General features: G+C 42.6%; 3 protein-coding genes and 2 non-coding genes across 11 annotated transcripts; 2 read left to right on the top strand and 3 right to left on the bottom strand.

Moving 5' to 3' along the window:
• Nucleotides 1-42,972: 42,972 nt before the first annotated feature.
• On the bottom strand, nucleotides 42,973-43,046 carry trnai-aau (transfer RNA isoleucine (anticodon AAU)). The gene has a single exon. It is a non-coding gene; the product is annotated as a tRNA-Ile (tRNA).
• A 692-nt stretch (nucleotides 43,047-43,738) lies between these two features.
• Nucleotides 43,739-43,812, bottom strand: trnai-aau (transfer RNA isoleucine (anticodon AAU)). The gene has a single exon. It is a non-coding gene; the product is annotated as a tRNA-Ile (tRNA).
• Nucleotides 43,813-56,672: 12,860 nt separating this feature from the next.
• On the bottom strand, nucleotides 56,673-73,702 carry LOC135265122 (TNF receptor-associated factor 2-like). 3 transcript variants are annotated; one of them, XM_064354419.1, is made up of 12 exons: nucleotides 73,643-73,702; nucleotides 71,274-71,484; nucleotides 70,963-71,041; nucleotides 70,216-70,314; nucleotides 69,621-69,782; nucleotides 68,714-68,788; nucleotides 68,135-68,209; nucleotides 67,712-67,849; nucleotides 66,625-66,990; nucleotides 62,889-63,066; nucleotides 62,100-62,248; nucleotides 56,673-61,366 (listed from the first exon to the last, which is right to left on the bottom strand). In XM_064354419.1, the coding sequence occupies exons 2-12, from the start codon at nucleotides 71,459-71,461 to the stop codon at nucleotides 61,148-61,150; spliced, it is 1,728 nt and encodes a 575-aa protein (XP_064210489.1). In that variant the 5' UTR covers nucleotides 71,462-71,484; nucleotides 73,643-73,702; the 3' UTR covers nucleotides 56,673-61,147. The 3 variants fall into 3 exon arrangements, with proteins under 3 accessions (XP_064210489.1, XP_064210487.1, XP_064210488.1); XM_064354417.1 differs by lacking the exon at nucleotides 73,643-73,702 and adding an exon at nucleotides 72,255-72,941; XM_064354418.1 differs by lacking the exon at nucleotides 73,643-73,702 and adding an exon at nucleotides 71,942-72,167.
• Nucleotides 73,703-73,920: 218 nt separating this feature from the next.
• On the top strand, nucleotides 73,921-97,918 carry LOC135265121 (rab-like protein 6). Of its 5 annotated transcripts, XM_064354414.1 has the most exons (18): nucleotides 73,921-74,090; nucleotides 74,208-74,262; nucleotides 75,674-76,217; nucleotides 77,201-77,335; nucleotides 79,927-79,974; nucleotides 82,062-82,091; nucleotides 83,728-83,780; nucleotides 84,518-84,609; nucleotides 85,864-86,004; nucleotides 86,569-86,674; nucleotides 87,715-87,818; nucleotides 88,035-88,429; nucleotides 91,446-91,596; nucleotides 92,012-92,209; nucleotides 92,352-92,607; nucleotides 93,570-93,753; nucleotides 94,459-94,514; nucleotides 94,910-97,918. In XM_064354414.1, exons 3-18 carry the CDS (start codon nucleotides 76,088-76,090, stop codon nucleotides 95,105-95,107), a joined length of 2,277 nt encoding a protein of 758 aa, XP_064210484.1. In that variant the 5' UTR covers nucleotides 73,921-74,090; nucleotides 74,208-74,262; nucleotides 75,674-76,087; the 3' UTR covers nucleotides 95,108-97,918. The 5 variants fall into 5 exon arrangements, with proteins under 5 accessions (XP_064210484.1, XP_064210485.1, XP_064210483.1 ...); XM_064354415.1 differs by lacking the exon at nucleotides 74,208-74,262; XM_064354413.1 differs by lacking the exon at nucleotides 73,921-74,090 and having other exon boundaries at nucleotides 74,118-74,262.
• A 22,189-nt stretch (nucleotides 97,919-120,107) lies between these two features.
• Nucleotides 120,108-142,389, top strand: LOC135265120 (apical junction component 1 homolog). Its single transcript, XM_064354410.1, has 2 exons — nucleotides 120,108-120,448; nucleotides 136,206-142,389. Exon 2 carries the CDS (start codon nucleotides 136,260-136,262, stop codon nucleotides 139,593-139,595), a length of 3,336 nt encoding a protein of 1,111 aa, XP_064210480.1. The 5' UTR covers nucleotides 120,108-120,448; nucleotides 136,206-136,259; the 3' UTR covers nucleotides 139,596-142,389.
• Nucleotides 142,390-144,179: the final 1,790 nt, after the last annotated feature.

The raw sequence follows: 144,179 nt of genomic DNA, 5'->3' as shown, positions 1-144,179 counted from the left end.
GGGGTGGGCATGGCTACTACAGAGCCTGTAGTTTGGGATCAGATCCAATGAAGTGTTTGTTAAGAAGTCTAGATACAGCAAAACAAAAAGACAATATGACAGGGATTGTTCAAAAACTAGTCAACCTTGGAATTACTTTTATTTTGTAGCATCATCTGAAGTTCGCCAAAGGGATGAAAAGTGACGTGGAGTTGGCCTGTTTTCTGTTGGACCTGTAAGTAATGTTATTTTAGCTAGTTACCTTATGCAGCTAAATGCCTGAGGGTGGGTAGCTTTTGTATCAAATTATGTTATATCAAGATGTCTTCCCCCGCATGGGAACTGCTGTTACTGTTTATAGTTGCAATTTAGCTAGCTCTGTAATTCACCTGCATTTATTTCAATCAGGGGAAATTAATTTGATACAGCATGCATGCTATCTACCTAATGTTATGTGTAGCCAACCTCACTAACAAAGCTAACAAAGTTGCTAACAACTTTGAAAAGGCTACACATATCTTCATGAAAATGTCATTCACTTTACAAGTATATTAACTAGCTATGATAGACCTATGGCCTGCTAATGTTACTTGTTCCACACGCAATTCCGTGTTTACAATCTAATTCTAACTAAATGTCCAGAGGGGTATTTCAGGAACCAGGATTATCGAGTTATCTAGATAACTGCGCAAAGTAAAACCCAGAACAGCTCTTTTCCATTCCATGTTCTAGATTTGGGCGGGTTCTGAGTTTTACTCAGTGCAGTTATCCAGCTAACTCAGTAATCCTGCTTTGTGAAACAGGGCCTTGAATGCTTAAATGCAAAATGAGGAAAAACACAAATTTCCCACACGCTAATGGGTGCACTCAGAGTAAAAATTGTTACACCACAGAATTACTGTTACCACCTATATGGAATCATTACTCTTGCTAAAAATGTTTTTTCAATATCACCTTTTCGCTTAACATTTTACTTGTACCGCTTGGGGGTGTGTCTTCAATGGAGGTGTGGGTGGGGTTGAAGACTAAGGAGGTGTGAGTGGTGTTTACAAATACCGGGTCTACAAGGATCGCAAAATCCGTCATAGTATACCTTTAAGTCAAATCAGGCCCCCGCACTTCATGTCCACTGCAACCAACCAATGATGTCCATAAAAATAGAAATATTAAAAAATGTTGATTGCCCGCTTGATTCTTATGGTATTAAATGGCTCATTATCCGCCCCAAGTGAACAGCCCCTCTAATTTGCATTCATTCTTATGGAGAAGGTCCCCTTGTAATACGTTATTTTTTGGAACGGAACTGCGACATATAACGAAGACCCCCTGTACTGTTGTTTTAATTCATTGATGCCTTAAAACGTTGTCGAGATAACAACATGCGGAACAATATTCGATATATAAACATCTTGTGACATGCCTAGTGTGCATGTGTGCACATGAGCATGCATGAGTGTGTGTGCTCATTAGGGTTGTCATGATAAGATAAACTGTGTACATGCAATAGGCTAATATGTACATGGACAAACTAAAATAAGATGGAAAAAAAAAAAACTTGTGGGTAAATCCATTGAGGGAACATTGGGCTGAGGGAACACAGGTACACTCCACTGCCTCTTATGAAAGATCATGTTTGCAAAAGACTGTTATGTTGACATTTAAAATGGCTCCTGACTGATCCATCAAGGCTGTACTGAGCTCATTTGAGATATCAAAATATACAGATATAAAAATAAAAGGAAATGGACATGAAACTGTAAAAATTCACAGAAAAATGAACAATAGTGTTATAGAAAATAATTGTACGACAGGTTCATAAATAGACTATATGTATGTTTGAGAAAAGCAAGACAGTCGAATATATAACACATTTAGTAAACATCTAACAACAAAATTGTGCATAATTAAATTTCCTTGCCATCTCAACCTCCTTTGGATTTATCATTTCTGTGGCCCGGACACCTATTGTGCTTTCAAAGGTTCTAATCACCGTGGGAACCTGGTCTCAAACGGTGATTAATGTGACCTCATCATTGTGGTCTTTTATCTGATTCTCTTTTAACATGAAGTTCCACAACATTCTTTTAAACCCAGAACTTGATTAGAAAAGGTTAACATCCTATAATCAGGAAAAAAAATAAAATGTTATTTCAACATTTCAGGAGTGGATAAATAAGCACGTATCCCTCGTTATTTAATGGGTGGAAAAAAATATTAAATAAAAAATGGGATTATTCCAGCATGTGGGATTGCTTCCTCATCTGACACAATGGCTCAGGATGCCACAGGAGAAAATCTATTTTGGAAAACTGTCCTGAGCGGCAGGGAGTGTCCAGGCACTGCGATGCTCAGGACTCAGTGCAGGTATGCTGGAGTCATCCCACAATCTGTCGGAGCAGATGGCAAATTTGTTCAATTAAATAGCCCACCACCTGCCTCTCATTCTATTATGTTTTTGTTTTTTGGTTTGGAGGGTTGGGGTGGGGGGTTGTGGGTGGAAGAGAAGGGGTGCTGGAGAAAAGCTCCATTGATGTGATTACACAATTTATCTCTCTTTCTCTCTGCACATGCTATGACTTCACTCCAGGATGTCTTTTGAGTTTCCTGAAAGATCAGCCTGAGAATACACAACATGAACATCTCATGTCCCCAACATCCACACATACGCACCCACCCACACCCACACGCGCACACACACTGCACGCACATGCTCATTCTCACACACACACATACACCGCTATATTTAAATAAATTCATTTTCCCAGAACTAACCTAGCCAAAATAAAGACTGGGACCGTGTTTCTACTCATTCTCCATTCGGTTCTCATTTCTCAAAGAGTTATTGTCTCCTTTTTGACTCGCTCAGATAGTAGAAAAAATGCATACATAATGGATTTTTTTCAACGCAGAAGGATAAATTGTGTGTATGTGTAGGTAAACTGGATTAGTGGACAATGGGCTCGCACAGACAGCAGTTTGATCTGTTTGGATTTTGACAACCTAGAAATGAGTGCACAGGGAATGATTCAATAATGTGACTCTTCAAACTCAATAATTCACAGAACTCAATAGAGAGACCACCCTTTACCAGACAATTCCTGCCACCTGAGTCCATTTCCTTGAAAGCTGCTTCAATGAGAACCATTCTTGTCATCACGTTATTCATCTATAAAACAAGAGCAAGAAAATATATTTCCACATGCACAGGCACACACATGCACACAGACACAGACACACACACACACACACATACAGTGAGCTCCACAATGTTTGGGACATTTTTTGATGATTTGGCTCTGTACTGCACAATTTTATATTTGTAATCTAACAATTTACATGCGGTTAAATTGCATATGCTCAGCTTTTATTAAAGGGTATTTTAGCCATTTTAGTTTCCCCTTGTAGAAATTACAGCACAGGCCTGGCAGAGCATCGCCAGAGAAGATACTCAGCACCTGATGATGTCTATGGGCTACAGACATCAAGCGGTCATCCCAAACGTTATGGTGATTGCAGCATGAATGTTTGGCTGAAAAATGTACAGGATGCTATTGAGTCAGCGTGGACAAAAATCCACAAGGAATTTTTCCAGCACACATTGAACCCATTCCTCAAATACTTCTGGCTGTTCTGCAGGCAGAAGGGATGCCTACCTGGTATTAGATAGGTGTACCTAATCAGATGTGGCCACTGTGTGTGTGTATATATATATATCAATGTTCATTCCATAAATATCAATGTTCATTCCATATATATCAAAGATCAATATATAATTCCTATATATATGGATATCTGGAAGGTTCCATCCTAATATAAGTAACCATGACAGTTACACCCTGTAAGTAATTTTTCTTTCAGGTGCTGATAGACATAAATGATAAATAATTACCCTAACTATCACATCTATCGGCTGATGTGAAAGAATGGTGCTAATCACAGTTCTGTAAGCATATACTACAGATATACACTACTTCCCTATCTGAAGCTTCTGTGAATATTTTCACTAGTTGGCTACTGCGATTACATCTGAAATAAATCCTGTGATCCCAGTCAGGGAGAACGCCTGTCTGTATCATTTCTGCCATCGTTCCTGTCAGTGTATGCTAAGGCTATTACCGGTGTTGTATTGACAGTGCAAGAATCCTTTGCAAACATAGGATGCTTTATCAGTGAGCTGCAGTGGAAGAATCTGTTATCTGAATGAGCACAGCTTGCAGTACTGCCATGGATTCCATCTTTTCCCTTCAGATAGGAAACGGCAAAGACCTGAGCTTTTGTCTGTGTCCATCTCAATGCTCATGAGACATCACTCCAGCAGACACCTAATTTCATACCCCTCCACACACACACACACATAACATTAAATAGTGGTTGCCTGAGAAACGCATGACACAGCTGGCTGCGGAGTTCAAGAGGTCACAGGAAACGTGATGGAGGTGTCCCAGATAAGTAGGGAACTGGAATACTTTTCCGAGCTGCTGCAGAAGCCATTAAAATGTCAGCAGCAATATGGCAGCAATATCTGTGCCTGCACTGTGGGAGATTAACGCCCGCCGGGCTGATCGCATCAGATAAAGTTGCCTTGAAAAGAAATCCGCTGCTCCACACAGCCTTTTGTTGGCCAAGGTAAGCTATCTGTGATAGAAAAATCAACTATGACAGCCAGGGCTGAATGAGGTATGTTTCTGAAACTCATGAAAAATTAATGAGGTCCACTGATTGTGGGGTAAACGCATTTTATCAGCAGCCTATGGGAGTACTAAAGCGATTGAGCATGATTAAGAAGAAATGGAGGGTTGCGGGGGGGGGGGGGGGGGGGGGAGGTTAGGGGTGACGAAATGAAAGATGAGAGGGACATAAGCTGTAGTGATTTTCCTGGCCAGAATGTGATTTTAATTCGCTGAATATTTACTGCTTTGTCACCGTAAAATCTGTAATGAAAGAGACCGAGGTAATTGAATTGCGTGCCCAGCGATGTTCATTTAAATGCCACTCTGCGTCAATCTAGGAATTAGTGATTATATTGCAGGAGGCGGCAGAGTCCAAAGCGAGGTGATATGTTATGCATTCCCTGCCCACACACCTATTCTTTCCTCTTACGCCAAGACATCAGCCCCTTAATAACGCTGTCAGATACACATGGTTTCTGTTATTTACTGTGGCCTGTGATAATGGATCGCACCTCTGCGTTCACTGACCCTCACCCACTAGACCCATTATTCATCCTTTCTTTTGGGAAAGTTTTACGAGCTCATCAGGAATTTAATGCTTCTGTCAGACATTTTCTTTTTAATCACTTACCGCCGCAACAAAATATTGTATCCTGATACACTTCATGGACTCCCACATCCTCCACGTGGGAAGGATTTTAATGCATGTTGTTTTTTTTAAATGTCAGCCCTGCAGTCTTAATTTACAAACCTCAGGACCCACTGTAAATCAGTGTAAATGCACTACAAATACACATACACATTATTCAAGCCCTTTCATTGAAAGAACCAACAATGGACATCGGCCTGCCTTTCTACAGTTGAAGAACTTAATTTTGTGTGTAAGAATGGAGCTTTATTTTCCCTTGTGTAGCCATAGAATAGGTAGGAACTCATCAGTGCTGCAGTGTATGGCTTTTTATTTATTAATTTTCAAAAGTAACATTTGCAGACTGGCATAGTTAAAAAAATAAATTCTGCTATATAAAGCCAGGCACAGGAAGACGGCTAGGCAAGGAAAGATTCCGCAGTGTAAAGATAATTAAATCAGTTTTCTTATCTCTTACATCTTTTAAGAGGTATTTCAGTGCATTCTGTTGACCTCAAGACTGGGGTCGATCAGAAAGAAGCCAGAAAATATCAACAACCCCATTTGGTTTGAGCCCAGAGTCTGCTAGGCTTATATAGCAAGCAGTGATGTAGGCCTATAAATGCAGAAGTGCTGTTACCCAGCTTTAGAAAAAATACCAAGAGTGTTAGTGCAGAGTCAATGTAGGAACAGATGTTGGCAGATCGTACAATAACCACAATTTGCAAGGTGCTTGCAGTCCAAGTTAGGGGTTGAAATTATCTGCCTGGAAACAATTTGAGTTGATAATGCTGGTACAGTTGCCGTGGCGATAACTAATTTTGGACGTGCCAGAAAATGTAACTGTTTGCTGTAAAGTCCTGGCTGCAATTTGTTTATACCTCACTTAATTTCCGAACTGCACTGCACTGCACACTTGCTTGTGTCAGGCTCATTGTTAACTGGTCATTAATTGTGCATTTGATGAATGAAACATGTTTCCACTAGTGTAGGTTTGCACAGTGAACTGGTTTACTGTTAAGTCAATGGCCTGGATTCAATTATTTGCCTAAACTTTGATTCCCTGCTCGTTAAATGCACGTGTTTCTTTTTTTCTCGATAAACACATTTTAGAAATTGAATTCTCGTGATGTGTTTTTGCAGTGAGAAGAAATAACATTTGCTTGTAATTTTGAGTCAAAGTTAAGAATTAACTTTTTTTGAATCCATGCCTTAAGCTTAAGGACACTGGCCCAAGAGAAAAGGCAGGACTGGTAAATTAGGAGGCTTTGTGTGTGATGTCGGGGCAACGTTTAAATCACAGTTCAGAATAATGACTTTTATTACTTGTGCAAGCAATCCAGCAGTGAAGCTTTCGTAGACCACATGCCAATAATGTCTGAATTAATACAGTTCTATATTTTCCGGGCTTCCCTCACTCGTTTATGAACCTTTCAAATAGGTTCTTAAATAAGATCTAAGGAAAATTGCATTCCTTCAGAGCGGATCGCAGCTGGTCAGCAGCAATCGGATAGCCTTTGGAAGCCCCTTTTGGAATCCCATAGACCTGGATGTGATTTATGGAACTGAATAAGTGTTAAACATTTTTTTTTTAAATGCAGTCAAAAGATATGAAACAGTCCAGGTCACAAAGGGTCACGGACTCTGGGGTCGGGCTGGGGTCGGGAGAGTGGATTTGTGAATGTAATTCTGGAGCAGACTTACCAATCCATTCAATCACTGAGCAAACACCCAACTAAAAGAGGGGACCTAATATGGACCCTAGGGGTACTGCAAGCAGGTACTGCAAGCATTATTATTGTTATTATTATTATTATTATTATTATTATTATTATTATTATTATTATTATTATTTAGATTTTTTTTAGGGGGGGGTCAACCTTGGGTGCCACAGTCATAAACTAATGTAATTTATTATTATTACTATCATTAACATATTAATAGTATATTTCTACAGTTGTGATTTCACCAGTGATAGGTGGATACACATAAAGGAAGATGCAATAGAAATGAGGACATTGACAGTAAAGAGAAACAGGCAGAGTATGTGGCTTTAACAGCAAACTCAAAGGTGAATAGTTCTTTCTCATTAATATTAACTCTGCCTTGTGTTTTGCAAAACACTTTTATTTAATCACACGGTCCAGCTTAAAGGGGCTGACAGCATATCCTACACAATAAAGATGGAATTATGATGACCTTTTAAGTTAAAATGCCTCTCTCACTTTTATCACAAATTGTTGCATTCAAATGAGTTGGTGCTAAGTACCAGAACGCTCAGCCTGGCATAGCTGAACAGAATACAAATGCCTGGAAATTCTCATGTCTTTTTACCTGTGATTTTTTTCACACTCATTTTTTGTATGTTTAGCCTGCGAGTTAAAATGGAAGCTGCCACTCTGAGGAGTAGCTTGTCAGAACTATTGCTGAACCCGCCTGAAACCACTTCTGCCACAGTTGACTGTGATGCACTCCTAGTCAAAGCACCCCACCCCACGCCAAGTACAACGACCAACTTAAAGATGTGATTAACAACCACGAAGAAAGAAGAAAGCAAGCCAGAAAAACAATCGAAACAAAAACCGATCGAATGGGTCACGGCCAAAGCCGGCAAGCCGTGCGGTCTTCAGCAGCAGGGATAAAGGAAGCTGCTGACATCCACAGTATGAGAGGCTGAGGGGGGCTAACCAGCGGGATTACCATGACAGGCAGTAAACTAAATGCGCTGGACGGCAAGCTCTGCGTGGCTTGACTTCTCCTCTGCCGGCATGCGGGGAACATGTGGAGTTGAATGGGCTGAGGGACAGCGGGGTGCAGGGAGCTTGACAGTGGACGGCAGTACCTGATCCGATTTTACAGAGAAGAGACGGGCATTGGTGGATGATAAGTATATCTTTAGGATGAAATGGAAAAACCAGAGCCGGATGCATAAATAAAAATTGTCATGGTCCGGGGGTCAACACAGGGTTGTGAGGCTGGGACCACACCAAGGTACTTGCAAATTGACTTTAGAAGTCATTGGCTGTTAAATAAATACAGTTTCTAAAAGCTATGATGATAAAGGTTAGAGTTGTGAAGATGTTTGTGAAAGAGGTCGGCGGCAGAGGTCTGCACAAGACTATTGGGTTGGTTGTGCACACCTTCACAGCACTTTCATCGAGCATCTTCAACAGATGTAAATGTGGAGTGAGGGATGACACGGTGGCTGTTCACCCCCCCAAACCCCCCATTGTGGTCTTGCTCCTGGGAAGAAGGCCTTAAATTCTGAATGGATTCCAAGAGCGGTAGAGCATGAATATTGTCACCATGTTTTGTGCCGTTAAGCGCAAATGATGCAGCAAAAGACACACATGAGACCAGCTCATAGTGTCCACTGGCATAATGAACAATCACAGACATATAGGACATTTTGTGGTAATTCTGTTTCTAAATGTCACTTCTAACTGTGGGCTCATATTTGATGTGACAGGATCGATTTTTTCCGTCACTGTCACAGGTCCTATGCCCTCTCTTCAACATGCCACAGTAATGTTGTTGGATGTAGTAACACTTCACTGACAGATTTTCCAAATCTTGTGTACATGTCAATCATATGCAGGCCCAGTGAAATCTTTCAAAAGGGAGCAATTGTGATGCCAAAAACCAGAAGTTCCTATTTTGTGGCCACTGTATGAAGCAATTGTCACAATGAACAAATGGTGCTTCGTTATCTGCAACAATTACCACATTGAAAAAAACACTTCTTTCCCAGATGCCAGTAGCATTATTAGTGACTTTAAATTTACTATATTTAATGGCAGTCTCTGGTTTTATCTTATTCAGGAGCTTCTGCCATTAAAAGAAAAAAAATTAACCAAAAATATATCTGACTATCTTCTGGCAAAAGTACAAACACGCAGATTATGATAAATGTAATATCTTACATTGCTTGACAAGATAATAGTCCTAGAATTTGGACAATTTTAACCTAAAAGGTAGGAAGAGTCTGCTTTCAGCCACACATCTTAACAATTTTCAAAACTAATAAACCTTACCAAAGATTAGAGCCTTGCTTAAAAGGGTTGTGACTTATAAGTGTTTTATTGCTAAAGCATTCCTGACAAAAGCAATGCTTTTATAATTATTCTGTTTTATTCTTTAAAATTAGTTATCTTGTCTGGCTGCCCAAACCGATCTGCAGCAAGACAATTGTCTCGAGGTTGGCCTTTGCAACAAGGCAACGCACCCTTCACTTCATTATTTGCCATAGGAGATTCTTAGGATTCTTAGGAAGCTTAGGATGAAGACTTTGGTTTAAGTGAGAAAACTAAACCAGCATGTCTTTGCTGGAGAGCAGCCCTGGAAGAAGCCTCAACCCATGAGTTCCCTTAACATCAGTGTGCAGCCAAAAGACATCATGTGGCAATGTACACCACTCCAGCAGTAGACCTAATCTGTTGGACCGTCATCAGTCTTAAGTCTTCTTGATCGACTGATCTTTACAACCTCAAATCCTGAAGTTATTTGTAAATAAATGTTGTGTCACCTTGTTTTTTGTTCTAATACTGTAGATGGGCTCTACTATTTGAATAACATTCAAATTGTACTGGTAGTTTCCTCTGAAAACATTATTAATTGGTGCCCTGTGGTCCGAGGAAATCCTTCATTCACCCTAAGGTCGATAACTCAGAAGCAGAGTCATATTTAATAGCCCACACTACTAAAATAAAAATCTAAAATATGCTAGACCAAACACAGATGTTGTTTTCACACAAAGACCACTGTTCCCTGTCAAGCAAAAAAAAAAAAAAGAAAAAAAAGTCAAGCGAGCAAACATCTCATTTCTCTGACATCAAACCTCCTTTCAGCAGAATATTCTGCTCTTTCCATCACTGCTTTAAACAAACTGTATTTCATTTTCCTGAGCACTACAACAGCTAGATTTCCCAGCATCTACTGGGACTTTACCTTGGGGATGCAAACACTCCAGGCTGTCAATCACGTTACCAATCAATCTTCATTGAAATTACATTCATGAGCCATTAAAAGAAAAACATAGCTTAGGTATTGATTTGTCAGCAAACACACCAAATCGATATATGTAATGCAGTTTTCACAAGATTTCTATCCTTTCAATAAATTCTGTATTTCACGTTTAAAGATTTCAGTAAGCCCAATTAGCACTACTGAAAATTGTATGAAATGAACATAACTGTAGAAAACTACAGCAGGGAAATTGAATATGAAATATTTTAATCAAAGCATTCACAGGAAATGATTGATTACATCCTCAATTACACCTCAGCGTGGCATTGGAATTTAACACAACCCAAGTGTGCCACATCAAGCATCTCATTTGCATGGTGTAATATTCTACCGTCAAAAACAACTCCTTCGCTCTGGGTCACTGAAATTCTGTATGTGCAATGAAATATGAGTCTGAATTATTGCATCTAAAAACTGGAAAACCAGTACATGTTTGCTCCTTTGTCCTGAAAATATCCCCTAATTTGCCAAATTTTTTGATTTCTCAAGAAATCGCAAACACAAATTTTGTGGTGGTGTTAACTCTTGTCATCAGCATCTTTTCTCCTAACTCTCTCAAAATTCCAGTCCACCCATTCAGTCGTGCTCTAGCGCTCTGGTCCGTCTTCCTGCCTCTCTCTCTTTCCTCTCCTCTATCTCTTCTCCGGTTCAGCCATTCACTCGCTTGCGCCTGCTCTTCTGTCCATCTTTCTGCCTCCCTCCCTTCCTCTTCGTCTCTTTTTGTTCATTCGGTCAGATGGCATCCTCATTAACTACCCACCTGCTAGGAGAAGAAGAAAAAAACAAAGAAGGCTTCACTCAACCCTTGTCTCCAAGAAAAATTCTGGCAGGAAGTGAAGCTATCCAAGGGCAGGCTTCATCCCCGGACTTCCTGTGAGCAGGAACACACTGAATATTAGTCTCTGGAGTGAGTGTGCTGATTAAAGGTACATTAGTAATCTCCTGGGGCTGTCATGCCATGGTTCTACATCTCCGCTCGGCACCGAATGCTCTAGAAATCTGTGTATGAATGGCTTTCACTTAGCTTTAGGTGTGTATATGTGTGTGTGTGTGTTTGGGGGGGTGGCTGGTTGTAAGCATCATTCATTGCTCCATGTCTCCCCTTTAACAGATGATAGCATGCCATTAAGTCGTTTTGTTCTTGGTTCTGGAATGATAGTGTTTTAGGACACTTCTGTTCATTCTTTGTGAATGGAAAAACAGAGTTCCCCCAGTACCTCCACGCATGCCTATCCACCCCACCTCCTGGTCTCCAGGGGACAGGGATTTTACTGCTGGTACTCACCTATCTCCACTCCCATTGATCTTATGTAACTGTCACCCTTTTGAATTATTAGTCAGTTTTAGTCTTCGGTAAGATACAGTGCAGTCCGTACATATTTGGTCAGTGACGCATTTTTTGTTTTTTTTGGCTCTGCTCTCCAGCACATTGGATTTGAAATGAAAGAATGAATATGAGGCCAAAGTGCAGGCTGTCAGCCTTTATTTAAGAGTATTTATGCCCATATCCAGTGATCCTAGTCAAGGAATTACAGCCCTTTTTATCCATGGAACAAAAGTAATTGGACACATTAACATAATCTTAAATAAAGTCATCATTTTTAGTACTTAGTCGCAAATCATTTGCATTAATTTACTGCCTTAATTCTGACCCATAGACATCACCAGACGCTTGGTATCTACTCCGGTGATGCTCTGCCAGGCCTGTACTGCAACCGTCTTCAGTCTTTCGAGGGATTTTTGCCTTGAGCAAGTGAAATGCATATTCAGTTGGATTCATGTCGTGTAGTTGACTCAGACAGTCAAGACTAGGGGGCGACGTAGCTCAGGAGGTAAGACCGATTGTCTGGCAGTCGGAGGGTTGCCGGTTCAAACCCCGCCCTGTATACACTTCAGAATTCATCCTGACCCCTGAGACTTTTGCCCCTATACCCCAGCCCTCTCCATTGCTTTCACCCGCAGCCTCCCCTGATCCCCCTTGACCGTGTGGCCGCACCCCTTAAAAATATCCTGTGCAAAGGGCAGACCTCCAAGCAGTGTTAATGGTGAATTTGGAAGGGATGTGATGAAAGGTGCATGGCACATATCCAAACAAGCACACACAACTGTCATATTATAATGCAGTAATAATAATATTGTATATTTGATATTTATTAAGGCCATAGTAATTATTTGTCACATACACATTTTTTCTGCACTCCCCCCCCCCACCACCAAGACTGTGCAAACAGATAAGGTGAAGGATGTAAATATATATTTTGTATTACATATAAGTTAAAGAGTAAAAAAGAAACAGAAAGGAAAACTGTCCATATAAAACTTTAGGGCTTGTTGACGGCCCTAAAGTTGTTGACATATATGTGGTAGGGTAGGATGCCCAATTACAGCTACTTACACAGAATTATAGTAGCTCCTTATACACAATATTGTCTGTTATTCCATCCTCATTTCCTTCAATAAAAACTTTCACGTTGGTGGCTGTCTTTCCCCTGGAGAAGGCTGTGTACAGCTGGCCATGAGCAAACACAAGCTGAGGAAGGTAGATGGCAACTTGCTCATTTTCTTGTCCCTGACCATTGTTGATGGTAACTGAGAACGCCAGCCTGACAGGGAACTGACACCTGACAAAGGTGAAGGGAAGCTCATGATTTCTGTCATGGTGAGGAATCAGACGGGGGCCGCAAAGACAGCGTTGCAATGACTGGCATCGCTATGGTGAGACAGCGTGGTTGGTTCTTCGAGCTGCTCTGACCGCAATAACTACGAAACGACTTGACGTTCAAGACCATGTGCGCCGTCCACACAGTGTAGACCGTGGCGACCGCAAGAAGCATGAAACACGAATGATGAGCTAGCCAGCTGTGTACTTTATTAGCATGCTAACGCCAAACGGTGAATTAGCAATATACTTCAGAATTCTTACCTGACTTCTCTGTAGATTCGCTAGCTCGCGCCAATCTCTTGCGTTTGGCAGTATTTTTATACGGTCTATGGTTTGGCATCACGACTTGCCGACAGTGATTTGCACTTCTTTTTAGGCATGATGCAAACGTTCTTCAAGAAAAACTCTCTTTTTCTTTAATGGATCCTGTCCAGTGTTTTCAGTTCCGTCTCTGGTGTGTGGTGTAACTCTTACCATTGGTACGGTGGAAAGTAGTTCCGGGTGACAGTAGTTCTGGATTCCAAAATAAAAAGTAAAACTGACGATTATTTATTTAACATAAAAAAAATGAAATTATGAAAAACACCATATGCAATGGGTGGCCCCCTGAACCTTTTTTTGGGGCAAGTTTGGAGGGACTGGAGGAATGTGGATTGGAGGAGTGGTGGGACACAAACACGCAAACCGCTCTCCAATTATAGTAGTAGGATACGTATATGCCTAAACCACAACACTGCCTCCGCCATGCTTCAAAGATGACTGGGGTGTTTTGGATCATTAGCAGTTCCTTTCTTTCTTCACACTTTTCTCTTTCCATCACTTTAGTACATCTCATCTGTCTTTATGAGTTTGTTCGAGAGCTCTAAAGATTTTTAATGTGCTTTTTAGCAAACTCTAACCTGGCCATTCTGTTCTTGAGGCTTATCAGTGGTTTCCAACTTGCTGTGAACCCTCTGAGCTAATGCTGGTATAGTCTTCTCTTTATTCTAATCTTTGACACATCTATACCTACATCCTCATGAGTGTTCTTGATCTGTTCGGCAGTTGAAAAGCCTTTTTCTTCGCATCGAAAGTATTCTTTGGTCATCCACTACAGTGGTCTTTGGTGGTATATCAGGTTGCTTGCTATTGATGAACTCAGCAGTGTATTCTCACTTCTTAACAATACCAAACCTTTGATTTGGACATACGACAATAGTTTAGCTATGTCTCTGATTGAACCAATTCTAGACTTAAAAAAAATTTTTTTTTTTTGCTTTTTTGTTTATGAACTAAGGATGCAACAACCCCCTGATGGTCTAGAAGCAGCTGTGCAGTCAATTGTCCCATTACTTTGGTTCCTCCAAAATGGGGGGACTACATATAAAAAGTGCTGTAATTGCTACATGTTTCACCCAATATGAATTGACATACTCACAAATTAAGCTGACAGTCTGCCCTTTAACCTCATTGTTGTTGTTTCATTAAAAACCCAATGTACTGGAGCACAGAGGCAACAAAAACGGTCTCTGTCCAAATACGTACAGACTGCACTCTATGTTTAAAAGCTGGAATTGTAACCATTTGGATGTCAGGAGTCTGGCTGTGTCCTCAAAAGGCCTTATAGAGAACATGCATACATCTATCAGCATTAGTTGAATACAGGACACTAAAATAATACCTAATGCCTTTAGATAAAGTAATGTGTTTATTTCTCAGATGTGCCATTATTCTTTACCATTGTTAACATTATTCTTAAGATTTGTGAGCAAAATGAAAGTTACTTCATTGGCTATTTTATGATGGTAATGATTTTGTTCTTATGGGCTATTTCCTAACAGCGCTGTACATTTATTATTGCCAAGACATTATTTTGTTATATCCAGGCTGTATTCATGTGAAGCAAAAAAAAAAAGAAAAAGCACACTTCCCTAATTTAAGTCATTCAGCTGTTTTCCAATCTAAAGTGAAACTGAAATTTGAACTCAGTTGCCATCCACCTAATAGCCTATTGAAAAAAATAATTCTATAATGTCTTCAATTTGCTTGCCTTGCATTTTTTAATGTCTGCCCTCCTTATGTACCTTTTAATTCAGATAGTGAGTGTCACGGTACGGGGGGTGGGAGCCAGGCGCAGAGTGGGGAAAAAACACAAAACTCAAAAATGTCGATACGAACAAGACTTTACTAACAGAAAACAGAACTAACAAAGAGCCATGAGGGGCATACAACAAAAACCAAAAGAATACAAAAAAAACAGAACTTCACAAGCACAGAAAACAAGTGGGAAAAGCACAAGCAGGTCAAAAACACAGGCAGGTACAAACGGTCAAAAACAAGCACAGATCGGGAACAAACACAAGCAGGTCAAAAACACAGGCAGGCAGATACATGTAAGTCCAACAAACACAAGGAACCAGCACCCGAGTCAAGGGAACAAAGAACTTAAATAGACAGGGGGTAACAAGACACAGGTGAACTCAAAAAACAATCAACCCAGAAAAGGAGGGGATAACAAGACACAGGTGGGAACAATGATAGAATAACGAGACAACAATAATACAATTAACAGGGGGGAGCAGGACACAAAACAGAAGTGCCGCCATCTGGCGGCCCAACAAGGGAAACACAGACAGGAAAACACAGAACCATGACAAGTGAGAAAGGGGAGAGGGTCACAGATAGAGATGTTATCATTGTACAGAACATGCCATGGCATAGAACTGAACCCTCAGTCGCACGGTCTGATTCGTATATGAGTTGAGGGGAGGCCACTCTATGCTTTACCATTATATCACTCCTCACTTTGCTACAGTCCAGTGGTTCCATTTGTCTCCTGATTTTCTGGCACATCCTCGTTTCCATCTCACCCAGTCTGTTACACCACATCAACCTCTGTCCCACGGCTCCTGTAAAATGAGACACTATGTGAGAATCGGTGTCACTGGGGCAAACGGGAAAGCCATTGCAAAGAGGAGGGAATGGAAAACCTATAAACTACAAACCTTTAAGAGCATTTACATCTTAAATGTTTCAAGGCCCCAAGCAATAGATAAGAACAAAGGTAAGTGCAGTGCAGTATATCTCCGTGAGCACCAATATATCAGCTGGTCAGACAGATGCAAAAAACTCAGTGAGTCTGGTCTATGCAACCAGCAAGATTTGTTTCACTTGAGTATGGAAACAAAATGGGAGGGTGAGCCAAATGATTCATGTCCCAGATTATGTGATGAAGGAATAAAGCATATTTTACAAATCCTGCCTTGTCAAGCACACGTAGAATGTGAAATATGACTCTAGTTTCCTGTGTTTTTTTTGTTTTGTTTTTTTACTTTCCTACCATAGGCTACTAATTCTAAATTAATTCCCATTTGTCAACAAAAAAAAATATTGTGCCTTAGTATTCTGGTTCATGTTAGACAAAATTCTTGTTTCAAATCACACTTAAGATGAAGAACTTCACCACAAGCTTTTTTGCAAAGTGCACTTTGTTTTATGTATATCACTGGAGGGGTCTGCTCATACACCCATTTAATGACTCCATGTGACATATTTGTATGTGATCCTTGGTTGACTGATCAGTGCAGGTCTCCAACGATCTATTCCGATAGCTCACATGCAATATTATCTCACACATGCTATGACTTCAGCATACCATCCAAGAATCCTACCTCTTCTGGAAGCTATCCAGTGAGCAAAAGCCAGAATGTTAACATCTAGAGGGGTGGATATCTAGGTTGAGAGATGTTTTGACAGAAACTGATTAGGTTAACAAAATATAGCTCAAGTTTTGCCTGGATATAGTCTGGTTTTGTCCTAGTCAGCTAGAAAACTTTCACTTTTCAACCAAATGTACCCAGATTTTACTGATCGTGTAATTTAAGGGTCATTTCCTTACATTGACAATAAACTGACTGGGAATGTGGCTTTTTTAAGACAAAATATTGTTTGTGTGGACTGTGAAGTTGCAATGTCTGTATATAGTACTTAAACAGGCACTGCTACCCTGGGGCTGTGGAGGGTGACTCGCTCAGAACGTCTAAATACGCTGATCCAGGTTTTCCTTTTCCACAATTAAAAAACATCAGTCTAACGAGGATCTACACCTTAGCTCCTTCTTATTCTAGTGCCCCAGTGTCAAATAATCAGAATAATTTAATGTAACCCAGTTTTGTTATGGTGATTAAAAGTAAACATGCACAGATCACACTGATAATTCTGCCATATTGTTTCAAAGGAATCTGTTACTGAAAGGGATCCATATATGCACAGTTAGAAAGATAACATCAGGACAGTTAAGGGAAGTGCACATGTAATAACAGGAGGGTAATGAGGCTTCACATACATCAGTAGAGTGGGATGCTGTCATTTGTCATCTGCAACCCACTGACTTGTATCAGTCAATTTTGTTTGGTTTTACTGTGGAGGGAAGTCATTTTCATTGGTCGGTAGATCACAGATCACAGCCCCAACGTTCAACAGAGCCACGGTGCACTCGGTAGGCTGGAATTTCCCCACACACAGACGGCTGACCCCGGTGGAACACCACGTAGCCTTCCTCTCTGGATCAGACCAGGACCTCCGGAGAGACTGGGCTACCTCACGCCTTGGCCCACGCAGAGATCTTATTGCCCCCAGACTCCGAGCACAGCCTAGGCCGGCTGTCCTCAGGGACCTTCTGTAACACATTACAGAAACTCAATCTGTCTCATGTCCGCCTGTGACCTTCACTCCCAACGTGTCTCTGATCCTACCATAGGATTCTCTCCAGGAGGGCAGTTTTTACACCATTCAGTCATTAAATACATACTACAAACACTTCATGAGACACTTTTTTTAGCCCTCCTGAAAATGACTTGAGTTACAGTGAAAATGTATCTGATCAAAAACTACTCAAGTGAAATATGTGATGTATGTATTGCAAACATATTTCATGAATTTTAAATTCTCTCAAGCCAAATCTACACAGACAGCCTAACCATGCATTAAATACCCAGACCGGTTAAGAGAGGATAAGAAATATTTATTTATAATTCTTCAAATCACATCTCTGAAACAAATTACTAAAAATTGGAAAAAGCCCAAGTCACCAGAAATAAAATCCTGGAAAGACACACTACAGAAGTATATTTTATGGAAAAACTTACTTTAAAAAATAATGAAGATATATTAGAAAAAAGATGGAGTTGGAAAGAAGTACATTTTCATAAAATAATTTTTAATAAAATAAAAAATGAGCATTTTTGTTCCAGCCTATAAATAAAAGTTAAATGCCAAGTCATTAAAAAACCTTTAAAGAATATGTGGTGATAAATACTCTTTGTGCTATCTCTTCTGCAGCATTCCCCCCTCTTGTATTTAATTAAATTATTTTTTCTTTGTTTCTCTTTTTAAAAATGATTTACTTTTTTGATCATTTCAATTGGATTTATTTATTCTTTTTTTTAAAATAGTAGATAATAGGCAATCATATATGTATAAGGAAGTGTCTGCATATGGAAATATGGCTGAAATATGAAAAATGAAATAAAGACACTACAAATAAAAAAAAAACATTTAATGCATTGCAATGTTTTTTTTCATGAATTTCACATGCATTTCTCCCCACAATCTACATATGGCTAGATAGTTACAATTTAACCATTGTCTAAAGCTGACAGTACAAGCGGTGACACCACAGATAGTAATTTTAAATGAACCATGATCTCCAAATATGTTAACAATGGGGAGAGGGATGTGGAAGATATGCACCTTCAAAATAGTTATTGTTGTCTGTCAGTTAACATATTGTTTTAGCATGTATGCCAAATTTGAATGTTATGCTATCAAGAAAAACTTGACTTCCAAGTTCCAAGCACAAAGTAAGGCAAAGGGCTGTGTATTTAATCGTGTTAACTGATTTAATTTGATCAATTTTTTATGCTTGCAGTGCCATTACAGGTGCTTACCTCACTGGCTAAATATATAAGCCTATCAACTTTCAATCCACATGAAAAGAGCCAGACGTTATGTTACGATTAGATCAATTCCCAGCACCAGCATCTGGAGCCAGCATACAGTGAGGCTGAAGGGTTTGTCTGCGCTCATTCCCCTGTTACTCAGACTGGACGGTCATTCGACACACCAGGGTCCATCTCACTTTTCAGAGGTCATCACCATGACCCTGCTTGTGTGCAACCGTGTCCAAAGTGTCCTTTTCCCCCAGATTTATAGATTAACCTCAGAACTAGTGGTCACAGGTTTCATCAGTATGACTGTAATAATGATTACCATCAAACAAAGGTCACAGAAGCTAGCTCAGGGAGCGACTTGGACTCTGAAGCACCGTTTTTTTTTAACATCACATAACATAACATAACATAATGACGAGGCCATTCACTCCAACATGCTCACCGTTTTCCTAACTAAATTGTAGGCTATTCCACACATTTATGACTATTATTCTCTGTGAAAAAAATCTTCCTGGAAAAAGGCCATATGGAGTAGACTGAAATACACTACTGCATGGTGGAGGAAGTGAGTGTAATAATTACTATCATTACTGTAGTACCAGCACCTTTGAACTGAAGCTAAAGCTATTTGTGAGACTGAAAGCTTCAAAAACTGCATTATAATTGCTGAATGGTTGTAAGACTAAGTGTGAAGAAGACAGACCTGAGTCAAATATGTGTTTGTTTTGTATTCAAATACTTTTCAACACTTTACTGATCTTGTCTTGTGTATTGGAACCAATGAAATACTCTCAAAAACTGCAAACCCTGTACTCTGATCAACAGAGTACAGAAAAGTATTTGAATCTAAAACAAATATCTATTTGACCCAGATCTAGAAGAAAAATAGCCAAGGTCCTTGGAACAATAGGTTTAGAATTACAACTCTTCTTACTTCAATTCTAAAAATGAATACCATACAAATATATGACCGAAAAGGATTGCTGCAAGTTGAAATATGCATTCCATGATTTACCACACTTTTTCTAAATCAGTTGTGGAATACGGTGACTACCTGTAGTCCAGGGTCACTGCGGATAAAGTAAACGTATTCCTCATCTTCCAGAAAGCATGCCTATTTTACACTTTACAGGACAAAAGGGACCGTGTGAGGGCTGGTGCTGACTATAGGAGAGTCATCTCTCTCTCTCTGATGAAAGCTGGTCACCTGTAGGTGCCATACGCATTGTTGGGGGAACTAGCGCAGCAGCCAGGAATCCACTTTGGGGGAAGAAGGTTGGAAATTTTGAACTGCATTCACAAATTTTTGATCTGTGTGGAGAGGTTGCTGAAAGATGTTTGAGTTCTTCACAAAAAACTTCTGAATATTTTATGTGCAGCATTTAAAAAAAGATATTTTATCTCTAGCTTTTCTTAGGGTGGTCCAAACCCCAACCCCCCATGGATTCCTCTCTGGGAGGACCTAATGCAGTGGTACCCTGATGTACAAGGTTAAGTGTTCAGCCATTGTGGACTCAAAACAAATTACCAAGCCTGAGTTAAAAACTGCAATATCTTGGCCAGGGATCTCATCTTGAAAGGGCCAATAATTTTACAAGTTTTGTTTTAGCTTAGCACTACCACACCTGATTAGCTAAACATGATCTTCAAGACCAAGACCTTGATAAGAAGAATCAGGTGTCTGCTGGACAAAAACCTGCACCCACATCGACCCTTTTTGGATAGGATTTGGCAATCCTGGTCTTGCCTATTGGATTTAACATTCCACTCTACATTAGCAAATTATGGCCAGTTTATTTGTGAATCATGCACTGAATTTCTCAATCACATCACAGTGTATTTACAACATTTTGGCAGCAATCCAGACCCATATTTAAGGCCTAGACTGTACTTGAAATAAACACTTTTACTGAACCACTCAGGAGGTTCATTAGGGTATTTCCAGTGACAGAATGTGGATCTAATCACTTGCACTCCTGTTGCTATGACAGAAGTTTTGATTGACAGCTTCTGAAACTTCTGCCCACGCTATGCCTTCTGCTGTGTGTGAAAAGGTGGAGATGCCTTTCTTATTTTGCTTGTTCCATGTAAATGAGCTTTCTGGAAAAAAAATATGAAAAATGGCTCTGACTTACATAACATGGTGCGGAGATATGAGCGACACACATGAAACGCACAGGGCAAGTTTGGTCAGGAAACTCTTGCTGCAGGAGAGCTTTGGTTGGCCTCAGCAGCCACATGTTCACATACTCAACCAATTGTATACACATATCACTGCATGTTCTTATACTCAACCTATCACATGCACACATCACTAATGGAGTGCCTTTCTAAACCGACAGTCAGTCCTCACAGGTGCTGCTCATTGCCTGCGCTGATTTTTGCATGCTTCGCTTGCTGCAGCTCACAGAATTGTGCTGAAGGAATTATGGCTCTAACATTCGCTGCTCAAAAAGGTGTAGCCTACCTTTTGCCTAGTTGAGCACTGTGTTCCCTGTTCTGTGGCATCTTATTATTTTGTCAAGCAAATCCTGCCATTGCTGTATAAACTAAGTGTCACCTACATTTGTGCCACTTTTTGTAGCAATTTGCTGAACTTTTAACTCAGTTCTCCCTACCTATATAGTCTGCAGTCAATGGAAGGGAGCATTTGGGTATTTGAAATGAAAGGACCAGCTGTGTAACTCAGGCATTTCTTTATCCCCCTTGCTTGGTTGTCGTAATATGATTTTACTTATTCAATATTTCTGACTGATTATTACTAGCTAACATTGTTAGCACCCTATCAATCACCCAAAGTTGCAGACACTTATATGATTCATGGGGAAGCCTAAATGTGGAAGACTTTAGGGCCTGCTAACTCCATGGGAATTCCTAGGTATTACAGTAATCTCACGCAAGCTTCCCTGCCCATAGAGAAACTCTCTTGCATCCATGACATCATGCCCTCTTTCACTTCAGTGGCATCCTAGAGCATTACCAAATGAGATTTGCTTCTCTGTAGGGGCATCAAAATTTTGAAGTCATTTCCCAGAAACACATCTCTATCTCTAGACTCCAAGTCTGTGTCTGAATCAGACTCTTAACTACAGCATCCTGTTTAAGCATACTATATGCGTAATAATAATAATAATAATAATTAAAAAAAAAATGAAAATAAATATCCTCCATACTACTTTCCAACCATATGGTGAAAGTGTCCTTAGACATTCTGCCTTTGTGCGGCCATGCTCATGTGTCGTTGTTGAAGAAAAACGTCAGCAATTAATTTCTGGTCTCTGCTGCTTGATCACTGAAATGGTATTTTATTCTTTAATCTAGTCAAAACTTCTACATTATTACAATTTTACACCGATGTGGCTCCCTTTAGTCATTTTTGGGGTTCATACAGGAGAAAATGGTTTGCAGGTAAGGCCCTGATGAAATTAAATGAATCCTTTCCATTAGAGCTTTTCAATTGATCTCTTTGGTTATTACCCAAAGATTGTCACACGTATTTTTTAGGGTAATTACTGGCATAGAAAACAGATTAATTTCTACAACAGTGAAGCCACAGTCAGTATACAAAGGTCGTTATTCTATGTCATTTATCAATAGATTAATTTTATGCTTAACCTAGACATGTATCATGTAGAATTTCATTTTAAAGGCTTTCTACATATTATACCAATATCTTGTCAGTATGGCTAATGCTTTATTTCATTTTAATTTTGTTTTCAATTTTTCACATTGAAGAATAAGGTCCAGGGTTTGGATCTTGGCCGGGGCCTTTCTGTGTGGAGTTTGCATGTTCCCACCCAATCCAATTAATGGTGCATTGGCTGTTGGGAAGCATGCATGCTCAGTTGACCTACTTTGTGGAAATTAAATATAAAATAAATAGTTCCATGCTCTCTGCCCGGGGGCCAGGCCCACTGGTCTGAATTACCAGGCCTTTGGTCAGATTATTCTGTATTAATAAATCTTCCTCTGTCAATTCATTTGTCTGCTGCAGCTAATTGCACAAGTTCAGGGATTGTGAACATTAAAGCCCCTTGACTCTGAACAGTCCTTCTTCTTTTATGTTTGTGCTGCCTTTTCTGTTTCACCTCTCCTGGTTAACATTCCCATAGTATGCAACTCTTTCATACCTAGTTAACCGCTTTCAGTCTCATAAAATTCAGCTCTCTCTATCAAAGTCATTTATTGCAGGCATTCAATTTGATCTTTGCTATGTAGTTCCTCATGAGCCTGTGCTCCGGACTGATGCCAGCAACACTTGTTCAGCCTTTGTAGCAAACGCCATCTTCTCCGCAAAAGTGGAGGGCTGCCTCATAGCTGCTTCAAGTGCAGTTCCTTAAGTTCCCACTCAAAAATCATGGTGGTAGTCATCTGCTGTTTTTGAATGCTACACTAGATGCAAGAATAATAATAATAATATTAATATTAATATTAATATCAGTATTAATATTAATGTTAATATTAATATTAATATTAATAATAATAATAATAATAATAATAATAAACACTTTTAAAAAATCATAACATTTCAGGAAAGATTCTGGGCACTGACTCATTTAAAAGTAGCATGTACTTTTCTGATCCCTGTGTGTCACGAGGTTTCATCTGCAGTGGTTAAATGGGATATTGATCTGGACCTCCTGATCATCAGGAAGCAGCAGGTACTTTGCAGTACACATTGTTTATTGTCACTATTACATAATTTTAGTATGGCCAATGTCTGATCCAGGATCACAGCTTGTGTTCCATCTCTACGTTGAGGGATATCGGTATGGTCTTCGTGATCTTTCTGGAAACAGCAGGTGTTCTGCTGTACACATGGCTTCTATCACTATCACATAATGTTAGTGTGGCCAATGTCTGATTCAGGATCACAGCTTGTGTCTTGGCTCCATGCTGAAGGGATATCGATATGGTCTTTCTGATCTTTCAGGAAACAGCATATGTGATCTGCTCTACAGACAGCTTTCTATCACTGCCACACAATGTGAGTATGGCCAATGTCTGATCCAGCATCACAGCTTGTGTTCCGTCTCTGTGCTGGAGGGATATAGATATGGTCCCCTGGTAATGGAAGAAGCTGTATTTTACTGAAGCACTATACATGGTGTGTTCTAATATATACAAACATCTATTTGTATGTTAATGTTTACTGTATTGTATTGTATACTTAAACCAGGGAAGCCTATTTTTCTCCTGGATTGAAAAAGATGTTTCGAAGCTTTGTTCCTTCTTAATTCTTAATCCTATTCTTAGTTCCATTATTAAGGGAATTAACAGCAAGGGACCTTTTGCGGTGGTTATTCTGGACTATCAAATAAAAAGAGACTAAGAGAGAGATCTGTGGGACAGATTTTCTTGGTCCCCCATCCTGGATAGTTATTAAAAATAAATCTGATGTTGCCTTCTTTGTAAAAATTTTAGCGAGTGGCTTATGGAGAGCTGTCAGATATTGATCAATGCACAGTATGTGGGAGCCAACAGAGGGTAATGCGAACCGAGGTATTCGGGAAGGAAGAGCAGGAAAACTGGGGAAGTTCCTGTGTAACTGTGCCCCACGCAGCTGAAAGCGGGGGCAACGCATGGATACAAAACCAGATGGGCTATTCAGCCTCATGAATCCCAGGTGTGGAATGAATCAGCGTTGCTCCTCTGGATTGTACACCGGTGGCTGGTGTGCCGGCGCATTTAAGCCAGTACTGTAATTCATCAGTTAAACACAAAACAAGGTAGCTTCAGCACCAGGCTCATTAAGACTGCACTGAATGCGGCCGGGGCAAAGGAGGTCTCACTACCATGGTCGAAGATTGCAAAGGCATTACTCCGCGTTTACCCCACATTACCCTTTAAGCTGGAAGAATAGTCGAGTCCGTACCTTTAATGATTCTGCCACATCTGCCCCTTCCTGGTCTGGAATGAGAAATTCCAATAGGCTTAATGCAAGCAAGGCATCACCTAGTAGTATTACAGGACAATGTAATGGATAATATCAATAAAAATATTACTAATAAAGTTATCTGTAATAGTACCATGTGCCATGTTTGAAAATTAATATACAAAGAGCTGAATTAAAAAGACTCAAACGGAAAAAAGCTGTTCATTCGCATGGTTTAAGAGTTTTGCGAGCGTGTAAATAATGCACCTGGCCAAAGTGAGTATGACCGAGATAATATCAATTACCATTCAGTGTTGCAGCATTGAAGTGAGTTGGCTTCACTCTGTACCTTGTGGTTTGGGGTTACTTCCAGGTCCTTTTTATGCATTTTCCAAAGTAGTTTGGAAATGCTAATGAAATTGCTCATTTGAATTAATCTCTCAAAAGATTTTTTTTTTAAAATATGGATTAAATTTGTTCAATGATTAGTGTTAAAAACACACAATATACAATACTTATACAATAATATAAAATGAAATAGTGTAGTTGAAGCTACAAAAATTCTGAGAGGGAAAAGGATTTTTGTGTTTGAATGACTTCCCCTTTTAAAGGCATCCACTATCCATCTTGGGTGTGGCTAAACTATATGCAGTTGGAATACTTCCATGCATGCCAGCATGACCTCCTTAATGGCCTTGTCTGAGTACTGCCAATGTACACACTGAATGTCTCCTGGGAGGGAGTGCACCCAACAGGAAGACATTCTCACCAAACAGTGTCCTTACAAAATCACACTGAACCCTGGCATAAACCACATCCTCCCAGGAGCAGTTATACATGAGGGTGTTGGTTTATTATTTAATTATTTAGTGCTGTAATATTATTTAATAAAGTGCTACAGACTTCACATGTTAATCATTAATCAGGTAGTCGCTTAATCAGGAAATAATCAGTTTGCTCATTTTTTTCCATTAGTCAATAAATCATTTTGTAAAGCTATTTAGTTTCACATAATTATAAATGAAACTGTATAAGTGTGTAAAAATGTGGCACAAACAAAAAAATAATCCATGTTGTAATTGCAGGGAGTTTGGGGTGGGGGGTTTAATGATTAGAAGGATACCATTTGAAATCTCAGGTGGGATACTGTTGTACCACTGAGCAACGTGGTAATGTTGAATTTCATTGGTTCTAAATATTCAGCTTTTGAAACTGAATTAGAGTTGAGACCTGCCTGTATACTGAAAATAACTATGCATTTAGATTCTAATTATTCTTAGCTAATGCTGGACGGAGGATGGAGTGTGGCACAGTGGGTAAGGAACTGGGCTTGTAACCGAAAGGTCGCAGGTTCGATTCCCGGGTAAGGACACTGCCATTGTACCCTTGAGCAAGGTACTTAACCTGCATTGCTTCAGTATATATCCAGCTGTATAAATGGATACAATGTAAAGTGCTATGTAAAAAGTTGTGTAAGTCGCTCTGGATAAGAGCGTCTGCTAAATGCCTGTAATGTAATGTAATGTAATGTAATGCGGGGAAAGTCAAGTAATCAATCCAAGATGACACATTCTAGGCCTGGGGTAGGTAAGTGCAGTACTTGGTGTTCCACCTTTGAGACGGAATGGTTCCTTTTTTAATAAACAATCAAGTTCAGATGGAACAAAAACAGAAACATTTTGGGCACTTCAAGACAGAAGTTACAGACTCCTATTTCTAGGCTATCAAAACAGACATCGAGAGTAGGATGAATTATTAGTACAAAAGAATGTTTTTATATCTAACAGGCTTTTCGGTGCCTCTGGCTCATTTCAGGGTGTCAGTAGACCACACAGACCCCAGTGTACTTTGCCATTTCCCCTTGTTCTTTTCCAGACGTTTTACATATATTGCTCTGACTCGCAGTACATTCTGTTTCGAAGCTTAATATATTTCACAGCTAAGACATTATATGGTGCTCTCTTATGTACACTGTATTTCTCTGTTTGAGCGCTCACTGTGTTGCGTTTGGCACTTTGCTGCTTTTCTTCCAAAGGTCCTTACATAACTATCTGTGAATAAGAGTTGCACCCTCCTTCCCCTTCACCTCTGCCCCGGCCTCTCCACATCTGCTATGAGGCTTTGTTAGGAAACAGCTTGTCTCCAGCCTGGGTTTTCTTGCCTACTCAGACGTAACTTACCTGGGGCCGCTGATTGGAGGGCAGAGGCCGGTGTCTGTAAGCCAGTGCCAGAGAAAGATTTATCGGCCTTCCTCTCTGATCACTCCTCCAGACCTGCAAGTACCTGGAGTTACCTTCCTTTCTGCAGGTGGCTTCTGGGAGTGGGTCTTTTTTATGGGACGTCCCATAGGACCAGGAACAGACTCATTTCCATCATCAAACCGGTGCTAGAGTCTCATCTGCCTCCGGCTTATGTTTTTCCTGAGTGCTACAACAAAATAAATTAAAGTTGTCACCACAGCCCCCCCCACATTTACAGCGTGGATGACTGAATGTCTGTCTCTGCAAGGGAATATGAGGCTCTTCTCTTTTATGGGGCTGGATAAATGGCAGTTGGATCCATCAGACTAGTCCATGTCAGGTGAGGAGGCAGATGGAGGATGGGTATGCATCGGCATGGCAACAACGGAGTGTGTTCCAAATCGCTGGGCAACCTTTTCCAGCCTTGCATCTTTATCCTTTATGACATCATCACACAGATGACAGAAGCAACATAGTTACTTGTCTACACTTAAGTGCCTAAACACTCTCTGCACATCTCGGTGAACTAATCCATTTTGCTATCCCACAAAAGGCACAACATGAATGAGAAGGATGTTAATTCATAGTAAAGTCACAGTGCTGTGTAAGTCAAAAATAACAAAGGCCAGAATGAAGTCAGGCACATTAAAATCAAAGCCCAAGGTTAACTTACTGGTTTGACATTAAAATGACTTCATTCACATGGCTTATTCAAAAGAAAGGCTAAAAGATACTGTACCACATATGGACTACAGCCAATGCATAGCAGCTTCAGGTTGCCTTCATCAGGGAGTGCTATGTGAGTAATTTGAAAGTCACACGACTGGTGATTTTCTATATAAGCCTTAATCCTAACTCATTATGGCAAAGGGAGAGAAACGTGAAACTGATCTGGGGTCAGTTTCTAGGGGCAGAATCTACATCAGTCTTCCTTCGTTTGCATTCTCTGCATGCCCTTTTGCATTCCTCTTGTAAGCATGGCAATCATTTTCCCTGCACATATTGAGAGGCAAGGGTTCATGGTGCTGTAACCAGGAGAGAGCGGACCATATGTACGATCCAATTTTAATACAGTTGCTCAAGGTTCGTTCAGGAGGCCAATTTCTGCATTATGAACTGACACAGCTGGGCTGATGGAACCATCCAGAATTTTCCTGGTTATTTTATAAAGAGGTTAGAGCTCAGAGTCATGGCTGCCCTCTCCACAGAGAACACTGTAGGCGTGAGTGCAGGGACTGAAAAATAAGTCTGTCTTATGACGCGTCGTGTGAAGACACAATGTGGAAGTTAATCAATAACAGTCCACCTTGAGCTATCCACTCCCTAAATAAACTTCATAGCTAGGCCGTCTAATGATGTCCCTACTGAATTCTCTAGGAACTCGCACCAAATCAATGATTATCTGTCCAGCACATAGAGCACATGGTAACAAACATGAGCTCCAAGCTGTCCATAAGGTATAATTACTGTTCAAACAATTAGCCCATGTGATCTTATTCATAGTCAGGTTCACTAGGCATTGAAAGCTCCATATTTAAAGCATGCACAAAATCTGTATTTCACTGGCTGTTTATAATAAATTATTCAAATTATTTCAATTGTTCTCCGTAATTAAAGTGTTGATTGCCTATTCACTCTTTTCTGATGATTTGGTGGCTGTTGTAATTATGCCAATTTGGCAGGTCTTAAAACATGGACCAAGAGAGAGCTGCCGTTCAAATAAATATTTTCTTGCACTAAAATACCCTGCACTCCGGCTCCCTTCATTCAGAATGCAGATTTGGGCTCTGTGGATTAAGATTGTGCCTGTTATTATTGGAACAGCATTGCAGCCAGTCCATGCCAACAATGGGGTCTGAAAGAAACCAAGAGGGTCCATAAATCCAAGATATCACCGTTATTATGCTCTTCCTGAAATTTGCATCACGATGCCCGGCACTTGGCATGGCGAAAGCCCCCTAGGGCTGGGGCTGGGGGTTAAAGTGTTGAGATAATGGGCATCTGGTAATGATTCACATGTTTTTTAAGGCCAATTGTGCTGAAAAGGGCTCGGGGGCGGGACTATTTTCACAAGCATTAATAATCCACAAAAATGGTAATTAGATGCACATGGGAGCTATACATCACATTGTTTACACATGTTGTAGTATTATTTGTCATAACCTGCACATGACATGTAGCACACGACGTGCAGCATATCCGTTTTACAAGGCCTGCATCTGTCTGTCACTTCAATTATAAATAACAAATAAACCCACTAAAATAATTAGAGATGCTCAGACTTCGAGTCAGTGAGGACATTGCTTTGTTGTTGTGTTAAATAGAGCCAAGCTAATCGGGAAAACTGGCAGGTTCACTTTAAACGTTCAGAAACTGGAATGCTGGTTATCACGAAGAGTTGCAACATTACCACTCAGAAGATTTGTCTGTAAATGTATTTACAGATATGTGTGCTAAATTTTTAAAATCCCATTTAATTTAATTCTCTAACCTTACTATATAACGAGATCATCAGTTTTGCCTGAACTGTGGTGTACCTGAATTTTGTGTTGGAAGTGCTGCTGTTTTTGCAAATCTCAGGCTTTTGAGGGACTTTCACTGGCATATAATCAGACAGTACCAGGGAGTGCTCTGCTTCATTATTACCTTCAATACCATTATTGTCATAATATGATCCCTTCCTTTTTAAATGCCCATTTATGCCCGAAGCAGTGTCCAGCTTTGTCACACATATCATTCATCTTCTCTGATTTTAAATTTCTCTTTGTCAGACTGCACAGTGCATTACAGTGCATGGTTTGCAGATCCACAGTGCTAGGTGTCAGAGGAGATGATAAAAAATTGGTCCTGCACTGAGTTGGCAGTGAGTTGTCACAAAGGGAGTCATACTATTGGGATGTCTGTAGGACATGAGGAAGTTTAGAGACTACACATTCCAGATGAGATATCCAGACTCACAACTGCAAAAAGCACATATTGACAACCACTCTTGTACTGTAACAAAACAGATAGTTACTGAAAGATGCCACATCCTGAGATTCCAATCCAAACACTGCAGGATGTTGAACGTCAGAGTTTTGTGGCTCCCCTTGTTTGCCTCTGATGTGTTTTCAAGACTTTCTCTCATCACTGCAGATTTCAACAGTGACCAGAATTCATAAGTGAAAGTCTGCTGTTCCGAGCCCACTTGGTATTCCAAAAGGAAAGGCCATTTTTGGAGGCATATTGTTGATCCACAGTAACCGTGGATACAGAACACATGCCACGGAGGAACTGCCAGACAGTCTTTCAATCTGTTTCCACAAAATCTTGCTACTGACAATGAGTAAATATATAAAAATTCAGGCCTCGATAATGTCTCACAACACAACAACTTTCCTGGAGATTTTGTAGTGGAATCCTGTGGAGTAAATTTAATACATTTAATCATGAACGTTTTGAACTGTGTATAAAATATTTTTTTTTCATATCAAATATCATTGCCATAATGATTGCCTAATTTCATATTTTTCAGCACATAAAATGATGAAGTCGACTGCTTATTTTTTGTCATCATTTTTAGCAAACCACTGTATACGTAATTCTCTAATGCTACTTAATAAATAGAGTTGTGAAAATCTAATCAAATGTGAAACCTGCATAGCATAGTGTGTGTCAGAAGGGAGGATCAACCTTCCAGATTCTTTAGGAGAATAGCCATTCATCACATGAGAAAAGACAGTTTCTCCTTCTACACAAAAAGATATGGTTCTGGCTTATGGACTTTGGTCTCGTAGGGGATAACGCAAAGGGATATACATCAATCTAGTCTAAGAGGCTATTAACAACTCACTTTCACAATGACAAAACTAAACTATACTGCCATTTCACTCAACTCCTATTCAATCCTTATTAAATTTACTTTTCCCTTTCTGCCTCTACTTTTAACTTAGCCTGTGGTCTTTTCCCTCTTTAACATGGTGAGTGAGTGACCAAGTTAGGCATGAGCGAAGTATAGATATCATTTTGGCACCCACTCTATCAAAAGGGCTAATGTACCTGTGCAGATATTTCCAATGCTAGCAGCAATCTTGTGGTAATTTATTTGCATAAAAAGACAAGGCAGGGTTATGCTAAAAGCGGGTGTCATAGTTTAAACACTGGGACTTTGTACAAACTGGGGTGAAAATGTATTCTAAAGTTTCAAAGAATGTTGTATTTACACAGTTCTACATTTCTGTAAATAAGCCAGCCCTGAAGTCCTTTTTTTTTATAACCTCCTACCCCCTGGGAAGGCAGTAAGTACAACCTTTGACCTCCTTGCTAACATAAGCAATTAGGCAGACAGGTTCAGGGTCAAACATTGATCCCGCCATTTGTATCTGTCTTGTTTTGTAAATAATTTTCCTTTTTTTTTATTTTAACAAACCAAGAAGTGAAAATTTCCAAAGTGGTTCATTGCTCCATGACCATTTATTCTATCTTAATCACTACTGGCAGAGAGAAAGTTGTGTTTTTTTGCTTTTTGCCATGTGTGTTGGGAAAATACCACCTACTCTGGGTAGCTTATGTCGTCAACGTAGGCGCTTTCACAAGGGTCATAAACTCGTTTCAAGTTTTGCTTGATAGATTGAGGGAAGTTATTTGGATTTGTTGAGGAAACAAAAATAAACTATTCTAATTTGAAAAGCAACTTGAGTTCTGATAGGACAGTCAATTAACATGGTTTTAAACACATCTGAATAGTCATTGTTTTTCCTCCAATGCAAAACTACCATAGCTGCATGAGGTAGTGACAGTAACATTAGAAACAAAAGAAAAACGCCTGTACTTTCACCTTTATTATTGAGTTAGAGTTGCTCTATGGGTATGGTTCACTTTACTTGCAAGCCATAACCGACCAGGTCCTCGTATACACCAGCAGTTTAGGTTTAGAAACATTTTAGTTGAGGTTTTCGCTACCTTGAACTGTTCACATTGGCATTGGATTTTACGTTGCTTGGCAACCTCAAAGACATTAGTGTTAAAATAATAAGCAACATGGATCAATTTGTCACTTTTTTAGTGTTTGCATCGTAATCTCCTCCTGCGTCCAAGTTGAAGTGTGATCGGCAGCCATCATATAGAGATTAAATATGATTATTATAGTAAAAGAAATAAAAATGTTCAACTGTCAAATTAACTATTTATGATGCAAGGAAAATTATTCTCCAGGTAGATTTTAAAAAATATATACATATCCTATATACATTCATGGCTAAAACCAAGGGTTTTTCAAAACATTTTCAATCCTACCTCTGAGGGGTTTTTAATTAAATCTAAATCCCTGATAGTGAGGTTTTGAAAGTTGTAAGGCACTGAAATGGTTTTCAAAACAGGTTTTAGTGCTAAGGTGTATGAGACCTAAGTGATGAATGTCTAAGTGAACTTTCAGTTCCTCACAGGCACATCCAGACATCCCACTCCCTCAACCACACAGGGAAATCATGACATCACCTTTCAACAGCATCCAGCCCCCAAAAGTTTCTCCATTTAAAGTGGCCGTTACTGCGCTCATGAAATCTTCCAAAGGGAAAAAGAAGGCTATCTCAAACACTGCTGAGTTCTGGAGAGAAACATGATGCCCCTGCTATAAGGCAAGGTTTTATCAGAAGCTACCATTAGCCAGGAACTCAAAAGCTGGAAAGTTTCAGTCCAGGGATTCAATCATTGAGGGTGGCTTTGTAAATCTTTGGCCCTCAAAAAGAGGCTTTGTTCTGGAGCCTAAATCATAGTATGTTCCATTTCTCTCAAATGGAGGCATTAAGGGTATTGTTTTACATTCAATTCTACATTGCAAGCACCTGCGTGAGGATTTTCCTAACAGCAGTCTCAATCCAGTTTGGTGTTTCTTGACAGAGGTTATAAAACACCCAGCATAGTGTCAACCTTATATCCGTATGCAAAAGGTGTTTATTTCACCATCTGATCTCACTCAACTCTTCCCCTATATCCAGTTGTCTTCGTCAGCCAGGAAATCAGATATTTAATACAACAATGAAGGCCTATGCAACATTTCCTTGTTGACTGGCTTTGACTGCTTTTAGATTGTCAAAATAGTGTTGTACCACATTGGCAGAGGCACAGGGTAAGTCTTGGCTATGTCATTAGCAGACTAATACTAGCAGTTTGTAGCAGGTCCTAATTGCCCTCTTTCCACAGCAAGTGCATACACTTCAGCTGCAGTGCTCCATAGCTGCAGGAATTTCCAATAATAAATTTAAGACAAAGGAATAAAAATAGATGTTGGGTATGAAGCAGGTGCCTTAGCCCTATGTAGTACAGAACCCCATCTCTGAATGAGCCGTGCTCAGAGAAGCTTGGCTCCAACAACCAAAACTGACTAAATGAAAGGTGACTGAGTTCTTTAACAACAGCAAGCTCCAGTGACACACCAGCTACCTGTGTTTAGTTTGTCAGACACTGAGAGCATTCTCTGAGTTGCTGAATCACAAAGGAGACAGATACTTTAAGTCTGGGGCGAGGCCTCAGGAGGTCAAGGACTAATGCTGATGGCTAATGCTGATGGCTAATACCCCAAAGCTCTGGCCCTCTTGGCCCTAAACAGAAGCTCTCCTCATGGGTGAGCCAGCACACAGGCGTGACCCATTTCCCAGCTGGTTGTGGGGCTTTAAAAAGGTGGAATCATGGGTCTTGTAAGCGAGCTGCCCAGCAGGCCACTGTTCAAACTCAGGAGTAAGGCATGGGCCCCCAGGGTGCAAATCAAGAGCAGATGTAACTGTTCGGGGGGATCTCAACCTTGGGGACCTTATTTACTGAGAGCTCCGAGCGGCTGGAACCGACCGCGAAACCTTGTGGTCTTTGGTTTTCCCAGGGAAAACTGGGTATTTATTAATTCCCTCTCCCTTACATTTGAAACGGTCCAATTGACCAGGGATTTCTAAAATCAGGACTTGATATTTAAAGTCAATAAGTACATTTGAGTGAGCCTTGGTATAATCAAACCCCCACCCTGCCAGCCCCCATTCTATGTCAGGGTCAAATGGAGAACTTAACCCAGGGAATTTCTGTTATAATCATTAAAATTGCTGAAATAACAATTGCCCACAAAGGAGTACTGGTAACTTTCTCAAAAGGCAAAAATATATCATATGCAAATATATTTTCCCTCTTCTCCTGTCGTCTTCTAAAATCTCACCACTTTTCAGCTCAAGAACATCACTTAACCTGAAACACTTCGACAATTATGGAAATTGTTTTGATTAAATGGCCTCTTTGACTAATGCTAGCCACATGTTGCCTCAGGTGAGGTAGCTCCAGCACATAAATAAATGACTGTATGTCTCCATCACTTAGCACCAGGCACTTTTGTAATGTTCGCCAGTGCACTGCAAATCAGGGAGCATGCAATAAACACACTGTCCCAGAATGTGATTAAACACAAGGTGTGTTTAATTATGTGGAAAACACAGAAATCAACCACAGAAAATGCAGGCTGAAAGGAAATAAAAGAACAAACAAAACTTTGCTGACAAATGACTGGAGTTTGTACGGTACATCTATCATCTCAATTCTTTAATAACTTGTGAAATTTTCGCACATCCCCAAAGGACCATGCATCACCATTGAGGTCCTCACTCAAAAACATTGGTGCTTTGAAGAACATTATATTAGTCTGCTAACCTTTGACCCCTGTCTCACCCTGCTCAATGGAACAGTGTCTCAGAGTGCTGATTGGTCATGCAGAGGTCAGAGTGTTTTCCGTGGTACATGGTAATGGACAGGAATATGATTGACTCAACTGCCCTTGTGGAAAAAAGACAAAAAATAGCCCTCAGTTTCTACTGGTGTGGTTCTAGGTGGGAGGAAAAATTCAAAGTAAGGGGAGAAATCTCACACACACCAAAGAGAAAGCATTCGGAGAAAACAAAATCAGCCGGAGACTGCATATTCTGGGTGATAGGCTGACCCCTTCAAGCCTCAGAAACCCTTTGTGCTTTGCTGCCCCCTGACCCTGGGTCATAAGACCTACCTTAGGGAACACAGAGGTCATGGGCACAGATGCGGAAGAGGCTATACTGTGCCAGACTTTCTGTACACACAATGCACACTTTCCTTCCTGGTCTGTTTCATCCATCCATCCTTATTATCAAAATATCAGTCATCCTGTGACAGGAGTTTAATCAGAATTTAGGGGGGGGGAGTCATTGCTAAAAAGTCTGTTTCTTATAAAAGGGGCATGTATATAATTATGTTCACCTTACATCAGGTCATGTTTTACTCTTTTCTGACACCTTGGTGGCTTTACATACAAGACCAGGTGCACTGTGTTCTACAAACACTGTTCCCTCATGATATCCCCAGATTGCAAAATGATACACATTGCTAAACAAATTCAAGAGTGGTTTTCTGAACACCAGGATGAAGTCAAACACCTTCTATAGCCTCCATAATTACCAGACCTAACCTGATTGAACCTTTATGGAAAGTATATACATACATAAGCAACTATATTGGGACACTGGCATGTAATATTAATGAATAGAAAACACAATAGGAGATGATTCACTGAAATAAATCCAATAGACGAGCATTTAAAGTCTATGCTAGAAAATCAGGTTTTAGCATAATTTATTCTAGGAACAATTATCACTATGAAATACCACATTCAAACAGTGTAATAGAATTTCAATAAATAATATTTTTAAAGCGGTTTCAAAAAAAATGTTAACCCCTTTCTCAACCCACCCATCCAGGACCATCCCTAAGGACAAAGCTAGACATCTTTTCAGTTGCTTTCAAGCAAGAAAAATAAATCTGAGCTCACAGTTTCGGATTGGGAAAAGTAAAAAAAAAATTGGGATAAATTCCAATATTTATGATTACTATTGCGGCTTTTCTTATTTTAGGACAGTTCATCATTGCCCTGCTCTTCCAAAACCTCAGCTGAGGACCCTTTTAATGTTTTTCCAGGATTCATCAAACTGTCCAAAAATGATGAGGTCATGACTTACAAGAAACAGTGCGGTTCAAAATGAAAGAACTACCATTGACAAAAGATGGTTTTTCACATTAAAGATCTGTAAACCCAAAAACAAGGAGAATTAAACTGTAAACCCAAAAAGGAGAATTTGACTTAAAAATGACTTTATCATTAAAACAATTTTTTTTTAAATTACATTGCGTGGTTCCTGGATGCTTTTAGAACCCCTGTTCTAATACATATGTCACACCCCCACAGCCCAGGGTATCACTATTCACATCCTACCATTCAAGATAAACACAGTCTGCACACACCAGTGCATTTCAGTAATGGTTACTATTATCATAGCTGTTTGCAAAGGCCCACCTCATAAAATCCACAGAACACAGCCAGGCATAGCAGCGACTGTACATCCTGTGTGAAACTATATTGTTCACATGGCTTAAAATTGCAGGGAGAGTTGGGAAGTGATCATGTGTCTAAACTGTGTGATGTTGGAAAAGGAAGCACCCTGAATGTTTAACTCTTCAATTTTTTGGAACTAGTTGTCATTAGTATAGTGAATGTTGTATTCATTTTCTGATTAAAACAAAAACATCAAAGCATGGTTTAGTTTTGATTGTATTGTGGAATACAATCAAGTAACAGGAAATAAGTTACTGAAAAGTTGAGGTCAAATAAAGTCCAGCATAAGTCTTCTGATGAAATTGCAGAGTTCACAGCAGGTGCCTCAGCCGAACTGAATGACTCAGAATAAAATCCTTTTACTGGTGAACAGTTAAAAGCAGATATAACAGACCGATCGGAAACCACCAGCAGTGGAGTACTAGCATTCACATTACGAACTTCCAGAACAAAACCTGCTTGTTCTGCAATTTCTAGGGGCAGCACCCATCTGTAAATGTATGTGATGTTCCCTCAAGAATGTTTTAAATAAGTGAGGAGAGACCAAATGGATGACTACAGAGTGGTGTTATTAGCATTTTGTGAGTGATTCACAGGCTGAGCAGGGAGAGGAAGCCTATCTCAGCAGACTTGTGGCTCTCTACCATAGCAACCCTCTTACTCACCTTTGTCGACTCCCACCTCCTCCTCCCTCCCTTTTTCCAACGCACATTCTTTCTTCTTCCCTACTCTCTCCATTGCTCTATTTTTCCATCATTATTCCTCAATCTCACTTTCTTTCTGTTTTTCTTTAGCATTTATCTACCTGTCCACTTTCTCTTCTGCCCACTCTCTCCCTAAATCACCATGTTTCTTCCTCCATCCTTCTTTTCTCTCAATCTCTTCCTTGTTCTCTCCCCTTTCCCTCTCCTCCATCTCACCCTCTCCAAGAAGATGGAATCCAGACCAGCTAGTTCATCATCTTTCTTCCATCCCTTCCTTAAGAGTCTCCTCCGGCCAAACACAAAATCACAGGGAAGAATGTTTAGCTTTTTCCACCCCTGGAAATGACATCCTGACACCAAGATCAAGGGGTAAGATGAAGAAAGATCGCTTGGTCTTAACTGTCATTATTTTGTACACTTCATTGGTCATCAACCACATAAGAAGACTAAATAATATGTAAGGTTGGCGAGAACCAGACAAGTCACTTTAAGAGTGCACATCTAAGGCTGGCTTCCCAAAGGGCTATAGTCACGAAGACAGAAACCCAGGCAGTGTGCTATAAAATGCAATGCACAGATGCAGGTCCACTGGACAGACCAACATCTGGAACAACCGGCCAATGCAGAAGGGACCAGAATGGTCATACATTTACACACAAAATTACTGAATCCATAGCATATTTTTAAAATTGTACAAATTGAATTTAAAATAAAATAAGGATTTTCTTCCTCCAGAAATGGCAGTTGTCAGCGGGTGAAACCCCTTTGCTCGAGAAGCGTGGTGTTCCACACCAGTGGCCCCTCTTTCCGCGAGAACACGAGCCCTCAAATGAAAACAGCAGCCCCTTGACAAGGAAAACAGGGTTCCCGCAGTGCGGGGCCCCAACACTTCAGAGGAATGCGGCCCCTGTAGTGAAAACAAAAGTGTGGATGTCCGGAGGCCAACTCACAGAAGCCTATTCTACAGCCAAACCACAGCAGAACCTTCAAAACCGTAGGAATGTTCCAATACTCCCAAAGTTACAAAACTTGTAAAGAATAGGTCCACTGTGCAGCACTGAGCGTGTGCATTTGGGTTCACCATTTATCTCAAGATGTACATGATACCTGACTGTGGGGGAGTGTTGTGTGTGGTGGTGGTGGGAGGTATCAAAATTCTCAGCAGACATAAAATACTATGAAGTTGCTCCTGTCAAAAGAAATACATTCTGCAGATTATTCACTTAATTTAATTGTCATGACTTTGTCTACAGTACGTATTTTTGTAGGCTGAAAAAATAGTTTTTTTATCTTTTCCTCTTTACTATGAATCTCTCTGAGGAAACAGACCAAGGCCACTGGATTTAAGCATCAAGGATGCAGGAACTATTACGTCCATCAGCTGCCCTGTATTGCCTTACTGCTAATTAGACTCGACCCAGTGCCGTTTTTGGCTAAATTGAAGCAGTGGTTTAATGACATGGAAAGGCCAGGACCCTCAAAGGTTTCAGTTACAGAGCAGAAATAGCAGGTCTGTTTCATCTATCAACAGCACCTAACACATTGCTTTGGCTCTATTTAGTCTAGACCCCAACCCAGTCTACATCTCCCCAAGGGGAGGTTTGGAGGGGGGTGGATAAAATTCTCCAGGTTGTGAAAGTGAAATAGATTTTCTTTTTACATTCATATCTTTTACAGTGGTACATTTAAAAAAAAACATTTCTTGTATTTGCATATTACAACTAAAAATGGGGCTACAAAAACAATGTTGTGTAAAAAATAATGTTGTATTGTTGTGTCTTTGAGACCTTGGAGGACTGCTGTACCTCAAATCAAAACTGGAAAAAGAAATATCGTTCCTCTATGGTGACTTTCCCACAACTCAGCAATAGCAGTGTGTTGAATGTGACGCCTAATGTTGGTCTCAGCAATAACAATACACAGTTGCCAAGTTAGCATTTTGAAGGCAGCGGGGTGGTCTGTCTATCCCCTAATTGTGTTTTTTCTTTCTGTCAGTTCCCTGTGCCTCACTCAGACATCGTGCAAAGTAACTCTCTCTATGTTTCACAGTGAGCATTGTCAGTTATGCTTCCCCAGCAAGAGGCTGAGAGAGCGAAGGGAGAAAGAAAGAACAAACTCAGACAAACAACATGATCAGACAATTAGAGTAAGGAAAATAAAAAGAGCGTTAAGGGAAAGAGAAAAGAGAGAGAAGGGCAGAAATGGATATGAGAGGTGGAGAGTGAAAAATGTGCATTCTGATGAGGGTTGTGATTACCCAAATGTCATTGCTTTAAAATACTGGAAAAAATTTGAATGATTTACTGCATAAGTTGTCGAGGAAGTGGTTCTCTTTTCATATCACAGAGGCGGAGACAAAGAAATAGGGAGACAGAGAGAGAGAGAGAGAGAGAGAGAGAGACTGAAAGTGAGCTCCCCCCCCCCAGGGCATCACTGGCACACACCTCCGAGGTGCACGACCTGTAACCTGAGAAGAGACACGGGCATACATGTTCTGTGGTAGCTGGAAACATCCCACAGCCAATGAGAAGCAACACAGTGCTGGAAACATCCCACAGCCAATGAGAAGCAACACAGTGTTGGAAACATCCCATAGCCAATGAGAAGCAACACAGCGTTGGAAACATCCCATAGCCAATGAGAAGCAACACAGCGCTGGAAACATGCCACAGCCAATGAGAAGCAGAGCAGTATCTGCCTTTTCCTCTGTGTCTGCTGGTAATACTAATCCACTGGTTTCATTTAATTGTTGTGAATAAAAATATGAACAAGCTACACTGGACCTTAAAGCCTGGCTGTCTGGAACAATTTATTTTAACATGATCAGTGTGTTATTATTTGTAGTACTGAATATCAAGGTCATTGATATTCAGTACTACACTGAAGTAAATATGTAGTTTTTCTTGCTGTTTAGATTGCAGGTGGTTTAGGGCCCATTCATGGGATTTTGAGAAGAATCTTTAATAACCTGTCATTTCACAATACGGCGTAAGCAGAAAGGTTTTATTTTTGCCCACCGATGTGTATGCCAATATTAGACATTGTGGAAATAAATTGTGGATTTATATCCCTTTTGTTAGCTCTAATAAATAGAACTGTTGCTTCCCGAAACACAATTCTTCTAGTGTGCAGCTGTAATCACTGTTTAGCATTATGATAGATTGCTTTTGTCATGCTTGGAGAACTCGATTAAAGGCCCACTCGTTTCTTACAGATAATGATGTTGAAGTGAGGCTTCATGAACCGTATAATAGGTGGTGCTACAATGAGCTATGATGCATTGGCTTGTTTGAACCAATCAAAATGTTTTTCTCTTCACATCAAAAAACACAATGACTGCTTTAAAACAGTGAGTTACTGATAGCATAAGGTAGCTCCACCAACTTTTAGGTTACAAAGCTTCATTCTCCGCTCACTACTTACAGACAAACTGTGGACTTGAACGCCATGCGACTTATACATTTTCAGGTTGACTTTAAGAAATCGCAGTTGACCTGCACCATGGTACATGCTGAAATCTGTCTCGGCTTGTCACATACAATGAGCAAAATGTAAAGATTTCTGAGGGTCCGGAAAGCCTTAGAAAAACGATGAGCTTTCACTTGTCAAGGAAGGTTTAAGTAATAAAAGTATCATTGTTAATCTGATTCAGATGCTGTTGGACGTTTTAATCATGTGAGGTTGAGAAGTACTTGAAAGCCACAATTTTTGTTCATGCACAGTATCTATTTCATTAAATTTTTTTGCAAGAAACACTTTTCTTTTCCACTTTGGACCCTGTTGGATGACATTTGTTTGACATTAATGCATTTGACAGACAAAAGCAGACAGTGAGCACTTACACCAAGAACTGCTGCTCTGTTTAACAGCACAGCGTGTGCGTAAATCAAGCAGCGATGTCTCGGCGGACGAGGAATCTCTCTGGCGACTGGAACTCTTTTTCACCGCAGAGAGAGAGCGTTCGCGTTTTACCGCCCACGGCCCTTTCCGAGCACGGCTGTCCCTTCCCCGCACGTGCGCCCAGGCTCGTAAACGGTACGCGCTCGATGACCGAGAAATTAAACCGAAATTGAGATGGATCTACAAGGGGTGGAACAGGGCTCGTAAATTCACCCCTTCTGGGATAGCCCAGCACCCGGGGAGTCTGTCAGGCGCCGGTTACCTGAGCACCAAATGAAAATGAAAGCCCCCCCCCCCCCCAATTTTAATCACAGCAGCACCACATCACGTCTAGCACCCTCACCTATGAAGTGTTCCCGCAGCTCCCCTTCTCATTTCAGACGTCTCAGCCCTCTCGTACTCTCACTTCAAACACGATTCATAATTCATGAATTTTCTTTCCGCTACCGTTTAGCTAACTCTGTTTTCTTCCCTCTTTTTCTCATTAAAATTATGAGTGACACGAGTTGACCCTTCTTGGAACGAATTCCATGAGATTTGTTAGCCTGTCTGTTATTGTCATCTAAGCAAGTGGTGGGTGCAGGGGATTGGTCATGAAATGAACAGAAATTAAAAGTGAGAGTTCCTTACGTATATGGTCAGGTTTTCTTTATGGAAACCTGAGCACATATAGAAGCAAACTGTTGCGTTTTAAGTAGAAGTGTGAAGTGTGATCATAATTATTTGTTGTGGAGGGCCATAGGATTTATGAAACTTAATTCTCACCCAACTCTCTTTTTTCTGTAAATGTCCATCTTAGTTGATAGTGCCATGCTGAGATTAAATCCAGAAATATGTTGATTACAAAGGGGAAATACATCAGTTTTGATGCTGACATTCAGTAAGCAACAGATCATAAAGTAGCACTCGTGAATTTTTGGTGGTACTTTTAGACACTGTATTTGTAATGTATAGCATTATAAGATGTCATATGTAGTGTAAATGATATTCACCTGAAAGCACAGCTCCTATACAAAATTAGCTGTTGAAATGAAAAAAAGAATATATTTCCTCACACTAATGCATGAAAAATTAGTGAAGCTACAGTATAACATTATGAAGGTTATATCACCTGCTTTCAACCAAAATGCACTCCCTCGCTGAATTTTCCCTGCTATTATTGTTCAAAAGTGGTTTGGTACTCCTCCCCCTGGTAGAACAAATTTAAATCTATTTTATGATGGTATTTATAGTGAAATATATATAGTGAAATATAGTTTAGAATTAGATATGCTTCAACTTTAAATGCTTATCTTTTACAAATTTTCATACATAATTCTTCCCCAATTGTTTCATTTTGTTCTATCTTGGGGGAGGGGGGACCTCCTTAATAATAAGCACCTTTTTCAGAATGGCCACTGAGTTTCGTGTTTTCGACTTTTTTGTCTCAAAAACCATGGTCTCCGCCCCAACATACTCCCCCCTCACACACCACTGGATCTCCTGACCACTGTCACCCCCATGAAGGTGGGTTTGCCCAGTGCACCAGCACCTGCCCATTAGGAATGCAGCTCCCAGGAGAGCCCATTTATGGTTCTCTTCCTGTTAGGGGGGTCATCCTTCCCCTTCCAGGAAGCATTGGCACAGTGCAGGACATCAGGGAAATCCAGAAGGTGACCTCTGACTGCAACCCCAAACTGACCTTTTGCTGCATGCTTTAAAGCAGCTGTTCTCAAACTTTTTAAGTCTAAGGCCCCCTTTGTGGACAATAAGTGCCACTGTGGATCCCCTTGCAATAATGAGCCAAATCTGTGATGTTTCACTTTTATTAGCAGATAAGTCCACCACAAGAATGCACGAGGCTTACCTCAGTGAGAAGGATGAGACTGTTTGTGTTTCAAACTGTATTGTTCTTATAAGACACTTCCAGGTACACTTACAAGAATACACTATTGAATGTAAGAATGCTGCATAGCTATCAACAGTCACGCATTACAACCAAAAACCAACTGTTGGCCCGTACGGGGATCGAACCCGCGACCTTGGCGTTATTAGCACCACGCTCTAACCAACTGAGCTAACCGGCCATGGCTGCTCAGTGCTAGTAGGTTGTATTGGGCAAACAGCAATGTTTCGAACTAGTTTACACATTTCTATGTTTACTTCAACAAAGTAAGGCCCAAAAACCATATGAATGGCTTGTTGGTCTAGGGTTATGATTAATGCTTTGGCTCAGGAAAGGTCCTCGGTTCAAATCCTGGACAAGCCCAGTCTCTTCACGTCAATCCTGTTTGCGAACACAGCACCATCCGACCGAACAGCCATACACTTTTTTCAAATTTTCCACCAACATTTGTTGAACATTTTAAATATCTCTTCACCTATAGCTCTCTTCTCTACTTTTTTACAAAATAACATATCCTACAAAATCTCTGCCCTCACTTGAGTATCGAACATAAACTAGCAACTGAGTTGCATTGCTAACGTCAGTACATCGAGCGGCATTGAAAACTGTTCAGATGATCTCAGCCTCTTCGATCAGTTGGCATTTCACATCAAAAAGAAGGTCCCTGATTGTTCTCCCGATTGTATCGTTGGACAGTGGTATAGCCGATAATTCCACCACAAGAATGCACAAGGCTTACCTCAGTGAGAAGGATGAGACTGTTTGTGTTTCAAACTGTATTGTTCTTATAAGACACTTCCAGGAATACACTATTGAATGTAAGAATGCTGTATAGCTATCAACAGTCACGCATTACAACCAAAAACCGACTGTTGGCCCGTACGGGGATCGAACCCGCGACCTTGGCGTTATTAGCACCACGCTCTAACCAACTGAGCTAACCGGCCTTGGCTGCTTAGTGCTAGCAGGTTGTATTGGGCAAACAGTAACGTTTCAAACTAGTTTACACATTTCTATGTTTACTTCAACAAAGTAAGGCCCAAAAACCATATGAATGGCTTGTTGGTCTAGGGTTATAATTAATGCATTGGCTCAGGAAAGATCCTGGACAAGCCCAGTCTTTTCACGTCAATCCTGTTTGCGAACACAGCACCATCCGACCGAACAGCCATACACTTTTTTCAAATTTTCCACCAACATTTGTTAAACATTTTAAATATCTCTTCACCTATAGCTCTCTTCTCTACTTTTTTTACAAAATAACATATCCTACAAAATCTCTGCCCTCCCTTGAGTATCGAACATAAACTAGCAACTGAGTTGCATTGCTAACGTCAGTACATCGAGCGGCATTGAAAACTGTTCAGATGATCTCAGCCTCTTCGATCAGTTGCCATTTCACATCAAAAAGAGGGTCCCTGATTGTTCTCCCGATTGTATCGTTGGACAGTAGTATAGCCTTGAGCTTGTTTGTTGCTTCCTCCCTCACCATCACTCTGCACACTGCTGCTACCAGTAGTAACTTCTCACCAATGGTGTGAAGTTTTCTGCACTTGGCTCTTCGCAGGGCTGCAAGGTAAGATGTTTGCTTGGCTTTCTATGGGATTGTTTTGATATCTGTCATTTGTGCTTTCCATATTCCTCTTTCCACTGGTAAAAAAATCTGTATTTTTATTAGCATGTTCCAGATAATTTCACAAGAGATGGCATTGTAGTTTGCATGGCTTTAGCACTTCAGCACGTCTGCCATTATGCTACACAAAACTATATTTTATGAAAGATTCATCAAATTTTCATAATTTATTTTCTACATCATTGCTTTCATTAAATGCAGTAGGATTGTGTCTAATGGGAAACTCATCCATTCTGGTGACAAATGCTGCAAGTATATTAAGAGATGTGATGCTGTTCTGATGACGTTACAGCTAGCTCGTCAAGGGGGCGCAGGATGGCCCACATGCCACTCTAAGCACGCCATTGTTTTGAATGTTGGCTGAAACATAGTTATTACATTGCCAAAATTAAACAGTACTAAGTAGAGATATCCCTACAACATCTTGAATTTTTCTGTGGCCCCCTTGGCGCAGCTTTGCGACCCCCCCACCGCCAAAGAACCACTGTTTTAAAGGACTGTTTTTTCCAGATTTTGGACAGGACGTCATTAGGACATTCCAAGAATAACCTGAATTGAGAACAGAATTTCACAATGCAGTCATTTTAAAAGGCAGTTTATCATTTCCCCATTGTGTATCTGACATTGAAAAGTGGAAGCTTTACTTTAATATATTACTGCAAATGTTAACACATACAGTGCAAGTGGATGAATTTAGGAATCTTCAGCCATCAACTGATTTTTCTTGCTAGTCCCTGACTGACAAACTATTTTATAACAGTAAAAAAAGGGGAAGAGTGAAGGGAACCTCTAGCCTTCTCTCTGGAGAACAGAGCACGGAGTCTAAGGAGAGAGGTACAGCAGTTTTTAAAATATTCCCATCATCTGGAGTACATCTGAGTCTCAAAACGGGAATAGGTTGGATATTGCTTCTTATAGCTGACCCATCTAAAACACATAGGTCTCCAGCTCTGGCAGAGACAACGGCTGAAAGCTTGAGTCACCCTCTTGTGGTGAAGAGCAAACATTACAAGTCTCTTTTAAGTCTGACATGTCCAGAGCATATCCAAGAGGAAACAATTTTACTCATTAGGGTGTGGAAATCTCAGCATTATGATTCATACGGAATTGTACGGTAATGTGACCACATCATCTTTTAATAACCTGTAAAGTCTGAAACTACAATTACTCTTGCTGAAGACATTTATGAGTTGTGAGCAGCATACAATCAAGTTCAAAATATAATTTCCTGGCATTTCTTCATGGATTGTAACAGCACGATAGCCATCGCTTGGCATTTCAAGCAGACATCCAAGCGGCTGAGGACGAATCGAGCGGAAACCTGGAGCCATGCTTCGATGCGTAAGATGGCGATATATTAATACACACGTTCAAAAATCATACGGGGACATAAAGTTCCAGACTACTGTTCTGGAAGAGCGACTAAATAAAACACAGCATTTAATGCTGGCCAGTGGATATGGCTGTAGATCAAGAAGTGTCCGCACAGTCAGTTCTAAATCTTTCGTTAAACTCTGGGTGATGCAGAGGGTCTGACCGGTCCATAACTGCCATAGCTGTGATGTGGGAGAATGAAGGGCTGTAGGCCTGGTTCTGAATGGCCCAAGTCCAAAGACAATTCTCCTGCAGCGTGGGCTTATTCTGGGTGACATATGCACACAAGCTCTCGTGATGGAGCTGCTGTCGAATCAAGTGAAAGGATGTGATCTTTGTTATTGCGGTGCCCGGGGCAGGTCACAGCCCATAAAAGTACTCTGGAGGAAGTGCAGTATGAGAGGGGGGGGGGGGGGGCGCAGTGTCTTCATATCCTAGTGCCCCCCCCCCCTCCCCTGTTGCCACTGGGGTGACATCTCCACTGAGGTCTCTCATAGCACACTTACAGTAATAGCCAATTAGCTCCAGTACTGGAGGCTTTAGCAAAGACTCAGTAAACATGTACTTAAAGCCCTGAAGACTTCCTGCTGCCCAGTTAAAAAATTTCTATTTTATAACATCAAAAAGAACATTTATAATGTTTTAAGAAAGCCTTACATTTTTTATTTGGGACACGACATGAGAAAATGTTGGTCTGAAGATGCAAATTGCACACTGAGGGTTAAGTTAAGTTTCATGAATTCTGTGGTGGGAGGAGCTATGATTAACTGTCAATCATTAATTTGTTTTGCACTCCACAGCAAAGTGTAATGAACAGTTCAAATCACAGAGTCAGAGATAGGACATGAAAGTCCCTTCACTCTTTTGTAGGATGAAGGCTCATTCTCAAACCCCAATCTCCCCCAAACAAGGTTGATTGATTCTGGCTTTGTGTGTCTTACAAACCACTTTCCCAGGTTTCTTTTTTTTTTTTACAGTAGCACATTGCCAGACTGTGAAGCCAGAGGTTTTACTTCCCAATGCACAGGAAAGCATGTGAGAGATCCTCCATTCAAGAAATGTTGACTCAGAACTCCTCTGAACACTAGCACACCTATGTATGACCACATTAAGATACTCCACAGGAATACAGAAGCTAATAAACTTTTCCCTGGCAGTGAAGATAATATGAATGGACACTGTCCATCGCAGCAGACTGTTTGATGTATTAAAATAGACCTCATGAGAAAAAGCGTGGGCTTCACTGGGACAGACGGACAAGTGCTGAAAAGCACTTACCATCATGAGCATTACATCATGGGGCTCACGGACGGGATGTGGAAGGAAGTGGAGCGAACATCGCTTACGGTAGCCCGAAAAATACTCCCCCGCACACCCACGCCACCCTCACCAGATGAAATATGGCAACCAGACACCGGAGAGCAGCGCTGGTCTTTTACGTGAGAGCGTCTGACTAATGCTCTCGACTAAGGAGACGGGCGCACACCACACACAGGGGTAGCCACAGGCCGGGACACGAGCCTACAGTGGCTCAGAGCAGTGAGTTCAGTCTTGCAGAATTCGACTGAAGTCATGCCCCATGAAAACCCATGCTGCCGTGTAGCGGTGACTCCCTCCTTCCTCCCTTGCTCTCCCCCCCCACCCCACCCCAAAAAAAAAAAGCTTTCCACTTGGATCTTTAGTGACGCTAATGCCCAACAGAAGCAAGAGAAAACCAACCAAATGCAAGAGAAAAGACCAATGCACACTTTCCTTTCACATGGACACAGGAAAGAAAATTAGGACAGACACGACGCAAACACACGCACATGCACGCACACACACACACACACACACTGACTCACTCTTTTCCTCTGCTTCTGCTTGAAAGGCAAAAAAAATATTTATATATAGGCTAGTGGTCGTTAAAGCACTTCAAGCATTTGTGGTTGCAAGACAGAGCGTCGACAATTCTTCCTTCGCTACATCAGTATTTCTCCCCTTTCCTCCATTTCATGAAATCAGCAATTACACCGTGATCTCGCAGCACTGCTTGCCACCCATTCCGAAACCCATAAACACACATTCATTCAAAACCCTTGAGTCAGTTAATATGTATTTTCCACATTACAGGCCAAACGGTACACTACAGTAAGAGCAAAGCTATGGGTGTTAGAAGGAGAGGGCCTAGTAATTTGTAGGCATCTGGTTAGCAGGTCGGGGACATTCAGTCCCAACGACTATCCATAAAATACTTAAACCCATACTGCATTTTAAAGCGTGACAGTGACTATATATGACAAATACACAAACCAAAAAAATCATTTGGTGGATTTATTACAAGGTCCTATGGAACAGTTTTGAAAGGGTAGAGCACAAGAAGGGCCAAGAACTGTGTGTGCTTTTTCTTCCCAAGCCAAAATCAGTATAACCACCCATTCACATTTTATGATACAGTACGTTTTCTGGTAAGTTTTGCAGCTACTGAATTTTAGGAGGCTCTTAGGATAACATGAGTACAGCATTATTATTATTTTTTATTTTTTTTATTATTTTATCCTACAGTTGAAAATCTGTCCCAGCTATTAGGGTATTGAGAGCAATTCAAAACTGACATCATTTTATGGTCACACAGCATATCTGTGACTGTCTCCTTGTCTGTTTTTTCAATCCAAAGAAGAAAAGGAAAAGTGGCTGTGCCTTGGCGGGAGGATGTGAGCCAGAGGTCAAAGGTCGTGGTAGCCCTTCACATCTTGTACCTGTGTCGGCTCTAAGCTTCATGTAGCGCACCATTTTCTTTGGCAGTACCGCTTGTGCGAAGGCCACAGAGAGCACTGCAGCCGTACCCCCCTCCGAGGTCTCCCATGAGCTGTATAACAGATGCAGCTGCCGCCGCGCGCGAGCGTCCCTTACCCTAGCGCCTCCCGCGGCGCGCTTGCAGCGGTTCGATCCGCCCCCTGCCCCTCGCATCGCCAGACTCATACGGACCAGCGGGAGAGACGGAGCGGAACGGCTCCTCTTACGCGCTCGCCCTCTAACTGAGACTCGAACGCGCGCCAAGTGAAGGGGCTCGGTTCGTGCCGCGGGCTAGCTTCGGGAGAGAGCACGACGTGCTTCTCGACCTGCGGAATAAATCAGCTCAGCTCGCGCACCTGGGGGAGGGGGGGAGCTGAATGTTTGCTTTGTGCGCTTTCTTGAAAGGAACTCGAGAGGCTTCCTTGCGGGCGTCCTTACCGCTCGCCGGGAAGGGCCGGCAGGAAACCCGGAGCGTGCCAGGAACACAAATGCCACGGCAACAGATAGTGAGATCACTACAGGCGATGGGATCTTGGTAATCAAACCCGTGTCCATGCCTGCATGAACTCAGTTTGACAAAGAGGGAGTCCATGCCAATAATTAAAAGGCTGCCACTTTTATATATTTAAGGAATATAATTACATATAATAATATATGTATAACAATATAAGAGTATAAAACAATCTCAGTTTTCTCAGGCCACAAATTAATCTTTCAGTAAGCCAATCATCCCAAGCAAACTTCAAACTAAACCACAAGGAAAAAACTTGATCATCATTTAAAATTTGTGGGGAGATCAAAGGACGCCCACAGATATTTGAGGAAGAGGAGCTAGAGAGAGGTAGAAGAGGTCAGCAAGAAAGAATGGGAAAAAATTATAGAAAGACTTAGCTCACTGCAAGAAATGTTTGGAAATTGTTGCTGACAGGATGCCCAAACATTTGCATGTGCTACGTTCACTTTAGATCATTCTTTTGAATCTTTAATACATAAACAATTTAATGTATAGTAATCATGCATTAATGTTTTCATAAAGATGTTTAATTTTTACCACACTGAGGCCTGCTCAGCTTCTGTCCACTTATAGATTCATTGTATACACTTTGTAGAGGTGCCCAAACTTGCATGTAACTGTGATATCTTGATGCCAATGCAATACGTACTTTAAAAATACAACTGTCAAGAAATGACAAAGAAACTCGAAATTTCAATAAACATTGCAATTGATTACAACCATTTAATATTAGGATAAATTATGCAAATGCATTTCAAAGGCCACTATGCCATATCGCTTCAGTATGCAATGTTTTCAGTTTTTTATTCATTTTTTTAATAGACACATTTTCTACTCATTTTGAAAACTACCGCACAGGAAAAGGACATTTCTGGAACAGTAGGTTCGTAGAGACTTGAAGTAAATCTCATCAGGTGATATTAGAGGAAGTAACCTGTTGAACTATTTGGGTGAAAAGAACCCATTTCATTCATCTGATTAACTGAGCAGTCAGATGAGCGCGTCATTCGCATGGGAACAGTGTAAAAGCCGTACTGAGAACTATAGCTCTTAGAAAGCTCCCTAAAACGGATGTGTAAGCTGCCCACTTAAGTCGCTGCGCTGATCATTATGGTCTGCCGGGGCTTAATCAGAGGTCTTTGGCTCGGTGCACTGGCAGAACGGGAGCTCACTGACGTTCTCAAGAGGAAGCCACACATCCCGCTGAAAAAGAACCACAGCTTTTTTGGAACTAAACACGCCAGGCCATCCAAAGAAATCAAAACGAAGAGAAATAAACAATAAATCACTGTCCTGACATAATTTAGTATGTGGCTTCAGACAGAAAATAGCTGGATTTCATTATGAAGAGCAACCAGAAAGCATGTCATTAATGTACTGAAAAATAGTAACAATTTATATAAATTAAACAGGCATTCCCCTTAATATTCCTCTGTTTCAGTTTTTTTTCAGAGCATTAAAATCTTTCCACATTCCACACTGACATTGCAGGCCCAATCATAACTGACCTCATAGACACATAGAAACATCTAGTCATGAATTACAAATGCTTTACAATGCATTCGCTAGACTTCATTGAGATGTTTCACACAGATGTCCCCTTAATCAACATTAACATTAATTGCAGCAGCTTACCTGTGATACACCTTTTGCAGCCTTCACAAACAATCTCACAAATGGAGAAGTCCAATATATTTATAGTTTTACTCAGTGTCTTATGATCACACCTAAGATAAGTACAGGTGGTGATTACTGTCTACTTTAGGGCAACATAAAAAGTGGTAGATTATACAACAGGCATGACAAAACATAATTCATGTTAATAGCAACTGTTAATGTTTTACAAACAGTTAATAAATGGAAACTTTATATAATTGGGCACTGATTCACTTCAATAAGACTTGCAAATGACTCTAATTATAGACCACTGTAAGCAGAACCCACATTTAATTGTCCTATTATCTTTAAAAATTACCCATGCTGCTTTGCAAAGTATCAATTCCAGCCTATTGGCCAAAGAGCTCACTGAGGCTGAGGTCATTTTTGTGAGCCTGCCCGGATACCGCCGATGTATAAATTGCCTACTGGTGAAGTGAAGCGTGTGGAGATTTAATCCCAAAAGAGATGCATTCTGGGAAGACCATTCATCTGTCTATGCTTGGCCCTCTCTCTCTCTCTCTCTCTCTCTGTGGCAGTTCACACGATCAGAGGAGGGCTCTGTTTCTCTTGGTCCCGTCCCAATACCTGTCCAGTACGCAGGAAACTGCTGGGTCAGTCAATCTCCCGAGGGAGGACGAATCAAACACTTCTCGTCACATCAATTTATCATTTTTATCCATTCACTTTAACTTTTTATTCACCGCAATGAAAGACCGACTAGAAATATGTTTCTAATGACAGGGGCACCTCTCTCCACAAAAAATTCAGGGGAAATATTTTTTTAGTTCAGGAAAATATTCTTTCAAACTTTCAATTGGTCATTTTATGAGGTCTGCCCGACAGTGTTTTCACCATATGAAAACAACCAATGAGCCAAAATAAAAAGAAATGAGCACAAAGGTGGAAAATGAATCAACACCAGCATTCAAAGGACCGTCATCTGGATCACGGAGGTCACACCTGTTACCCCCAACAGACACTCTATGGTCTCACCAGGGATGGGCTCGGGGCATTAACCTCAGGCCTTTGCAGAACTAATGCACAGAAATTATGGGGCCACATACTTCACTCAGGTCAGTCCAACCTTCCCCTGACCGATCGATTACTTGCATACCATAGAGCATGTTTAATGTTTGGGGGGGAATTATCTTCTGAGGTCAGCAATATTTCCTGTTATTTTATATATGTTCATTAAAGGGTTGAGACCTGTCTTCCTGTTCAGGGAAATATTTATTTTTCAGTATTTATGCGCATGGGGGGAGGGGGGGGGGGGGAGTCATTTCACCAGCCTTGAAAAGGAAAACAGTCATTTTCATCAATTGACTTTTCACTGGGCTTGTTGTTGCGTGATGTGATATACAAGCAGAGGCACTGCACTTCTCTGGCAATTCATAGCTTGTAAGGTACGCACATACTTGACAGCTGTTCATCATTCGTCTCAGTCATCACCAGGAGTAAGTTCTGCTTCTTCACATCGCCTTCTTTCTGAATGTCAATTTATACCAGAATTCCTCTCTATTCACTACACACGACACTCCTTGCAGGTTCCATTGCACCTAGACACCTCTCAGTCCAGTCAATTTCACAATATCCCTGTGTTAGATAGCTGAAAGAAACTCGGCATGATGAGCCTTTGCACTCGTACGGAAAGCACCTTGTGATGTATCTGCACTCTTATACTGGATATGCCGTAAAAGAGCAGCAATTAATTACTGAAAAAACATCTATCACATCCTGGGGTCAGTTATTCCAGAGCAATTCATTACTGCGAAAATGGACGGATTGTGTGCATTACTCATGCCTTCCCATTTCAGTGCTGTGCTGGCAAATTATCAGCAGGAGTGCTTAGGATCCAAACCAATCACACGGCTGGAATCACACACTCGATTGATTGTTGAATGCATTTCAAACACCCAAGGTCTGACTGGAATATTTCACTCCACTGATCTCGCTGTTTGGCTCCCACAGCTGTCAGAAGAATGAACTGCACATACAGGTGTAACACAACTAGTTATCAGCAAGACAGAGAACTCACGTATCACACAGAGATGCACATGTACACACTCTCTCGCTCAGCATGCATCTCTGCATTGAGAACACGCAGAAGGGACGAGCTCCGCAATCTCGGATCGAATCCGGACCGTGCCACTGTCGACCGTGGGCGGTCGTTCCATAGGGCGGCACACAATTGGCGGTTGAGTCACCCATGATATGGAAAGGTTCTGTTGCTTAGTGACCCACGTTCCATTGCCATCTAGCAACCCCTGCTGGTCAGTCAGGCACCCGCAGACTGCATGTTAAAGGTCACACATGAAAGGTCTTCTTTCAGCTCCACTCCATTTCTAATTATGGTGGAAATTGGGCATGCTCAGCAAAAAAAAAAAAATTAAAAAAAGAATGAAAACAGCCCGAACTGTATATTTGTTTATGGCTTACTCTGCCTGCAGTGACTCACGGCTCTCAGTCTCCCCCTAAAGAGGAGATTAATTGTCAGTAAGCCAGCCAGTTTAATACGGAAATCCAGGCAAGTCAAGCCTCTTGATGAGATAGCTACCTGCTACTTCCTGCAATACATTGTTTAACTTAAATTGAGCAACTTAGGGTACACGCTGATCAAAATGACTGCTTCAATTTGGCATAAGATGCTCAAGCCAAATCAACCTGAATATGTTTGGGCATAATCAAAGAAAAAAGGCCAGTGTTGCATGAACAATCACAAAAGCATACAATTAGACTTCAGAAAAAGAGGTTGAATACAGTAGCCTGAATAAAGTGATTGTGCTTATTTTGACAATGGAGACAGGATAAAACTATTAAAGTTTTGGAGATACAGTACATCTTAAGACAACCCCATATATACCCATTGTTTCAGTTACCAGAAGTGATTGTTAGATCCGCATTAGAATGTTCAGCAAAGAACATTCTAATCACATATTGGTGTTTTTACGCCTTAAATTGTTAAATGTCCACCCAGTTTTCCCATAAAGTACCTTTTTTACTTTTTGTCAGCTGTTTCCATGATCTGTCTCTGTGCCCATCTTCACCTTTATTTGTGTTCAGTCATTTAATTTTTATTTTTTTCTTTATCGCTGATGTCCAAATTTGAGGTTGGGGGAATTCAGCAATCTCATCAAAATATCCAATGGCCAGTTGCGATCCTGTCCCGGGACTAGAAGCCCATAGATGATGAACTTAAAATGAACCACATATTAATTTACAGCATGTCTTAATGAAATGACTGTCAACTACCCGCTGTGCGCCAATTTGTCGGCTGTAACTGTGAGTAATAAGAGTAATATTTCTCATAAAAGAAATAATTTGAGGGGATTGAAAACCCATTGATCAAGATTAAATGTTTAACTGCCAAAAAAGTTAAAAGACCTTACAATGTGCTACTTGTCCAGGTTTCCACTGCCTTTCTTACAGGCTAGACATGGTTTAATGGTTCACAAATGGTTCCTATCTCGGTCCAGGATCTCCAGACATGCGTGCGTGGTGGTCATTTCCTTACATCCTTCAGGAGCAACGTGAATGGAGACCCTCGGCAAGAGCTTTCACACAAGGGCCAGAGTGCTGAACAAAAACGGGAACCCCCGTGAGTTCCTTTTTAAATGGAACCGAGCGGCGCTTCCATTAGCATTACACAATCGGGTTTACAAGAAAATAGAACACACAGAAAGCTGGATGAGGACACGTCCCTCGAGGCAGACTACACAGACTGGCTAAAAAAAAAGCGTGTAGCCCGTCATCTGTAGCCCAGTGCATGTTGCCACATTCAGGACCCAGGTCGAGTGACGGACGGGCCGGCACTCTGAACGTGGCCTGCGCCGTCAGCTGTGGCGGCAGTCTCCTTCGGTTTCTGTTAGCTTCTCGACATTTCAGACGGCAAAGTGAAAGTAGACCTACGCTAACCCTCTGCTCTGGTTTTAATCAGCGTCCGACATAAAAGACGCTGCCGCTCAATCACGTTCAATTAGCTGGTCTCCGAGATCGGAAATGTGCCGTAGATCACGGAGGGCCCGGACACAACGAGCCCAGTATATATTTTAAACAGATGTTTTTTTTGGAGTGCGCACGTTCATATAGACCCTCCTTTGTGTGCGCTGTCATAACCCCGCCGTACTGGATGGCGGCTACTAGCAGCGGCAGAGATGCAGAGGCGTAATAAATCTCAGGGCATTTAGGGTGAAAATGACAAGAGGGGCCATTGTGCGCGAACAGAAAAAGGGTTTCCAGCCACAGCCATCCATCAGAGACAGCACATACTCACGCGCACACGCATGGGCTTCCCCCCCCACCCCACCCCCCCGTCACACAATGGCCCCGGACCAGAATCGGGGACGTGCCCCCGTGCTGGAGGATCAAAACCAGGCTCGCTTGGATGAGCTCCCTCAAAAGAAATCCGCAGAGACAGATCCCTTTTCAGGACACCCCCCCTCCACCATCCCCCCTCCACCCCTCCCCCGCAATTTCTTTTTAAGCTGCTGCTTTTCTGAAGGCGCGAGTGTGAGTGCGTGAGTGCGTGAGTGGGACGGAGGTGAGACAGATGCTCCGAGCGGTCTGTCATCGGAAAGACAAACGGAAAGCAGTAATGGTGGAGCACAAAAGGAAAGAGCTCCGTTCCTGGGTGTCAATCCATCTCCAACTATCACATAAAAAGCTCTCCGGTCCAGTTCCCAAAGGCTGACGCCGTTAATCATAACACAGGTGCTGTTAATCATAATACTGCACCTTCCGCCGTTTGGGCAGTCCACTGCTGCACTGACACCATGTGGACAGTCTGAGTACTGCACCGCAAGATACTGGACATCTCTGAACGTCGTACTCCAGGATTTGGAATAGAGACCATTCAGCCCATTTTTTACAGCAGCTCATAATTTGAACACAATACAGAGGAAATCTGTTAGTAAGTATCAAGATTGTTTTAGGAGGATCCTCTGGTTTGTTTCTGCTACACTTCCCAAAAAAATTATCATTTGCACTTCTTGTGTCATCTTCAAGTCTTCTTAAAAATAATTTGAAACAGTGCCCATAGTTATGATACTCTCCTAATGCATGTGGTCTGCATTCCACAAATTGCTCAGTTGATTGTACAAACAACTTGATATCTAATGCTGCAGAACAGTGCCTGACAGGAGTAATTAGTGCATATTTAGTCATTTAATCACTGTTTCTTTAAGTAGCAGCCCCAGTGTCAGGCTTTCGTACCATACCACACACAGATCACAGTCCTCTGGCTCTCCTCCTGGTCAAAACTTACTCCTGCAGACTGCATGGGCAGAGATAAAGGAGGGGAGTCTGCCTCCCTGTGGCAGAAGTATGTCACTACAATAAACCCATAATACCCCCACAAATAAAATGCTAGCATGTTGCGCTGCGGTCTACTGCCTAGGTTTTTAATAGATGGTCCGGAAACCTCCCAGGGGCTATTGAAAGTGCCGTAGGGGATGTCAGGCCAGCTGCACATGCACAGACAGAATGTCCACCCACACCTCCTCCCCCCCTGAGATTACAAGTCAAACTCTGCCTATGAGAGAGCACATGACTCAGACTGAAACAGAAAATAATGCTTTGCATTTCCACAGAGCTCTCCAGTATCTTTTTACAGTGAAGTGGGAAATTCACCTAAACTACCACCCACCACCTGGTGATATCACTCACCAGGGTGACACAGAGCAGCCATTTTACATCAGGACACTCTCCACACATAAACCAATCTGGGGAGGGAGGGATTATTAAACTTACCCATTTAATACACTCTGGAAACATTACAAAACACATAAAAGAAGGGTGGGTCTCTTTACTGAACTCATACATTTCAAGTTTAAAAGTAAACACATTAAAGAAATTAGTTTCAGTTAATACTATTTATTGAAATACACAAGAGCCATGCATCAATCTGAACTAAATTTAAGTCTGAATTAGATACATTCAAAGTGTATACAACTGTGAAGGTTTTACTAATGATACATTCAGCCAAGATTAACAGCCAAAATGATCGAAAGCAGAACACAGCAAATTAGCAACTTCAACACAATCACTGCTAATCAATAAGAACCCATTTGAATCAAGCAGCACAAAGACAAAAGATAGCTAAACGGGGTAGGGATTGATTCACTGACATAAAGAACATACAACATGGAACAAATTCACAGGTAAAACATGGTGGACACAGCTGCTAGTCTGAACTCAGTTCAGAAGACAGTAAGCTTAGATCGTTCTAAAACATGCAGTGCTACATATATAAACTGGTGACAAGTGAAACTGAACAAGTTTATGCAAATGCACAATAGTGAAATTGGCATTCCACGCCACGTGACAGTGCTGTCCAGTATAGTATACAACCAAATTTCGACATGTTTTTAAGAACTGAAGTCAATGCATGAAGTTGCTTACAAATGTGTCACCAAACATAATGTATAAACAAACATTTATGAATGCCATTGGGAGGTTTTAAACAAAATGCAAATATTGAAAAAAAAAAAAAAACTTTAACTGAGAACCTTGTATTTTCAATATAGTAGTTGAATACATTTATCAGAGCAGAATTAAAGGTATTACAGGCAGACGCAGACATGACTTTCTTGCCAGGCCTTATAAGCTTGAAAATTGGGTTGCCTAATTTCACACTGAAGTCCATTCCCTACAACTGCTGACCACCAAGTCTGAGATTCAATCAGAACTCGGACCCATCGACCAATCAGCAACTGAAAATCTGGTGCTTCTACCCAGGCAGAATGGTGTTATAGGTTATGGTAGGACAGCTGTAGTCAAATTGACTGTCCTACCACTGTAAAAAGAGCGGAGTAGGAGTGCGGGTGACGGGTGACCCTAATTACCGAGACCTTCCTTCTGTGGGAGATGTTTTGGGGTGCCAAAGGGTTTGTCGTTACACAAAGCACAAATTACTCAACAGGATGCGCTACCTTGGAGGCCCCGGGCTTGGCGGTTTTCATTTGATTGCAAATTACTTCCCTCTATTACACAGTCAAAGCTTTGAAAGAATCTACAGTTTCTCACTCCACGCTTTACCAATTTTGAAATCACATTTTAAGCACGGCCAGATAATATTCATGGTCTACCCGACACCTGCAAAGACATACGTATCTGCAGTTTGGGCAACATTACTTAACATAATATTTCTTGGCCATTGCAATATAGATTTCTGTATCAATGGGACTCTCCTGGATAGAAAAATCATGAATACAAAATAAAAAGCTATGAAGAATAAGAAACAGATGGTACACACACATGCTAATTGGTTACAATTTAACACTTTTATAATAAAGGGTAAATAATACAGGAACATTCACATTATGAGTTTTGTATGGGGTTTCACAGTTATACACTACACCAAAAATGAATTGGTCATGGGGAAAACAAGCCTGCATCTTCAGGAAATGCTACAATTTTTAAAAGGTGCGCACAAAGCATTTCTGTTCACAGATTATGAAAATGAGCAGTGCCAGCAGGCTATACCTCTCATTACGTACTAAATACAGGCAGCAAATGACTGCCATCTGTTATACAACTAAATAAAACACCAAAATGAGTTCGCATAACTTGCGCGCTCTAAGATTTAGTGTATAAGCATGCTTAACTACTTTTCTTTAAATGTAATTCGAGTATAGTACAATTTACGGCTACTCAGGACACCTTAGCACTGAAACAACAAATCTCATGACGTACAAGACGACAATCAAAATATCACTTGTAAAGATTGGGTTACAATTGTGAATAACATGTAGGCTGAACCAGGCAAACACAAGGACGCAGCCTGTCCTATGGTGCATATCCAATCTGGTTGGTTAAAGAATGGGATTCATAAAAATGCTATGCGGAACTAACACAGTCACAGTATCGCACATTAAATTTAAGCACACTTTTTTTTTGATAATACATAAACAATACTGATCATGGACAGACCATTACATGCGGATGTACTTAGTAGCATGTCTTCTGTTTTTTCATGAAATTATTTAGAGGGGTCTTTGAACTATGACCCCTTCTCTGCAGCTTTGAATTTGGGTAGAGTTCAAGCATTACGTTTCTTCACATCATGCACAACAATACTGTTTTCACCAATTTTAAGTGAAATGCTTGCTTGAATTCCTCACCAAAGTAATTACAAAGCATCACAGAGGTCGAATTAAACGCCCTCTTTGATCTGAAACAATATTTACACAGTTATTTTAGCCATTGTTTGGGCCAAAAATGACCAACACGCAGAAATACTTTTTTGAAAAAAAAATCTATACCTCGTCGAACGATCAAACTATTTTAGATGGATCCTTGTGGATTTTGCTAATCCTTTCGAGTGCGTGAGCCGTACGATGAACGATTTCGGAAAACAACGCGGAAGAAAAGAATGAGGTCACTTCCTGTTCTTTCAAGAGGGCCTTTTGTGTGGGATTGTTGCTGCGGCCAAATAAACCCAAACCTGTTTTTAAACCAGCGCATAATAGTACCAATATCATTAATTAATAGAATCTATCATAACTGAATAGACATAGCATTAATAATTATCAAATACAGCATTATATACTGACAGAATACGGCAGTTGTTAAAAGTGCATAGGCTTTATCGTTATATTACACATACGCATCTGCTTACGTTTAATCAAAATAAGCAATACAGCACAGTCACCTTAAAAAGCGCCATACAGTCAGTGTGCTTATAAGCTTCCCAGTTCTCAAAGGAAAAGGAAATGAAATATGTTTAGCTTCGCTAATAATCTGCTATTTTTCCACAAGAGAAACTTCCCATGCACAGAGAGTTTCAATATGTAATCACGGCTGATTTAAAGACAGGCTGGATCGAACGCGACCTTCGGTGTCGGCCTAACAGACGAAGGCCTTTCCTTCTGGAAGTATTCACCGGCAAACAAGAGAACACACACCGAGATCGAGAACCTGCTCTGTACATTCGGGGAACCAGAGAAGCCGTGTAACGTGTCATGATTGCAGCTATAACACGGCTTCATGAAACCTTTTTTTTTAAAGGCCTAATCACTAAAATCCGGAACTTTCTGAAGCCTTTATCCACAGGCCATCTCCACCACAAAGAAGTGGCGCTGTACACGTAGCCTATTAGCCGAGGGCCAATTCTCGCGTCGCGGTCACGCTATCGATAGCGGAGGGGCTTATTCGTCGACAGGGCTCGATCGCGCTCGGCGATTCAGTGTTTTCACTGGAAAAAACGAACAATGATCTGTCTCTAACTTGAGTGTATCTTCCACAGATCCAACATGCAGACTAACATCGCAAAAAGGGGAGACCTTAAAAAACGGACTACCAGACACTTCACACACCACAACAAGGCCGCAATAAATCCAAATACTGTACTTTGATTCGTGGAATTCAAAGCAATGTCCACCACTACAAATAATTACCAAATGAAAAAACACAGGATTTGAGATCAGAGGCACGCACAGCCCAAAAAGGGGGGGGGGGGGAACGCGAGAAGACTTTGAGTTGCACACCGTCTGAGAAACCCCAGGCATCGCAAAATAGCGGGGATTAATCGCGAAAAAGGTCAAATAAACGCGCGTCGTCTTATTGTTATAACTCCACGTCTGTCTATGCAAATTCACTCAAAATTAAGTTAGCGCACACAAATGACCAAGCGGCAGGTTATTCCACGGGAGCAAGGGCCCAAAAGCATGAGAACACACCAAGCGGCGAGCGTACTGAAGTCTCACTCACTATTTACTGCGAAGACTGCAGCAACAGCTGCGCATACTGCAGGTGAGGCTAACTGAACTACGGCACAACTACAAACACAGCCTACCCCACTGACAAGAGAGGAACAGACATTTTCCACCATGAAAACAGTATTTTACAAGCCTCTAGCACGTCTGACTTGTCTTCCCACAAAGGTTTTACTCGGAAGGTCAGACCTTCACGTCACGTTTCTTTGTGGAACGTTCTAGAGCACAAGAAGTGCACAAAAAAACTGTGTAGTTCTGAAGCAAATGAAAAATACAGATTGGTGAGCAGCTATGTACTACATACAAAGTCTACCTGCTTCTGATGGATAATTCAAAGCGGCACAACCTCCCTGCGTTATTAACGGCACCACACCGCCTCCTGCTGGTGAGCCGAAGCAAAGCGACAACGGCCACAGAAGCATCATTACACGCAGCGAACACTTAAGAGCGGCTTGCGTCGCGCGGCCGTGATGGGCGGGGCCTTCGCCACACGCGTCAGGCGCCCCGCGCGACTTCTCGGGCGAGGCGGCCGAGAGCGAGCGCTGCGCGGCGGGCGAGGGCGGTCTGTCGCGCGCGGACAAGGGCGATGGGGGGGTGGGGGGGGGTGGTTCTCGCGGCTACAGGCCCGTCAGGTCCACGATGGCCTTGATGAAGATGGTGTCGTCGCGGATGTAGGAGTTCTTGGAGTCCAGCTTGGAGAGCGGGCAGAAGAGCGGGCAGCCGCTGGCGATGTTCATCTCGCTCACGGGTCGCTGGAACGAGGAGGAGGTGACGTCGGGCCGGAAGGCGTCGATGACGTGCTCGCGGTTGTTCTGGTCCAGCAGCATCAGCGTTACCTAAGAGAGGACGGATTGGCTCATTTTTTTAACAAATCACACTATTGCTTGTTCTGGGTTTTTTGGACTCCGGTTTTGGACAAAGGCCTTTGAAACAAGTACTCAAGTACTGTCAGCAGTCCGTTTGGTGTTCAAAGTTGCTGCTAAAGCAAAACTAAAAGTACTACCACCCACCACCACCACCATCTTTAAGCGGTCACAGCTGTTTTCCATTGCATCAGTTAGAACTATTTCTCCCAAATAGTACCTGAATCTGCCAGGACTACAATAATAAATGTTTGTCAGTTCAGCTTTGGGTTTAACATTTTAGTCCAATTGACAAAATGTCTTTTTAAATACCTTCAAATCAAAGCCAAATGTCTTGGTCAGCATTTCCCGTTGTGCAATAATAAACCTGTTGGGATTCCTTAAATCTGTTTTAACCAACTCTGTTCACTCCAACCCTAACAAAGCACAGTGCATTTAACAGCTAGGGATCTTTGTTGAGAAGCTAATTCGTAGAATCAGGTGTGTCAAATTGGGGTTGAAATGAAAACCTACAGGACAGTAGATCTCCAGGAACAGGGTTGGCTACCACTGCCTTAAATCGTTCAAAATATTCACGCCCAATGGTGGGTCCGGTTTGTCATTATTTACAGAACATACATTTTGAGGCCTTATTCTACACATACCTTCACCTAGCAGGCGGCCGCCCCCCCCGAACCTGTAAACATCATCCTGCCGTGGAACTCACCTTCTGGTTAAAGGGCCACTTGAGCAGAGCATCGCTCAGTCCCCGCATCACCACGAAGAACAGGGACAGGTGACTGCCGCGCCCTGTCCCGTCCCCATTCAGGTAAATCCGCAGGCACATCTTGTAGCCATATTTACTGGTGTAAAATGCTGAAGAGAAGAGGGAACCATTACAGTAAAAAAAAAAAAAAAAGAAAAAAGACAAGGACTATCCTGATGGCATCCATTGTATTTACAGCAGGGCTGCCTGAACCTGTTCCTGGTGATCTACTGCCCTGTAGGTTCTCATTTCAACCCGATTCTACTAATTAGCAGCTCAATGAGAGCTGTTGAACGAGATGCGCTTAGCCTTGGAGAGAAAGCCTACGGGACGGTAGATCTCCAGGAACGGGGTTGGGCAGCCCTGATTTACAGTAATAATAATACTAGGATTGTTGGTATTATTATTTATAATACAGCTTTCAGGACCAAAGAAATAATTGGTAAATGGACTGCATTTACATAGCGTTTTTTCAAACAACTATGGCTATACAAAGTGCTTTACAATTAATGACTCTGATTCACCAATTCCCACATCAATAGCAAAAGGCAGCCATGGAAGGCACAAACCAGCTCGCCAGGCGCGATTAGGGGTTAGGCGTCTCGCTCGAGGACACGTCGACGCTTGCCAGAGCTTGAACCGGCAACTCCAAATGGCAGAGGACTGTTCTACATCCCTGAGCTGACGTCGCCCAACAATAATGGCATGTACGCTAAAGGGGCGCTAGCTTATGCACCGCTAAAGTTTTACCTGGGGAGAACATGGCTGGCGCGCGTCCGGCGATGGCGTCCTGCCTCTTCTTGGTGAAGTCGGAGATCCTCCAGATGAAGACGCCGTCGTAGGTGGCGGCCGACATCTCCCTCATCCTCCCCTCCATCTCCGCGATGGTCAGGTCCTTCAGGCCCACCGTCCTCTCCAGCTGTCGCACCTAAACAGAGGGCTCGGTCTAGTCTGGGTTCTTAAACTAAGGCGGTCTTCGTCAATATCTGCGGCTGACCCGCGTGGGACGAGCTACAAATATTTATGCACAGCAAAGCACTCATAAATTATTGCTTCGGTCCAAGCAAGCATGAATAGTGCAGCGCATTCCGGTAGATTACTGCCATTTTGTGACGACTTTCATTGGATGCATAACTGAATGACTTTTTTGGTAACTGATGTACAGTATGAAGTACACTTCTACACTGTGGGAATGGACACCTGACCATACGTGACCTCAGTGCCCCCAGGCACCAACCGCTTATCCTCCCTATAAGGCCATGACAAAGCCTCCTTAAGTTCAGAAGCAGTTTGTTCGAGCATTGTTACAGCACCATAACACTCTAGCTTTAGCCCCACGAGCATGGCAATTATAGCAAAAGAGGCACACTGAGCCCACTTTAAGATGGAGATCAGCCGACTTAAAGTACATTTTTACAAAGAAAATGACTAAAATTCTCTCTGTCAGAAATTTGTGACATACATTCTGCTACAATTGATGGATGGGTACTGCATTATTCCCTAGTATTCAAAGAATTTGATACTATGCAAAACTAAATTACACACCGGATCAGGATTATGCTCTTAGTCAAATGCATTAACATAAAAAGGAAAATTGGTAATTGTGAAATATGCAACACCTCAGTAGAAATAACTTGTGGCATGGTGCCAGGTGTGGCAATCATGCTGGGTGGAGAGTGGACACAGTGAGAAAACAAAAGGGAAGTTAACTGGTTCAAAGGTCTCTTAGTTCCCTTCTTAGAACATAAAAGTTAAAAGAAGCAAAGTTCAACTATTTTGAAAGCTAGGGGTTACAAAATGAGCTTGACAGTGAAAGTCTTTCTCTTCCAAAGAAACAGAACACGGTGTTCTCGTGAACGGTTTGGACATAAATCATGAGTCACAGCTGTGCTGATTACTAATCAACTCGCCATTGAGGCAGTCGCTGTCTGTGGTCCTGAAGACCTTCCAGGATTTGGGTACAGCAAGAACCTCCAACGGGTTCCCAAAAGGAACAGTGGCTCCCCTCAGTGTTTTTATTCATGTCAGTTGTGCTAACTGGCATAGGGTGGGCAGGGTCAGAACTAGGGATGACCCTAAATATCTTATTGTCAGAATATTTCACTAAATATTAATACCACTGATATATTATAATATGGCTGGGTGTTTTTCACAGAAGTCCCAGGTGTCACAGATTCTGTGATTTTTGCACTTTTTTCCTGGCAGTTCCGCGGCGTTTCCCGTTGTTAGCCATTTCCGCGATTTCCCCCATTTGTTTTTGTGATCTGTGAACAAAGTGTGACAATGTACACAGATTCTGAAACGCGGTGGGATCATGATTCCTGTCCTTGTTAGCCTTTGCAATTTGACTTTTGACGGCCCCTGTCAACAGTGGCAATGCCGATCGCTCCTTTCCCTTTATGGTAACACTGTCAGTGAAAACAGGCACTCCATCAAAGACTCAACCTTTGCAGTGTAGGTCTACACTACAACGTGTTGCAACCAAACAAACTTCAAAAGTCTCATATCATACTATTTTTTGGCAATTTTTATATTATTCTGCAAGGTCTACCAAATGTATTTATAAAGTTTAAATGGAAGAAATGTTCCAGTACATTTAAAAATAAAAATAAATATAAAAGTTTTTTATTCTTCGAGCTGAACAGGCTGTTTTGGGAAGCCGTTTCCCTGTTTTTGAGCTCTGCGTTGATTGGTTAAGTGTCCGGAAATGACACGATCACCCCTCCCATCTCCTGCCCACACACCCTCTCCAGAAAAGCAAACAAACATTGCTTCTGTAAATCCACCTTTGTAAGCTAAAAAAAATTAGCTCAGTGTAGAGCATTGAATCAAATTAAATTGCTTGTCTACTAGTTTCACCAGCTCTCAAAGTGCGCTAATTTCCTAAGTGTGCCCGTGTAAAGCAGGATGAGGTGTGACGTTGGTTCTTGCAATAAGGTGCTACGATTGAGGAATGTGCCACTAGGTGCCTGTTAGAGCAGTGAAATGACAGTAGCGATGACAACCAGATTACTGATGAGAAATCAGATCATCAGTGATATTCTTTCAGAGAGTCAATCACCTGACACATCTTAACAAACTTCTTGCTCCATCTGCCGGTTCACACAACGCAGGGGATATAACAGTCCCCCCCACGGGCACCTTCTGAGCTGTAACCCCTGCTCTCTCTGCTACCTTCTTACCTTCTCTGCTTTCCACCTGCCATTTTAAAACTACATAAATGTCATGCTCTATGGGATTAGTGTTAGATAAAGTCGAGATAAAGAGATAAAGCAGGACACGACAGATTGACCATGACCATGACTGGCTGAAGGTAGGGATGCTCCGATGGATCAGCCACAGAGGACCTGTGATCTCAAATTTTGCCGATCCAAAACATCCAATACCATGACGCAAAAAAAAAAAGCGTGATATCACATGAATAGGTGTGGGAAAGGAGTGCTGAACTCATGTAGCCTACTCCAGGCAAATAATGAGAGCTGTGATTAGGTCACTGCCTCTTAATATTTTCGTCACACTTTAAAAAATTGGAAATTAAATTACGCTCGTAACCCAAACAATTAGATAGCAGACAGTCTTGAAATGGCTTTTTAATCATTTATATTTCAGGAAATTGTGTCAATGCATGCATAAACACCTCCCATTCAAGGAAGTAACTACGTTACATAGAATTATGGGAAAAATGCACCATTAATAGGCAGTTGTGGCAGCACAACTACTGACTTTCGCAATAGAGCAATAAAACTGCTTCCCCAGTCTGGCTGAAGCAGAACAAGCCAATGTGCACCTTGCACAAGTGCTCACAGCAAACGGCTGTTAACTACAACAGCGCACACTGTGAACGAGAACAGGAACAAACTGCCTTCAAAAAATGCAGATTCTCATTTTCATCTATATTTGCTGCACTATGCCTAAGGCATTTAGGCAATGTTTTAGCAAGCTTATTCTTGCTTGTCAATAGTTAATACGTTTGATAATAGGGCAGAGTAACGGGAGAGACTGAAGCCTCTGGTGATTTGTGCAAGTTTTTATTTTTTTATTTATTTCATAGGGCACACAAATAGCTTAATGCAAGCTATTTCAATGGGAGCCCAGTTATTCTCTTATGCAGCCGAACAAGTACCACGCGTTGTGCAGCCAATTTGGAAAAAGTGTTTATTTAAAGCCTCAGAGCACACAAAAAAAAACATGCATAACTCCAATCATCGTAGAATGCTTCTTGTTTTTTTATTGAGCAAACCTTCATGTAGTCTGTTTTCAATTCAATTCCCAAAGGTGTTAGGGACGTGTAGAGTAATTCAGTCTCTGAATCATCACAGTCGCATTGTAGAACCAGTAACAACAGAGTCCACACTGTTCCGTAGAACAGTATTGGTATCAGTAAATATCGTTTGCATGGCATCGATATCAGTATCAGTATCGGTGTCAACGCATCTGCATCGGAGCATCCCTAAATGAAGGGTAGGTAATTGCGGAGGGCTGGTACCTTGTTGCTGAGGCTCTCGATCTTGTCCTGGTCCAGGCGGTGCTGGCGGTTGCTGGCGTCCAGCGTGGTGGACGAGCGCTCCACCTCGCGGTTGAGCACGCACACGATGTTCTCGAAGGTGCCCACCTTCAGCTCCAGGTCCTGGCAGCGCCGGCTCAGCTCGGCCACCTTGGTCTTCTCGCCGTGCAGCTGCAGCTCCAGGGCGGCGCCCACCGCGCTGGGCAGCACCGGGGTGAAGGAGGTGGGCAGCGGGGCGGGGCAGGGGGCGGGGGGGGGGCCGCAGGCTCCCTGCGCGGGAGGCGTCTGCGTGCTCAGCTGCCCCAGCTTCACCTCCAGGTCCCGCAGGGACTGGTGCAGCTCGTGCACCTGTTTTCAGTCATTTTCAACACGGACAGTGACAAAAGGTATCGGTAAATACGATAAATGCTAATGACATTAATAACAACTAGAAATTCTGCCTCGCGGTTGTATGCCTCCGCCAACCAAGGCAAAAATGTGTTTTGTGAAGTCACAGTGACCTTGACCTTTGACTACCAAAATCTAACCAGTTCATCCTTGAGTCCAAGTGGACGTTTGTGCCAAATCTGAAAAAATTCCCTCAAGGCATTCCTGAGATATCGCGTTCACGAGAATCGGGATGGATGGATGGACGGAAGGGTGGACGGATGGACACCCAAAAACATAATGCCTCCGGCCACAGCTGCGCTGTCGCGGAGGCATAAAAATAAAATAAAATGTGCCAGAACAATGAATCTAGGAAGGAGCTTAACAAGAAACCTCACTAACTTTAACACAAAAAGATCCTTAACCAGAAAAGAATAATGTTACACACAGTCAGTACAATATTAATACGGTAATAAATGAAGGGACACTTATAATGCTAAGACTTTTTTCCAAGGAGCACCTCCTAAATTGAACATTTTAGGAGCACACTAAAGCATCCTAATTAGTAGATGTTCTCCTAAATTATTTTCCAGTTAGCACATATCAAACTTCAGGAGCAAATGCTCTGAATATCAGGGCACTGTAGAGCCCTGCAATGACACTCAGTGATAGAGAGACACATCAGGGGACCGCGGGAAGAGACCTTGTGGCTGGCCAGCTCCAAGCTCTGGGGCTGCAGGGCCTCCAAGTTCACCTTCAGGCCCATGATGTAGTGCAGCAGCAGGTTCAGGTGCTCGTAGGAGCAGGCGCGCTCGTGGTCGTGGATCTTCTCCTTCTCCACCTCGTCGAGAGAAAACACAAAAAGCAAAAAAAAAAAAAAAAATATCTGGCTGTGGTCTTGGAAAAAAGGAGGAAGCAGAGGGGTGGAGAATTTCCTTCCGCAGATAGCACAGAGAGGAAATTACACACGCAATATTAATATCAGTTTTGAATAAACTACTGTACTTTGATTCAGCTGTGGAGGCTTTGTACCCTCTATGAGCAAACTAATTTCCTATAAACAATAGAAGGATGTAATATTTCATAAGATATGCAAAAAGAGTAACGATAAAAGAAGACAACTTACCGACATATCACACCCAACGACATGAAATCTGCACGGAGCTCTAAATTTACTACAGAACTTAATATGGTCTACATACTGCAATGAGGAAAAAAAACAACAACAAAAAAGTCATTAACATATGAGCGGCATCACCAGTAAAGCATTCCTCCCAGAATTCTTTGCATCAATGTAGTTGGGCACTCTGATGCAAGCTGCTTAGGTGCAACACAAAGGTCATGCCCTTTTTTTTGGTTCTTAGCCAGATGTATTAAGTTAAACTTTTCTGCAAAAGAGGGTCTTGGACGACCGCCCCTTTTCTTGACCAGGCTACAACAGCTACACAGATTTCAAGTGAACTCGAGTTCATACAACCTCATTTTCCAAAGAGCACCCTTTTCATTTTTTCCACTGCCGACTTGCCAGCACTCTCATCTATTTTAAATACATCTGGGAAGCTGCCAGTGCCCAAGTCCTTTATTCACTTCATTTTAAGGCAATAATACCAAATGCTTTATTTCTGTCAACCTTGCAATACTTACGAAAGCCTACAGTGTTAGGAAACAATTTCATATTGGAATTTATAAAATTCAAAACACTCACCTTCTCTCTGGGAATTTTTTTCTTTGCACAACCTTCACATATCATAGGGTACTTTGGACATATCTCATCATGAGCCTACAAAACAATGTCAAAAATTAATTAAGCATACATACCATTCTTTAAGAAAGCAAAATGGGGGAGCCAATTGAATTAGTGTCTATAAAACCGTCACAAAATGTGAACATTCTAATTTTAACAACTTAAACAGCCAAGTTAAATTATCTGTGTCTAAACCATACACAAACAAGTGTACATTATGCAAGAAGAGAATATCAACTTAACATCTGTTAACATCTGATAAACATTTCAAATAATGCATTACATGATTCCCATTATTTAAATGTAGTTTACCGATATGCCGAATGGCATTGCCCATAATATCTATTAATAGATGTATTATGCATGCGTGTCTATATTTGTTTTTGTTTTTTGTGTCTTAAATCACCACTGTTGCATACACTATAGGCTACATCCATTCAAGAAGCACTGCGAGTCAAGTGTACTTGCCTGCACACTCCACTAAATATGCTTTTTCACAAGCCAGTGACTACAGACCACAATCATACCAGCTGAAGCAGAGGTATGCTTTTAACTGGGGAAAACTAACAGCCTACAAGTTGCTTAGAGCATTCTTGGAAAAAACTGCTGCAGCGATAGCAGGACTGGTCTTGGCTGACTTAAAGCCAGCCTTATCCATGTTCTGGAATGTGTAAACTTCAGGCCTTAGTGAAATATAAGGGGCAGCCAATGCTTGTGATAAGTGAATATTCTCACACATTGTTGAACAGTTTCATGTTACGACATCTTTATGATGTTCAGTTACAGGAATGTTTGAACACTAGAGTGCTGCAGTCTACATTGCGGTTTCTGTATGTCATAGCATTCCAAAGCATGCTATATACTTTACCTTTATGTTCTTAAAATGAAATGGCTCTTTGCAGTACTTGCAATTCAGGGTTCTTTCTGGACACTCGCGTTCGTTGTGACGTTCCTGCTCGTTAAATCTTATGAGTTCTTTGCATGACGGGCAGGGGATGATCATGAATTCACATTTGCCTTCGTGGTTCAGCTGTAGAAAGAAACAAAGACATGTTGCTTGATCTATTATCAGGAATGCACAGGGAATAGAAACCAAGACTACGCCATTCAAAACACTGCAGACTTGAAGGGCTTAACTTTTAACATGAATGCCACATTCAAATGTCTACTTGGGACTCGAAATTCAGTTTTCTAATAGCTTAGTAAGAAGCCTTAAAATGACTTTACAAGATTTCTTTCCCACATAAAACTTGGTATGCCTGGCAATTCAAATTTATTAAAAGTTTTGTATGTCCAACAAGAGACTTTCCTCAATTTTTTTCAAAGTTTGTTTTCTTGTTTTCTATTTTTTTTACAGAACAACCACAGGAAAAGATATAATTTGCCTGCATATGTCAGATTATGCAACAAATGACACAAATGACTGGAAGAGAGAAATTGGTCAGAGAGGGGTGCCCCCATACCTCGTATTCTTTAATGTTGCCTTTCCAGGTGCATCCTTCGTTGGGACAAACGGCAGCCAGAGCCTCCACTTCTCTCCGGGCTGCATTGTCAGGGAACGCCTGAAAAACACAAGCAGACGGTACTCTCTCAGTTGCACTCTCAAGGCACATTTATTATGGAAATAAATGTGCCTTGTTATGACCTTGCAAAGAAAATATTCTAAGAATTTCCAAGGACCACAGAATTCCATTCCTCTGCAGATCATTAAGTGTCCAGATCTTTCCTCCCACTGCAAGGCAGTGCGTATCTATTCTTTGTTCTGCGATTACATCAAACTTCTGGCAAACTTGTGATTCTTACCACAGAACAGCTCTGAGAAGTTTTAGTTCAGACCAGGCTGACTAGGAATACTTTGCTTTCCCTGTGTAATTATAGTGCATTACAGCCCTTTGGAAAGGTAAAGCAGGTTAACAGAACAAATACTAATTTTACTTGATACATGCATGGTCCTCATCTGATACATGTAAGCCTAATAAAGAACTTGGAAGAATTTAAACAGTGTCTGGATGCATTTGCGGTCCCTCTTCAGGTGGTGTATTACACATACGCTTTTCTCAATCTGACTGATTGCATATGCTTATTGCCACTGGATGGCAAATTTGGCCCTGGGAGGAACCTGTAAATTTACCATTCGATTGTTTAAAAAATTAAATAAAGAAATAAATAAATACAAATTAAATTTAAAAAAAAACAATAACTTTACTTACACAGCCTTGCTTTAGAATAGATGTTGGATCTTCAAATATATCTTCCTTAATACAAGCACCACATTTTTGCGGCCCAGAACTGAGAAGAGAAGCACAATAATAGTAATTCTGTCACTATTAGTATTATTTGTACGAACACTGTACTAATACCGTCTACTTTTATTAGTTGTTGACCTTTAATGAGTAGTTACCTACTAAAGTACTTGGTTCAATACGGTCTATTGTAGGTAACTAGCTGTACTGCATAATAGTGTTAGAATAATTAATTATTAGTTAGGGATTAAGTACAATAAACTTAGTTCGCCTCTTACCTAACAGTTTTATTAAAACAATATGAACAAAAACGGTGACCGCATTGGGCTTGAAATGGTCTTCTTAAAATTTTCTGACAACAGTTACACAGGTGTTTATCTTCAAGCTTGTTGGCCAAAATCTTCTTCGGAAATCCGGGTTTGTTGCCTTCCAGTGATGAGGGTGGTGATGGTTCCTGCGCTGCCATTATTTTCCCAACACAAACGTGACCTGCGGAGAGCGCAAATCACTGACAGTTTCTGTGCTCTGAACAGACATGTTCAGACATAAAACGGGTTGTGTATGACAATGCACATGTTTGTCGCTTGAATAAGTAAATGAGTCACATCGTTTAAAAAAACGCTCGGAGGCAACGTTCATTTGCAATGGATTTCATCATTTCGTTACGTGTCACATGCTAGCTAGTTGGGCAGGCCGATGGGCTAACTTGGGTAACTGAATTTAACCATTGTTTTGTCTACGGGTTCATACCGCCAGCAAGAAAGCCAAGTTAGTGTAGCTCATTTATTGTGATAAGAGAAAGAGATGTATAGTTGGCCAAATACAGCTGGCATATAGCTAACAGATGTCTAGCGAGCTTGTCAGCGTAAGCTAGCTAGCTGCATTCCAGGAACAGTGGCCGCTAGCTAGCTGTTAGCTAACAAGCTAAACAGCAAGATAACATTACCTATGTTGTAAGTTCTGCTGGTTAGCTCTCATTTTCTCATTCCCAGGGCACTGCATTCTTTGATATAGGTAACTTGGTTTAATCTGAAGCTAAACGTAGGGACTCATCGAACCAGCTATTGTGGCTGTGGTGTATTATAAATGTGTATGTAGCTAACACCAGCTAGATAATTAGCTAGCTAGGTCTAACATCTGGCTGGCTTGCTAAAGCAACGACCTGTTCTGAAAAACTATGCAGCCACGCCCCTCTATCAATACAACTTGAGAGGTTATTGTCGGAAAAATGTCAGGTAGCTATCAAAAAGGAAACCTACCAGGGTTGGAACGGCGTCATCTGTGCAGAAGGAAAAGAAGACGGACCTTCCCTTTGATAGCGGCGCTAGTCTATGCCACTAGTTTCGATTCATTCCAACGTCGGTTAGCAAGCCTACGTTGCTGATGGTGATGGGTGATACTAGTGTTTACCGAAAAGGTACAGCTCAGCGTCGGACTGGATGTGGCACCTAGCTGCTAGCTTGACGAGACAACACAAAGATGTTAGCTAGAGTGCTAACTAACGTTACCCGAGAAACGTTTGTTAGTTAACGCCTTAACTATCCCTGTGATCTGTCAAGCGTCCGTATACGTTAATAGTTCCCGCTAATAAATGTCTTCCTTCAAAGATGGTGGATAAAATAAAAAACAAAACAAAAGCTTTTGCTTCTTTGCAGTGAACAAAAACCGCTATTTCACAGGACCGTTAGCTTGATAGACCTAGCCAACTAGACAGTACTAGCAGTTGCAATTTCTTTGCGTCACTGGAGAAAAAATGTTATTGTGACATTGAAAGTTTAGCTGTTACTTCCGTTTTAGCTAATTTTCGTAACATGCCAACAAGGAAAAAGATAAGTTACTGGAAGAATGACAATTTCAGCTGCTTGGCCTTCGCTTTATAATCCCCGCGCTGTCAGTATCAACCCGTTTTCTGAGGACTTCCTAGGATTCAGGTGTTAGTCGGGGGAATAGCATTTAATACACAAACCCAAGCACGCGCTCGAGATGCTTTGGCTTTATAATTTAATATATAAACGCACTTATTCTATAAAATTTAAATATGGCCCTTTGTTATCATTATGCAACAGAATATTATTTCCGTAGTGATAATGGAAGACTTGTTATCAATATGTTATCAATGTTATCAATATATTGCATTGACTTATAGACTAGCTGTTATTTGTATTGATGTATTAATATATAAAAATGTAATGTAAAATGTAGCCTACCAATTATTGTAGTTTTGGTTAACCAAAGCAAATAAAATACCGGCACCCATTATATTTGGATCCCCTTCATATATTCAAATGATTTTTTTAAAATATGTATATTAAAGTAATTCAGTGTATTAAAGTACGTTTACAAATGCAGCAATATATTTTAATTATGTAAGACAGGGATCCTCAAATGTTTTTATTTATTTATTTATTTATTTGTTTATTTATTCATATTTATTTATTTCTCTGATTGTGAATTGATTTCTCAATTTAACTGATTGGCCAGAGACTCGGTTTTCCTGATGTCCCAGATCTAAATCATTCCCTGGTCAATGAAAACCAACAACATTGCTCGTCACATTTCAGTGTCTTTGGAACAATGTATCATCCATGGACTGAAGCAACTATACAAGGCTACCTGAAGTTAGAACAGTACAGGTTGTGACACTAACCTGTAAAATTCTAGATCAGTGGTCTCCAACCCTGGTTCTGGAGAGCTACCGGGTCTGCTGGTTTTCATAGTGACTCTGCACTTCAATTAGAGCAGTTGATTACACAGTTATCTCAACTCACCTGGTGTCTTGGGTCTCAATTGGGTGCTGATTTTAAGGTGAAAACAAAAACCAGAAGACCCTGTAGCTCTCCAGGACCAGGGTTGGAGACCACTGTTATGGACTTACAATTCTTCATATACCAGTGGTCACACAGGATTTGTTTCGGCTTTGCATTGCTTGCTCAGTTAAAGTCTTTAATTACACAGCTACTCACCTCACCTGGTTTATTGGGACAGCATCCTGATTTTAAGGTGAAACAGGCCAGTACATTGAATCTTGTGGTCTGCTAAGTTATATTTTTCAACACAATATTAGAGATGAATTCAGTCCCAAGAAAGCAGGTCCTGTGAGTTCACTGTTTTCAACTAATTGAATTAATCAACTGTGCATTTGGAATGAATAGAAAGTATGTCCTCCATTTAGATCAGTTTATGGGCTACAACAAATGTTTGCTTTGTGGCAGGGGTCTGCAGTTTTTTCCATACTTAAAATCAGCAGCCAATTCAGGCTCAATCCAGGTGAGGCTAAGTGTATAATCAACTTCTTTATAAATTAAGTGCTTAGTAACTATTAAAAAAAATGTATAGGCCCTGTAGTTTCTCTGGGACCAGACCAGGTTGTAGACTCTTGTTTTATGGAATGGGTTTGCAACCCTGGTCCTGTAAAACCAAATAGTCCTGTCAAAAATATGTCAATGCAGATATAATAAATCAGACCTGATCAAATATTTTGCATGATTCATATTTTAAAACCTTGAAGCCTCATGGTCGCACACATTCTACAATTGGAAAGTCAAACTTGCAGTAAACAAGGAAAACGTGTTTAATTTCTATTTTCTTAATTTATAAGCTGTTGTCCTGCATTCTGTTTGTAATAATGAACAGATAAAAACACGCGCAGTCGTTTATACAATAACATCACCCTGCCGCTGGAGGCGCCTGACAAATAAAACAGTTCACTGTAAAATAGATCCTGTGATTAGACAGCGTCTTGATTGAGAACTGTGCCTGAAGAGGAAGCAGGAAAAATGGCTGCTGCAGAAGAATGATGCTCTTTCTCTCTGGGAAGATGGAGAGGAGGTGGTTTTACAGTTAGCCATGTCAGTCTGTTAGGTTTAAAGATGAAGCCGCAGAATGGAACCAGTTGCTATAATCGATGCCGTAGAATACAGCTTTCGGTGTAAGTACGTTGAAAACGAATACGCAAATTATGAGACAGTCTAGCTAGCTAGCAAGTCGAGCTGCCAAAAATCCACGGTATCGTATTGATAGCCCGCTAGCCAGCTAGCTCGTTAGTTCGCTATCCGGTATGCTTTGGCCACGTAGGTGGCTGATTTATTATAAAATTTAGGAGTGAGAGCTGCCGGTAATGGGAAAAAAGCGTCTGGTGATCAAGTTCATAAAGGTGACTTCGTCAGCAATCGGATTCATGTTTGATCTAGGGAATCATTAATATCTAGCGTGTATATTGACAGAAAACAGACGCCACTGTGTCCGCTTAGCTCGCCAGCTGTTTCAACCTTAGCTTAGCTAGCTATGTCCTGATGTGACGGGCAACGGTTCTTGTTGGATGATTCCTGTTCAGGCTACTGTACTGAAAGTTACTTGCTTGTGCATCTCAGATTGGCAGTATTTGTTACACTAACTCGCTGTAGATTTTGAACGTCTAACCCTGTTTTGAAGTAGATGGCTAACAAGCAAGCTATTGATACGATATAAACCATATACCTCGGTATCATCACGTGAATTCACATCGCTGTCTTTGAATACTGCATTTTCGCTTTAAATAATTTCATTTATTTTCATTGACGGCAGGTGTGCAAGCACGTCTAGCTCCTTAGCCGGTATCATATGCAATGAGTGTTAATAATGGATAGCTAAATCATTGCATTAAAATTAACAACATTTTTATGTTTGTTTTTCTCCATAGACGTCGGTAGCTGGACATACACCGTCAAGATTGATTAATTGGTGATCTGACCAAACAAAAATCGACACTGAAGATAAGACATTTTGTTTGTTTCTATTTTAATGTTACTGAATCTAGAATTAGTAAGTGCCGATGGGACACACATTTGGCCTGAAGATATGACAAACATCCAGTACAACAGTTGACTGTTTACCATCCATTTAATTGCCTATGTCTCTGTCCTGTAATAGCACAGCACGGCCTGTGTGCTAGAGCTACATTTTTTTTGTTTTTCTATTATTATTATTTTCATTTGCTTATGGGCATTCTGCTTTTAAAGCATTCAGTCTTGGGTGTCCTTGGGTGAGGTAGTGAGACAGAGATTAGTGCTGCGGACTTTATATTGCATGTAAAGGGGGTTCTACCAGCATCAAGATGTTTTCGGCTCTGAAGAAGCTGGTTGGGTCTGAGCCAGGGCAGGTGAGGGACAAGAACATCCCTGCTGGCCTGCAGTCAATGAACCAGAGTCTGCAGCGACGCTTTGCCAAGGGAGTCCAGTACAACAGTAAGTGCTGGCCTTAGCAATATGGAAAATTAAAATGTGTTTCTATTAAAGTTATGTAACAAGCACCATGTCATACTGTTGATAAAAGCCACCTATTACAGACAATGAAATCTTCTCCCTCAGGATAGGTGCAAATAGTTTTGCTTATTTTTTGATTATTTACTGCAAAGTCTATTCAGAGATTTGAGCAAGATTGTGCCTTTCGAATCATTAGCAGGGAAACTGGCAGTCACAGTGAACCAGCATGGAGTGACATAGGAATAAGACATAAAAAAACATAGCCTAATTTAATTCACCTGCTCACCCCCTTGCCTTGTGGTTTTCACCATGAAAGAGAACAATAGCCCCTAGTACAAATTGCAGGAAGGTTAAGTAATGTCCCTGACACACAGCTCTAATATATCATTGAGATTGTGCGGGGAAGAAGCATGCAGGCCTACTGATTGTGCTTAATGTCGTCAGGTTGAACAGTTGTGTTATTACCCTGTGCCAGTTGTAGCGGGCTGCTTCTGTGTCGGTGGACAAGCTTACCATCCTGAATTGACCCAGGGATTATGTTTCAAACTTGGAGGAGGTATAGGGTGTTTCTTTTTTTAAGTATCTTCTGTAAATGGGGTCATTTTTGCTGTTTTATTGCAGTTGCTCTCAGGATTATCTTACTTTTTGTCTGCTGTATGTAGTCTCATTAGTGTGTGAAAGTGGAAAATGTGCATCATTTGAACACGTCTCTTAATGGTTTTCTTTGGGATGTCCAACAGCATTTGGTAAATTATCCTAGTCCTCCAGTACAGTGTACTCAAAAATGGAAATAACTCTTCTTACATAGTTTAAGCCCATCCAGGTCTTGTCCTAAGTAGGTTAGCATATTACCAAGAGGCGGTTTTCATTGCCTGCTAACTGCTTCATATTAGCAGTGTTATTTCCCTCCCTGGCGCAGCAGTAAAAGGATCCGGATCTATTCTATCTCCTCTTTCCCAACCCAGTGAAGATAGTGATCCGTGGAGACAGGAACACAGGCAAAAGCACGCTGTGGCACCGTCTTCAGGGACACAAGTTTCTGGAGGAGTACATTCCCACCCAGGAGATCCAGGCCACCAGCATCCACTGGAACTACAAAAGTAAGATGGTCAAATCTGCTGTGCCGTACATGTTAATCCTCCTTCACAGTTTCAATTACAGATTCAATACAATTGTATCAAATTCAGTTGTCTTTCCAGCCCCCCTCTTTCACCACCACCCTGCCCCTTTCCCACCATTGTTGCCACCTGCCATTTTACCCTTCAAAATGATTGCTTAGTTTTGTCAGATTTTTGTCCTGATGATTGACAGTTTTTTTTGTTAAAAAGTTAACAAAAAAGTGTGAAATCTGGATGCAACCTCCTAGACCAGCCGAGTAACCTGGGTCAGAATCGCCCACGTTTTGTGACTGTTGTGGAACTGACAGTGGCAGCGAATGTAGCAGCTTTTGTGAATTCTTTGGTACAGGCAAATATTGCTTTGGGAGTCTGAGGGGCATCCTGTTACATCATTGAAGAAGTGTTGACCATTCATCATGGTTGTAGCAGTGCTGTTCAGCTTAATCATTCATGTCAGTTAATTAAATTAATGACTGATTGTGTTGCAAGATATCAACTCTCAGCACTGTTGGGAGCAGGTTTCGGCGGCAAAGTAATCAATTTTTTAAATTAATTGCATCATAGCTGAATATGGTCTTGTGATTGTCTTTTTTCCTGTTCCATGCTGATCCTTCCTTTCACCAGCATGGCTGCTGATCTCTCCTCCCATTGGCCTACCCACCCAAAATCCATTTCTATTCCAACCCCCAACCCCAGCATACAGGCTGTCTATAAGAACTGGACGTATACTGTCCTGGGCTGCCATTACTGTGCTGAATATTTTATGCTGTTAAATCCCCTGTGTGGCCACCTAGTGGTAAAATGAAGCTACTGTTATTACTCTGTGGGAGCCACTCAGCAAGTGAGTGAGAGACCCAGGCATACAAACCTTCGGCTGCCATGAGCCATCAGTGTTTGTCAGGGAAAATCTCATTTCAATAAAGGCAGCAGCATGTTGGTCCCTTCCAAACCTCAATTATTGTCATATCGGTCTAGTCTGTTCTCTCTGACAGAATGCTGGAATAAACTCCTCACATCAGTCAGGAGAGCAGAGTCTTCCGGCATACGGGCTGAAAACTTCTGTTTAAGCTGTATCTTGGCAACAGACTGTTCCCCATGCTATACTCTAAACATTTATTTTAGATTGAATATAGACCTGGACACACTTATTGTACATTTAGCACTATGTCCTCAAATCCAGTGTACTACTTATAGCATAGTATCATGAAACTCCCTCTTGGAAAAACTGTGGCACTTAACATTGTGTTTTTGAGTAATGACACTTGCCGTCAGTTGTGCCGCTAATAAAATTGTGCCATGACAGCCCTTCGCTTTATCTTTTCGTATGCACTTTGCATGTCACTCTGGGTAATGGCATCTGTTTAATGACTATGTTAAAAATGTTGAAATGTCTGCGGATTACAGAGCTCATTTTGCTGCGACTCTTCCGTTATTTCAAGAAGGCCCATAAAATAGAGGAAGGCTTCGCAGTGACAATAGCTGAATCCCTCCGGCGCTTCAAGCTACCGTTCGCTCCGAAGTTGTTGACGCCGCAATGGCGTTTTTTCGCCAGAGTGAATTCCCAAAAAGGCCTGGCAACCCCCGGGGGCCGCTCAGAACAAAGTGCAGCTCTCCTGTTAGATGTTTTTCCCCCAAGGCCTCCTCTGTACTGAACGGCCGTTGTGTTGTCTCCGATATTGTACAGACAGCAGTACCTACCTCTGGCCAAGGGCTTCTTCCTGCCAGTGAAACAAAAAAGAACAAGTCGGGCTTGATTTAAACTCCTGCCGCATTATTTTGGCTTTCCCTTGTGCTTTTAGCCTATGCCGATGAGCCCCCCCCCCCCCACAGAGACGGCTGGAAATATAAATTAAGCCATTTCTTTAATGAGGATGTCTGCAGGAAAGTAGACCGGCGTACCCACGCTGATCCGAAATCTCAACCCTCTCAGATAATTAGTTTGTCCGTACTGTCTTTGCAAAGCGAAATATGCAAGCACGGTTATTTGTGTCTAATTTTAATTGTGTTGATCTGTGCTGCGCTCTTACTGATCTCTTGGAGTAATCAGAGATAACTTGTTCTTTTACGCACCCTTCCTTTTGAACGCACTGTTGTACACTGTTGAGATCTGGGTGGGCAACAAGGTAAATTCTGTGCTCCATAACTCGCATACCCAATAGGTTAGACTATTAGCACTGAAAACTAGATGTGTAGATTGTAGACGTGATAGATACGTTAATAGGTTTTATAGAATAGGAAATAGATTATAGGTTAATGATTGTAGACTCATACACACTTACAGGGACAGAAAGTAAGTATAAATATTTGTTTATTTTTTGGTTCTCCAATTTCTGGTCTTGCTCATAAATATTGATGAGAATTGAAGCCGCTCTGGAGGTAATCATGTTTTGTATCTTTAAAGATGTTTTAATACTACTTCCTGTAATGCATTAGTTCCTTCAGTAGGCTGTGGTTAAACTGTCAGTGGGTTTTGTCTGGGGGTTTGGTTAAGCTCTGAATGATTATGTGTGTGTAAGTGTGGTCATTTGGGTTGTCTGATATTTATCAGTCTCTGTCTCTCTGTTCCTTCACAGCAACGGATGATGTGGTGAAGGTGGAGGTCTGGGACGTGGTGGACAAAGGTGAGTTTTTATCGTCCGCCTGTTATTGAGCTCAGTGTGAGAGAGAATGCGAACTGACCTCTATTAGGGAGCTGATCTGAGAATTGCAAGCGTGAGGATAGGTTGCTTTATGTCCTGATTCACTTTCAGCTGACTTGGAAGATGTGTAATGGTTGAGGTTAGGTTTAGATGTCAGCATTTTTTGCTTTGCTACGGGGTTGCTTCACCCTGTCAGAGCTTAGTTTGAAACTGATGACTCACTCGCTGCACATTATCCCTTACTCGTTGTGTATGTGCCTTCATCCTTGGAATCTGGTGCCCCATTGTTTCCTGATTATATGTTAGTCGCATTATTATTTGAATGAACGTAGAATACAACAATATGCTGTAAGTGTTGTTGAGTCAACTGTTAAAGACAACAATTGACATAACATTTATTTTCACTTGCCAATTCTAAATATTGGCCTGTCTAACATAACTAAAAAGAGAAATGCTCAAATACTCAAATGGTTAAAGGTGCAGTATGTAAGAAACGAGAAAAAGTATAAAGTATAAAACTATAAAAATACAGGGTATTTTACCTTGTTGAAGCAGTGGACTCCGTAAATTAAGTTTGCATATTTTTAGATCAGTCTGAATCATGATTCAAATAGAAATGTCAATAATACGCAGTCCTACTTAAAGGCAAGGGTGTCAAGTGGAGACATCAATCTGATGAAAGCACTTTCAGATTTGGACAGAATGGGGACGAATCACATGACTGCATAAAAATCCTGAGCATCATCAAAATTCAGTAACGGCACATCCTGATGTTTTTGTTTTATTTTCCCCTGAAACTGTAAAGGTGAGACTATGCTCGCCACAACATCAAAGCCAGTGATGGAGGTTTGCTTTTTATTTTGTTTTATTTTATTTTATTTATATTTTTTTGTGTTATTCTTTATTCTTTATTTAGCACATTTTTAAAAGCCAAAAAGGCAATTTACACATACAAAAATTGAATAAAAAGAAAAACATGCAAGGGAAGCCCAAACAGCCCTCAGGAGGAATTCCCTGAATTAACATATAACATTTTAACTTTTAAAAATTTTTCATGAAAAACCTTTTTGAGTTCTGCTAGCAGCTCTACTGTTTCAACAGTATTTCTGAGCAGTGTGCCTTTCCGATGAAGCAGCTGAAGTCATTGGGTTAATGAATGCCTTTTATAGTGTCGGGCTCTAGACCGACACCGTCAAGCCCTGCTCTCTTTCAGCTTCTGTTGATGAGAGGCACTTCCCTTTATTAAAGCTCCTTTTATTGTCTATTCCCATAAGACTTCTGTTCCTGAAAGAGTGAATGTTTATTCATATTTCATTGGCTCCCCGGTGGCACATGCAGCCAAAGCTGTGACTCACCCCGTTGAGAGCACCCCGCTTGCCAGAATCGGGCCCTGACAATGCCAGCGTGGCTGGGAGTGCCATGGGGCGGTGTATGTTTGTCCCTGGCATCGCCCACACAGGGAGGGCTTCTTGCGCAGACTGCAGCCTGGCTGCGCAGTCGGCGCAGCCCTCCAGCACAGCGTCTGCGCGGCCCAGCTAGACGACTGCATAATTTGTAGCCGGCTGCACGCATTTCCATGATTGTTACAAAGAATGATATTTTCTGAAAAATCCTGGGATGATAGCCTCTTGAGGAAAGGCAGGCATGGCCAGTCAGCTAAACCTTTTACAAGGCCCACTGTGCAGGGATTAGGCCGATACCACCTGAAAATGAAACTGGAGCACAAGACCCTTGATTTAAGTACATGAGCCGTGTGCATGTGACAAAGTCCTCGTGCGAGATACTGTGATTAATTAGCTCAAGGTAAAAGCATGTTGTTTTGTACAACTGTATGTGTGTTTGTCTATTTACTTCTGCTGTTCTCACCTTCACATTTTTTATTTATTAATTTAATTTTTATTACTTTTTTTTTTACTGGATTTGAACTGCAGTCCATTCCAGCCTGACACCATTGCGCGTTTGTTTGTCAAGTTGGTGTGATGTGAATTCTTGACGGTGGTTGATATTAATGTTGTTTCTCTTGCTCCCCCCCTCCTCCCCCACCCCCTCCCCCGCCGCGATTCCTTCAGGCCAAAAAACCCCTCTTCCCGAAGGTTTAGGTGAGAGCCTGCTGAGTCTGTAGAGTCTAGGCTGTGCTCTGTTTGTGGTCCCGTGGGCTTGCCTCCTGTGTGCTATTGTGTGAGTGCAAACAAGGGCCGGCCCTTTTTCCGGTGGCTGCCGTGCGACCGAACAAACACGGGGCGAAAGCGCCGGTCGGAAATCCACGGACGCCGCCGGAGCCCGGGAGCTTTGTGTGCAGGCCGCGGCGGAAGGATAGCGAGCGGCGCCGCGGCTCTGTAATACGAGCACCCGGGCCTGTTTTAATGTACCCGACTGTTCTGCGGTCGCCTGCGCGCGCTCGCTGGCTAATGCTATTCATGGGAGATTAGGGCGGAGCTACAATGAGCTGTCAGTCCCCGACACGTCCACGGTCCAGTCAAAAGGTTTTGCTTTCTTAAGCAAACCACTGAGAATGATTGGTTCAAATCACTGGGTCACTGATGGCTAACAGCTATGCGTATCTTCCCTTTATATACATCTCAATTAGGTTGACATACGTATATAGAGTACATTACCTTTTATTATTATCTTCCTTTTTTTTAAATCATAATTTATTCAGTTTAACAAATATAATTAATTGGAGGCCAGAATCCTGTGAGAGACATTTAGAGAGCGATATTAGACGTTTAAATATTAGAGTAGGAGAGCTCATCTCTTTCTCTCGACTCAGCCTTGGCCCCAACGCTCATTAACCTTAGCTCTTATACTAAGTGTTCACTCCAGAGGTGGGTGCACCTGCATTTTCCCAGTGAGCACCTTCCTTAATAATGGGTTTGAATTATTAATATAGCTCCACCTTGCATCCTGGTGGCTGACTCATAAACGCACCGCGCTCGTGTTTACTCACAGTTGTTAAACGTATGTGACGCATACTCTCCAGGAGGCGTACTGCGCCAGAACTTTATCCTGTAAGATTTCTTAAGCTTTGTCGGTTGGGGCTTGAGCAGGAGACGTGGGAGAAACAGTTTTTTGTTAACAGGCGAGTAGGGAGCGTTCTCAACCTCTGGACCAAGACCATAACCAATGCCCCAACGCAGCGATAGGGAAACCGTACAAGGGCCAGTCCCAAGTTAAACCACGACTAATCTTTATCACTAAATATCTTGTGGCATATTACACACGAAACACGATATAACCTTAAGTCCTGGGAAAACAATTAATCTGGCTGTGTCGACCCAACGGTAAACATCCTCCACTTAGACAAGCAAACTTAAGTCCCTTACTCTCCACCCCTGCCAATATTCGTTGAGCGGTCTAGGTCACAATCGATGCCGAACCACTTCAGATGGGTTTAAGAGATTTGTAGTAGTTCAACAGAGCTGCAACCCTAACAAACTGCAACTTACTTTGAGGTCCATGAAAGGCTCTTTACAAACGCAATCCCATTACCATCAGTGTCCTTTGTCATTCATCCACCCTCTTAACACGATGTGACGCGTCTGCTCAAATTAATTTTCACAAGCAAGTTTGTGTGTGAATCTGGAAATGTTAAAATGTGAGTGATAACTATTATTATTTGGTTGTTTTGCGCTTTGGTTTTAACGTGCCTGCTGAGACTGCAACAGGGTGTGACTTTTAACGCCCCGGGTGTTCTAATGGTGAAGTTTTGATTTTCGTTTTTCTGAACGGCTGTAGGTAAAGGTAAAAAGCGAGGGGAGAGCCTGAAGCTGGAGAACGAGCCCCAGGAGGTATGGTGATTTCAGTTTGGTTTCGGGCCCTACGTTGTCCAAACCCATCTTTGTGTCGGTTCTTCACGACTACGACTGTGCCAAAAGCTTTCTGAGAGCTAGGCCTGTCCCTGCGGCATCTACCAGATAGAATTTTAGTCCCTTTGTTGAATCATATTTCATATATCAACAGCTGTGACAGACATGCGACCTTTATTGACCTGGGTATATGTATGCAAAGATATTTGTGTATAAATAAACATGCACGCACACTTGCGAGCACACGTGTATTGTAGGGGTGCAATGCTGCACTGAAATCTTGGTTCGGTACGTGCCCTAGTTTCGACTTCATGGCTCGGTACATTTTCGGTCCAGCAGAAAAAAAATTCATAGATTGGGATACATAAAATTGCTTCTCATTTATTCAGAAAATGTGGCTAACTAGCCATTATTTGTTGCTGAACAAAATAAACTCAAAACACTTAAGTTTTGACTTTAAATTGAGCACTAATTTGTTGTACACTTATACACTTTGTTGTACATCGCTCTGGATAAGAGCGTCTGTCAAATGCCTGTAATGTAATGTAATGTAACAAAAAAATGTTCTGCCCGTGCTTTAAAGCAAGACTGTAATTCTTCGGATTGCAGCCAGTGGCACACTGAAACTCCCGCTCCGAGCGGTTCCATACGAATATGTGTACTGTTACTCCCCTAATGTGTACATGTACATATATACAGTGTTTCTCCTCTGCCCGCAGTCTGAAGGTGAGATGGCTCTGGATGCCCAGTTCCTTGACGTTTATAAGAACTGCAACGGCGTGATCCTGATGTTCGACATCACCAAGCAGTGGTGAGAGTTCTGTAGCCGTGGCACCGGAACCTCTTCTCTTCCTGTTATGTGCGTCCGTAACCGGACCCCGGCGTAACACGCAGCTGGGCCTGCACCGGCGTTGCCGTGTAAACAGGATTCACAGATGATTTACAGTAAATTTCCATAATGCGCAAACAAGCTTCGGCATGTCAGCTCAAGGACACTGTAAGTGCGTATGTCCTGCAATGGTTTCAACGTTTGATTATCCGAAATCCAGTTTTGCATGCGTTTTGCGGCTGATTTTAACCCTTTAAGCACCTCGTCAAATAAAAATCCTTCAAGGCTAAACGGATCAAATATTTCACTTTTTTTTGTAGCCCCTAGAATAAAACTGTTGCAAAATATGTGAACATAGTTGGTGTTTTATACCAACTCGAAGCTTATCAATTTTGTATTTGTCAAGTGTTAGGGGGTCAGATCTTTGTGCAGACTTTCTATTGAACAGGACTGTTGAAGAATGCAACTGTATAAATGCGCTTTAAAACATGCAAATCAAATCTGTATCAGGGGTGGAATGCATAGCATTTCGAGACATTCCTGGTTGTACTAGAAGCAGTTGAGGGTGTTTAGTGGAAACTTATTTTTAACTGTATGCTAACCAGTTTGTGGAAAACCCTGGATGTATCAAACTGCTGTACAGTGGGAGCACTGTTTGTTCTGCGGACTGTATAATTTATCTTTTGTAAATGTCTTCTGTAAATAAATAATAAATAAATCCATTTTATTTATATAATACCTTTCAAGCACAGATCACAAAGTGCTTTCCAGAACAGATAAAAGAATGAAGTATAAAATTACAACACGTGGGAACAATAAAAGCAGCGTTAATGAGAAGGACGAACGGCAGATAAAATTGCAATATGCGAGAAGGCAATGATAAAAAACAAAGAATGAAACAAGGGGAAGAAATAAGCACAGTTAAAGTAAGACACAGTAAAAAGGATGATAAAACCGTAACGTTATAACCCAGTGATTAAAAAGGGGGGAAAGCACAGAATAGCTGTCAGTTGTTACAGAAGGCAGATTTTTTTAAAACTAAAACGTTTTTAGGCTAGTTTTAAGAGCAGAGAGCGTATCAGCAGACCTAATATTGTAAAGAACTGTACTGTATACCTCCACAATATATAGTGTGACAGCATTTTAATTGGACGAGAGAAGTAGGTTGGGGTTTCCCAAAACATGACCTTGGTGTGATGTCATTGTTTTTATAACTGACCAAGGCTTCCTTCGCAGGACCTTCAACTACATCCTGCGGGAGCTGCCCAAGGTGCCCACCCACGTGCCCGTGTGCGTGCTCGGCAACCACCGGGACATGGGCGAGCACCGCGTCATCCTCCCCGACGACATCCACGAGTTCATCTCGGGCCTCAACAGGTAGGGGGCGCCGTTCCATCTTCGCGCGCCCTCGTGACTCGGGTGGTTGCGTTCAGCAGGACCAGTTCTCCGTATTTGCCCGCTCTGATGCCCCTCAACACCACACCGTCTGAACGGGGCCGTCTCGGCCTCTGGGTACACCGAAAGCCCGTCCACCTAGTGGTGGAATTTAGTAATAGCCTGATAAATGAAGCTTCATGAATGTATTCCCATCCTCACAATGCATACGGGCTGGGCCCTATAGTGGCAGGTTCTATCCACCATATCATTAGCCAACTGCCTCCCCCCCCCCGAGCTTTAGGTGGATTTATATTGGTTGGGGTTCCTTGTTTCACTGCCGCATTAGGTCCATCCATCAAAGGAGTGGATACCCTAAGACTGCTATTCCTCTGTGAAAGATATGCCTCTGCTCAAGCTCCTTCCTGTATTGCTGTGTGGTCTTCACAGTGTAAAATGGTCATCTGCTCATAGACGTGTGCACCGTAACCCCCTCTGATTCCAAAAGAGGAAACAAAGGGTGCCGAAATCAGTGTAACCGTGCTATGTTTTTTCCCCCATTTTCAGACCTATGGGTTCATCCTACATCCACTATGCCGAATCTTCCATGAAGAACGGTTTCGGCCTGAAGTATTTGCACAGGTTCTTCAACATTCCGTTTCTGCAGCTGCAGGTCAGTCCCGCCTCCGCTTGCCTCGGCCTCTCGCGTCTCGCGCCCCCAGTCGTTTGCTCCGCCCCCACAGCGGCTGGGACGGCCTCCTCCTCCTCTACCACGCAAGAACGAGAAACGGAACGGTCGAAAGCGACCGATGTGGCTTTGTGCGAGCGTGTCTATTTTTACAGGCCACCGGGGACTGCTTCTGAGCACCTGCATCGTTCATGCAGAATGCTCTAAGCAAGCGCGCTGCACTTCAAGCTCACTGTGTCAGGCCGCATCTCAGCCACGCCTGCAAAGATCTTTAAGTATGTAGCCTTACTGTCAGCCCTCGTGAGTGTATTGTTCAACCCTCAGGCCTGACAGATTGATTTGTCCCTTTTTACGCATCATCAGAGGGTATGCAGATATGTTCAAACTGATTGTCAGTTATGATATGATGTTGGAAACTGTGTGTGTATGTATGACTGATTTGGAGAGGAACTTTTACAATTTTTTTTTTTTTTTTCTAAATTAACCCAAATTCAGTGGAACTTGTAGTCCAAGGCTGATGTGTAAACATGAACATGGGTTTATACTCCGGGTATGTTGAAAACGTTTTGAACGATGTCATGAACGTACCCAGGTTGCCCTCTATTTTTGAACGTCTGTGATGTGCTTGAAGAATTTGATTAATTACCTATCATCTGTCACTTCAGAATTATTTTGTTTCAAGGGCCCGCGTGGGTTTTTTTCAGGTTTTGTGGCCCTGTCGGCATATTTTTCCCCTTCTTGTGGTCACGTGAACTGACTGAACACAGCACCTCTTTCAGACTTCCTTCATTATTGATAGCATACAGGAAGACGGAGCTGACACATTATCCGCTAGTGTTGTATTGGCTAGCTGAGCTTACTTCTCAGCGACAGCATGTCCAATGGAAATGATGTCATAATGGTCCAGCCCCGCCCTGATGAGGTTGCACTGGGTTGCTTGTTTCATGCATCAGTCTTGGCCTCTGTTTGTTTTGCTGTCTGTGAGGTGACACTAATAGCTCCTAACACTGCACCCCTATCTGCAGAGGGAAACGTTGCTGCGGCAGCTGGAGACCAACCAGCTGGACATCGACGCCACCCTGGAGGAGCTGACTGTGCAGCAGGAGACAGAGGACCAGAACTACGACATGTACGCTTCACACAGACGCACGCATGCTCACGTACAGGCACGCAGACACGCACACACGCTCATACAGAAACACAGGCGCGCACACACAAACACCGACACGCACAGACACAGACACATACACCTACACGCACAGCTGCAACGGAAATGTGCAAGAGAGTTGCTTTGAGAGACAAAGGCTTTTCATTTTGGTGTTTGACAAATGTTTATTTTTTTCAGCTTCTTGGAGATGATGGAAGCCCGCAGTAAAGGCTATGGTTCCCCAGGCCCGGCCAACGGACAGAGCCCGTCCTCGGGGTCCCAGTCCCCCATCGTGCCCCCCAGCGGCGCCTCCACGGGCAGCTCCAGTCCCGGCACCCCGCAGCCCCCGATCCCCTCCCAGGTTCTGCAGTCCCCTTCGCCCTCTCCCTCCCCTCCTCCCCCCCTCGCTCCTCCCGTGGCTGCGGCGCCCCCTGCTGCTGAAACACAGCCCCCGTCGCAGGCGCCTGAGAGTCCCGCTCCTTCCCCCACGCCGCCGGTCGCCGCGGCGACAGCAGCCCCGCCCCCAAAACGTGGCATCATCTCCCGGCTCTTCGGGATGGGCTCCGCCCCCGAAGTTCCGGCTGCTAAGCCTGGTGAGTCCACTCTGTCTGTCTGTCTGTCTGTCTTTCTGTCTGTCTGTCTGTCATTGGAATTTAGGAAAAACTACTAGATTGCACATCAGCTTCTAGGTGAAGCTGTGTTCTTGTACTCTGAAGGCAGAGAACTACTCGAGTTTCTTGAGTAAATATTTCAATGAACGATAAGAAAATATCTTGCCTGTGTACTGTGGGTGGTGATGGATGGATGGAGGTGTCTGCTAAATGCAGTTCAGTTCAGGTCCTTGCCGGTGCTCATATAAGCTCTACCCCACGGTTTGAGTTTCTCCTGGTGGGTGGAGTGTAATTTACACCACCGGTGTCTTGTTATTCCGATTGGTCGTGTCTCTGTCTATGATACATATAGTGTGACACATGCAGTACTGGATGAATGACAGCGCCCCTGTATCGCCCTTCTGGCGAACCTGAGGACGTGTACACAGCAGAATCACGCACCCCTCCTTCCGGGTCCCCACAAAGACATTTTCACGGCACGATCTGTGTGTCGAGCCCCGAGGAGAAGCTTTTTAGAAATGTCCAACCTCATGAATGGGTAAAGTGTAACGTGTGATCTCATGGCCACAGCGGGTGGGAGCATACCAGATAAATTCTCCAGCATTTTCCCTGCAGGAGTGACATCAGATTACAAGACGAGCAGTTGGCTGTAGCATTTTGACTCGGGGATGTGTGCTGAAATTTGAAGAAAGTTCTCTCCCAGTTATTTCTGTCTGTTGTTCAAAATCTGACTTTGAACAGCTTCCAACTGGAGCTATTTTTGCCCGATACCAACTGATTTTTTTTCTTCTTCCAGTTCATGATTGTCATAAACGATTAATAATTGTTGCGAGGTGATAGACTGAAAAACGCTTTCAGTCCTAATTGCGTGAGACAAGGATGCAGACTGTTCAGCGTGCGGTATTTAAACAAAGCTCCAGCTGTACATAAACAAATATGATGAGTATTATTTTAATTTGACGACTCTGGAAGAGATGCAGTAAAAATACAGTTGGAAGGCCATGATTGCCCCCCCAAGCTTAAAATCAACCTGACCTTTCAGATATCTAAAAGACCAGTTAGAGTGTAAGAGCAGTGTGTGTTGGTAAGTAATTTTTAATGACTGTGGCCCTCTGGCAGGGCGATAGGGGGACAGTGGGTGAGCTCAGTGAGAGTGGCGGGGTGGGGGTGGGGGTGGGGGTGGGGGTGGGGGTGGTGGTGCTGCACGCACTGAATACTGATGGAGTTGGGAGGGGGTGCAGCTCAGGCCTGCTATGGGGACGGTGAGCCGGCCAGTACTGCTGCAATGCAGGTCCCCGCATGGACAGCCTGCGTGCTCGCAAGCACACACACGCACACGCACACACACACACACACACACACACACACACACACACACACACACACACACACACACACACACATACGCACACACAGACACACGCACACACAGACACACACGCACACACACATACGCAGACGCGCACACACGCAGACACACGCACATATGCACACAGACACACGCACACACATGCACACACATGCACACAAACACACACACACATACACACACGGACACACATGCACACACACACATGCGTGCGCTCACACACGCACACACACACACACGCACACGCACGCACACATGCATACATGTATGCAAACGTACATAAATACTGTACAAACGCACGTGCGCACACAGCCGTGCTCGGTCTGTGATCGAGGAGGACACGGTGCTCTTTCTTTTTTTCTTGTCCGTTTCACGTTTGGCTGTGCAGGGCCTCCGATCTCATTGGTCACACTCGGCTTGCCTCTGAATGAGAGCCCAGCCTGAGCTCACGTCAGGCACGCTAAGAGCTTTCACAGAGCGTCCGTCGGCAAGCCAAGAGCTTTCACAGAGCGTCCGTCGGCACGCCAAGAGCTTTCACAGAGCGTCCGTCGGCACGCCAAGAGCTTTCACAGAGCGTCCGTCGGCACGCCAAGAGCTTCACAGAGCGTCCGTCGGCACGCCGCTCGAGAGCTGGTGACGCGGGCTAAACGCCGCCGTCCGTGCGAGGAATCCAGTCTCGTGCTTTTGAGCACCGGAGCGGCGGAGTCGGAAAAGTCACATGACGCTCGAGAGTGTAGCGGCGAGGAGGAGACCGCGTGGAGGTCGCTAAGCCGCGCAGCGCTGCTTTGGCCACCACACGCCTCAAACTGCAGTTTTTCAAGCTGCCAGCAGGTGGCATGTTAGAGCATACTTGGCTAAAGCTTCACCCGTTCAGAAGCTGAAATTGTTTCTGATTGCTTCAGGCCTCAGTTTGTGGCTTTATTTATTTAAGAGTGTGACACTTATGTTCGGTGTATCATGACTAAAGTCAAAAGCATTCTGACAGCTGCAAACTTCATTGAGAAGCAAAGTTTACTGGAAAGACAGCCCCAGCATGCTTTTTCTTTTCTTTTCTTTTTTTGTTAAAGGTATTTTATGGTTGAGGAGTGCCATCCGTTATATTCACAGACACATGGTCCGGTTTTCTTTAAAGCAGACCTGTTTTCCTGCGGAGGCTCAGTTGCTTATTCTGCACATGCCAGTGTCTGACAGCTCCTCATAGATGAGGTGGGAGTGAACCGTCTTGTTCCATACAGTGTCTTTGCTGGATTGGACACATTGACGTGGGCAGTAATGACACACAGTTCAGAGTCTCCCTCTAGCTTCTTTGAGGACAGAAGGAGCAGTCCCTAGTTTTACAATAAGGGACACACCATACTTTCAGTACAGTTGTAACTCTCTTCCTAAAGGACTTGCATTAAAATGTTTTTTATGGCACTTATGTATGACTGTATTTATAACAGCCTCATGTTTTACAGCTTATTCGTTGTTTCATCATGTGTTTGCTAGGTTTGTATCAGTGCTGGTGATTGTGTATCTTTGTGTATATTATGCAATACGCCATAGGTGGCTGTGGATGCACACCTGGGTAATCCACTAAACGAGTAACTCTAATGTCAGAGTGAGACTAGCGCTGCTTTCTCCTCGCAGACCCTCCCCCCGCCACGGCCCCGCCCGCGGTGCAGAGCGTGGATGACTTCGTGCCGGACGAGGGCCTGGACCGCAGCTTCCTGGAGGACAGCCTGCCCGGGAAAGGCAAGGAGAAGCCGCGGACCGCGGCGGCGGCGGCGGACAGCGATAGGTAACGCGAGGACGGCGTGCATTCTCTTTACGTTTTATACATATTTTTACCGCTGTACGTCCTTGCCTGTTGTCAGCACATCTCTTCCATTATGTAGGCAATGCAGCGCTGTCATTTGACTCATGTATGAACTATGACTTGTGAAGCATTCCAGTCCAAGCGATTTGTGAATAAAATGCCTCTTACGGTTCCTGCGTTAAAGGGGGAGAAGGAGAAAGGCATTTGGAAATGGTGTTTTTAAGGATGAGTGCCTCCTATTGTCCCACTTAAATAGAGCCCTAATGAGTCCATGATAGTCATGGGTGTGCCTTACCAATGGCTTAACGATTCATAAGACATTTCAGTCTTTGGTGTGTGTGATGGCTAAGGTGAACTCCCTCTGCCCCCTCTCTCTCTCCCTCTCCCTTTCCCTCAGCGATGGAGAAGGCAGAGGAGGTAACCCCATGGTGGCGGGTTTCCAGGACGACCTGGACCCCGACGACAGGGAGCTAGCCCAAGCCCTGCCCCAAGGGCCGGTCCCCAGCAAAGACATCACGTTGTCTAGCGACGAGGGGGAGGGGCTGGGAGATCTGGCTCCGCCCACGAGTCGGAACAGCGGACCGGACAGCAAAAGGTAGGCGTGGTTGTCCGGACCTGCCGAAGCTGAGAATCAGGCACTGTCGAGTCCTTTTGCTTTAAGTGAGCAATTTTCATATCGGGGTGATTTATTTGAAGTGGTACTTCCTAATGCTGTAATGCGGTGGTTTCTTGTTTAGTTCTGACCTCGTCGCGGAAACCCAGGCCAACCCAGCTGAAAAGCTCACCAGCAGCCTGAAACCCGAGGTCACGGCCCTCGCCCCCGCCCCAGCCGCGACTCAGCCCGCGCAGCACGGCCGAAAGAAAGGGGTCGCCGCCGGGGCGGATTCCTCGGACACCGACCCAGAGGCCCCCGTCGCCAAGCAAATGCTGTCCTTCGTCATGGACGACCCCGATTTTGACAGCGAAGAGTCGGACAGCCAGAAGATCAAGAAGGTACAACCCGTCGTCTCCTCTGTGTCTACAGGGACGATTGGAGAATAAACCCCACAGGGGAGCCACAACGAGCTGCCAATCACAGCTTGCTTGGACCAATCATAATGCTTTTCTTTGCACTGTAAAGCACTCTGATTGGTTTGATTGAGTGGTTTGAGAAACCACACTCTCTTGTAACTAGCTTCCAGACTCCTGTACTCGAGTGCATTAGCTGCCTCTTCGTTACAGTAGACACCAGTTCTACCTACTGTGAACAATATTCATATTAAGTACAGAAGGGAACACACATTATTGCACATATCCACAAGAATTGATGAGTGGCATCTCAGTGATTTACTCTGAACTGTAATGAACAGGAAAGTGGTGGGAGAGCAAGCATCCAATGCTCTCACTACAAAGCCAAACATTGAAACTGCAGACCACACTTTTCAGGCCACACTTTTTTCAAACGACAGGTGGCCTGGATTGAACCTGATTTGTCCTTAACTTTTGAGTCTTCATAAAAACGCTAGCAGACCGCTTGACTTTTCAGCAATGCCTTTCTCTAGGGAGAGCTGAAAAGGCAGCACAGCCATTAAGTGCTGATGGTCCTCGAGCACTGGAGTCTTTTGTGGAATATTACTTCATTGGATGGTCTCCAAGTTGACATTTTTGTGCAAGGGCAGAGTTGTAGTCCTCCCGCAGAGTCCCCAGATGCTAGTAGACTTTATGACATGGGGCGTGCAGCGTGTGCTGGCCAGATATGGTTTCCCAACAACTTATTCAATGTTTGTACTTTTTTTTTTGTGTACACTGGACATCAATAATATCTGTCTTTGAAGCTTGAGTCCCAACTCCTTGCTTGATAATTATGTAATTAAACCAGACCTGACAGAGCAGAGCTCTGTTTGGGATCTGGTTCGGGACGTCCAGTGTGAGTGAAAGCAAGGTGTGACCCCCCCCCCTCCCCTTCCTCTTCTCAGGACGCGTTCCCCGTGCTGGACGACCTGTCCGACCTGACCGACGAGGAGCAGAAACCCGCCGCCATCCCCGAGCCTCTGAAGCCCACCGTCCTCTCCTTCAAGGGCAAGAACGACGCGGACCTGTTCGGCCTGGGGATCCCGGAGGGCGCGGCCAAGGTCAAGGACAGCAGCGAGGAGCAGGAAGGCAAGTGCCCCCCCCTCTTCATCCCTCCACTCTTCCCACGTTTCAACCCCAGACGCTCTGGAAAGGGAGGATGCAGTTTCATGGTTTCTTGGTTTTAGCCGGAATTATATTTTTGGGCTGGGGTGAGGAACCCAGTTCACAATTGGTCGTGTCCTTTTTAGGGATTTCATTCCAGCTTCCTCTTAATTATTTTATTAGCCCATATATTTTCTTGATAGGACAATTTTTTTTCCAAGGTCATGAACGACAACTGTAGATTGGTCTTTAATGGGGACAGGTCAATGAGTCCCCAAGTGTGGGTGGATGCAGGTAATTGGCTAATCCAGCCAATATAATTGGTGGAAATATAAAAACAGGAAAGCCTTCAACCCTCCAAGAACTGGATTTTCATTTATTTCTGCTGCAGGGCAGTGGTTATGTTGGCTTAAATGGCTACCACCATTTGGAGTCCCATCTACATTAGGTCATTATTCATCAGAAGCAATTAGCCATTGATTTATTAGCAAAGCAGATCTCTGGAAATGGAGAGGATCTTCCTCCCTCTCCATAATTTACATTAAAAGTATGAACATGTGTAAATCTGTGCGAAACGTAAGCCTCTCATTACGTTTTTATGGTTTTATAGTGCAGCTGCTCACAGTTCAGTAATTAGCTTGGCAGCGTTAAATATGCGAAAAGCCGTTAAATCAGGTTTTTTATTCGCAGATAAAGAAAGCAAACACTCCAAGGACAAGAAGAAAAAGAAGAAGAAAAGTAAAGAGGTATGTTTCTGAGTAGTTAAAAAATTTTTTTTAAGAAAAACTATTATAGCCCATTAATGTGGTTATGCCATAATAGTGTTACTGGTGAGGTTAACTAAGATTGGTAAAGCTTTCAACATAAGGACATTGGACCTCATAATTTTTTTCTCTTTTGTCGTATTTGATAATACTTTCCAGTGATGCCAGTGATAGTTTCTGTAAGTTATTTGATTAGAAGACGCCTTTATCTAGCATTCCTTCCTACTTTCAGTTTACACGTTTGCATGTGCACTGCTGACCATTTTTAACTGAAGAAATACAGTATGTGTTTTTGAAGGGTACAACAGCCGTGCCATTACCTGGAGTTAGAACTGAGAACCTGCTCGTTAACTACTAAACCACACTGATCTCCCCAGGAGGAAGACAAAAGCAGCAAAAAGCGATACAAACACAAGAAGAAAGAGAAGGAGGAGGCTGGAACGGGGGACGAGAAGGAGAAGAAGAAGAAGAAGGCAAAGGCCAAGAAGCCCGGGGACTTGGACGACCTGGAGGCCTTCTTGGCGGGAGGGGAGGGGTCGGCGAAGAGAGAGGGCGGAGACTACGAGGAGCTTTAGAGCGCCATTCGTCCCCGTCGGCGGTCGGCACGTCCATTTTATCGGCTGGGCTTCCATGCACATTCGGCCTCAGCCAATCATTGAGGTTTTTCTTGCTTTGGGTCATCTCCATCCCTCCTCACTCATTGGTGCCTATCCCCCCCCCCCCATTCCCCCCTGCCCACCATCCATTTTAAGTGATTTTATTTAACACGGATGCTGCTGATGTCGCACTCAATTACCATAGAAGAAAAGGACGTTCGTTTACTCGCTGGGCAGCACAAACTGTGCATCACTAAAAGACGGAAGAGGACCAGCAACGTGCCCGCAACCTTTACTTTTTTTATCACTGTTCTTAAACTGGGGTTCTCCATGCTTTTGTCATTTCCTGTTAAGGACTTGCCCCAGCCAGAATGTTTTTGCCTCTGAACTTCTTGTGTCAGGTGTAAGGTCTGTGTGAGAGCATGCTGCCATGAGTCTTTTTAGCTGAACATTGTCTGTTACTGTACATACACATTTAATTGTGAATACGATTTAGATATCCGCAGACACTTAAGATATTTTTTTTAAAAGAGGAAGAGAACAATCGCTTTCAGATGGTCAAATGTCCAAAATAACGGTTCCAGAAGTCGCACGCCTAGTTTTTTATTTTTATTTTTTCAATGACTGACCAAAAGGCAACGGTTTGGATTAAATTCACAGCACTTAGTAAAAGGCTGTTTTAACTAAGATGGGTGGGTGGGGGGGGAGGCAGGATTAATCCCCAGTTTACAACCACGCAAACCACCAAAACAATACTGCTGCATTTCAGTGGTTATCTGTAAATGCCTTATAGGAAGCTTGCCTTTTTACACAAAACTCACTGAGCCACACCGCTCTCCTCCCACACTGCAAGTGTTCTTACCGCACGCGAGCAGAAACGAACGGAGAAGAGCGGCAGCGTCCGCCTAAAGGATTCGGCCTCGGTACCGCTGTCGTTGGCGAGCGTTCGTCTCTCTCGTCTGAACAGGAAGCCGCCGCGGACCTGGGGCTGTAGGGACAGGTGTTCCGAGGGGACACCTGCAGGGGGCGGTAGCGCGCGCTCGCGCGGACGGCCGTAATTACTCTCGTTCTGAGCTGCTGGAACACTAAGCGTTACCGTGACGTCGCGTCTTTTTTTTCCAGGGTCGTTTCTGTGCAATTGAGCTTCTGACCTGCTCGTCTTTCTTAAAGTTTGACAGACCAAAATGAGTCTCGACTGGCACTCCGGAAGGCAGCTCCTAATTGTTTTTGCGATGTTTGTTTTTATTTTATTTGATATTTCTTCACATGCGTTTCCTGCGTTGTGTGGCGATTCACAGATAGGTTTTTCCTTGATGTGCACAGGGCCAGGCTTGTGTTACTTCACACGTGCACTATGTGTAGATCACGGCTGTCGCAATGAGGCGGTTAAGCGGCCAATCGGACGAGGTGTGACAATTTGCAGGGAGATGAGAATACAGCCGCTTAGCTCTTCTGAACTTAACATCACTGTCGGACTAACCGTGGCTTCTCAGAAGATGGCTGCTGTAGGAATTGTGCTGTTGTACAATGGCTGGCTTAAAGAGCAGCGAGCAAGTATAGCACTGTGTTACGGTTGCAGAAGAAGTCTAGGCGGCGTCCCCCCAGACAAAACCAGCTCAGCTGGCCGATATAAATAAGTCCCACAACCATTAGAGTTGTACTGGTGGGAGTTCTGCCACTGCCAGCTTGAACAGGTCTGTGTATCACATCTCAAGCCCTATGTGTGTAAAGGGCCAGCTGTGAAACTGCACTAAACGGGGCTCCTTCCCTCCATTGTCTCTTCACTGGATGACATCACTGGCTTCTCTGAGCTCCACAGGGACAGAATGGAGCTACGGAGGCTCTGGCGCACCACTGCTCCTTTGCACTAAGGGACTACCGGAGGACGCCTGTCGCCATGGAAGCAGTCTGCCGAAAGACCGCCGATAACCGCACGTGCGCCCGCGCCTCATCTGCATCTTCACTGTGATGTCACTTCCTCTCAGAAGGCAACGAAATTCAGCGTCTTTTCCTTGACCTTTTTTTTTTTATTTTTATTTTTTTATCTTCGCGCTCCCAGTTAGTTGGGAAAGTTTGATTGATCGTTGATTTTTCTCTCTCTTTTTGGCTAACTTATTAGTGTTTGTTTTTAAAATGCGTTTCCTGTGGATAGATCTAGTGCGCTCCGGAGGCACATGAACAAATGAGCTGTGGTTTTGAAAGTGCAGCGTGTGAAACGACGTCACAGAGCATGCTTTTACGCTATAAAACCCGCCCAAATGGCATTCAGGAATTAATAACTGGCTTCGCGGAATACGGACAATTTCTCCAAAGCATTAATAATCTACAAACAGGCCGTCATTGCTCTGCGAATGCCTGCTAGTTATTTTTCATTGGTTTGATGCCCAAATACTTCAGAACCCACGTAACTTAAGAAAAAAATTAAAATTAAAAAATGTTTTTGGTATCCCATTTGTCCGTCCTGTTCATTGGATATCTGTAAAATGTGTTCCATGTTGTTTATTTAATCTTTAAATAATAAAGAGAATACAATTTTAACTCCGAGACGATGCATTTGAAAATCAATTGCTATACAGTCATGTACCTGCTCAAAAGGCGATACTGTAATTAAAAGGTACTGGGGAGCTGGATATTTCAACATGCTTTTTAGGATGGAACCAGCAACATGATATTAAATACAATAAGATGAATTTAAGAAATAATATGCTTTTTTTTCTCTCATGGATGCTTCCCTTACCACCCTGTGAAACTGTGTTCGGTTTGTCAAATAAATGCAACCATTGTTCTTAATTGCTATGTGTCGGTCTCTCTCTCTCTCTCTCGCTCCTGTCCGTGCTTGCCCGAAACGAACCCCTTTCAGCTCGAGCTCCCGACGGCTACGTGCCTATTTTTAACAGAGCTTTGTGTCTGTCTGTAGTCTTAGGCATTTGTCAGGTGTTCTATTTTAAGCTTATGGCAAGAGACTGAAATTAGTTATAGCATGATGCGTAGGTTGAACTGTGATTAAATGTAGTCTTTTTGCAAATAAAATGCATATTTAAGCATCCTCACACTGAAATGAAATACTAAGATGACAAAGGGGGGGCAAGACCACAGAAGGCTGTGAGTAGGGGTGTTTATTTTGTGTAGGATTTTGTCTAATCTCCGTGAAAGTCTCAAATGTGCTTATGCACTTTTTTTTGCATAATTCTGCAACACTCATGCAGCACTAGTGAGGCCTCTACCTCATGTTATTTAAAGAACCATTGCGGTGATTCAATTTCACATTAAAATGCACTGTGTTCCCTTTCTGACTTCACTCTCTGTTACAGAAGAATCTGCAGGTACTCTAGGGCTCTGAATAATCTTGACATAATTTAATGTTTACATTCAGCATACCTAAAACAGCTGGTCTCTGTACTGCTTGTCTGGTTGTCTAACCTTTCTCAAAAGATGTAAACTGTTGTTTGGCCACTAAGGGGTGTTGTAGTACTATCTCAAGGATCATGAGCATTTCACTTTGTGATTGGTTAGTGAGTTTAAAACTCATTGCACGTCACATTACAACCAGTGCAAGCTAGCCTGGGGGCAAACTAAATCATTTCAGAAAGACGTTCCCAGGGGCACAGGTCCTGGAACCTGGATGTGTATTTATCGATATGAACAGACTGGATGGGCGTTGGAATTTTTAGAGTGAATAAATCCGCGGGTAATGTGTTGAAGCAAAACGGGAAAAGGAAATCCCTGTGCGCAAACTCAAGGCCACCCTTGTCTGCAGAATGCACCGTAACAGAGTCAGTCTTTTTAGTTTGCGTCAGTCTACTTCACAAATTCCGTAACACACCAGTATGATTCATATCTGAAAGCAGAAGTCGTCAAAACTACCAATCGGCGTGTCTTTGTGAAATATCCAACATATCTGCTAAGTGGGCTTTGAATATGGAAGCCCTTTTTTGAGAGCATGTGAAAAAATGTGATGGCATTAATTACAGGTTTCATATCTGTATCTTTTGTTGGGTGTTCTTGCCCATGTTGTTTAATCTGCCTGCATTGCATTCTCATTCAGTGTGATGTTCACAGTCTATTTTCTAATAAAATGTATCCTTTGGGCTCTGGAGAAGTGCTGAGGAAAACCTCCCTAACTGGTATCAATATTTCATCAAAGTGAATCCCTTCGGCCCATCGCTAATTAGCAGCATCATTGTTGCTATTGGCCCGGATGCACTCGAGGACATGTGCTTTGTATTCTCCAGATTATTCCAGACATTGACTCCGAAACATTGTAGTGAGTCAACAGATATCGCTTCTCTTTGCGAATGTATTCAGATGCAGTGATGAGTGTGGATCCTACCGGACTCTCAAGTAACGTATCCACCGGAGACGCGTCCGATGGTCTGTAATGAAACCACAGTGCTGCCATCTATGGACGGGAGGCCACCAGAGCAATGCAATATTGGTCATGGCACTGCCCACCGCCCAGGCAGGGATGGTTTTGAGTGCCATCAGTTGGATGCCACTGGACTGAACCGCCACTATGCAGTAACGATTCCTCCATTGGATCGCCTGCTCCCCGCCTGCATCTGCCAGGTGTGTAGGACGTGATGTCATCCCGGTGAACAGCTGCACGGTTCAGCTGACGCTGTGCATTACAGAGGATGCTGGTCTGCTCTCTTCTGAATTTCACTGCATCAGTGAGACAGGGTTACCATTACCACTATCTGCACAAGCGTGGACAGCATTAAAAAAATGCTAGGAAAGTAATGGGAATACTTGATGAAGAGCTTCCAAATTCTGCCATCTCTAGGCATTGGGCGGAGCAACTCGGCTTTGTCACCAGTTGATTGGCCAGCGATTTATGAGGTACTGCATAGGCAGCCAGTTCTGGGTTTGTGTGCCTCTGGAGTGAAGTGGGAGACCTTTACTCTCAGTGAAGAGGAAGAATCTGACAGCTGCTTCAAACAGGAACGAGACCCACCTAAAACTTTAATGAGCCCTGTACAGTTCTTCTCCTTTAATGAATATTTATTGCTAGTCATATTACATAACTGTAACCACTCAACTGATAGCCAGCTATGCCCTCCCACGACGACCACTCATGTATCTGTGGGAAGATCCGATGGTAGAATGACCTCACCTTGGAGACGCGGTGTGGGGTATCGTTTAATGAACAGGGCTTGTTATCCTGGAGCTTGCCGGTTCCATTCCCAGGAGTGGCCTTGCCATTCGCACCTTAAGCGAGATGCCTCACCTGAATTTTCTCAGAGCACACTCAGCTGTGTAAATGGGTCATTATGTCTATGTGACCTGTGTCCACTAGACAGGACAGCAAACCTTCAGCGATTCAAATAAGTCTGTTTTAAACAATACAAATGTAACAATAAAAGTGCGTCCAGTGTGAACCAGCAACACCACTTTCACCCAGTATGCAAATACTCCTCCCTCATTCGTATGCCAGTGTAAGGATCATGGCAGCAACGCTCGGTACTAATTATGACAAAGCCTAATCAACCGAAAGAACCAGCACACGGCACAGTGCTCTGTGCACTGCAGTTTCTCATTCGCTTGAATGGCCTGATTTTTTCATAATCAGGTTTATAGGTTGTTTGGAGACTTGCTATTTTTATCATATTTATATAATTCTGTTCATTCTTTGATTAGAGGTAAGCACTTGCACATGATTGCACCAAGGACTGCTGTTACACAGACCTCTTTTCATGTTTATATTTTGCATTTGTGATTGAAGTGATATTTTTATTTACGGGTCTCTGTGAAAACTGTCTTCTTATTTACCCAATAAGCCTCTTGCCTTTAATTAATAATATATGAGGAACAGAGGCTTATTTCATTGAGAAATAGAAACACGAATAAGACATGGCCAGAACTGCTTTGTGGGTTTCCAGACATTCGTGTCTCATTAGAAATTTCGCACGGAGCCCCAGTTCTCGGTCTTACAGAGATTTTTAAAGACTCGTAAAGAATCGTGATAATGGTGCACAGCCTCTATAAGTAAAGAGATTTATCGCTCTGCTATGGCCAGAAGTTCACCCATCTAACCCTGCCTCCGTCCCATTGGCTGCCGGGACGGTTGCCTGGGAAACGGAGAGTGTCCCGATTGGCGGTTGAGGAGCTGAGTCTTGCCTCCGTGCCAGGGAGGCTGCCGTCCTCCTGCGCACCAGCGCGGCCGTTTCCTGTCTGCGCGTACAACCTCCTCCCCGCTTTAAAAATGCATGCTGCTGGCCCTGGGAAATCAATACACGGCATCTCGCAGCAATAAAAGTGTAATGCAGCACCATTATTTATTTGTACATCTCATATTATTATGTTTCTTCTGCTGTGAAATTGTGGATGCAAAAAAGACTTGTGTGTGTGTGTGTGTGTGTTACACTGTTTTTCATTCCTTTCTTTGCATTTTGTTGATGGATTTCTTTTTGCTTTTGAAATGTACTGGTTGCTGTCCAATGGGAATGAATAGTGCTTAAAACACGAAAGAGCACCTTGAAAGAGGTTAAATACAACTCTGAACTGCAATCTGTAGTCAGTTGCTTATCAACACTGCATTCTCAGGCTTGGTTCTATTTTATGCAATCTACAAAAATTGTGGCTCAAATGGGATTGATTTTTTAATGATGAAATAATCCATGTTGTTCCTGGCATACACTCAGTCAGGATTTACACTCTTTCTAATCTGGTAACAGGTGTCTGGACTCTCCTGTTGTCCTGGGCTGTCTGGCCTCTGCTTGTGTAATCTACTGTGTGTCTCTCAAGATAACTGAATTTTTATTCCCTCAGATTCAATAGTCCACAGACAATGGGGTTGCACAGACTCAAGTGAATTTGTACATTATTTTTTTCCGATATCTGCTGCAAGCACATTCTCCTTATTACATCATGCGATTTTTCCCAGTCTTCACAGCCGGGTCTTCATTACATATGAAGCAGACAGGCTGTTTGTCTGACTAGATTAAATTAAGTGAATATTAATTCAATCACTCCATAGAAAGCCATTCAGCTACTAGCTGTTGTTTGGGATGCAAGAGAGCACAACAAATGATGTGCATATCTGTAAAACTGGAAAAGTGCTTTGCACTTCAGAATTGCTGAGGTGCTTGGCTGCAGGGATGAGAAACTCTCTCTCTCTCACCCTATCTCCATTTGTTCAGACTCATTACCATCTGTGTCTGAAATGACAATTTAAAAAAAGGTCTTGAAATCATATACAAAAGCAACACTTAAGTGACATAAAAAGCCTAGCCCTGTGGTGATAATGCAAATGAGCTCTCTTATTTTGCTGTGTGTGTGTGTGTGTGTGAGAGAGAGAGAGACAGAGAGAGTTTGTGTTAGCTGTTCACAGATATAAAGCTGCATCACCTTGTCGACACCATGCTGATTGGCTAGCGTAGTGACAGCAGATGGCCTTGTCACTTCTCTGATCACGGCCAATGCAGACGAGAGAGGCAAAATGAATCTGACCACTCACAGGCAGTGCTGCTCAGTGGCTCTTTCCACAGTAAGCCCAAAACAATTAGGCCTGGCTGTACTTGTAGCAATGCTCCACTTTGACCTGGCTGTTGTACATGGTCACATTACATTGACCTGCAAGAAAACAGTTTCTCAGACCTTTACTGCATCAAAGCCTTTCTTCACAGTGCCTGGTTGTATGATAATTGGCTCAGTCACTATTCAGGAGGTTTCACAGTTCCTAATCTGCAGTAGTCTGGTATCAGTACATTTATGGTTATCATCTGATCATGAAATGTAGGTTATTCTTCCTTTTTTTCTTCTATATTCTTCTATATTTTATCAATATTTGAAATGGCCATCTATGTTTTGAAGCAATTATTCTGGCTGGCTCTATCAATTCAAAGGAGAGCAGACTACAAATAATAAAATATTGTTTCAAGTAACTTCTACGCAGAACTAGCAAGCAAGTTTATGAAATAATAACAGAAGATGTCCTCCAAAAATAAGTGCATAACTATTTCTATTCAACATAATTAGTCACATGTTTATCCTGACTCCTCAAATGTGTGTGTGTGTGTGTATGTGTTTATGTATGTAATCTTTATGTATGAGCTGAGTGGGAGGCTTGTCTACACACAGGGACAGTATCATTGTGCATTTAGGTGAGGTAGAGGAAAAGACACACGCACACACACACACACACGCACATACACATGCACAGTATCCATGCGCCAGGTGCAAGCGCTGTTAGAAATGACCCATGAGGAGCAGGGAGAAGGAAGAAGCTGGTATCATTACCAGCGCTGAACTAAATAAAATGAACCCAGGCTTCAGAATGTAAATGAAAACAATGCCTTGAGGTCAGAATGTTTTCCATACGCTCTCACAAATAGGATCCTCCTGGAACATCAGTGTACCCTTATATATTTAAGCTCAGGGAAGCTCTATGGCCAAATTAACAGGGATTACTGGAAAGCAAAAGCAGATATAAGCTTTCACATCCTATATCGTGGCTTTAAAACTGGGACCAGACCATTCTGTCTGGTATTTTAGCACATTCTAATAGGGATCATCTTCCTGTGAGAGGGTTTTTACTGCTTACATTAAGGTGTATAAATACCCACAGATTACACAGCTCTATTACAAGGTCTGTGCAGTGTTTGCTCTTTGTCTTCCGCAGTACCGCTATGATTGCTACTCCTGCTATTGTACACCTGCCTTGGGAATGAAAAGTGGTGGGATTCCTTTTGGGGTTTTAGTCAGGCCTGCATTGAACTCAGTCTTTTAGCTTTGATGTTACACTGCCAGTAGATTTTACGCATCTCTTGTTTTTTGGACTCTTCCCCAGCACCAAATCGGTGGTTTCTGTCTATTTGGAAGGGTGCATGCCCTGGTGTGCATCTCCCGAAACCATGTAAAGTAATTTCTATCCTGCAATTCAACAGCTGAACTGCCACAGCTAATGAACCGGTGCATTGCCCGTTTGATGAAGCTGACAGAGGCAGCAGGCCTCTGATTGGCCAATAGAGACCGTCAGACTGAAAGCCTCCTTCCCTGGGTGATGCTGCAGCTAATTACAAATAACTCCACAGCACTCCCATGCACAGCCTGCACTGGTATTTTAGGGCACTTCACAGCACTGAGCACAAGCACCACTCTGGAGTCCTTGGGATTAGCTTGTGTTGCCGTTTAGCACCTTCAGATACAATGGACTACGTGGAATCTCAATAGCACACTGCAGGAAAGAGAGTGAAAAGAATGCAGCTACTCTGACTGGCTGAACTTCCAATCACGGCCAACACAGGTGCAACTCAAGATTGTTTCTGCAACCCCATCAAAATCCATTGCTATTGCTAGCTATTAGAGGCACCCCATGCACATCCTAGAAATGTTACTACAAACCATCAAAATCAATAGCTGTCACTACCTCTGGCCGTAATTCTGTTTATTATACAGTAATACATATTCCATCCAATATACCAACATCCTCTGTCTCTTGTGTGCTTTGTGATCTGATCACTTCTGAAATCTTGTTTCTGAAATGGATATTTATTTACACATTGCTAATCCTACAAGCACCATGCTATGATACATAGCTCAGAAGTTTGGAAACCCAAGTTACCTTAGTTACAGAGACATCAGCGAGCAGTTTTCATTGGATGTGAAAGGTGGTCGATCATGACCAATATGAGAAAGCCTTTTCTCCCAAATAGCTGAGCATTATGGTGAGGACATTGTGGAAGAACGATGCCCAGGGTGGCTGGCCCATATTAGGATGTTTTTCCCCCTCATACTTATTTATGAAAGAAGATCTTGGATGCTACCATAAATTTTAATCTGTGGCCAGAAGTACTAGCAAGCCTTGGTGATAAGGGAGGCAGATCTCTGCATTCATGTAGTAATGTACAGGACTTTACTTACAGAAGTTATTTACATCCTTACCACAAATGTAACTTAAGCCCCTTTCACACATGAAAACGGCACCATTTCCAGGTTCAATTATCTGGATTAGGATGTGGTTTTCCCTGTTCACACATAGGTCTCCTATACAGAAAAATTCAGCCTCAGGGCTATTCACACATGACATGACAGCTCCAGATAGATTAGGCAAGGCAGGATATCTACCAATGCAGGGCAAATATTAGCATTATCCTACTGTAGTTTGTCTTTAAAACAGCAAGATATTTTCACTTTTTAATTAAAAAATATGCTACATGAATTTTTTAGAAAGTTCTTTTTTAAAGTTCTGGAAAACAGTTCTTTAAAAAGATGCATTTATGTTTCATTTGTGAACTTTTATTAGACATATACGAAGTGTGACCCAGAAATGAAAGGTTTTTTTTGGCTTTTCCTGCAGAGATACCCTGGGCATTTGTATGGAACAGTTTGTATTTTTTCTTTCAACAACTGATAAATAATTGGAAGCAACTGAACAAAGAGACATCCACATCATATTTCCCTTCTTTCACCTCTCACCAACACATAAGCACACATACACACATTCAACAGCCAACACCAGGCCTTTTGCATATTTAACATATGCGTTAAAAATAATAAGGCTTTCACAGAGACACGTGAAAGTGATATATAAATATTTATTTTTTAACAGTTCACTTGACTGTTCTGTGTGTTCATATTTGTTTGATTTAGTACAACATTACAAGAATGTAACTGACATTAATCTGATTACTTCCCCAAAATGTCATTCAATGTTTTTCAGATAATCTATGTTATAATCTATATTTTCACCCACTGAAATGTATACCATGCAATGTCATTCATACTGCCTTGACACAAGCTTTAAAAACATTTATAATCCTAATATGAAAGAAAAATGGAGAGCGATAGAGAGACATGCATCTTTCACCTTCTCTTAAAACATAGAGAGAGAGCTGCTGACTTTTGATGTGTAAATATCCCGTCTGTGTGACATGATCCCATCTGCAGTGTCAGAAATGAAAGGCAGGCCACAAAGAGAGGTGGTTGGGGGTGGAGATGGGGGGAGTGGGGAGTCTCTCTGTCACACTCTCCTCCTGAGGAACAACCACCACCATTAGCACCCACAGAAGAAGCCGCATCTTAGACCGGCCTTTGAAGTTCTACCTGGCTGAACATCTAACCATGGAATAGACAGGGTCTCCGTAAAAAGGTTCCGTGGGGCAGGTTTGAAGGACGGGGTGGATTGGGGGGGTCGAAGATCAATAGCAATTACAGAGAGAATCAATTCTGGTTCCCTCAGTTGTTCTGATCTGATGACTATAGCATCCCAAGGAGGAGATTTTTCATTTGCATTGAATGCTGTACGTCCGATGACCTGCTGACGTCTACGGATTCAGGACACGCTGGCACATGAGGCTGCTTCTGGGAGCCGCATATCATGCCAGGCCTCCTCACAGGGCACAAGGTTTTAAAGTTCCGGAAAAATCTTTACAAATGCCCGAGCCGTCTGCAGCACTTTATATCACCTGACAGCAAGGGTGTGATTTATGTCCGACTGGCCAATCACACCGTGCTCACATTGGAATAGGAGTGGTGCTATTGACAAACCCCATTGGATTCTGGGATCTGTACTATATGCAGATATTGTGTTATGGATCAAAACTTGATCTGTGATGAGAAGAAAATCTTATCAACAATGTGTGTGTTGAGGATAAAATGTGAATAAATAATGACAAATAAAGGTGATAAATAAATGTAAATGAACCATCTGAATGAATTGAGATGCATTTGGGTGAAGCATTTGAGCCACTGGCAACAAACAACTCATACTCTTCAGAGACAATTCAGGCATGGAAAACGTCAGCAACCTATATTATAGGTGCCAATGGTACCATGTTAATGTAGATTTTGTATTAATTGGTATTCTGTTCAGTACTGTTTAAATATATTTAAAATATACATATTTTAATTTTTACCCAGCAATAAGGGCAGGAAACCTGGGAACATTCCACAAAATGGTTTGTAACTTATAATACTTCAGTGAGTACCTGACAGTTCTCTGAAAAAAACATTTTTTTTCAGGGAAACACTAATGTGGATGTATAGGTCCAAGAATAGATTAAATAGCCTTTGGTTCCTCCTTCTCTTGTTTTTTTCATCCATCAGAGCACCCCTGGTTTCCTTCTAAGTGCTGAGTGAAAGCAGAAGTAGAAAAGCTCCTTAATTAAGTATTTAAAGCTTTCCTCAGAAAAGTCCGTCTCTGTCTCTGAGAGACCACACAGTAGGATGAGAAAGATTCTCTGGAAGTATAATGGTTGATCGCGACATAAAAGAGTGTGTTTCTTTCAAATTTCAATGCAATGCCAGAGGGAGAAAAGAGTGAAGACGACCATTTTGTAACACACCCCATGATGAGCATTCAGTAATGTGCCCCTTGACGACCGTTCTGTGACGCGCCCCTTGGCGATCATGCTGAGACCCAGATGTTTGCGTGCACAAAATGATCGAATTCTCATAATTAGAAGAGGGCTTATTAACGTGCTGATGCTAAAAGTAGGATTACTCAGGCTTTGACCTGAACACCAGCCTATTTTTAAGGATCTAAGAATGGGCCCGTCCCATTGGGAAAAGAGGGAACACCACGCCCCCCCCCCCAAACCAACCCCCCCCCCCAAATCTCTCTGTGCTCATAAAACAGATACATCCAAACCCTGTTCCCAGCTGCTCTGACCTACTTAAAGATCCCGGTCCTGCAAGCTCGGCCTCCCTGCAGGGGCTGCTGGGTAAAACTCCTATTAATATGCAAATGAGGGAGGAAAATTCATGCAGGTGAGATAACAGGGCGAGATGAATCCGGGAGGAAAATGGGGGAGAGGGGTCCGCTGGGGGCGGGCAGGAGGGTGTTGTGGTCCTCACACAAGGAGAAAATCAGAGATCAGTAACCTTTTTCAGTTCATACACTAATTTTAGAAAACAGTCGGCGGCAGAACAAATAAAACTCAACTGAGAGAAAAAAATTGACTTGGGAACGTGTTTTTTGGTTCTGTGTTGTGTGAAGATGATTATGCGAATAGAATATTCCTCTGGTGCATTGCAAAGCCTCCACTAGTTTTCCTGATGCAAACTCACCTCCTTTACTGGAACATGCTGCTCACACAGCAACCACAGCTGCAGTTTCAATATGTCATCTAACATGGTCTAAAAACTCATCTATTCAAGACAGTTCCCCAACTTTGAGATATAAGACCACTTACATTCATAGCAGTCCTACATTTATTTAATGTGCTATTATTCACTGCATGATCATTGTGGCCAAGTCACTCTTATGTATTCGCACACTTCCCACCTCATCCATTTGTTCTGTGGCTTTCCACTACAAATGTAGTCCGATCAGCTTTTTACTGCATATTTAACATGTTACTGTATAATCCCTTATGGTGCTGGTAGTTACCATGGTAATTTGCGCTTCGATGTCATAAGGGCCTTGTGTGTTGCTTTGGGAAGAAGGGTTCATCACATGAATAAAATTTGATGTATGTAAGTGCATATCGCATGCCATCGTGTATGCAATGCACAGCCTGCCTATGTGAAATTTAATGTTTCTACCATGTTGTGCGTTCAACGGAAGTACAGAGGATTCATAGTCTGTTAGGTACTGATGTCCTTAGTTTGCGCATATATAGTAATTGCAAAATATACCCACGATCTCACATAGTACAGCTATAATACTTGAGATGGGGAATGCTTTAATTTTTATATTGGATTTTAACATTTTAAATAAATTATTAAAGAGAAAAAAATATGTTAATGAAACTTTAAAAAAGCCTTAGCTAAAAGCTGTATTTTATAAAAATCACTGGAGTTCACACTTGGAAGGCACATTTGACAATTATACACATTACAGTTTAAAGCTTTATTGTTAATCCCCCTCAAGAACCAGTATATGAATGCAATAAACAAAAACTAAAATAAAAATTGTCAGGAGAAATAATTGTGTTGTGAAATAGAAAACAGTTGATATTGTTTGAACATTTCTACCAAAATAAACTGCATATTGAAGTGGTCTGTCATTCCAGCATTCTCTGTCAGCTTCTATTGTCAGGCCTTCTGGTCATAGCTGGCACACTCTTTATTAAAAAAAGAGGGGGCGGGGGGGGGGGTGGTGGGTTAGTCGGCAGACACCACAGTGCATTCCTCATCAGAAGTGGGCCAAGGAAACAAGGAAAGGCCAAAGAGAGCACAAATTCCCCACTTTGTGAGTAGGCCCTAGGCTACGCTGAAACCATGTAGCGTGAACTCGCTCTACAGCCAAGGCTTCTAATTAGGTTTTTTTGTTTTGTTTATTTTAATAACCTACCAGCAACAATGCTGTATACCTCTCGGTTTTTCCAATACATAAATGTCACTGTTCAGATGCTGAGGGGATGAGTGGACAACAAATAGCAGCGAAGAGGAAATAAAATTAAATAAAAAACTAAATAAATACAATTTAAATAAATAAATGTATTTTTCGAGGCGAAATATGCAGGCTTTGTACCTTTAAAATATTATTAAAAAACCATGCTCAGCCATGGTCCTCTGCCTGTATTTCTTCTAATATCTGTTTGTGATGTTTCTGGGCGTGATGCTCTTCTCTGTGTGCGAATGGGTGGGTGTGACTGCAGAGCCTATCAGGTGGGAACAGGTTTCCGCAGAGTGTTTGTAGCTAGCTAGCAACTGCATTGGTGGAGGTGCAAGGGCACAAGTACAGCAAAGTGAAACAACAGGCCAACAGGGCTCTTTCATAAACCACAGCCAGCCTTGGCATTGCTTTTCCTCGGTGGCAACAGAAAAATGGAGGTGTAAAAATAAAAATGCTATGAAAAACAAATACAAAATATAGAAACTGAGGTGAGTAGGTGGGGTTGAGGACAGATGAAGAGACTTCTTTGACTGTAATTACAGGACCACAGCGAGGCTAAACATCCTGCATAGCATTCCTTTAAACAGTGCGGTGAATCTACTTGCATTAGTTTGTAAAATTGTATTTTAATTTTAATTTTAAAATGATTGTCGTAACTTGGTGTTCTGGTGAACATGGGCTGCTTAAATACAAATGATGATCAATCAATCAAAGGATGATCTATTAATAAACAGAATCTATATATGTATTTTGCTGTTGTTGTGGTTGTCGTTGTTACTTCTGCCTTTTATTCCTCACCTGCTTGCTTCCCCAAGTCGTCACAGAAAAAGGAGAACAGAGTTCTCAGTTGACCTGTCTGCGTGAGCAAAGTTTAATAAGCCAATATTTTTTCAAATGGCTTCTTACTCCCCATTAAAGGTCTAGCTTGGCAGTAGCTTTGCAGCTCCCCCAGCCATATGTCTGCCCTAGTTGCCTGATAATAAACAGAAAGTGTGTTTGGTGTTTTTCAGCGCTGTAATAAAGGGAGTGTATTGCAGCTACCCGGCAGCTCAAGCTCTCTCAGGCCTTGCTTAGCAGGACTCAGATGCTTGCAGGCCTCTACCCAATATTTCATTTTTATAGCATTGGAAGAAGGCAGAGGAAGCCCATAACTTGACTTTCTCATCTGGCTCTGTAATTACCTGATGCTACAACACCTGCAATGCACCATTTTCAGCTCTCCGTGGGGTCCACATTAACTCCGGGGCCTAACGATGAGCCCCTGCATCAACACGCCCTCCCCCATCACCACCTACACAATATGTCTACTTCGCTTATTATAACAAACGGTGTGTAAGTCCACTGGTTGCACTTTATTTAAACCAAAAAAAAATTGTTTTTTTAATGAAAGGTGATTCCTTCCACACAACACCGCTCCTTCCCCTCCCTGGTATGTATAAAAGGCGTGCCATATCAGTTCAGCACTGTACACAGACTCCCTCCCCAGTGTGTATAAAATGTGTGTGAGTTCACACTCGAACCCTGTGTTAATGTGAGTACATGCAAGCACTCCTCCAGTGTAAATTTGTGAGTTCACACTGCACATCCTCCTCCCAGTGTGTATAAAATGTGTGTGAGTTCAACACTGCACATGCACTCCCTCCCCAGTGTGTATAAAATGTGTGTGAGTTCAACACTGCACATGCACTCCCTCCCCAGTGTGTATAAAATGTGTGTGAGTTCAACACTGCAAACAGATTCCCTCCCCAGTGCATATAAAATGTGTGTGTGTTCAACACTGCAGATGCACTCCCTCCCCAGTGTGTATATAATGTGTGTGAGTTGAGCACTGCACATAGGCTCTCCCTCATGCGTCAAAGTCTTTCCTTCCACCCTGGTCCCCCTCGCACACATTCCCTTCTTCGTGAATCGCTCCTGCTTTCCTCGACTTTTCCAAGTACAGCTTAGCCTTCTCTTTTGAGTATGAGTTAAGTGCATTTGCCCTCTTTAAAGCACACACAGTTGTGCATCACACTACATTACTTACTTAAATTAGCTGCGTCTTATCAGCTTACAACAAGAAACCAGGATAGTCCGCTTAGTCCTTGAACTGTAGAAAGCCTCTATGATCATACATAAGAACAGTAGTCTGAAAAATTTTTTTTTTTTTTTTTTGTTATGCAGGTTAGGGAAGAGTAACGAGAAGGGCGCTTAGTTCGTTGAAGTGTCGACCTCTCTGTTCTGACCTCCTGAGATGTTCCACATCGTGGTGCCAAACTGCAAAAGTCGGCTTTTGCTGTCGTGTAAGGGAGGAATCACGCCTAGTACGATCGAGCATACACACACACAAACACACATACACACTCACTCGTGCACATACAAACATGCAGACACACACACACACACACACACACACATACACATACACGCAAACTCCTAGAGAAGGAGGGAAAAGAACAGCCATATTCAAGAATATTTTGAGTGTATAATTACTTGCAGTTCAATATTTCAAATCTACACCCCAGTTCCCCAATATTTCCCCTTTGATGTTTGGCCATGAGCAATAATGTACTTCATGAACTGCAATAGAGCCTTGTCACTCATTTGAGCCATGGCATCCACGTTCTCATTTTTCATCTGTACAACAGCACAGAAATTAAAAGCTGCCCAAGAATATCGGGTGTGAATTTAGAATGCAGTCAGTGGAGGGAGGTTGGGGGTGGTGCATCACACTGGCACTGTTCAACCTACATGGACTCTGGCTGGCTATTCCCATTTTAAAACAATTATCAAACAGTAATACTGCAGCATGTGGGATTGTGCATGTGTCAATGCCAGTACTGCACATGCAGGTGTGTGTTTGTGTGTGCGTGCATGTGCTGTGTGATTTCTGTGCATATGTGCTTATGCATATGCATGATGCTACCAGAACAGCATGTGTATGTTTGTGGGGATGCATGTGTGTGTGTGTGTGTGTGTGTGCGTGTAATGTCAACATCTTTACCTTTGAGGTTTGAACTCCTGGTGGCTCAGATAGCTGCAGATGAACAGATTTAAGGCTTTTCTCAGCGATGGTGAGATTTTGGATCAGCTGATTGTCCCATAATCCTCTCTGTTTGGATCACAGAGGGAGGGAACAGCAGAGGGATTGGAGAGCTGCCCAGCCTGTCTGTGAATTCTTCCTCACCAGCTCAATTTTAAACCTGGCTGCTGCCTCCCAGTGTCACGCCCAATGCCTTTCCTCAGCACTGATGTCCTATTCAGTCTTCAGCCTGAAAAAAGTGAAGAAGGAAATTAAAGAAACACATCAGTTACATTACTATATCCTGCGTTTTAAATGTTATCTTTTCACTTTGTATTTAACAACTCTAGGCAAAACAAAGTGAATATTTAACAGGTGCAATGAACAAATAATCCCACACACATTTGGAAAAATTCTCTGGAGATGGGGCGCCAAAAAAGCCATTATCCCTCGTCTCTGCTGATCTTTTGGAAGAGAAACTGCTCTCATTTCCGCCTCCGCCCCACCCCCGTACGCACTGCAGACGCATTAACCCAGATGTACGACAGTATTACATGGCAACTGCTTCTCCTTCATTCAGTGTGAGTTTGTTGCTTGGGGCTGACTTTGGCTTTTCCTCTTCTACCAGGGTGGGTACGAAACAGGAAGTGCTCGGCGGGGTGTAGGATTTCACTACGCCATGTCCCAACCTATAAGGAGCCCCCTTTAATATTGGCCATTTAATCTGATGCTGAATCTAAGCCACTCCTGGTTGCTCAGTTTTAGAATGGATCAAAATCATTACTTGCTGTTGAATCTGAGACTCGATCTAGGTCAGCGCTGGTTGTTTAATGATTAATGCGAGACAGAATGAGATTCCTCTTTGGGGAAATTTACATTAAATGTCATGTGAAGAGTGAACCAAGCAAAAATCATTTCCTTTTCTCTTGCTGTACAAGTCAGCTCTTGGCCTGAGTATGAAACTAAGGAAAATCATTTAAAAACCAACAAAACAAGATCTGAGTCAACATCAGTGCCAGATGCCCTTCAAAACGATCCCCTTAACTGAAGGCAAAATAACAAAGAAAGCCCATCAATGCAGCGTTCTAAGGGTCCTTTTGTACCGGCTGGCTGGAGCACACTGCCCCGTTTCTGTGCGCTGGGGAACGGGAGCCCGACACTGTATCAGCACCAGGGAAAGAGCAGCACCATTCACCACATTACAAAGACCTTCAGCAACGAGAGTCAATACAGCTATACAACACCAGCATAAGAGCCGTCCACCGGGCCACCACGCCACCTCCTTATGAATGGCAATTAAAAGCACAAGACTGCCCTTTGTTGTTTTCCGTGATCTGGATTAGCCCTTCAAGTTAACATTGTAACGAGTGCACGCGCCCGCACAGCTGGAGTACTGCAGCTGAAATGGGTGTACTGCACAGATGCACTCACCGCATGCACAGAACTACAGGAGGGAGAGAGCGCTGATTGGAGGAGAGGCATGTATCTCACTGACAAACTGACAGGTAACCATATGCACCTGGCTTGCCTTTGGCTGGATGGGAGGAGCTCCAACCGACTTAAACCCACTCTGTTTCTAGGCAGACCAAGCCAGTTATCTGTCACCGCGGCTGGCTCCTGATCATAACTGGCTGACGAATAGCCAAGGCTGAAGCTCGAACCAGGGACTACAGGGATAGCCAACGCTGGTAGTTACAGTCATTAATTGGTGGAACCACCAGGGAACGCTAGGAACTGTTACCCTTGATGCAATGGCGCCTTCGGAAGGTGAAAGGCCCTAAGTAAGATGCCCGCTAACTGTACGCTAATCGAGAAGTGTTTTATACATCTGAGGCCTGAGACAGACTGTCTCGTTCTGAATAGCCGAGTGAAGCGACGCTGCGCGATGTAGCCCCGGACATCGTGTACTTTCGCACATAGGCCCTTGTAGGTGGCAGCTCGTTCTGCCTTGTGGCCGGTCCAGTCCCTGCAGGGAGCGATTTGGCATTCAAAGCATGCTGCCGACGGGATCTGTAATTATTATCAACGCAACGGCACTTCAGCAAATTTGCTGTGACAGCTAACCCCAAATGCATTCAGAGTTAACAGCAGGGCTAACAGGCTTCCCATCTATAAATTGCCCTGTTGTCTTCGTAAGATTATAATGCTGCTCTGACAGCAAATAATGGCATACATACAATAAATCAATAAACGTAAATCAATAATACTTAAATGCTGTTGCCTTTATGAATGCTGTGCAGGAGCTGGTTCATTTTTCAAACTTGATTTTTAGCATAACGGGTTTATATCTATTCTGTTTCAGAGCTGCATGCCAAGGGCGTAGGAGGAGAGCTTGCATTTAAATTTTTGTTGCAGAAATGCTGCACATACTTATCTGGATAGTCTGCTCCATCTATTAATCTGCCCACTGTCTTAGCCTATCCTCTCACAATAAAGATCAGTGACTCAGTCTATGCCAAACGTGGGTCACGTAATGCCCTTAGAACATAAAACATAAACTTGCTGATTCTGAGAGTCCTGTCGTGATCAAAAGAAGCAAGGTACTTTAATTGATCTTCGTTCGGAGGAGGAGGGGTTAGGAAAAGCACTCCAACAACCCTCCAAGTGCTTTGAATCTTCCTCATTTAAATAATTAGGCTGCCCAAATGGGGCTTGGCCTTGGCTGCAGCAAAGTAGATGCGCCGTGTTAATTGTACAACAAGATGGGGCCTGCAGTCATCTCAGGGTCTCAGCGGGAGTAGGCGGGAGCTGGGCGGAGCCTCCAGTCTCACACTGATATTGCCGTGTGATGTGATGTGATGTGATCTGATGGGATGGCTTGGCATGAGCATCGTTACTCCAAAATTTGCTGGTACAGAATTGGGGGGGAAAACCATGACTGCCTCTTTTTCCTTGCTGGGGTGCTTTGTTCAAGCTAAGAGAATCAGAGCGCACCACTTCCCTCTGAAGGTTGCAGACACTGCGGGGGAACAAGGCTCCCCTTGAATAAACTTTCAAATAATGCTTTCCCTGGGTATGCTATTAATACCATTTAATTATTTTTTTTTTTCAAAATCACAGATGGTAACATGGTTTAGTTGTAGCTGTCTGCCTTCCTCAGAACTTTCCTATGTTTTATTCACAGTTAGGTCCACAATATAGCAGCATCACTGTCCTGAGAGGATTTGTGGATTAACAATACAAACTATCTTAGATTCCTCTCACTCTTCCCACTTCTAGCACGTTGTGGCTCTCTCCACACAGGCTAGGATCATTCAGAGAATGCAGGACATCTATCGAAAAACAGAGTATGGAGGACATCGATCAAATAACAGGCTTCAGCACTTTCCCGGGCCTGTCTGTGAAGAGGCACTGGGGTTCAGCTGTCCTATGCAGATTGTGCCCAGCAATAGAATGATTGACGGGTCACTGGCTAACCTGGGGAGGATGAGCATCGATTTAATCTCCTCGAAGAGACTGAAAAGTGCATGAAATGCCCGCTAACGCACAGCTAACGGGCGCTTATGCCCACGGGCAACGCCCCATGCCCGGCACCCACGTCTGCGCTCGCACCAGGAAACAGTACGAATCACAGACACTTTAGATGGATCGCTTGCCCAGACGTTGGAGTTGGTCACGCAGTGATCTGGGCACCCTCGGATACGTGGGCATGGGCAGGGTGCCGCGGGCCCCTGCATGGTTTCTGTCGATGGAAGGAACGGAGTGAGACAGATGGAGACACTGGGCGTCTGATGGGAGATGCTTTGGGCCCTGCCAGCCAAAGGGCCCCGTAGTTTTATGTAATGGAGAGGACCAGTAAGTACCAGACTCTGCCTACATGCAATGCCCTAGATAAAAAGGTACTTCAACAAATTACTGCATGACTGAAAATAAGTATTATTATTACAGGAGTATTATTTGTCTGTTTTCAGTACTGTGCCATTTAAGGTAAAGATATCAGCTTTATGTGCCAATAATCAATGAAATCTTAAATAATATTCCAAGTATTACTTATGAGAAAGTTTCACTTTTCAACATAGTTCTAGAAGAAGAAAACAATCATCAAATCAAAATTTATTTATAAAGCACATTTCAAAAACAACTGTCACAATACGCTTCACAGACAGCCCAGGCTTACATTCCCACAGGAGCAAAAACTCCCTGTTAACAGATAGGAAGAAAACTTGGAAGGAACCAGACTCAAGGGGGGTACTCATCCTCCTCTGGTTGGCTCAGGGTGTAGGTTTAAATGACCAACACGATCAGTCAGTCTATGTTCATGTCAATCAAATTAGTGGCAGCTAGGAGGCAATCCTAAGGTGGCGGCTCAGATGATGGGCAGGGCCGGGTGGCAGGTGGTGATGGAAGTGGGCAGGGTGGAGGTGGCAACAAAAGAGGGGCTGGTGGGGGAGTCCAGACATGCCAAAATCTTCACCTTTACTGCTGGCGGATTTTGCTGAAATAAACCTTGCTTTAATTGCACATCAGGGCCCTGTTTCGTGAAGCAGCATTAGCGAGTTAGCTGAATAATTGCACTAGTAAAACCTGGAACCCTCCCAGACCTGGAACATGGACTCAAGTGAAGAAATGTTCTGGCTTTTACTCAGCACACTTATCCATCTTACCCAGTAATCTGGCTTCATGAAATACCCCCCAGCTGTTTCCTCACATAGCATAAGGCGCTACCCATGTTGGGGTCCACAATGCCTCACTCTCAGACAAATCTGGAGGTCTGCGTGTCTTTCCTCCCCCCCTCTCTGCATTAAAGCGATTCAAGGTCAGCCGTCCCAGAACGCACCGGGGACCGGGGCTTAATGAGGGGTCTGACGCGACAATGGCGAAAATCCATCAATCCAGGAAACGGCCGACGATGACGCCGACGCTGTCGAGCGGACACCAGGTGCGCGGGAGGCAGTCATTTCCCTGCGCTGACGAGAGGTCAGCGTTTAAAAGCCCCTCATCCGCGGCCCGATTATCCACTTGACTGGAGCCGCTAAGTAAGGAGGCTCCTTTTTTTACGGGCCGGGCGATTGCTGCTCACCGAGACGGGAAGAAATACCGCTGTTTCACTCTGACATTATCGCGACGTTCCTCAGGCTGTGTGCCGTCCAAAGTGTGAAGCTCGCATGGGATGAAAGCCTTTTGTGGGAGTAGCACAGAATCTCGTTTCTCTGCGTCTAACGAGCGCGCGTGTGTGTGTGCGTGCATGTATGTGTGTGCGGGTGGGAGGGTGTGTGCAATTTTCATTGTGTTATGCAAAATACTGTCACTCTTAGGAATGAACACTGCCATTTATAAGCAGTCAGAGCTGTTTCTCAGAGAGAATGGGAGAATGAAGGCAGAGGGAAAGGGAAAGAGAGAGAGCAGAGTGAAGCTGCATGTGAAAACTGAAAACCCAAACAGATTGCTTTAATTCCTGTGTAAATGCAAGAAGATAAGACATTTGGGATGGTATGTGTGATTGCCCTCAAGCAATTATAGCCAACCTCAGTTCTCAGTCGGGTACATTCACTACATTTTCCCATTGCTTTTGTGATGTAAATAAATAGCCGCTTGTGGCACCTCTGACCAACTGCATTGGCCTACCTTTTAGAGATTCCTTAGATCACCTTTTATGTAACTATTCATTTTCCCGTCTGCAGAAGCTATTGCTCCTTGCCCAGGTGATGTATCTGTGGTACTTTAATGCAAGTGCTTACACTGTCCTGCCTGTCAATACTGTATTAGACCAGATATTAGAGCAGTTGAATTCTGCATCATGAAAAGCTATGAATACACAACCGGGTCGAACTCCGTGAGCAATATGTTACTAATTAATAACAGCAAACAAACTCTTGCCACCTGACCTACAAGCCTGGACTTGCGTGTCTGTCTGTGTACAAGCATGGCTCTGCAAAGACCTTCTGTAAATACATTTACTGGAACAGTCTGCTTGGGTGGATTGACACATTTTTTAATGTACCAGTTCTCATTGCGGACATTCATCCATCCATCACCTATACCTGTTTATCCTCGGCAGGGTCTCAGGGGGTCCCTGTGTATTGGATGAGAATACACCCTGGACAGGCCCTACCAATTTAGTCTTCAATTAGACTACCTGCATGTCTTTGGACTGGGAAGAAACCGGAGTACCCGCAGGAAACCCACACAAACACGGGGAGAACATACAAACTCCACATTGAAAGGCACAGGTCCTTCTCGAACCAAGGACCTTCTTGTGACATAGCTCAGGAGGTAAGACCGATTGTCTGGCAGTCGGAGGGTTGCCGGTTCAAACCCTGCCCAGGGTGTGTCGAAGTGTCCTTGAGCAAGACACCTAACCCCTAACTGCTCTGGTGAATGAGAGGCATCAATTGTAAAGCGCTTTGGATAAATGCAGTCCATTTGCTGTGAAGCAACAGTGCTACCCACTGTGCCACTATGCCACCCTTGTGAACATTCAGCACAATAAAAAAATTACTTTTGTGTAATCTCAAACAAAATTTGTGTTCATATATATTTGTAGGTAATCCTCCAAATCACCAGTTTTAATAGTTTTCTGGTATAATCAGGGGTCTTGTTGGATGGATGTTTTTTCCATTGACTGAATGGATTAACATACCCTGAATTACCTATGCATTACACAAGTTGGGTCTAGTTAAACATGTTGTATTTATCCACATACTAAGCGTGCCAAATAAACAGAAGTGGCCACTGGCCCAGAGCTGGCACAGGGGTATTGGTGGCCCTAATCATGAATGTTGTTGTGGCCCCAGAGTGCACCAACATAAATCACATGATTGTATTGTGTGGCCCTAATTGACTGCATAAAGTGTTCAGTGTCTTTCAGATGAGACGTTAAAAGAAGATCCTGACTTCCTGCGGTCATTAAAGATCCCACAACACTTATCGCAAAGAGTAGGGAGTTCCCTGGTGTGCTGGCTAAATTCAAAACCTGACTCTCCAATCTGCCACCTAATCATCCCCCCGTTTAATTGGCTAAAATTGCTCTCTCCCTCTCCGCCTGAAATGATGTGTGGTGAGCGTTCTGGTCATAATGGCTGCCGTGCATCACCCAGGTGGGTGCAAAACATTGGTGGTTGTTGAGGACTTTCCCCCTCATCATTTTAAAGTGCTTTGTGCGTGAGAAAATCCTTATATAAATATAAGATATTATTATTATTATTATTATTATTATTATTATTATTATTATTATTATTCCAGGGCACAGGGCATTTTTAGATCTGCAAGTACAGGGTCAGATGTGCCTGCTTGACAGCAGTGGGAATATGCTCACACAACCTCTTAGAGATGCGTTGTCTGCGTTCCGTATCAGAAGCAAGTTACCAAAAATAAAAATGGTGGAATATTAGAACAGCGGAAAAGAAACTTTTATTTCAGAGAGGGCTTTCACTTGCGTCTGTCCTTAGAGCTGGCGAGATAGGCATAATTGGTTCAAACGAGGTGATAATCACTTGAATCAAGGAGGTTATACACAAACTGTTTAAAAAAATAAAACGTCTCCCCCCAGGAAAAGAGGCGAGTAGATATGGAATAATATCGCAGGTAACCCCAACAACTGGGAAGAGGGAAGAGATTTCACGGTCATAAATTATTCCTTATTCAAATTAGCGGCTGTCGCTTTGGCTTTAGTCCAGAGCCTGCATTGTCTACGAAGACCGATAGAGGCGGAATTAATAAAGAGCTTTGATAGCGTACATACTCCGATTGCCGTCGAAGACCAGCAGCCTATCGCCAATTGTAGCATCAATCTGCTACACACTTTTGCTCGCTCACACAAACGCGCACACACGCGCATCGCGTAGGCTACATACAAGCGCGCAAGCATAGTCACACCCCTTTTCATTGCACACTATACGCATAGGAGATAAGGGGATCTGCGCGAAATGTACACTCGAAGTAACCTTAGCGTTTGGTGCAGACAAGGCACGGTCACCGGCAAGAAATGGAGACTACATGACTGAACGAAACAAACGAGGATTACACTCAGTTTCCTTGTAGCATCGTATAATATATGATGAAAATGGGTGACCATGAGATTGGATTACGGTGCATAACGGTAAGACCCAAATATTTCGTCTAGTCAACATATCCAACTAGCCAACATGAAATTATCTTCTGTTTTTAAATCCTAACTGATATGAGAATTCTTAGGCTACTTCTCGTGATGTCGAAAGTCGATGCATTACCAATACTTGCATTTTAGGAAGGCAACTGTTCTATTATGGGCTAGTGTTACAGTAATCGACCCACTGTCACGTTGTCTCAACGTAAGTCATTGTGGTTCAGGTTTTATTTAATACTAACTATACCGTGGAAAGTGGAATCACCGCAATTGAAAATAAGTATAGAGTGCATGTGCACCAATTTATAGGCAGTGTATGAGTTGGCCTCGATGTCCGTCAAATGAAAGGTGTGTGCATATAGACTGCGTGCATGCAGTCGTATGCGTTTATGTTCTGTATAAACTCTTGAAGACCATATCGTGTAAATGTATTATAATGCGAAAGGATCCTAGTAAAATTACCCTGTGTCATTCAATCGAAGTTCACTTCAATAAACCACTGGGAAGTGCATTATAATCCCTTACATTGTTAACAAATCGTGTTCCACCTCTGCATGCCGCCCGAGACTACGGAGTTTAGTGTATAGTATCTAGGCGATGGAGCTCTGTGTTTGTTTCGCAGAGGCTCGGAGCTGTCCGTGGCCTGCATGGGGGCCGTTGTGGCGCTCACTCGGATACAGCATAGTCTTGGATCGGATTCGGAAACTCGTTCAACGAAATATTTACGAACTTAAATTCAATGTGTTGTTATAAGTAACTTTTATTTGGCAGCGAATAGTGCTGAGCACATGCACCTCTTACTTGCGCAGGGTTACTGTTTATATAGGCTACTATAGCTCCATTAAAATGTTTACCAGTATTACTGTATTAGTGTATGGCATAATACAATTTTGACGAACAGAATGACTGCGAAGAAGTGGTATATGTTTAAGGGATGTAGGCTACAGTAGTCAAAGGTAAAAGTTCAGAGGTTCTGACGATAGCGGCACATTTAACCACAATGAACTCTGTCATCCCCAAAAGGTAGGATAATCTCCGTTTCCGTAGGAAGCCGCAGAGTTAGTTTAACTATTTAAAAAAAGATTCCTTCTGTAGCAGTACTGCCCATCAACTTACACCGGATCTTATAAATGGTTGCTGCTTCAAAATTAATGCAATAGAAGAAGCAGAGAGATTGTAGTAGATGTAGAATATGCATGGTCCAAAAGATAGTGGTAGCCTAAATATATCGATTTGGGAGACGTTGTTCACTGTGTAATTTTTCTGTAACCGTATTCAAATATATTTAACATTTAATCTGCAACTTTAAGTGTCTCTGTTTCTAACAGAGGCACATTAAATAAAAAAAATTACAAAATTATGTGTTATGGCAGTTTCATATTAAAAAACGTGCTTTCCATTTGGCAGAAGTGGCAGGATCTGAGCATGTACTTATGATGTACTGGAAGATTATCAAAGCTCGCTCGTGCCTATAGGGCATCTGAGGCTCAGGGAGGCAGGTCCAAAATCCAGTGTGACAGGTGTAAAAATGGTATTACATTTTCCATCTTAAAGGAGAAACTTCTGCATGCTTAGCTGAGCCGAGCAACCCCGTCTCCTGGCATTGCATTCAACATGCGCTGTGACAGGCAGGGAGTTGTTTGCACACTTGTACATTTTTTATAGCGTGATTACCGAAATAAAAAAGGAGGCCTCCTTTTTTGTCCCTATTAATTTTGCTGTCACAGCAGCCTGTGTGTCTGTCTGCGGGGAGGATGCTTTAATAAAGCAGACAGTGGGGTCTGTCTGGCCAGGGACTGGAGTGAGATGACGGGTGCCAGAGGAGCATTCAGGGGGATGAGGTGATACATCCCTGCTGTCAGTGTAGTGGTGTGCGCACCCCCACACTCTCACCCCCCCTTCCCCACACACCCACCCACACCCACTCACCCCACCCCCATTGGAGTGATTCGCTTTGATCTGCTCTTGCTCAGCCTGCTGAATGACATATCCTCCTGACATGACGCCTTCAAGGCCAGGCAAATTGCAAACCACTGTTTCAGTCTGTTCGGCTGAGCAAATTAAATGCCATCCATTAACTGAAAAAATCCTCATAGAACATTATGGACATTTTTCAATTTGTTAATTGAATTTCACTTCATTTTCTTAATCGACGGAACTCGAATGGAACTGGCCTAAAACCATGTTCAGTGTGCAGCACCATACACTACAATACAATGTGTTGAAATACAACTTTGTCCTCAAGATGCACTATTGCTGGGTGAGAATATTATGAAATGAACAACAAAATTTATGTATTACTACATAAAGTAAATACACGCCATGCTTTGCACAGCAAAAACTCAAGAACATCGGTTCTGTTCCAGCAAGTGCAAGTTAAAAGTGCCGCAAATAACAATGCGGTTGGTTTTTCACACGTCCGGTGTAGCATGCTTGCTGCAGATTTTGGCGTTGGTGTTCTTCCCCGTTTGCTCGTGAAGTTTAACAGGAAACGAGCGAGCTCAACTCGGCCTCGCTGCAGGCTGGACAAACCCTGGGCTGCGAAATTGCCGGCCTGTTTGATCCGGTCATAAGGCCTTCTTCTGCACCGCAAGGCCCTCTGATTGCCTCGAATCAGTCGGCCACTGACAGCACAGTATAAAACACTTGATGGCTTTGTGAAGCGCCATTTTCCTGCTTTGTCCACTGACCTCTTTCAAGAAAGTTGGAAGAATAGAGAGCAGGTGTACTGAAACACCACCTCACAGTGAGACTGCTATCTTTGCATTATTTTAAAATAGGTTTTTTTTACGTATAAAGAACCCTCTTTTTCAAATGGGATAACTCTTCTTGCGTTCATATACTAGTACATCTTAAACACATACAAACGTGATCCATGAGTTCTGAACAGGGTGTAACAGCTACGTAAGCTACAATAAAAGGATTAATAACCCATTTTCAGAAATGAATGCAGCATTAGCAGCACTTACCTCTTATATGTAGTATAATTTATGAATATAGTATAGTGGGTAAGGAGCTGGTCTTGTAACCTAAAGGTAGCAGGTTTTATTCCTGCGATTGTACCCTTGAGCAAGGTACTCCATTGCTTCAGTGTATATCCAGCTGTGTAAATGGATGCAATATAATTGCTATGTAAAAAAAAAAAAAAAAGAAGTTGTGTAATCACCCTGGATAAGAGTATCTGCTAAATGGCTGTAATGTAACAGCCTTGGGAGATCTAAAGAAATGAGAATCAGTTTACTCTTGTGAAGTAATAGTACTGTGTATGGTGAAATCGCAAATATCTGTAACCTATTTTAATGTAATAAATCTATGTGAAAATGTTAAAAGAGCTAAGACATGGTAAATTGAAAATATCCTAATTATACTCTTGCATGTGTTGCCTGCATGTATTATGCGTATAGTTACAGACTGTGACAATACGTGATATAGGGAAGATGAAGTTAGCTGCCTTATATTCAGACTTTTATGATAACTCAAAAAGCCCTAGAATTTGTGAGATAAAATATGGTGTCTGAAGTGAGACACCTGATTTAATCTGTAGTGAGAAATATACCCAGATATTCTGTTTTTATGTATTATTTTCAGGAAATGACAGGGCTCACAATTCATAAAGATAAAAATATGATGAAAAACAACTTGTGTGATCATTTTTGCATTCGATGCTTTAAATGAAGTGTGGAGATAAGATGTGCCTCAGAGATAAGAGAAGGTTGTGTGCCGAGGTATTGTATTGGAGCCTTTTTTGTGTTTGCCTGGCTTGAGGCCCTGTACTACTGTACATGGGCATTTGGTTTCGGAGTTCTCGTGCGTTTATCGATTTGACCTTCATGCGCACGCCAGTTTTGCCGATGCTGTCTCTTTCTGTAACTTACACCAGGGTCTCTGAAGATTTCAGCGAAGGTGGAGGGGGGCATGCCTTTTTCGTCTGCTCCATCATCGGTCCACTTCGTTATCGTTTACATCTCCTCTGAGCCCTTATGAGTTGGATTTAATTTCAGCTGTGTCCTGGGGTCGGAGATACAAGTGGATTGAAGTGAGGATGTGGAAAGGGACTGGAGGAACACAGAAATTCTCTGTTGAGGAGAGATGTTAAATACGATGTCACGCTGTTGTCTTTTGCTAAGGGTGGGAGAGGAGCAACACTCAGAACAGTGTGTCCGGATGCTATCCGATCATTGTGGAACTGATGTGATGAAACGAGGGAGACAAGAAGAGAGGGAAAGAGAGACAGGCTTTTTTTTTCATCGAACACGCTAAAAATAAACACGTCAGAACCCTGACCCAGCATCGTTTTTTTTTTTTTTGGATGCCGAATCTCCCAAGACTCTGCATTATAAGTGCACTTTAATGATCTAATCTCAGTTCCCTGCAGAGAATTAGATAGAACCATTGTGAAGGCTTTGAAAGGCCGTCTACCCTACCCCTCATTTGCCCCCTCTCGCCGTGCCAACACCACGGCCGTGGGCACGGCGGAGAACGAGCTGACACCGGCCTGGCACGGGCCGGACGCCCACTTGCACTTTCAGGGGTACAGGGCCCGTCCTTCCTGTCTCCAGAGAGCGGATAATTGAGTGGGATTCCCGCTCTGAGCTCGGGACGGGCTCCACACGGCCCCCGAGGCAGAGGAGATTTGATCTGCGCCGCGCAGCGCTTGTTTTTCGCTCTCACTTCCCTCTCTTCTATTTCCGTTGCGGATTTTTTAAAAATGTCCGCTTGGCGTTTGCCAATCAGTCGGTTCACCGAGCAGTCTGTCAGTAGCGAAATGAATCTCCAGAAAACCCACAGCCACCCCTTATGATTTTTGAGTGCGCCGTGGGTGACTCAAATGTCAGGACTGATTTACGGAAGGTCGCGGTCCGGGAAGATTTTCTGTGGTCCCCTGTCCTTTAGTCGCCTGGAAAACTGCCAGAGCTAAATGAAAACTAAATACCCGTAATTAAAAACATTTATCTTGTCAGAGGAAATTTACCCTGGGGTGCTGTGCTTGCAACCGTTTGACTCCGGCCATACGCGTCTTCCAAATGAAATTGGTCTGCGGTCAGATATATCTATCCCTGATATGTCTGGTCACTGTTTGTGTATTGGCTCAGCTAGTCTGACCTCTCAGTGTGGGTTTATGTCTCTTTGGCATTTCAATTTGTATCGGATTAACTGGTCAGTCTTTTTTTGTGTTGCAGGCATTTGTGTTTTGTGCGTGTGCATGTGTTTGCTGTGTATGTGTGTGCATGTTTTGTTTGTGTGTGTATGTGCTGTGTTTTGTGTAAGCGTGTACGTGTGCGTGTGTATGTGTGTGTGAGTGCTGTGTTTTGTGTGTGTGCATGGGTGGGTGTGCGTGGGTGGGTAGGTGGGTGGGTGGATGTGTGGGCATGCCTGCGTGTGTCCAGTAACTCAGAGGAAGAAGGGAGGTATCAGATGTCTGTCAGTCTGGATGTCAGATTTGTTCCATGTTTGTAAACTACAGCAGAGATAGGAGAGCACAGAAAGCACAGCTTTGGTTCTGAGATGTAATGTAGGGGCAATGATGTAATACAGGAAAATACTTGATTTTGGATGAGTATGTAGGGTGGATAGGGTATCTATGTCTTGCAGTAGATAGGACTATGAGGTTAGGTTAAGGTCCCTTGTCTCCATGTAGATAATGGCTGTAAGGTTTGGGGATGGGTTGGGATAGATAGTCCAGTGTCTGTGGCGGTGACCTGAGGTTTAAGTGTGATCCTGTGTTTCTGTGTAGATGTGAGAAGTGTTGGAGTGGGGTGAATGCAACCTGTGCTGATGTAATTTGAGGTGGAAAGTTCAGAGTGATTCATGTGGTGGTTTGACGTGGTTCTGCAGTAAGTCTGGAGATGTGATTCCAGTTGTAGTTGAGACCTGTGTCTAACAGACATCCCTTTATAGATGTAAAGTGTAGGGTTGGTTTTTGTAAATAAGTAGATGTGATTTGAAATGTATTGTCTAGGTGTATAGTTTGGAGGAGGTCAATATTTCTGTGTCATAATCTTCATTCAATTTTAAGTGTTTTGGTTAGGTATAAGGTAGGATTGGGGTTGATGTGGTAATAAGCATTTTAGATGTATGTATTATGCATTTAAATTAGGTTAGGATGGGATTGATGTGGTCATTAGCCCGTAGAAGTGATTTAAAGTGTAGGCTTCAGGTTTAGGTATGTGGTCAGAATGCGGGCAGCACGGTCATGACCAAGTTTGAACATTTAACATTTATAATTTAGATGTAACGATGGGATAGTGTTGATGTGTTCCTACATCTGTCTGTAGATGGGATTTCATGTGTAGGGTTTTGTTAGAAGGTTGACATGGGGTCGATGTGTTTCTACATCTCTCTGCATGTGCGATTTGAAGTTCATGGTTCATGTGTAATGTTCGGAACGGGTCAGTGTATCTCATAGAGGACCCTAAGTGCAGTGGGGGGGCAGTATGTGGTCGCTCGGCAGACGGGCGGTCAGTGCCATCTCTCCCCAGCCCGGCAGGAGCAGATGGCTCTCAGAGGGAGGGGATGGGAGGGAGCCAAAGGAAGGGTCTTTCTGATGGGATCACCTTCATTAAAATGTTCTGCTGATCGCCTTTAACTGGGCTATTTAAAAATCTCAGGGCAAACGGAAGACAAAGCGTGCTTGCAATATACACAGATGTCAGGATATCTAAACCGTACCACTGTACGGGTCACACTGTTATAACAGAAAAGGGAGCACTTGCATGGGGCCTGTATGAGCTTTGTGTATCCTCTTCAGTTGATTCAGAGTTTCTTTAATGACCTTGCTCATCACATGATGTGGGCATACTGTTTGTGTTTTCATTTAAATCCCCTTTTTAATTGCCTTTTTGAAACTATGGCATTGATAGTCCCTGATTAATTAAAAAAAAACTAATAAATTAAATTTATGCAAGGCCCTTTAATTCCTTCCCCCACGGACAAGGTCAGACAGTGGCCTTTTCGGTCAATGTGCTGTTTTCTCGTATTAGGCTAAACTAAGCTGAATAGATTTCTTTCTTTTTTTTTGTAACACAGCATTATGTGTGTTTGTCTGCATTCAGTATCAAGCCTTTGTGCTTGGGCAAAAAATAATGATATATAAATGATGGTTTATAAATTAATGGAGTAGAGGATCATCTCTCAAAATAGGCCCATTTGCTTCTCAGTCTATTTGTTATAAATGGGCTGTTCTGTCCAATGAATCATATTGTTAACTGTGAAAGGCTGAGATCTTTGTAAGATGAATTGAAAGAGAATCATTAAAAGATACTTTGTTATTGGACTGATACTAGTTGTCCTCACTCCACTTGGATAAAAGCCTCTGAATAATGTATGAAACAAGGTGTGTGATTGTCCAGGATAAAGAGGGTATAAGACGTGTAATATACACATCAAGACATGTAATATACTCATCCGAAAGTCAGCACTGGTGGTCAAGAAGCCAATGAATCATTAAAATGATAAATTATTCTCCACGCAGTTTGCTGCTCCCAAAGTGAATGTATTACATGCGAATGGGGATGTTTTATTGGCTCAAGTTAGCTTTTGGTTAGTGGAACCAGTTTTTGTCGGTATAATTGTTAAAACTATAACTTTGATCAGTGAATTTGGTTCACATGCAAAGTCGGTTGACAGCATTTGAATTGGTGTGCGTCACAGCAGATGTGTGATCCACACTAATATATAGGCTAATGAACTGTTAGCTTTAAGATATCCAATTAAACGTTCTAGGAAATAACCGTGCATAATATATTTTTTTTAATTTTGTCTTTAGGTGAGCAAACAATTAATGTGTAGCTCTGCCTTATGAATGTGTTAACTAGATTAAAAACAAACCGTGGTACGGAATGGGATTCACAGTTTGATCTTTTTTGGCAAAGTAATTCAGTTGGAGTCTAGTAAATAAGGATGATCAGGATGTAGTGGGAAGCTGATAAAAAAACCCCTGGGAGAAAAGGCAGGAAAAAGCATCAAAATAATTCAATTTATTTATGGTTTATTTGCTTTGATGGAACAGATCAAGGCCTTGACCTTGCAGTAGGTAAAGAAGCAGACAAATTAATTAAATAAATTTCAATTAATCACATTTTTAGTTCTTCTCACCCCAATGCATTCCTTTGAGAAGCGTTTAGAGTGTCCCTTGCCCAGCAGTCCAAAGCTGTCATTGTAATACTTTGCTTTCCTTACACTGATTAATTCTGCATCTGGTGAAGATGGTTCTGACATCCCTGCTTGTGCCTGAGTGTAACACAGTCACCATGACCGAACGTATTGTTTTCACACTGTTCTTGGGGGGGGGGACAATCACCATTTTGCAGTGAGACAAAGTGCTCATTCAAGGCACCGGTTTCAATGAAAGAACCTATACATGATCTCTTGGATTCTTTGTTAAGTATGTTTTTATTTATTTATTTTCAATTGATGCTAATTATCAATTAATAGGGGAATTTATGTGGGGAACCAAATATAATAAGTCATTGTCATCGTAATTACATTATTGTCATACATTATTATTATACACATACATTCCTTCCATGGATCTCAAATCCCTGTAAAATGAAGGGACGGGTGACTTTCCTCATTCACCACTGACGCGAGGTTGTTATTTCCCAAAATTCACTTGCGTGACATTAACCAGCGGACAACTATTTGGGCATAGCAAACAAAAACCGTATGCCAAGAAACAAAACTAGATCAAGAAATGCATAGGTAAAACACAGGTGCTGGATGTGGAAGTGGACAGGACAAAGAAGAGGCAGAAGATTACTATCCGAATCTTTAACCAGCAGTTATTCTCCCTCCGGAGAAAAAAGAGAAAGATGAGACTTCTGCAGGATTCAAACTCTGAGCCTAAACATAATGAAAAAGTGCTCAGAGAAATAATAAAGCAAAATGAACACTGCCTGTCCTTTACAACATCTATGCTAAGGAATGGCATGTAACATTAAGTAACAATGGCTACTACTTCGAACAGGCATCAGCCGCAATCAAAATCGATAAGACAGCAATCTGGTGAGCTAATTCAGCAAAAGAGAAAGGCCTCAACGTGGGTAGGGATGGGCATTTTTATCCCTTGGAATGCAGGTAGCCAGGTGTTCCTGATGAATAGTTAATCTCCCTCTGCACCTCGGCCAATAGGCAGAAAGACAGTACCCAAAGGAAAAAAAGGGAGGAACAGAAACGGGAACGTAACAGTGGCACGTACTTGTGTGTTGCATGGCAGACATTTCAGTGCCACAGCATTCACTTCCCATGGGCAGAGATGGACAGGGAAGGATTTATTTAGCTATTTAAACTGGGGAATGGCCAAGTCTGAGATGGAGACAGCCAAATTGGGAATTTTGGTCAAGACCAAGCAGAACTTCCTAGCCTTTGGAATAAGTGCTATTGTGTGATACGTGTGATAGTAAGAATTCAGTTGGGCTGTTTCTGTACTGATTTCCTGCTTAGACTTGTGGGAAGACTACTCCCTGCTGTTCCCTCTTCACCACTTCCTGCAGCAAGCTGGCTTTCTGAGGAAGTCTCCTATCCAAGTGCTTACGAAACCCTGCCTGGGCTTAGCTTCAGCCATCTGACAGGAGAAATTTACAGGGTGGTTTTTGCTGCTGGATTATTTATGCCATGTTTGAAAGGCTGCAGTGAGTCAGTTCTGCAGCCATGGTTTCCCTATATTTGCAAGGCATTATGGGATCATATAGTTATTCACTCGGCTGTAACGATTGCTCGTTAAGGCGCCTTGACAGTCGGTGTAATGAAATTGAGATGATTTGCAGCGCTATGCCGAAAGTGCTAAACGACTGCAATTTTCCAGTGTGAAACAAGTGTAAAAATTGGACAGGTGTGCAAAAATGATCTCACTGCTCTGTTTTTTGAACCAGCTGATGAAGCACTGGCGTGAAGGTGACCCTGGGATGTCCCGTGGTCATTGGTGTGTGTGTGAAGTAGGAGAGCAGCACCCTGACTGACTGGTGTGTAGTTCAGATCCTATTTGGACTGGTTAACAGAGCATGCAGCCAGACACACTGTCCTCAACCATCTATGCAATCATTTTCACTTCTGAAGTGGGAGAGAAGCAGAGACTGACAGCATGTTTTCGAGAACTCCATTGATCTCAATTGGCATTCAGAGGGCTGCTCTTTTATACAGAGCAGGTAGTGACATGCAGGCTGCTTCTCTGCTTTCTTAGACTGACAGGTGGCAGTGATGGTACTATATAAAGTCACTATTCACTTCAGTGAATCATTCACTGTTATGTATTTGCCCCAAATTTTCATCATATTGCTTTCAGACTCATTCAGACTCACCTTGACCTGTCTTGATCAGCTTCCTCCATCATGGTTGTAATCATAATCAGTTACTGCATGAATTATTTAACTCCAAATAAAAAAGTTATTCAAGATTCCCATACTCCCCTAAGTATTAATATCTTGAGTACAATATTGCGCACTTTACAACCCAAAGGTACAGTTTACTCAAATGTTTTGTAGATGCAGTTGCCTTGAAACATTTGCGATAGGACTTCCTAATCTGTTTAAGTATCCAGCGGTTTTTAACTTTTAAGTTAAACTCTTTTTAACTCTTTTTAGTTACAATGAGATATTCTGTTTTTGAAGTTGAAGCTGCTGAGTTTATTTTATAAGATTGGCTGCATACAGACGTCAGTGCTGTTTTTTTACAGAGTGAGCCGATCCATAGTTGGCCCGCTTCTCAAAAATGCGGTGTGCCAATGGAAAAATCGTTTTGTGTAATCTTCTGATAATGTACGTGCAATGCGAAAAACTGACTGTCAAAAAGGTCTCGGTGTAGACAAACCTTGTATTGGATGTCACATCGATTTGTCAGTCTTGTCTATCACGGTGCGCTACCAGCTTTCCCCCTACCTTTTGCAAATAAAAGAAATGGGCAAAGGGCTTGGAAGGCTAACTGAGCCAAAATACATTAGCGCTCCATTATCTCCATTGTCTGTTCTCTTCCCCATTTCTTTCACTTGCCAGAGGTTGGAGGAATCTGCTGATATATACGGGCTTTTACATGGGTACATTACAAGGACAAAATATATCATTCCCACAGTAATAGCAGAACTGTTGAGTTCACATCTCGAGGATTAGCTTCTAATGGCTGCCTCGGGTGTATCACTATGCTCTAATATAGAGTAATTACAGCTGAAATGCTGTGAGGTTCGAAGTCTGTGAGTCATTCAGAGTTGTTGCGAGTGCATTTATTTTCCATTTTCAAACCTGATTCATATATTAATTCTTTCTCTGTTCTGCACTTCTGTTTTTAGAATATTTATCATTTTCCAAGGGAAAATGTATTGTACTTGTAAACAGGTTGGGTAGCTAAAAAGGCAGGTAGCTTGTAAGAGGGTTTCATAACTAAAATATCATTAAATAGTGAACACTACACCCCTGAAAGCTCAGCTATACATACACCGTGTAAAATAAACTTGAGAAAATATTAAGATTCGTTCTGACTGGCCAAGTGTTAGCCACAGAAATGGGAGCGCTCGTTAAGCTCTCCGTGCCAATTCTGTGTTTGAGTACAACTATGATCACATTCGATTTAACGCTGAGACGGTCTTAGGAAGAATGGTGCCGCCCAGTTACTGTGAATGAACTTAGCTATTCGAGGTGTGACTTCTAAAGAAGTTGTGCAAACGGCTTGTTTACAACTCAAGTACTGCATCTGTTCTCTTAGGGGCTTTTGTATCAGTGGGACTATTCATATATATAAACCCTTTTTTGCTGTGATGCGTGTAAAAAAATTTTTTTTAGATGGCTAGTAAAATTTGGGCATCTGTGAGTCACTGTCACTGGTGGACCAAAGATTTCTCACCTTGCCTGTCTTTATATGTCTGCGTGTGTGTGTGTGTGTGTGTGTGTGTCATTGTGCAATATCAGTATAATGCAACCAAGGAGTGAACAAAAATGGAGTCACTGCATTATTCCAGTTTTGTGGGACTTCGCTGCCTTGCCAAGCTTAAGCATACAATGGAGGACTTGTGTTGCCTGCCACCAGTGTGCCACCCACCACCCACATAAGGACTACTGCAGCTAAAGCAAGGGTCCTTTATTAATGCCCTTACCTGTGAGACAGGGACTTTTTCCGCATAAAAAGACACAGTGCTACTGAAGAACGTGCCTGTGTCACTGCTGGTAGCGGAAGAAGAGCCTGTTCTATAATTGCAGCTGTAAAACTCGGTTCCCCTGTTGACTTAAACCCAAAATGACATAGGCAATTGTTACTCCCAGAGATGGGGTCAGTTCTAGTTCAATTCAATCAATTCAGGAAATTAATGGAAATTAAAGGAATTAACAGAAAATATCCCCACAGAACATTTTGGGAATTATTCGTAAGTTGAATTTGAAATGGCTTGCTGAGTGAATTCAAATAGAATTGACCTCAGCTTTGACTCTCAGTCAAATATGCCTGGTTTGAACCTGCCATGGGCTCCTGACCTTAGTCCTGGAGAACAGCCTGGCTTTCTGGTTATTATCGTTACTCTTCAGGCTGAATTGGTTTCTGATATTATGATTAGACTCGCTGGGAATGAGGGTGGAGACCCCTGGTCTAGGTTACAGGGTACAGCTTGCACTCCAAATTACTGACTGAGCCACTCTACAGAGAAACATGTCTGGTCTCTGACAATGAATAGCTCTTCCAAAAGGGAGAGAGAGAGAGAAAGAGAGGGAAAAAGGGTGAGAGTCAGAGAGTGTGAGAGAGATATGTATTATCATTTATCGTTATCATTATTTTAATATTGTTATTATTTTACATATTATTTATATGTATGCTTTGGAAATACTTTGTATTTTATGTCCATAAAGCAACTTGAATTGAAATTAATTGAGATAGAATTTCTCATTCCTGCAGCCAAACACCTCCAGGGCTTCTTCGCCATTTTGAATCTTTTTAAAGTGAAGCATTGAAGTTTGAGTTTCCATACAGACCTTTTTCCGTGTGCAGCAATTTTTCAAGATTATTGTGTATCTCATAAGAAAACTGAAGAAGTATTTGAAGTGTTCGTGCTCATATTCAATGTAAATTTACAGAGGAAGATGTATCCCATTGCTACTGCCAGTGTCTCTTGGGGAGTGTTAATAAAGGTATTCCTATCCTGGTAGTAGCCTGCATCTGTCTGATTGCCTCTGTGTTGCCGGCTATGTGATTCAGGGCTGTCATTATGTCTGGACAGGTGTGCCTTGTGATTGATGGCTGAGAGAGGCCGCAGAGCCCAGATGAACTCCAGGGGAAACAGTGTCTCTCTGCTTTTGTCAACTTTAATACAGGAGTGTTGTGTGATTGACATCCCGGTGGACTGGTTGGGTGCAGGTGACCCAAACTGCGAGAGATAGTACAGCACTGCAGATCTGTGGTGAGACATGTACAGGTGTTCTGGGGTGCAGGTGTGTGGAGTGACTCCTTCATCTGCTGTTTAAGGGAACAGTGTGTGAAGGCTTCTCCATCAAACTTACACTTTTCCAAAAAAATGCTTTATCACCCTGTGCTGATGAGCCTCATAGCAAATATGTGCTCATATGTTAGTGTGAGGCTGCTGGAAGGCTCATTTGATTAAGGCACCATGCTGTGGTGCAAGGATGAGCCCCATGGTCTCGGACTGAATCCAGACTGTCGCAGTGCTGACTGTGGCTGGTAGCTCCAGAGTGCGATGAGCTATTGGCAAGTGCACCGCCCATGGTATGAGAGGGTCCTGTTGGTTAGGGGTCCACCTTTGATCACTCTTCAACGATCCCCGCTGGTTGATCTGGCCCGTAGTTTGTATGTTGAAGGCTGTATGCGAAAGATCTTTGTCCGTTTCCACTCTGCAAGCTCAGCTGTAATCTGCGGTGTGAAAAGAAGCAGCTGGCAGCACTAGGTGTTTAGGAGGAGAACCATGGATGTCTACTCTCCCAAAATGGCAGTAGAGGTTGTGCATGAATGCGGCTGCGGTTGCAGATAATTAGACATCCCAAATTAGAATGGGAATTGGGCATGTTCAACCCGTCATTGTGTGCCAAATTTAAGAAAAATGTAATGAAAGAAAAAAGGTAGCAGCGCTAACAGTATAAGTTAAGCTCTCAGAAAGCAGTAATGAGCACCGAACACAAAGATACAGTACTTTATATAATAGCTCGTACTGAGTGATTTATCTTGTTAATTTTGCAAGAGATAATCCCGGGCTGAAGCCCTTCTTGAACGTTGCTCAATGCAGCATATTTATTAGTATTCATTTTGTTTTTACAGATCAGTGGCCTTTCCATTGACCCCTTGCAGTTTCACCATGGGTGTTCCCGCACACAGTTATTACAGAAAGCGAGGGCTAGGTTTCACTTAATTGACTGGCTACACATTGTAGAATGCATGGTCACCCAATGAGAGGGGTTTGGTTGGCTGGATTGTGCCTGTAATAGCACCCAGGTGCAGCACCTCTGGTCGAATGGGCACTCATGAGTTGAGTTCTCTGAAGCAAGTTGGTGGAATCCATATGTGAAAAGAAGGGTTGCTTGCTTACACACACTAATGTGCACCTGCCTGAATTGAGGGTGCCACAATGGGCTTACAAATACTGCCTGGCATTCGAAATTTAAGGAGAATTTTGATTAAAATTGATGTAGTAAATAATTTTTTCTAGTGCTGTGAGGGAAACAACTCACTCTACTTTATAATTTTTATAGAAGATACAGTAGTAGAAGAAATGTAATTATTAAACCACAACTTTAGTCCTGAAAGCTGATGGAATGGACACTAAGCTAATTGATGGAGACACATTTATTTTCAAGAAGCTTTATACACGCTTAATGTATAAAGTATAATATACCTGTATAGGCTGTACTTGAAAATGTAGGCTACATTTTGTTAGAACCTTATCTGAATTAATGTTTGCCCAGTTAATGTTCTCCTTAGGGAAGTTAAAGATTCAGCTCATATTGCACTGTCACTGTTGGACACTGTTGCAGGATTCTGCAGCTGCTTCTTAATTTAATTCTCTCCCTCCTGTCTCCTGAAGTTAAGGTCCTATGCAAGACCAGAGCTGAGTATGCATGTGAGAGAGTTACTGTGTGGCATTATTTTTTGGTGACTTCATGATTGATGGTAGAACACTAATTTACTTAATCATCAGCGGCCAATCAGCAGCATAAGCAATTTTTTAATTTAAGGCCATGACTTCCCGCATAAGCACATCTTGGCAAGAGGTGTGACGAAATAAATACCCTTCATCTGTTACTTGATTTAAAACTTCTTCAGGATAATGCCCCCTGCTTCAGCTTGTTTTGGCAAAGAAAGTTAAATCAACAAATATGTAGTGACATTTTAGTTATGCAATACTGGTTTGCCACTGTCTTATTTTATGTTTATCGTGAAAATAAATATGAAATAAATAAGGGTGCCCACTCTGGTAAGAAGGAAATCTACAAGTGTGCAAATGCATCACATTCAGTAATCCATATTTGCCTTGAATGAAGTTTTCCTTTCTTTATATTTTCTTTCTAAAGGTTCTTTTCACAGTAATTTCACATGTAGAGCTCAATTTAAAATGAACAATATTTTAAAGTGCTTTAATAATACATTCCACGGTCATTTCCATTGAGAGTACTCTTGTGTAGCTTTTAAATTTTCAATAAATTATTTCTTTTAACATAATAAGCAATACCTTGCTTATTATAAAAAAGGTATTCCATAAACATATTGATTCATATCTAATGTGTTCTTTTTCTTTTTCTTCTTTTTCCTCCTCTTTTCCTTATTTTTCTTCTTACAGAGGACATTATCTTTAAAACAAACTGAAAGGGGGAATTAGAAAAGTCCCTTTAAGATGACACGCACAGATCCACCTGACATACTGGCATCGACGGTGTATCGAGATATAAAAGTGAATCCCTCCTCCCACACCGAGTCCCTTCGCTCTTCTGAACAATGTGATTCCCAGAAAACCGGCAAGCTGGAGGACAATCAGGAGAAGATCAACAAGAGGCACTGCCGCAGCTTCGACTTCATCGAGTCACTGGACGACCCCAAGTCCCTCGCCTCCTCCTCCATGGAGTATCCGCTGCGGCGGAGGTCAGAGAGGCATGTGGCTAACCCGGACGTGACCTGGACTGCCCTCGCTCAGCAGGGCCACCTGCGGTTCTCCTCGCCCGACTTGTTCAACACCCGCCTGGCCGCCCAGCATGCCGCCAGCGAAGCGGCTGCCGGTGAATCTGCCAGGTCCGAGCTCAAAAAGAAGGCCAGGTCCAAGAGCGCCCCCAGAGTCAAGACCACGTTCACCCCTGTGCCTATTGAGGTATCCTCGCCTGTCCTGAGGAGAGGACGGGAGGCCCAACGGACATCGCGGGAGGCCTCCAAGAAGTCAGAGGCATCGCCGCGCCGAGAGGCCCCCGTCTATGTCTCTAGCCGGGGACCATTGATGAACGAGGTACACCCCATCAAGCTGCAACCGCAACGGGGAGAATCCAACTGCTACTCACCCCTGTATGTCACCGACTGCTTCGACCAGAGCAGACAGGACAGGCAGCAGCAGCCAGCCACCAGCCCCCATGTCAAGTGTCGGGTAGATATCAAGCCAGACGCAGCGGTGCTGCAGCACACGGCGAGGAGGCTCAATCCGGCAGGTCGTACAGAGATGCCCTGGCAGCGACACCAAGGTGGTGGGAGCCGTGGTTTGACCGTGCCTCGGCAGATCTCCACCTCCAGAACACCAACGCCCAGCGAATGCTACAGCGGGGAGTACAGGCAAATGTATCAGTACTCCAGCAGCATGCCGAACAGTTACACCCCGCCTGTGGAGATCCCACTGCAGGGGATGCCCTCCCCTCGGGAATACCGTGGTCGGGAACGAAGGGCCTTCTCCATCCCCAATGTGCCAACTAAGTTCTTCTACACGGATGACCCTGGCAGGTACCCTTCCCCAGCTACACTTTCCGGCACATACTATTCGGATGATCAGTACAGCATCCCCAGTCAGAACCACACCCCGAAAGCAGCATATGCCCATGACCCCAGGACTCGCATGTTTCACACCCTCCCCGTCCGGCCGTACTATACTGAAATAGAGCCACGTCAGTACCCAACCCAAGCTGCATACCCCAGACCTTACTCCACCAGTGAACCAGGGACTTATATCATTCAAACCCCACCTGCCAGGGCATACTACAGGGAGGACCCCAGAACATACGCAGTCCAGCCCATCTCATCTAAGGTATTCTACACAAATGAGCCCTTCACCCCACCGCCACAACCACTGGACCATCACATTCCCCTGAGAGCTTACCACACTGAGGGCCGACGACACCCACGGTTTTCCCAGCCTCAACTGGAGGACTGGTATGGCTCAGATGTGTCAGGGTACACTTTCCACCACCCTTCTGCCCAGTTGACCCCGCAGAGAGTGAGAGCGGAGCCAGTGCTGACCCCCTGGTACACCAACCACTGCATGGAGCCAGCCAGGCTCGGGGCAGAAGCAAGGCCTTACTCCAGGTCTTGGGATAATATTCTGAACCCGCCGCATGTGGAACAGCCGCAACCTGTCCAACGCGGGCGGAGCTATGAGAATCTCCTTTACCAGGGAAAGAGAGCACTGTCCCCAGAGGCCCGCCGTCAGCCTGTAGTGGTGAACCTCTCCAGCTCACCAAGACGTTATGCAGCCCTCTCCCTGTCGGAGACCTCCCTGCTGGAGAAAGGTGTGGGCACCGGAGGTGCTGGCATGGCTGACGGTTTGAAGAACACCACAGGAAGGTTGTGGTTTGTCACTCCAGAGATCACCATCACTGACAACGACCTCCGCCCAGGCAAACTCACTAAGACGGACGTCCGCTCAGCCAGCTGGGATGCGCTGGACTCTGGCAGGGATCCTTGTCCCAGTGTCCAAGAGCTGCGTTCCTACACTGACGAAGCCGCCAAAGAGAAGACCCACAACAGCTACTCCCTGCAGCAGAGCCTAGAGCAGCTGGATGAGCTTCTGGCTGACCTGGTCATTGACTACAAGCCTCCATCGAGCAGAAGGCCTAGTGAGGACCTTCTGGATCAGCTCAAGAAGCTGATCAATGAGGATGAAGTGGACCCCTCCACTAAAAAAGAGGACAAGGACCCAGAGGACCAGGGTCCCCTGAATAAGCAGCCCACATCCATAAAAATTAATCCAGATACTCACCAGGATCTTGACAGTGGTTGTGATGGGGTCCAGAAGAGCACAGATGAGTGCTCACCAGACCAGAGCACAGATGAGGATGACACTATGATGTGCTCCAACAGCAAGTGCCGGCGAACGGAGACCCTGTTCAACGCCTGCCTTTACTTCAAGTCCTGCCACAGCTGCTACACATACTACTGCTCCCGAAACTGCAGGCGGGAGGACTGGGACGTCCACAAGGAAAGTTGCCTGTATGGTCGTGTGGGCAGTATCTGTCGCCGTGTCATCAAGTTCTGCCGGGAGACAGGAGAAATCCACAAGGCCTTCTCCCGAATTGCCAAGGTGGGATACCTCTCCCGGGGGAGAGGGGTCCTCTTCCTGGGGTTCCCCAACCCAGGGTCATCCGACAACTTCCTGCAGTATGGTCTGGAGAGCCTCCTCATGGCCCCCACCTACTTGTCCCTGCGGGAGTTGGATGGCTTCAAGGACAACCTGGGAAGCTATTGCAAGGAGCTCCAAGAGGCAGGAGATGAATATGACCCCAGCGAATGTTTTCTCCTGAATGTATCCATAGCTGTGGGTGAACAAGTGCCTGACCGGCCCTCCCCTAGGGTCCAAGCCCCGACTGTAAGGAAGTACGCTAAGGTGTCCTTGGCCTCCACCAGCCCAGAGAGGAAGGTACTGAAGAAAGAGAGTGACATGGAGACACTGATCCTCACCCCGCCCCCAGGGACGTCTGACATAGACAAGGAAGGGGAGGAGGGCCGGAAGGCCCGGGAAATCTGCTTCATCAACATCCAGCGGGAGCTGCGGACCAGGGGGGTCTTCCTGCGCCACGAGTACCCCCAAGTCTACCAGCAGCTTGTTGAGTTTGTAGAGAGTAACAAGAGGTTCACGCCCACCACCATCTACCCCATAGACAAGAGGACCGGGAAGCAGTTCATGTGTATGATTATGGCTGCTTCTGAGCCACGGACACTAGACTGGGTGGCTAACCCCCATCTTCTAGATGATATTATATAATTAACTGCAGCCCTGATGTCATCTACTGTATGTGTAACTATATGAATCATGTATATAGTTACACACCAAGCATATTTACAATTATTGTTTGTAGATATGTATTTTACTATGAGAAAAATGTTTTATTAATGTTTTCCAGCTAACATCATTAATAACAGTCACATTCATTATTGTTAATCTTAGGGGAGTAAATTTTTTCATGCCTGTTGGATTAATTAAACAAGATGACATACAGTAAATGCACATATTTAGTGAGGCAGTATTGATATTTTCACCTGTATGATTCATAAAACAATTTGTAGTCTGTCAGGTTGGTAACATATGTTTGATCTTGTCATTTATATCCATTTTATTTTCACATGTCATCCACTTTTTTCATTACAGTTTTCTTACATTTGCATTGTTGTGGTCTACTGCCAATTTCAATATTCTGGGTTTAACGTTTTTTTAAACCAGACATCACTCTTTGGTGACATTTCAGCTTCATTGTCAAATTTATTTAAATTAAACTAGCAGCATGTCACCAAATCCACCCACTTCATTCCACCAGAGTACAGAATGTTTTATTTTCTTCCCAGTCTAATTGCTTGCAGTGTCGTCTAGTCATTTTAACAGTTTACATAAATGTTTAGTATAAACATAATGCACATGCTCTGTACTTTGATGAGAATTTTACAGTACTGGAACTGTAAACTTAGTTTATTTATTTTCTTGTAACAAATATATTTTATTCAAAACCTTTTAATTCCAATATTTTCAGGGCACACCACTAAGATTTAAGAGTTAGAATATGTCCTGTTTGGAAGAGTTCTGGAAAACTCCAAAACAAATTTCATTGGTCTAAGGTAACACAGAAATTTTAATAAGCTGATTCTCTTTCTGTGTGCCTGTGGAGTGATTTAACCAATTTACAGATGTTCTGTTGGCAGTTGAGATTGGGCTTAGAATAAATATGAAGGAGTTGCAAACAAAAGAAAATGCTAGAATGTTATTTGTTAATTATGTCTATGATGTAGCTCATACTGTACAATTAGAAACTCAATGTGCAGTTAACCATAAAAGTCTATTTATGTTCATCTCCAAAAAATCCAAACTGAAACATTAGTGGACACACTTAAACCTTGAAATAATTAATAGTGGGTACTGTTTAATAGGGATTCTCATGTAACTGTTTGTCCTTATAATTAATTAATCTATCAGAGTTTACCGCAATTGCTGTGGGGTACTGAAGGCTAACATAGTTACAGTTGTAAATGTGTGTTGTGGTCGGCTTGTTGCAATGACTCAATATGTTTCTATTGTAAAAACACAGATTGTGAATCTTTAACCAAAACAGCAATGTAAAACTAGGAGTTTGTCAGTGTACAGCATGTGAATTAGTTGCAGTTGCAGATTTATATTTATTACTAATTTACTATATCAGATTGGAGATGAAGAAGCTGCTCACCATCCCTAAAATGTGCCATAAATTTCAGACCATGAGAATAAATATTCTCTGTTTTTTTTTCTCAAAGAACAGTCTTGGAAATACTGCACTGATACAATGTTGCTACACAGCCATAGGGAGGCACTTCTTCAGCAGACTCACAAGAGCAGGCAAAGCCTGGTGAAAAAAGGCCAAAATGTTTCAGTATTCTTGAGATTTTGTGCACTAGTTATGTTTTTTGAAACATTTTTCTTTTCTTGTTCTATTTATTTCTTCTTCTTTTAAAATATAGTTTTGGTGCAAACAGATCCAGAATAAGAATCAAAGAACTCTTGGTAAGGTACAAGGACGTTTAATAAAACAATCAACCTCTCATTAGACAGGAAGACATACAGTAAACTACAATAAAGTCTTAAATCATGAAAAGGTTGTATTTCATGGACCCGGAACATCATGGTGTACATCGCAAGCTAGTCAGGCAGGAAGTGTGTGTCCAGACAAAAGATTACTACTCTGTTATACAGTAGAGAACTGGATCATATCACACAGAGGGAGGATACAGATGGATTAGGGCTCAGGGTCCCAGATTACTGAGAAACTTCTAAAACTTCTAAAACCAATCCCTGGCCTACTACAGTAAGTACATAACATATGTATCTATAACTTAACAGTATAACATTTCACCTCAATCAAAGTTTAATCATTAATTAACTAATCACTTAGTTGCCTAGTAATTAATTGAATCTAATTAACTAATCATCAATTAATGTTATTTCTGATTTCTATAGTTTTCCACTTCGCTAGTTTATGGCCTGATATCTGTTCACTGCTCTCCGGTGCTGGACTCATTTTTACCGTTCTTGCTTTGTCCAACAGTGTGCTGCAGTGGACTTTCTGTTTAACAAGAGATGCATAGTGTGTGTGCTGGGGTGTGTGACTGTATGTTCGTGTGGTTTGATGCCACACCTTTCACATTGAGTCCCTCAATCGACTCTGTACGCAGATCGGAGGGACCCTTTGATTGAACGCATGCTATTCATATTTTGGCCTTTTGTCATGACAATGATAATAAATATAATAAATATAGACTGACCTGCTTGATAATTTAATATTTTTTGAAAAATATAAGAATAATAAAGTATTTTGGTTGAGAAAATAGTTCTATATTTAATTCCACTAAAATGTACATGATGTCATGCATACTAACGGAGGATGATATTTTCAGATTATGAGTGAACTGCTCCTGTTGAAATGAAAAATAAAAAACACATGGGGATGATGTTGTTCATTGTATAATTTTTAAAATGTCAACCTCTGTTTTACTGCATACTATTTGTAAATCATATTTAATAAATGAACTGGACTGAACCTGCCGGCTTGTCCCTTGATTCACAGAACACAAGCACAATGTATGGAGTGCTGGTGGGGGAGGGGGGATGATTCAATGTAACCACTTTGCTAGTTTGTCCTTTGCATAACAAATCAAAAGCTTTGTCTGTGGGGACAAAGCCAATGGATGCCAGCCCTTGCACCAGACACAGTTCACAACCTTCGGAAATGAGCCGTACACCGTTAGCCTTGGAGGTAACTTGACAAATGTGATGTTGCTAATACTTTCACTCAAGCAAAGTTGTTTTTTAAATTTCTGTTACTTTTGTTGCATTTTGCTTTCTGCAAGTTATAAATAAAACCAACAGCGGCATTCGAGCGCATTGCTTGTTCTTGTTTTTTTGCCACCTCTACAGCTAAGTGCATTGTGACTTTGAACCTTGCTGCGAGTCCTTTTTCGACTTGACGGGTAATTCCTGGGTAATTTGTCCATTTGACGAAAGGGGGCCTTTCAGGTTGTTTGGTGGTGCTGCCACAAAGCAGACAGAAAAAGGAGAGACAAACGGGGGGGCAGGGTTGTTTACGCGGCGAGGCGACGGGTCAGCCGCCGACACGGCCACAATGCCCCCGTTATTCCTCCACAGCGGGAGCCCCCTGTCGCCGCGGAGGGAAACCGCTCGCGCTTCGCTTCCAGGTGGGCGGAGATGCCCAATGCGGGCTGGCGCTGGTCACGTGGGCTCCTGTAAACGGCAGAGCCTTTCGCCCCTCCCTTTAAATTCCAGAGGCGCGCGGCATCATGGGGGACGGTCGCTTTGGAACTTGTGCGGCTGTGTGCGACTGTGGCTCACATTAACTCTCCAGGGGGGCTTCTTTGTCTCTTGCAGTTCAATGTCAATTATATAGAGCGGTTAAATAATCAAGCTTAGGCAGGGGGAACAGGAGACGGATCAGTGTCTCAACCTACACAGTATGTGCTGTGGTAAGGCCCATGTCTGGGTCATTGCTGCATTCAGACCCATAATGCACCCAATCTGGGAAAGCAGGACAAGGGATATGCAGCATGCCATTTTATATCTAATTTAACTATGATTATTTTTGTTGTAAATTTTGTGCTGCAGCCTTAAACTGTGCCAGTATAATTTTTTTTTTTAACTCCATTAAATTGTTTTAGAAAATCCAACGACACTAGTGCAATTTAAACTATATTATATTGCATTGAGTTATTTTTATTTTTCACATTGTCATTTCAGGTCATTGACAGCCATTGGTCAGCTATGGAAATCTTCAATGCTCAGTGACAGACAGCGATGAGAGGGGAAAACTCCTAAAACCTTGATTGTGTCCTGGCCCATACAGCTTTCTGTGCTCTGTGTACATATTTACCCCCCTCCTCTCCCACAAGCCGCTGAGGGGGACCGCAAGATGACCCCAGCAAGGGGACCGCACGGTCAATCTTACTCCTCTGCTTGGTTAAATGCATAATTCACAGCTGTCACAGGCAAGCCCCTGAGATTAACTAGAGCACTGTGACCAAGTTCGGTCTCTTCCCAGCTGGCAGTGCTTACTGCACCAGCCGACACAAGAAGCTTGGCCCCCCACCCCCCACACACACAATGCATTTTCTGGGCTAATAACATCTGCACTAGGTCAAACCCCTCAAATCCTCAAATACTTGCCCTTAAAAGTAAGGTTTAACAACAGGAAATTGTGAATGGCAAATTTCAAAGCATATCATTTGAAATTGACTAATCACATTCTTAAAAAATAAATAAATAAATATCACCAGCCCTGAACTGACTAGACCGACTGAAAATTCACTACCACTTTGT

Source organism: Anguilla rostrata, chromosome 10 (assembly GCF_018555375.3).
Source record: "Anguilla rostrata isolate EN2019 chromosome 10, ASM1855537v3, whole genome shotgun sequence".
NCBI lineage: Eukaryota > Metazoa > Chordata > Actinopteri > Anguilliformes > Anguillidae > Anguilla > Anguilla rostrata.
This window is presented reverse-complemented; position numbering and strand designations above follow the sequence as displayed.

Excerpts from the sequence above, each read along its gene's own strand:
- LOC135265122 (XM_064354419.1), bottom strand. The coding sequence starts at position 71,461 with ATGGCAGCGCAGGAACCATCACCACCCTCATCACTGGAAGGCAACAAA. Across the intron at positions 69,783-70,215 it reads GCAACATTAAAGAATACGAG|CTGAACCACGAAGGCAAATG; the intron begins GTATGGGGGCAC and ends TTCTTTCTACAG. Across the intron at positions 63,067-66,624 it reads TCGAGAGCCTCAGCAACAAG|GTGCGACAGCTGGAGAGGAC; the intron begins GTACCAGCCCTC and ends CCCTCTGTTTAG.
- LOC135265121 (XM_064354415.1), top strand. The coding sequence starts at position 76,088 with ATGTTTTCGGCTCTGAAGAAGCTGGTTGGGTCTGAGCCAGGGCAGGTG. Across the intron at positions 77,336-79,926 it reads CATCCACTGGAACTACAAAA|CAACGGATGATGTGGTGAAG; the intron begins GTAAGATGGTCA and ends GTTCCTTCACAG. Across the intron at positions 79,975-82,061 it reads CTGGGACGTGGTGGACAAAG|GCCAAAAAACCCCTCTTCCC; the intron begins GTGAGTTTTTAT and ends CGATTCCTTCAG.
- LOC135265120 (XM_064354410.1), top strand. The coding sequence starts at position 136,260 with ATGACACGCACAGATCCACCTGACATACTGGCATCGACGGTGTATCGA.